Source organism: Lycium ferocissimum, chromosome 4, assembly GCF_029784015.1.
Source record: "Lycium ferocissimum isolate CSIRO_LF1 chromosome 4, AGI_CSIRO_Lferr_CH_V1, whole genome shotgun sequence".
NCBI lineage: Eukaryota > Viridiplantae > Streptophyta > Magnoliopsida > Solanales > Solanaceae > Lycium > Lycium ferocissimum.
This window is the reverse complement of record NC_081345.1, coordinates 36,999,127-37,142,822: the sequence shown is the minus strand read 5'-3', so window position 1 is coordinate 37,142,822 and position 143,696 is coordinate 36,999,127. Positions and strand designations below refer to the sequence as shown.

The following is a 143,696-nucleotide window of genomic DNA, read 5'->3' as shown; positions in this document are numbered from 1 at the left end:
TATCAAAAAAAAATATTTACTATTTTTATTTTCTTGGAGATGAACTTGTAATATTTTGATTTTAGTTAACTACTACAAATAAGTGGATTACAATTAATATAAATACTTTATATTTTTAGAAAGCATATATACAACTAATTGTAAAAATGTTTTCATTTTTACGAAGTAGTTATCCAGCACGATTTTTTCTTTGAGAAAATTTATCCCAATATTATACATGCATCATGCATCTATATAACGTCTTATGTGTTTTAATAATGTCCAAGCATTTCATCCAGTAAAATGTTTAACTTCCTGCTTTGAGCAATAGAAAAATATTAAAATAGTTCAAAAGAAGTTGATATAACAAAGAAAATCTTATAGCATACTTAAAGTTTGAATTGTGATATTGTTTTATTCTTATAACTTGAAATAATACTTTGATTTTTTTATTAATAAAACATGAAAATATTATTTGAACAAGAATTTCGGAGTGCCAAAAAATTGTGCCTAGATAATGAATTTTGTAATTTAAAAATGGGTTAAGGGGATTATGTCCAAAAATGGATTGTTTTATTTAATTGGAAACAAGGGCATAGTTTGATGACCTTATTGTCCAAAAAATATCAAAAGTTACTTTAGTAGGACTTTTTTACAAGTTCAATGACCATTTGAGAAATTGACTCCAAGTTTAAGAGAACTTATATATTACTACTACATACTTCGAGGCATGCAAAATTTTTGCCTAATTTGATGCTAGTACATTGAAGAGTATTAACATGAGATTAATATAATTAAAATGATTTCTCACGTATAATGGAATAACTGTTTTGTATTCAGATGGAGCAATATAAGTTCCTTTCAAGAACACATTATTGAACCTAGATTTTTCATTTATTTCATATTGGTAACATGCCGTAATTATACAAAGAGAAAAAATGATAACAAAAAATTTTATGCTCCTAGTTTCTAAATGGTTTTCACTTATTACTTCATCTGGTTCATTATATCATGCTTACTAAAAATAACTGGTATAAAATAATTATCATTTCAGAAAATCAAGATGTACTTGATTACTCCCTCCAAAGTTATCGAAGAGAGATTAATATGATGAATGATTAAAGTAAATAAGTTTATAATAGTCAAAAAATCTTTTTATTAGTTTCTGAAGGGACATGTAAAAGAAAAACACAATAACTAAAATGGACCGGAAGTAGTAAGCTTATTTTCTAAAATGACTATTTTTCTTATCAGTTATTTGTAATAAACATGACAACTAAAATTGGCCAGAATTGTTGAAGAGAGACTAATTTGCTGAATGATTAAAATAAATAGGATTATAATAGTCAAAAAAGATCTTTTCTTATTTTGTAAAAGACGTGTAAAAAAAGCACAATAACTAAAATGGATCGGAGGGAGTGTTAAGAAAAGCTCTAAAAACTAAGAACAGAGCAATAGAAAACAGTAAAAATATAAGACTTGTAATTATTAACGAAACAATTTAATCCATTCAAATAAAATTAATTACTTTTCATCCCGCTGCTGAAATTTTATATCCTATCTTATTTCACTTATGATATGCATAAAATATTGATAGTTTAATAATTTAACAATTACTTCATATTTTGCTTTATCCTGCAAATCTAAGTGATCGTAGAAAATAAAATGCGAATGCATTCTTTGTACGTAGGATAGCCACAACACAGAACTTGGAAAATAAAAAGATGTATGTTATTGATCAAAATATATATATTAATGTTAACTTCAACAACAATCAGATAAGTAATAAGGATAAATTCACAAATTCACATCATCATTTGTATAAAAAAAAGACGAGGAATAGAAAGGGATTACCGATGACAAATGGAAGGAATAAGAGGAACGGAAAGAGGAAGCAAGTAGAGGAGGAGAAACTGGGCAATGGGTTTAAGAGGTGGCTTTTGAACGGTTTCAGAGGTGGCTGGTGAACTTCTTAAATGGAAGAAGTACACCGATTCATGAATGTCTCCCTCTTCACAATAATAAATGCATTGTTATTTTAATTGTTACAAACCGTTGTGGCTTTTCAATTTGAAAGAAGGAAATTAACAGAATTTTAGCAGGGAAAAAATGAAAAGAAAAAGCAAAAAAATGAGAAAAAAAGATAAATAGTTTTCTTGTCTCTAAGAAGTACCACCTCAGCGGGCCTATATCCCAGCTTTATATAGATATATAGAATATAGATAGTTCAAATTAATAGTGCCAAGAAAACATGAAGCTCCCTCTCTAGAGGGAAGGCCAAGAAATGGAAAGAAACTGCTCTGTATATTGATTATACTCCATTAAGTAATACAGTTAAGAGTCGACGAAATGCTTTTTTCACCACAAAAAAAAAAAAAAAAAAAAAAAAAAGAGAGACGAAGGAGAAGAAAAAAAATAGAGGATGGAATGCTTTTAATCTTTGTACTGCTATCTTCATATTCATCTGAAAAGCTTAGTTCGCATGAATATCATCGAGTTCCATACGAAGGTATAACGAAGGTATATATTTATGATGTCTAATTAAGTACTCCCTCCGTTCACTTTTACTTGTCCACTGGAGTATGTATTTTGCACACTCCTTAAGAAACAATAAATGAAGTGTATAATTTACAATAATACCCAAATTAATTGGTGCATAATTCTAATAGACTTGAAAAATAATTTGAAATGAGTAATTAATACTATGAATAAAATAAAAAAAAATTATCTTATCTTAATATGTTAAAAAAATAAAAATAAAAATTTATTTTTAGAATACTGAATAAGCAAAAGATCAACAGGGAGTATCACAAATATAACTCAACTAGTGAATAAGTCCGCGCTTCGCACGGTTGATTTTTTTTTAATTAAATAATCTATGTATTAGAGTAGCTTCTATAACTAAAATCTTAGTTTCAATAATACTTCTTATTACATAATGTGGTGAGTAACACCTTCTGTTTTCTTGACGACATAAACTAATCAGTAATCAAATAAGCAGTCTAATTAAAAAAAAAAAATCTATAAACTCTTGGTCTAGAGATAGAACATGTAAAAGTACAATTTGCTAACAATTGAAAATTACATACAGTAAAGTTACCTGAATTCTTAAAAGGAAGATCGAAGTTATATCTAATCTTTTAACTCTCCCACTTTCATAGTCAAACAAATGACTAAGCAAATCTGCCTAACTATTGCCCAAAATTAGAATCAACATTACCAGTTTCAAAAAAAAAAAAAAAAGGTATTGACAAAAAGAGAAGATTATGCAGATAAAAATTCAAAACGTTCATACATAGTAGATAAGCTCGTGCATTAATCCCTAGCAAATCGAAGATAATTATATCTGTAATCCAATTGAATTAAGTCTAAAATTGTCTAGAAATTTAAATATAAAATTTTAAGTAAACAAAAATGAGTAAGTGAATAATGAAAAATATAACCCTATGAAATGCTAAAAGATTTTTGTAGGTGGATAATGGCAAATATAACCCTATAAAAATAGGGAGACTATATCACAAAGAAAAAGCTATTATTATATAAACTATATTAATTTAAACTTCTAAAAAATGGTTAGTTTAGCCAGCTATATTAACATGATGTGGAAATTTAAGTAATTAAAATGTGAAAGTTGTTAAGTCAGAGATAATATAAAATGGACTTCAACTTTCATGTTTTTTTGTCACCTTATCTTTTTATTTTATTTTTCTAAATTCCAAATATAATTATCACATAATAACTAACGATAAAATTCTTGAAATTGATCAACGTGATTTTTTTTAGATAATACTTATAATAAAATAATACATCGGTCATATTCCTTTTTAATCTTACTGAATAATTTTTTGAATTGACCAGAAATTAAAATAGTCTTCATAAACTTCATACTTTCACTGCCTAAAAAATATTTGCTCATGAGAAAATCCACCAAAAGAAAACAACGAAGATATAAAGATAAAAAGCACCTCAAGCTGTCAAGCTCTTCGTTTTCCAGCTCAAAATTAGAAACGAAACCCAATTTCATTTCTTGTCCCTTCGTTGCCACTGAAAGATGATTCGCGGTAGAATTTCTGACCTTCATCTTCTTCCGCTCTCTCTCTCTCTCTACTATATATCGAACGTCGTTAGCACGAAATCATCAAGCTTTACTTACATTTTGAGAGCTTGTAAGGAGGCCATATTATGACCTTCGCAACACCGAGAAATGAAGCTCCGCCTTCATAGGAATGGGTAGTCGAAACTTGAAGAGCGACTCCGTCTCCCACAAATAATCTTCCACGTAAATGGTTGGCTCTTAAAAACAACTTTAACAATATCTTCAAAACCAAAATAGTCCAAATCCACTAAATTCACACGTTGATCCCTGCAGAAAATAAGAAACCTAAAATCAACAAAATATGTAAAATTTTAAACCATAACGGGAAGAAAGAAATACAGGAAACTAAGACTTTCATCACCTTTGATTTTCAATTTTCAGTAATTCAAACATAAAAAGCCGCAAACAAAAATTAAAGCACAACATTTCAAGCTAATATCAATTAATATAGGTGACAAAAACAGGAAAGAGTGATGATTATTATTCTAACGTTAAGCATTTGGAAAAAGTCCCCAGATACAAATCTAAATATATATAAATCTACCTAACATATAGAATTATAGATAGAATGACAACATTGAATCACAATTTCAAAAAGCTGGAAACTTTTAAGAAAATGGAGGGGTAATATGAAGAGCGAAAGGTCCGGTCAAAACTCATAAGAGTTATTAATAGAGGATTGTATTTGGGTGTGGAGGTTACAAATGATATTTAACGTGTAATTACTTATAAATAAATGAGGCAATTGATGGGATTTCTGTTAAAAAGAAATGAGGTGACTGATGGAATTTTAAAAGTTTCTTACAATTTTCCACTGTCTTTCTTTAATGCAATAATAAACCAAAGAATGAATTTAAAAAAAGATAAATTATTTTTACTAATAAATTTAATACAAAGTAATTACAATAACTATAGGGGAAGTAATGACAAATATAAGGCTATTAAATGGTGAGTGAGTCTTCATTATGGGTGGATGGATGATCTTTTTAATATTTTATTTTATTTGGTAAAATAGAGAAATGAAGAGAAAAATGTCAAAAAATTGAAAAAAAAGATAAATGTCAATGGAGGCCATAGAGAGGTGTCACATAGGATTGCCTTTCTTTAATACAATAATAAACCAAAGAATGCATAAAAAAAAAAGATAAATTATTTTTACTAATAAATTTAATACAAAGTAATCACAATAATTATAGGGGAAGTAATGACATATATAATCCTATTAAATGGTGAGTGAGTCTTTATTATGGGTGGATGGATGAAATTTTTAATATTTTATTTTATTTGGTAAAATAGAGAAATGAATAGAAAAATGTCAAAAAATTGAGAAAAAAGATAAATGTCAATGGGCCATGTAGGAGGTCTTGGCATAGGATTGTCATTCCTGAAACTTTTTATATTATACATAGATTACACAAAGTCCTCGCTTTTTCCGTACTATCCATTTAATGGTCTTAAGACTTTTGGTTTGGTGCCCATCTCGTGGTTCTTAGACCTTAATTGTCATCTAATTTTGTTTGCACGAGGAATGGAAAGAAGAGAGAAAAAGCAGCCAACCTTTTCAATTTCATATTTACATCAAATTATCTATACTAGTATATTTTTTCTATATACAGTACGTAAACAGCATGATTGGCGGCTGGTTAGACGCACTCTTCCCAGAATATTATTATCTATCAATGATTAAGTTTGCATGACGAAAGCACTTTCGAAAAATATTGTTCAAGAAATGATTTATTTTACAAAATAAACTTGAATGTTCAGCAATATCAACTTCCATAAGGTGAGCAATAATCTCACTATAAAATAATTGTAATTAGTTATAAATGTCATCGCTAATCTGTCGCCAAAGCTTACTGCTAACACAATTTAGTGATAATCTATTGCTAAATAGGATTATTGATAAATTTTGATATTTCGCTATATAATTTGTCGGTCACTAATTCTTGTATTTTTAAGAGTTTCTTGTTCATGATACACAAGTTAATGTAATATATGAATACTATTATTCTATCTAGTTAAGAACTCAGATTTGTATTAATATTTTTTTTAACTCAATTTTTCATTTTATTGATATTAGGAGAGCAAAAAGGGGACGATTATAGTATAAAAATCCTGCTAAGAATGACTGACCATTCTTGCAAAAACAGAGAGGTTTCCGCCCTATCTTCTAAGTCCTCAAATTTTTTTTGAACAAATGTTGAATCTGCAACTTTAAGAGATTCACAATTTTTTCTATACGCTTTAGCCAATATCTACTTTCTTTTCCTAATTCTGAAATTGGCCATGCCATATTATCCAATCTATAAGCACTAATAGCAGTTGTATACGGGTAAAATCGAGGATACGGATATGCTCGGTTTCCCGTTGTCATGGTTATGCTCGGGCACGATATGACCGGCTCATCGAGAACGAGGCTTCGAGCTCGATCTGGGATGAGGCGTTAAAGGAGGGGCGGTTAACTGTCATAAGGAGAAGACCGAAATATCCGCCCTCAACCGGATATTTTAGCGTCGATCTCGGCAACAGCTGTCACCGGATTTCTTTCCTTTATTTAGAATTGTACTAGGGTTGGAACTCCTCTACTATATAAAGAGGATTCCATCCATTGTGGAGGGTTGGCAACAGAAAGAGAGAAAGAGTTCATATCAAAAAACAATAAGAATCATTTGAATCCATTCCCATTTGTTCCTAAGTTCATCTTTATTATTCATCGTGTAAGTACTCGACAGAAGGTATCGACCTCGGTTTCTATATCCGAGACCAGACATAATTAATATTTGGTCAGATCTGCTTCTTTATTTACTTATTGGCTTATCTCGCAATTTAATCTCGAATTGAATTTAGCTACATATCTTTGGCATCATGCATAAATTTAATTGTTCTCCATTTTAAGGTTAAACAGCAGTCTTAGGTAAGTGTTGAAGGTCTTGGAAGACACTATTCAATCTCTTCACTGAACCTTGCTTCCATGTAGCAATGTTGACCAGGACCTTCTAGGTTGTTTAATCTTTTTTGAATATCTTCTATCATTTGTTGAAACCTCCATGATGGTTTGTTAATGCCCTTGATCATGTCCACCACCAGCTTTAACTCCATCTCTAGTATGTGTACAAGGCAATAAAAAATGTGTAATGAACCAATTGAAGGAGACTTATCCCACATGAATTTGGAAGGGGGTCTACGAGAGGTTGTACACTAAATGAGCTCCCTCACAATAATTTATGTAGAATTATAAAAATAGTGTCGGCGTATTGACCTAACTCTATCCTGTAAACTAGTGGATTTGAGGGTGTGGTGGTTTAAGGTTTTATTGCTATAGATTCCAAATTAATAATATTATTTTTAGGATATATGGATACATAATACATATGCTGATTTCGGAAAATAATATTACTTACACATATATAAATATTAAATTAAATTTACTAAGCAATGACAGGTGTCTCAGCACGCCGATCTCATATTCTAATTTGGAACAGATTGAGTAATGTTTGAGGTCACGACTCGACGTTGTCACTTGAGCAGAGTATCAAAATCAATAGTGGCCTAGACCTATTAGGAGTGCTAGTCCCGGGGGATATATGATTAAAAAAAATAGCAAATATATGATAAATTCGTAAATATATGACAATAAAAAAGGACATGTGCATAGCAAGTTCGAATCGGTCCCCAAGCGGCGAAAATTTTAATGATCCAATTGAAGCAATTTATTTTCCACATGCACTCCAAATTTATAGGCTGAGTAGACTATCCAAATAACCAGTAGACTAATTTTTTGGGTTTGACTTTCGGTGAGTACTTTCTCCGTTTACTTTTATTTGTTCACTATAAATTTTACTCACTCGTTAAGAAATAATAAATGAAGTGAATATTTTATTATAATACTCATATTAATTGATGTATAATTATATTAGATTTGAAATGAGTGTACGTACCAAAAGTTTGATTGGGTCTATTTGAGCCTTCATAAGCTGTAAAGACTAAATCCCTCAAGTTATTAGAGGATATGTATAATAAAATTATGACTGTTTTTTCAGAAAGCTGCTCCAATAAAAACCTAGCTGCATAACCAACTTGCGAACGATTTCCTAGTCTTTAATGCAAAAAGGGCAGAAATTGATTTAATACCCAACTTCGAGGCTTGACATTTGAAACGTGCAATATCCAATCAAATTCAAGAATGCCTTTACTTGCCGCACTCTGACATAGATAGGCTGTACAACATCCAGAAAGCAAACTAGTATTAACCCGCCTCCCTATGTTGTAAATAACGCCAAAGAAGAACAGTTAGTCGACAACTAAGTCGTAAGAATTGATAATACTTAAGAAAATAGTTAGAGTTTTGGATGTGGGAAATCGGTCCACGATACGTTATGGAAGGCGCTTAATTTCTGTCGCTATCCAGATCGATGCAAATAGCAAAATGAAGTCCTCATCCAAAGTACAACAAACCCTTAATTAGAAATCTTCTATTTATATTAGTGTCACTTGATTCGTGCTAAATTCAGGCCCAATACTAACATTAAAATTAAATTTATAATTACTTTTTTTTTCGCTTTTTGTGACATTAAGTTATTAAAGGAGTAGTTCGACATTTTCTACGAACTCCTAAAAACTAAATCATAATATAGAAGTATTTGAAAGTTAAAGAAAAATTTCTTTTTATTTTCAAATAAATTCATGATATAAGAGTTATTCTCTTTTTAATTTCATCGAATGCTTTTGAAAATATAACGTCCAACAATGCAAATTGAACTTTGTCATATGTTGGATTAATTTCACTTATTTTTTCTGAACTAAATCAATGTTGACTAACCAATTATTGCAAAAAGATATTTGAGTGTTCAAGAAATGTTGGCACGATTTTTCAACCTCAAATAAACAAAGAAACTATGATTTATTAATAGTGAATAAGTGATGTTTTAATTAATGGGAAATGAAATTATGCATTACAAAGCAATAGTCATTGACGAAGCTAATCATTAATTAGTTTGCAAATGTTTTTCTTCTTTATTTTTCTTTATCACACTGGGCATTTCAATATTTATTGTTGAAATTCAACATCAAATAGACCGTGTTATACTTTTTTATAAAACATTCCAAGAAAAAAGAACAAATACGACGATTGATTTTAAGCTTAAATTAATAAACAACACAAAAATATATTCATTGATTTCATAAGCTATGCTAAAGGTACTACTTTCAATAGCAAGCTCATCATATAAAAACTCAACAAATTATCCGTAGTAATGTTAAATTCTAAAATCTCTAGAGGAGTGCACAAGCAATATAGTTAGTGGTATCTATATTTTTTGGGCTTAAGATAGGAGAATAAGATCTATAAATAGACTTGCAAATATCTATATATGTTAGTGATACCCATCTCAGAAGACAGAAATATTGAGTAATGAATATGCACAATGTCTAATGTCTTAGTAGATTTATTATAGTTTTATTATGTAATGAATATGTTTCTTGATTTCAGTTTTTTGTTAAGGAAAAAAAGTGTTCCTTTTGTATCATTTTATGTGAAGGTATTATTATCTGGGCAGTTAAATTGTTTTTCTTTTACTATATTTTTCTTACCTTTTAAATATTTTGATTTACTAACTATGTGGACTTATAATACTTTTGAATCATTAAAATAAAATTTATATATTTGAAAACTACGTAAAAAATATATGAATTGTTAGTTATTTTATTTCTTGAATAGTTGCACTCCTACATAGATCATTATATTTTTTACGATTATTTTTTGTTGACGAAAGCTTATAAATAAAATAATACAAGCAACACGTGTTTGTTTACCATGTATAAAATTAGTGACAAAATATCAGTACATGGTCGCAAAATAGTAGGAGGGGGGAATTTAATTAGAGTCTTGCAAAATATTTCAAAAGTGTTTTTCTTATTTATCAAATTATGTGATGGCAATTAAAGTAATACTAAACTCAATTAAGGGCAACATAAAAGAGGAATAAGATAAAATCTTAAAGCTGAACAACAAATCAACAACACATGTCACTTCTAAAAGTAACTCTAGGAAATGATAAAATGACATTATGAGGACTACAAAAACTCCACATTCTTGCTTATATATAATAGTAATAAACTCAAATAGAATTTTGAAAGAATCCTTAAAACCTCTCAATTGTATTTGTAAGAAATCAAAATATTGAAGAGAAGAAACTATCGAAGAAGACCGTGAAACAATGTAGATCCCAAGATGAATTTATGGAAATTCAAGTAATTTTTTAGCTGATACTGGTAGGACAGATATATATAGAGATTTAACATGCTAACTAACATACATTTTCAAGAATGAATGTGTATATATGGCAAAATACAACTTGACACGTGTCGAAATATTATTGGGACACATGGCGGAGGAAGATTGAACGTTTCCAGTTGCAGCATTTAATACGAGTAAGAAGCCCCGGTTGTATCCGGAGTCAAATTACAAGGGAAAGCCACACCGGGTAATTAATAGCAGAATAACGTTACAAGAGCGAACCGGATCTGAAGCATACGTTACGATTTAGAATTAAAGGCAATATTCATTGCTCATTATTAGGATTTAATTACTGATTAAAAGGTCCATGTATTCATACTATAAAAGAAACTGAACAACCCAAAAGAAGGATCATCGAATAACACCGATTGCACACTATTCTTACAAGCTTTACTGTTCACATTTATTCTTTTAAATTGCTCTTTTGCTCCGAATTTGTAAACTTGTTCTTAGAAAGTTTAAGGGCTTTACAGTTCCACCGGTGCAAACCTATCAAAGGATATGCTTTCAAGATCATTCAAGCCCAAGCACAATTGCTCTATACTTAATTTCTTTTAGTCAATTAATTCATCTATTATCATTTTCATTAGCTTATTTTCTCTACTTATACCAAAATCAAATCACATATCCTTTAAACCACTAAATAAATTTAACTGTTCTCCTTTTAGGGTAAACAAAATGTATTAAAGTTTGGATGACACACCCTTTCACAATGAATATTAAGTGCACCTTTTAGAAAATTAGTGTAATACCTTCTCACAATATTTAATTACGTCTTGTCCAAAAAGGTACTCCATATTTAATCACTTATTATTAAATCCCAACACCTTAAGCCGCCAAAAATTCAGAAAAACAAAAAACAAAAGGAAAAATTATATTAGCAAAAGCTTTTGTTATCCTTTCCCTAAATTGCTTAGCTACTTTGTTTGCTAGAATCTGGGATATATCATTCTCACATGTCATGCTTGATGGAGATCTTCTATCCAGTCTACTTCTCTCAGGGTCATTTACTTCTTCAAGATTCAATCAGACCATGATTTCATTAGATAATCATTTTTAAATTATGAAGCAGCTTTTGAGATTTTGGGCCGCTGTGTTTGGTGTCAAAGAAAATGTTTTCCTGAAAAGTCACATAAATACAATTTTTTAAAATGTTAATTAAAAAAATTACAACTACTTTCTAAAAATTACATAAATACAACTTTTTTAAAATTTTAACTTTTTAATTATAAAAATACAACATTTTACAATCCTTAAATATTAATATGAATTACTATCATTAATGCATATTCACTTTTTACTTTCTCTTTCTTTCAAAATCATCTCATCCCTTCCCCGCAAACATTAAATGAGATGCACACAAAAGTAGGAAGCTCACATAAATATATGATTCTAGAGAACATCCACTTATTGTGTTTAGAAAAAACTTAAGCAAATAAGATTATGCTCTTCTGACCTATGTACTAGCTACGGAGAACCGAGTCCGGAGCCTAAAGGGTATAAAAATACACGGTATAAACCAAAAGGGGGTAGCCTTTCAGAAATATACCAAAACGGGTATAACGTGGACTCCTTCACATTATACCCCAAAATTTTTCTTCATTGTCAGACATCACAACCAGAAAAAAAAAAAATTAATGAAAGGTATAACGTGGACTGATCCACGTTATACAACATATATTTGTAAAACGTGGTACTGTCCACGACTCATTGTGCATTGTTGCCCTAATTTTTCTCCATTCTCCTCCGCCTCTTCCTCCATCCTTTTGAAGTTACAGAATTTCATCTTCGCCTCCGTCTCCTTCTCCTTTTCCTTCTCCTCCATTTATTTTCTTTTTAAACCTTGCGTTACAGTCTAATTTTTGGAGCAACTTCTTCATCTTTATCTTTTGTTGCTATCTAAATTAAGGTATTTTTTCTAACTCATATAATATTGTATATTTATAGTAGATGTAGGATATCTGTTTGTCTTATACATCTTAATTGTTATTTTTTATTTGTGTTATTTTAATACGTATAAGATATATGTTTGTCTTATTTGTGTTATTTTAATTTGAACTTAAGATATGATTGTTAGAAGCATTATTATATAAAAGGTCCGATTTGTTTAGTAGCACTTTTGAAGAAATTTGTTGTTATGTTACTGTTATTTTTGTGGATTGTTATATAAAAGATCTGAATAACTAATTGTTTTTCATTGGACCTTTAATGTAATATTTATATAGCCAGAAAAGTGAAACTTAATGGATGCCTCAGTAGCCCAAAAAAAAGATACTTAAAATGTCATGATAATCTTTATTATATGGGACCTAAGTCTAAGTGGGTGGACAATTATTTTGTCTATACCTTATAGGTATTAATGTGGTCCATGATGGTTTTAAATAAGGCGAATGGAAGTTGGCTTTATCTAGCCAAGTGCATATTTGTTACGCTAAAATTGGAATAATATTTTTTTAATAGTAAGTTACTCCAAATAGCTTGATCTCGACTTCAATTTTTTTTTTTTTATCTAAGGTATGGAGCTTCCACGGGTATGCTTACATCAGGGCCGAAGCGTACGATGTGTTAACACTCCGGAGAAGCATCGATCTGTTTGTGTGGGATGGTGCCTTGAGAGGACCGACCGGATGCATTTTCACGCCGCGCGGATACTGAATTCTAGAAGCACGTGAAGCGTCATCCTTTTCATCCTCGCATCCTTGACTACTTTGGCCTGTGTGGATTTAGGGGAGTAGTAGAGGTAGGATATGTATCATATGATTAGGCAGTCATCACTGCACTTATAGAGAGATGGCGTCCTGAGACGGGGACCGTTGTTGAGTGGGAGCACCAATCAACTACAATGCAAGGTGAACACATCTTCAAGTTTTTTTTTTCGGGCTTATAAACCAAGCATCGATGGATTCAAAAGTTGCAGTGCCCGTCATCTCAATACTCGTACTCATCCGTACGGTAAGTATGAGATGAAACTGCTAATTGTTGTTGGAATTGATGCGAATAATAACATTTTTCCACTTGCATATGCTATTGTTGCACCTGAGAGCTTTGAGTCTTGGACGTGGTTCCTTGTGTTGTTGTGGAGACATATTGTTCGCGAGAGACAAGGGTGGACTTATTTCGACCGTCATCGTGGCATCTTGCAATGTGTCCAAACACATGATTGGTTACAACCACCATCCACACACCATAGGTTTTTGCGTTCGGCATTTGAAAAGCAACTTCAATAAAATTTCCTCAAGTGACCTTGAGAAGCTAATGTGGTTGGCGGCCACAGAGCACCGAAGAAGAAGTATAAAATGAGGATGGAACAAATCAAAACAATGTCACCTCCCAGATCCCCGTGGTTAAAAGCTCTTGGGAGGAGAAATGGACATTGCGTAAGGACAACGGTCATAGATGGGGGGCTATGACAACGAATGTCTCCAAGTCTTACAACGGTTTATCAAGAAAGCTCGTGGATTGCCCGTTACTGCCATGGTCCGTTATACGTTTAAAAATCTTGTTGATGGGTTTGTTGAGAGAAGCACCCTTGCTGATTTGTTGATTGCGGATAAAAAGTTTTGGCCACGCACTGTTGAAAAGAAGTTTGATGAAACCGGGAGAGGTCCCTAAAAGCATCGACATGCAAAGAATACAATGCGTGAAGGGGTCTTTGAGATTCGACATTTGAACACGAAGGTAAGGCGGAAATATCCATAAAGTCTCTGCCGAAGGGAAAAAGTGTTCGTGTGGGAAGTGGAGAAACTACCATATGCCATGTTCACATGCAATTAAATTTTGTGATATCCGCGGAATTCAACCAAAGACCTATGTTAGCAAGTACTACATTTGCAGGTTTTACAAGCAAACGTACAGTGGAAATTTTTCACCGTTAGGTGATGAGGCATATTGGCCACCTTCTCCCTTCAGTTTAATTGCAAACATTGAATACGAGCGAACTTCAGGAGCACGGACTTCAACTAGAAGGAGGAATGAAATGGATATAGCTCCCGCTCGCATGGCTAGAAAGTGTAGTACGTGCAAGCAAACAGGTCATAAGAAGAATCGCCGCCCGAGCGTAAATCAGTAGTTGTTGTTGCTTGTTGGTTTTTATGTTTTTTTCTTAAGTTGTATGATTGTTGTTTCCTTATGTAATCTTTCAAGAATATATAACATGTCTTGTGCCGTTTAATAGTTAGAATGTAATTTAACATTTACTACTCAGTTAATGTGTGACGTTTATTTAACTTATATTTTATTTTTTATTTCCGTTCACATATATAACACATATTTAATTATTGCATGTGTTAAAATATTTATTTGAGTTAATCACTGAAATTAACTATATGCTTTAAAAATTAAAAAAATCAATAATTTTTTTTAATTAAAAACACAGCCGAATATGATTTAAATAGAGGCAACGTCTTACAAACTATTTGTAAAATGTTGGGGAGAAAAAAATAATGAAAGGTATAACGTGGACTGATCCACGTTATACAAATAATTTTGTATAATGTGGATCAGTCCACGTTATACATTTCATTAATTTTTTTTTTTTTTTTTTTGTCTGACAATGAAGAAGAATTTTGGGGTATAACGTGGACTCCTCCACATTATACCCGTTTTGGTATATTTCTGAAAGGCTACCCCCTTTTGGTTTATACCGTGTATTTTTATACCCTTTAGGTTCCGGACTCACGGAGAACCCGTGTGTGTGTATGTGTTTATATGTATTTTCTATCACTAAAATAATTGATATACCGGTGTTATATGTTGTATATAGTATACTTAATACCATATAATGTATACAATAGCACAATTTACTTAATATTATACCAATGTTATATGTTGTATATGTTATACTTAATACTATATAATGTATATAATAGCACAATATACTTAATATTATACCAATATTATATGTTGCATGGAGTATAATTAATATTATATAACGTATACAATATCACAATATACTTAATATTATATACCGTATATAATATTACAATATACTTGATATATTAGTCTTGATGATATAAAATAAAAGTTACAAGAATAGTTTTCATGCTAAAGTACGATTAAATAGTTACTAATTAACATGAGTATTCATGAAATTTTTTAATAGTTATATATTCAAATATCCAACAATTTCTTTTAGTCATAAAAAGATAATTGCATCAAAGTGAAAAGTAAAAGAATAAAAATAAAAAGGAGGGGAAACAATAAATTTAAAACGAGCTAACAACCCTATGCATCTGACCTTTTTTGTTTTTGTTTTTGCGAAAGCTATTTTTCTAAGTAGGGTTTATACTAGATGTTCATTTGCAAATATTCCCTATACTAGATATTCATTTGTAAATATTTCCTAATTATATTTAATATGTTACCATTAATAGAACATTCTTAAAAGACTATCAAATATGATTTTAGTGGAATATGTTATTGGTGGTCATTATAATATCTATTTTGTTTCCACACACACACAAAAAAAAAAAAAAGTAAAACAAAAAAGTTTCTTAATGAAAACGTTATTCATATATGAGAACAATAGCTTTATTCTATTTTTGGATAAATGAATCTTCATATATCATCTAATAAGTGCCTATGTTTTCAAAATCTGATGGTGGGATGCTTTTCTAACTTAGAAATGATTTTTATTATAGTAATTAATATAGATATAATTAATTGATTAGCTTAAATTTATGGATTATAACGTGAACTCCTTAATTAATGTGAACTTCTTGATTTTGGGAGAGAGAATAGGCTCTTCTTTTGTCTACCATTTGTACTTATTTTGCTGTACTAAATGTAATAATGAAATTGGTTGTAGATTACGCAATAATTTACTTATTTACTAGTATTTATGTAACTTAAGGAAAATAAGTGACTTCTTATTTTCTTGTGGTCGGCACATAAAGATAAAGATATTATTCTAAAAGCATTTGCATAAAATCTAGACAAACTATGGGAGGTGGGGTGGTGGGGATGCGCCCTTTGTGGAAGGAGATGAAGATGATGTGTATTGGAAGGTAGGAAGGACACAATCAATGTTGAATACTACTTGTTGAACTTGTTTTTTCTACTTCCACTATGAAAGTCATTTTCCGCATTTTTAAGAAATTTATTTTCCTGGAGAAAAAGGTTTTTCATATAATTTAACCAACCAAACATGAAAAATTTGGAACACATTTTCTGAAAAATATTTTTCTCCTTACCAAACACACCCTATATTTTAATTTTTTTTTTTTTAACTCAAAACAACCCTGATATTAGTCAGATTGATGGTCTATATATGAGTTTAATTCCCTATGTATGCATAGTACGTACTCTGTATAATTTCCTCACGTACACATGAGGACAAGGTCAACTTTTCATTCCAACACAAAAGCCTGTAAAGGAAAAAGATACTCAAGGAGGTCCATCCATGATCCATCTAATTGTACTCTGTAGTCTGTACTAAAAGTTTGTAGAAAATTAAAGATCCTGTTTTTATTTCGTTTCAAAAATTTAAAATTATAATTTTTTGCCAATTGACATTGTATAAGTTTTTTTTTTTATATCATCCGGTTAAGGTTGGCATGCTATAAGAGGTAATTATGCATAAGTTTAATTAGTAATTTGGAAAATAGAGTTATAACATATTATAGACTTTTAAATTGCATTAATAATGTAAAAAATATTGTACACTCAAATAGGATGGATTATCACTACTTTTTGAACTAAGTCAACGTCGTATATATCCAAAAGAACAAGAACTAATTAACTGGAAAAGAAAGGAGTTGATGTTGCAGATAACACATTTCTGAATCTCTGATGGAGAATTATTTTGAGATACATTCTATTCCTAATAATTTCTTTACAGCAAGTTAAATTTCCACTGACATATAAAAAAGATCGTTGTTGCTATAGTACGAGGACATATAAACGTGACAATTTGCATCATTGCATGGACCATTAATCAATTCATAGAAAAAGACAAGGTTATTCTATTCCAAAATATATCACACCAGCACTCAATTTTAACCTAGTTCTCCCTGAATAATTAAAAGACTCAAATGTAAAGAAAGAGTCCTTTTCTCATCTATTTTACTTGTTTATAAATTTATGAAGTCCAACTCCTAGAGTTTGAAAGAGATAGACAGTGAAAGAGAAATGTAATTTTTTTAGGCATTTTACTGTCCTATATCGGAAAAGGAAGAATGGATATAAAGAAAAATGACATGAAATAAGTCAGTACTGTTCTTTCTTTGGTGTAAATATCAAGTGTAAAATATGAGAAAAAATAAGATCTCTTGGCCTTTTACAATTTGAATAGAAGAAAATGTTTTTTTCAAATTTCTTATGTGTTTTTTTCAGATCTCTTATGTGAAAAAATAAAGATTTTCAGAAAAAAATAATTTTATAATTTATATCATGACCTATAGAATCCTACCACGCTTAAAAATTTGAAGGAAATAGTGAGGTGGCATATGGAAGTAAAGAAAAATCCAAGTGTTTCGATAATATTCAATGTTTTGTGATACCAAGTGTGCCACATCACTTTAAATCACTATCAACCTCTCGATTTTTTACTTCCATTTACCCATGATTTTGTTTTATTAAACAGCGATTTCGGAAATTTTTTAGAAAACTATTCTGTAAAATAGAGTTATTTCTCCAATTAAGTTCTTATTGCGTTTATATTACACAAGATTTTTTCTTCAACGGGCCTTATTTCTAGTCAATCGACTTGTTTGGTCAAATAGATTCTTGATTCGACTGGACCTTAATATTCATTGCTCATTAGTTGAAGCGGGCAAAGTGGAAACTCAATTTGAAAAGTCTCAATGTTTATCTCAATGCCACGAAATAAGAAAACATTTTTGTAAATTGTAGAATAAAATTAGTAAAAAAAAAAAAGGAAAAATAAACAATTGACTCTTCTTCTTAATAGATGGGGATGCGGCAGTCACTCGAACTGTTTAGTCCTTCCTTTGACAAAAGGCTTGATTCACTAATTTCAAGAGTTCATATTTTAAAATTTTAAGTTTCCGAAAATCTAAGAGAAAAAGTTTCTGAAGAGAAGGAAAAAAACAAAAAGATGCATAGTATGCACCAGTGGCCTAAATACAAGTTGATAAAAAAGGTGAAATGAATTGATGTTGCAAAGGTTTTTTTGGCCCACAAAAGTCCTAATGCGTGTCACAGTACCATGCGATGCTCTCAGAGCTAATCTTTTTTCCCTTGATATAGTAATGGTCAAAGAAATGATGGCGTAAGTGATAAGTGTCCACAAAAATTGCATACAGACAAGTGATTAAGAACAGAGAGCGGCCCACCAAGATGGTTAGCATTGTTAGTCACGTAAGTTGCTACTTGCACGTCTTGCGTCTTATCTTGATAGTGATACTTCGAATCGTTAATTAATTATATTTAAAAATTTATGTGGCGTTATTTGATTGAAAACGATATAAAAGAAACAAATACTAATAATCTTTTCTAAATAAAACTTATGGTCTAATAAGTTGTAGTATGTGGTTATTAATTATTTCATCAAGAGTTAATTATTGGTACATTTATAATAAAAGAAATTTGAAATTAGCTGCGAACTTCGTCGTTAAATGACTCGTACCTAATAAAATTCTTTGATTATGTGTAACTAATCCATCGCTAATAGAATTAGTGATAAATTTTGTTGTTTAACTATTGGATTAGTCTCTCGCTAAATCCTACTATGTTTTAAATAGTGTTGGAACGGTTATGTTTTTTTAAGACAAACCAAAATAAAAATATGACACGTAAAATGGAACAGGGTAAATGTAATATAAGAAAATTTAAAGATATTGACGCTATCGGCGAGGGATGCAGGAGGTTGAGATTGACAATCTGGGTTAGTGTAAGTACTGGAAATCCTAAGATAAAGAAATGAGAACTCAAACAACATAAATCTTTAGATGAAGGATTACAACATTCAATATGGCACCATAACAAATAAAGGTTCTCAATCCGAGTTTCTCAATCACCTAACAATAGTCAATATAATACTGTGACTTGTTTGTTCAAGAAAAGTATCAAGATTATGGATTATGAGAAAGCAAGTTGATGACCTAAAATAAATAAAAGTGCCTCTACTCTCGCAATTAAATTTTTATATAAGACAACACATAATTTAATGCATAGTATGTATAACAATCGATACAGTGGACGGTCTTGTGAGTGAGTATGATCTTAAGATTAGTGAAACACATAATATATATCACTAGTACTAGTTATATAGATTGTATTACTAGTAATTATATAGGTTGTATTTTTTTCTCTGATGTAATGATTGTCAAAGAATGGAAAAAGAAGCATTTCAGCATCAGCTCATGCAAACGGGAAAAACTATATTTAATCATTAATTAATTTCAGAAATATTTTCCCTCAAAAGACATTCTCCTAATTATTAATTCCAGAAATATCAAGATGATCCCGTCTTTCACAGTCCAATCGTCTTGCCTAGGCTACAACAAACTAAAATTATTGTCATGTTTGTCCATTTCTTTCTTTCTTTGTTTTATATCCTTGTCTTCTTGTTCTCCCAAAGAATTGTTTTCGAACAATTAGAAAGTGGGGACTTACCAAGTTGGACTATACGTAAAATTCTTGCTGCTACAGTTTGATGGAGTCTTTTAGAGGCCAATTCCCAAGAAAGAAAAGTAAATAAAGTTATGGATGGATATATTACCACCAAAATATAACTAGACTATGTGCTATATGGACGACCCAACACTCCCAAATAATTGAAATGATGTGAAAAAGTGGCCCCTATTGCAAATCAATTCAATGGAAGCACTTTTTAGCTGCGTAGTTCCCACATGTATCCATGAGAAGGGATATGAATTTACATGTAAGTTATGGTTATGTGGGTACTGTTGTTTTAGCTAGAGGGCTACTGGGCCTGTTTGCTACTCAACAATGTATTTAATTCATGTCTATAGACTATAGTTACCTCACATATTTTCTGGTCATGGATGGTGTACGTAGAGGTCTTCCTTTTTTTCCGTTTTCTTTAATTTTGGTTGAATTAAGTTCAAAGTTAATTATTTTTATTAATATTTCATTAAGGAGAGAGTAAGCACCCGTGTGAAACTATCACATCTTTCTGAATTAGCTTTTCTCACCTTAAGAATTGGCAGCAAAACACACTATGACTCATTACTTCATTCGATTATATAAACTTGAATTTCCAATTATTTTTTAGTCGATAGTTCGACTAATCAAAGCTCTCAAATACTATTCCCTCCATTTCAAAATATTTATCTGGTTTTGACTTGACAAGGAGTTTAAGAGAGTAAGAATAACTTGAATTTTGTGGTTGTTAACTAAAATATGTAGAATATATCAAAATGTCATTTATCTCGTAATGTTAAACATGACATATGAAAAGTTGGAATTAAAGAGTTGTAAGTTTTTTTTTTTTTAAACGGACTAAAAATAAAAGTAAGACAAATTCTTTGAAACAGTTGGAGTAATATTTATTCACGACCAAGTTAATACACAAAATTCTATAGTTTAACTTCTAGAGATGGATTAGCATAAGAAAGATTTTACATAGTAAATTACTTAAAACATAATTACCCATAAATTAATAAACTATAAGATAAAGCTAAGTAACTAGACTATGGTAAAACATAGTGCTGTATAAATTAAACTGGACTTTATGTCTAGATTCATTTTTCATATGTATCAAGAGGGGTCCCTAAAGAACGTGACACTGTGCACGCGTCAACTTGCAACAGCGTTATCTTAAACAGTGGTCCCACAAATAGATTGATGATAGTTGAGGTGGGACCCACAAGGCACCAATGCAGTTTTCTAGGCTTTTCTTTTATTTTTGGGTCCAGGTTTCTCATTATTCAATGGGTTGCCCAATTAGATGGTACTTCAACTGTCGGTCACGAAACTATAAGGCGTGGCTGATATTTGTACTTAAATTAAGTAATTAATATCAATAGTTTGTAATTAAGGAATCAATTATATGAGTGATGTATGTTATGAAGTCATTACGTTTACATAATAAGTAGTCACTCTGTTCACTTTTACTTTTCTATTATTCTAAAAATAGATTTTCACTTTTAGCCTATCAAGAAAAGATAATTTATTTATTTATTTTACTTATAGTATTAAATACTCACTTCAAATCATTTTTTAACTCTAATAAAAATATACACCAATAAATATGAATATATTGATAAATTATGTACTTTATTTATTATTTTTTAAATATTGTGAAAAATTTAAAGTGAATAAAGTAAAAGTGACGAGGGAGTATTTAAGTGTAAGTATTTTGCGATGGTATTTCGTGAAAAGACAAGTCTGCTAGCTGCTTTATTTATTTACATGTTAAAAGAGATGGTGACAAATTGACACCTAGGTTAAGCCTATCATTTTCTGATAATGACACTTAACACTCTTTTCTCAACAATTTTTTTTTGGGCATCTCTAAACTACTACTTCTCCTAAGGGAGAAATAAATACATAATACATATAATTTATAAGGAGCCCTTGAGCAGCACAAGAGAAGTGAATGTTGCATATATATACTTCTCAATACCCAGGTTAAGTCAATATCATTAATGACAAACTATAATATTCATATAGTTTACCCATATTAGTGAAGATGTTATTGGCTCTTTCATATGTATATACATAACCGATTCAGGAATATCCAAACATCATTATCATCGCATATATAGTAGAAAATAAAGCTACAAAAGCAATTACTCATGTTAGCTAGAGATTACTAGAAAACTAAGTACTACACGTAAACCATTGTGTCCTTGGTTTCTCGTACGTATTAGGCTTAGCATTGTCTTTTTGTATTGGCGTACTACACGGTTGTTTGGTTCACTAACCAGTCATGTGATTATTATTTTTTTGAAAAATAGTTATATGATGATTAATAATGAAGGGATTATGCAGTGACTAATAAGGAAAAGATTTTAGAAGGGTATTTTTTTCATTAAATAGTTTTTTTTTTTTTACACTAAACCATCCACCCATGCATTCACCTTTTGTGGTCGTGGGGTTTGACATAGACCTTACCTCTTTGTATAGCATAAGAAAATAATTACTTACAAAAGAATGGGGACATAAAGCACCTCCCAACTAAAAAAAATCAAACATATCGGGTACATGAAAGGAACCTATGGAGGCCCAAGGGTTCTTTCCCTGTGCCCAGCAACCAAAATATCGAGTACACATTTTTATTCCACATTGTATCCTCCATAACAAAATACATGGATTCACGCAAAAATTAATATGGATAACATTTAATACTGCAAAACAAACAATGCATTGGTTATCTGGCGAATAATTTTCTTATGCGGTCAACCAACACGGTATTTTCTATGTTGAATTCTATGCTTGGGTTAAATATTGCACCAATACCTCCACCAAACAATCCCTTATTTATTCTATTGTCGATAAACACCAGGAAATTGAGGTTGATATAGAGACGACGTTTTTCTAAAATGGTTTTCTTATTACATTGGGGAAGGGAAGAAGGGAGCAAGGGAGAAGGGGGAAGGGCATGGTACTTTCAAAAGGAAGATTAATTTGAAAAGGAAAGTAAGAATGATGCGATTAGTTATAACGATGTGGTTCAAGATGCACTTTCTCGAAACATTAATTAACAACTTCCATAGTCAATAACCCCTTTTAATATTTGGTACTGTTTTATCTTTTGATGTGTAGTTCAGTTAATAAAGTGTTAATCTCAGTTTTTTTAACGGTACACTTAAAATGTGAGCTGACTTTAGCTTCAACAATAAGAGATATACACGTGTGATATTCCATTAAGAAAAGAGAGTGGAAGGTTCGTCCCATCTCCTTAATCCAACAAAAGTGGTTGGAGATTAGTCTTGTTCTGGGACCACCTTTGATGATACTATCATATTAATTATTAATAGTAATTGCTTCATGAATCATTGTAGGCCTTAACTAAATCGCTGTTTGTGACTGATTAGGTGTTAAGTTGGCAAAATCAACAGCAAGATTATCAGGCCAAAACAAAAACAATAATACTATCATCTAAACTTTCCACCGCTATGTTGAGGTCAAGATCCGATAAAAACTTATCTACACCACGTGTTTACACCATATCAATAAATAATACTTAACCATAGTTAACTGCCATATATTGTGCACATATCTTAAATATATAAAATAATATTTAAATAACTTAACAGTCTTGCAAATGTCAATTCTTAAGTGATTGCTGGCTGAGCCGTTTTCACCCAAGAATTCCGTCTACCATCCGTAACTGTTTTTAGTCATATATTTTTATTTTGTCTTTAAAAAAATAATTATACTTAGTTTATCTAAATTAATTATATGTTAAAAAGCTTATAAAAAAATAAGTTCGACTACCCCAACTAAAGTTCGCAAATGCCTTATGAAATAAGCTCATCCAAACACCCTCATAGATTAACTTTTTGATTATACATACTGCTCAACTTTCAAAGCTTTTTCTTCTAGTGCACAATATCATGAAGATTCATTTTCTGGATGCCATCTTAATATGATTAATGTATTGACTTTTTCTTTCTTTGAGAATTTGATGGAAGTTTAGAAGAAAAAAAATTTCAAACGAAAAACTCACATAGAGATCTCATAATATGATCTAATTATCAGTTATCGAGATATCTATATATATATATATATATATAACCCTTTGCATTCGTCCTTGTTAGCTTGAATCACAATGAACACTACAAATTATTCGTGCTTTTATTATATATAGATAGATGTAGATTAGTACATATTTATTGTCTTTTTAAAAAAAATTCTTTAAAATAGACTAATAAACATTAGTTTGTCTTCTATGGTTAGCTTAACTACATTGGGTGTAAACACACGGTGCGGGCATGTTTTTACCGTCAAGACCCCCACACATCTAAGGATTCTATTTATTTTGATCCGTCCAAGTTCAATTCAATTCATTTATACTATATTGTAGAAATAGTATCATGGCAACTTTAGTCTTATCGTTATAAAGTAATGATTCTCTGGAAATTTTAAATTTTACATGTGAAACTCTATGATAATGTTCTGAAATTTTATCTTTAGAATTTGAAACTATATGAGGATGATTATATTTTAATTATAAGGAGAAAAAGCGATTATTTGTGAATTTTACTATTTGCGAAAAAATTTAGGACAAATTTACCGCAATTTTTAAATTAAGTGTCATATACCTCTCTCTCTCTCTCTAAGAAAACTCAACGGTCCTCTTTCCATCCCCCCCCCGCCCGCCCCCCCTTTGACTCGGGCCAGCGACCTGCGGAGGCCGGCTCGAGGTAAAGTTCTCTCTCTCACAGGGTTTGGCAACGACCCTATATCCCCCACCCCCCGTCTTCTCTCCTTTCTCCTTTCTTCTTTCTTCTTTCTTGTGTTCCCCGCTCCTTTTTCCGCCTCTTGGGGCCCGCGAATCCAGTTCCGACAGATTCGAGTTTACGCGTGAACAGTGATTCCTGCGTGAACAGTGATTTCGACGTGAACAGTGATTCCGGGGTGAAAAGTGGTGATTTCGGGGTGAACGATTGAAGCAACGTGAGCGATTTCCGGTGAGTTTACGGCGTGAACGGTGAAACGGCGTGAGCGAGGAGTTACTGTCTAGCGGAGTTGGTACCTCCGGTTGCATCTTAATTCTATATTTTTTTTTTTATCCTTGTAGCTAATTTACATTTTTGCATTACTTATATCGTTCTTGTCGTAGTATTTAGACTTTTAAATCTAGAGTATTGCTAACTTGTGTTTAGTATTGATTCTTGCCTATTTGAGTAGTTTTTTATTTGCTTTCTTGGCTTTGGTAGACGATGGTAGACTAGGATCGTATGTGCTCGGACGGGGGTGAGGGTTGGGGGGGTAGGTGGGTTAAGGAGTTTCTAGTGTGCGAGTAGGGTCTTGGAATATTGGGACTTTATCGGGGAAGTCCATCGAACTAGTTAAGATTCTTAAGAAGAGGAGGATTAACATAGCTTGTGTCCAGGAGACTAAATGGGTAGGATCCAGGGCTAAAGATGTGGACGAGTATAAGTTATGGTTCTCAAGTAGGTCGAGGATAGGAATGGGGTAGGCATTTTAGTAGATAGTGACTTAAGAGACCGAGGTGGTAGGGGTTAAGAGGGTCGATGATAGGACGATGACAATTAAGTGGTCGTTGGAGGGTTTATTTTGCACATTATTAGTGCTTACGCGCCTCATGCGAGGGGCTTGGGAGAGGAGGAGAAGAGACGTTTTGGGAGGATTTGGATGAGATGGTGGGAGGTATACCGCCCATTTGAGCTATTCATAGAAGGAGATTTCAATGAACACGTCGGGTCAATTTCGGAGGGATATGACGATGTGCATGGAGGTTGTGGTTTCGGGGACAGGAACGGAGGAGGAGTTGCACTGTTGGATTTCACAAAAGCCTTTGGGCTGGTGGTAGCCAATTCGAGTTTCCCGAAGAAGGAGGAGCACTTGGTAACCTTTCGTAGTTCGGTGGCTAAGACGCAAATAGACTTTTTACTCCTCAGGAAGGGCGATAGAGGTCTGCATAAAGGCTACGAGGTGATTAGAGTGAGAGCCTAACGACCCCGACGTAAACTCTTGGTGATGGACTTGGAGATCAAGATGAGGAAGAGAAAGAAGGTCGTGGATGGCAGGCCTAGGATCAAATGGGGGAGTTTGACCATGACATGTGCCCACAGAGATGGGGGAGAAGTTGAGGGCTATGGGAGCTTGGGAGAGTAGTGGGGAGGCGACCGAAATGTGGGATAGGACGGCCAATTGAATTAGGGAAGCAGCTAGAGAGGTGTTGGGGGTCTCGAAAGGTTGCGGCACCGAGGGATTTGGTGGTGGAATGGAGAAGTTCAAGAGAAGGTGAAAGCAAAGAAGGTAGCGTATGCGAAGCTGGTAGACAACAAGAATGATGAGGAGAAGCGGACAAATAGGGAATTGTATAAGAGGGCAGCAAGGAAGGAGGCAAAGTTAGCGGTTACAGCGGCAAAAACAACAGCTTTTGAACGCTTGTATGCAGAACTAGAGGACAAAGGCGGGGATAAGAAGTTGTATCGACTAGCCAAGGCGAGGGAGAGGAGGGAGCGTGACTTGGATCAGGTGAAGTGCATCAAGGACGAGGATTGCGAGGGTGCGGGAGGGACTCTCATTGTAGACGGAGATGACAGTCATACTTCCATAAACTCTTGAACGACGAAGGGGACAGAGACATTGTGTTGGGAGATTTGGAGTACTCCGAGGGCTGTCGTGATTTTGGATATTGTAGGAGTATAAAGATTGAGGAAGTTAAGGGTGCTGTTCGTAGGATAAGTAAGGGAAGAGCGACAGGGCCCGACGAGATTCCTAGGGAATTTTGGAAGACTGCAGGCAGGGCAGGTTTGGAGTGGTTGATTCGGTTATTTAATGTCATCTTTAAGATGGCTAAGATGCTCGAAGAATAGCAATGCAGTACAATGATTCCATTGTACAAGAACAAGAGTGACATTCAAAGTTACAACAACTATAGAGGGATCAAGCTGCTAAGCCACACTATGAAAGTGTGGAAAAGGGTGGTGGAGATGAGGGTGCGGAGAGACGTGTCTATTTCAGAGAACCAGTTCGGATTCATGCCGGGGCGCTCTACTACAGAAGCTATTCATCTTGTACGGAGACTGGTGGAGCAGTATAGGGAGAGGAAGAGGGACTTGCACATGGCGTTCATCGACCTAGAAAAGGCATACGACAAAGTGCCGAGAGAGGTTCTATGGAGATGCTTGGAGGCTAGAGGTGTCCCTGTGGCGTACATTAGGGCGATCAAGGACATGTATGATGGGGCCAAGACCAGGGTAAGGACTATGGGAGGAGACTCGGAGCACTTCCCAGTTATGATGGGGTTGCAACAGGGATCAGCTCTTAGCCCATTTTTATTTTCCTTGGTGTTGGATGGATTGACGCGACAAATTCAAGGTGAGGTGCCATGGTGTATGTTATTCGCGGATGACATAGTCCTGATTGACGAGACTCGCAGTGGAGTTAACGCTAATCTGGAGGTTTGGAGACAAACCCTAGAGTTTAAAGGGTTCAAGTTGAGTAGGACCAAGACGGAGTACTTGGAGTGCAAGTTTAGTGATGTAGTGCATGAGGCTGACGTGGAAACGAAGCTTGGCACCAGGTAAATACGAGAAGATAGATAGTTTCAAGTATCTTGGGTCTATTATACAAGGAAATTGAGAGATTGATGATGTCACACATTGTATTGATGCAGGGTGGATGAAATGGAGCTTGCCTCGGAGTGTTGTGCGACAAGAAGGTGCCACCAAAACTTAAAGGCAAGTTACACCAAAGTGGTGGTTAGACCAACTATGTTGTATGGGTTGGAGTGTTGGCCAGTCAAGAAGTATCACGTTCAGAAGATGAAAGTGGCGGAAATGAGAATGCTGCGATGGATGTGTGGGAACACTAGGAGCGATAGGATTAGGAATGAAGTTATCTGAGACAAAGTAGGAGTAGCCTCGATGGAGGACAAGATGCGGGAAGCGAAGCTGAGATAGTTTGGGCATGTGATGCGGAGAGACGCAAATGCCCAGTTGCGGAGGTGCGAGAGGGCGCTGTGGACGGTTTCGGAAGAGGTAGAGGTAGGCGAAGAAGTATTGGGGAGAGGTGATTAGACGGACATGGCGCGTCTCCGGCTTGCAGGGACATGACCTTAGATAGGAAGGTATGGAGGACTCGGATCGGGGTAGAAGGCTAGTAGGTAGTCGCGTTTATCCTTTATTGCGGTAGTAGGCATTGATCTTTAGTTTCTTGTCCCTTGATTTGCGAGTATCTTGTTTGCGCGGAATGGTTTATCATGGCTTATTCACTTTCGTTGTTTTTTATTTTCATAATTGCTTTGAATTGTTTGCCGTATCTAACCTTTCCTATGCCTTTTCTTGGTAGAGGGTCTTCGAAGAAAACGACCTCCCTACGTAAGGTAGGGGTAAGATTTACGCCTAAACCCCTCTCCCCGGACCGCATTGTGGGATTCATTGGGTATGTTGTTGTTGTTGCGAAAAAAATTTAGGACATTTTGATAAGCTCGTGGCCCTGTAACATTTTTCCCGGCATCACCTTCTTTTCTCAATGACCAAATGATATACAAAAATCAACCATAACTATGAGACATACTGGCTAAATTATACTACCTCCGGATCAAAAAAAGAGTCCGGCAACCATTTGCACACCCCTTAAGAAAATACTAACTCCTAGACAAAAATAGGTAATTTGACTAAACTACCCCTAATTAAATAGGCATTGTGATTTGATCATATAACACTTAATAGGGGCAAAACTGAAAAAATAAGGTTAATTCTTTCTTGATTTGCTAATTGGACTCTTTTTTTAATTCAAGAAAAAAGGCTAAGTGAACTCTTTTTTTTTTTATTGAACCCCCTCGGCGGGAAAAAACCTTTGTTTTAAAAGTTAAAAATTACATATATATAGAGACGTTTAGCAAGAATATTTACTTTTTTATATTTTGAACTCCCTCGACGGAAATTCTGGCTCTGCCACTGTCCGGAGGGAGTACTACATTCAGAGATTAGCAACGGTGGTTAAGTGGCTTTACCAAGATCCAAAAAGCATAATAGGACCCTTCGTAGGCTGGCTTTTGAAACTTTTAATGAATGATTTAAAGTTGCTAATAATTCAAAGATATTGCATGAACCCGTACAATCGCTTTTTATTCCCGACTATAATCATTAATATAAAGGTTCTTGTCTTCTTATGAGCAATTTTTGCGAGCAAATTAATGAAGAATTTCAAACTTGTCCGCTTAAGTTTGAATGCATTTGACGAATATTTCTTGTCTGAACAGTGCTCGAAAAGAAAGATAAATTTAAATGCATTTACCAAAAGCAAGAAATAACTATGATTTATCTTTAATATATTGTTAGATAGTTTGTGGTTACGATTTTTTTTTATATATCCGACATTAAATTGGATTAACAACAAATTGTTGCTATTTAACAAGAGAAGTTGCCTGTCATTAATTCAATTTAGTGATGTGTATGTCTATATGATGACTCTTTCTATTGAATTAATATTTAACGTCCATCCAAATCCAATACTCAAAGATAAATTTCTATTTTATGCTAATTATACATATATTTGTCCTCCTTTTCTCTCTGTTTGTTTTATTCCCCTTAAGGTTCTCTTTTAGTTTTGCTCTTTTCCGAGTGAGCGTGACAGCTAAATACGTACCTGAATACATACATGCTTTAATTGAGACATAAGTTGAGCTAGATAGATACCTTTTCTACTTCAATAGTCCTAATAAAAACATGTCTTTTTTGAAGAACTTTTTAGTGCCTTTTCATTGAAAAAATTAGCCCTTTGCTTCTCAACTAATTTATATAACGATTCTTTCTGTACTGATAGTTTTAAGTATTTTGCTTCTTTAAGATCCTAAAAAAACGTAAAGAATAAAGATTATAGTAAATTGACATCATGTTCTTTAATGTAGATATGCACGGCCGGCTCGACCATTACAAGGTCTCTCTGAACGTGTGTTACACGTTTATCTTATCTCATTATTATAAAATTGAAATTGTATACTGTTGAATTTATCATATGTATACTTCAAGAATTTTTGCTTGAGTTAAATAAGCATATTTAGACACACATTGTTATTTGCAAATTAATATTTGTAATATTTATAAATTTATTTATTATTTCAATTTCACTTCTAAATGAAAAACTTTCAAGCTAAAAATGTTGTTTGAGTATCTAAATGAAGTAATGTTTCAATTATAAGAGGTTAAATTTTTTTTTTCTTTCAAATAAATTCATGTCAAACATAATTTTAACTTTAAATCCAATTTTAATTTTTCAAAATTCAATTTTTTCCGATCAAACAAAATCATTTAAATCAAGATAAGTAATCGATATTTGTGATTAACGGTTGTAAAATAAAAAAAAATCTTTTGTTGGTTAAAATTAAATATTTTTCAAATGTTAAAAGATAAGTTCAAACTTTACTGTGTACATTTTTGAATTATTAGAAACTGACTCAATGATAGACAACATTATAACTCCAAATTCTCCTTCATTTCGCATTTGTTTTCTTTTTCTTTTTATCTCAATCTTCCTCTTTTTCTCTTTTTTTTTTTCTTTTTTCTTTTTGCTTTCTGATATTTGATAGTTGTGAGAAACATATTACTCCCTATAATCCGTCAATCTTGGAGAAGAAATAATAAAGTATTTTAATTTATAATATGATGCTTTCAGTACCATGCAATAACAAAAAAATAAAAATAAAAATAGAATTCATAAAATATGCATAAAAATCATCAAGAAATGAACTGTTCAAAATTTATGCGCCAAAGCAAGACTGAGAACACTCTTTTCAAATACAAAAATATTGCCAATTCAAAGTTAAAACTATCGCACTCTCCCCTTAAATTGAAATAAATATTTATATGGTTCTTCACGAGACCTTATTTATAAAATCAATAAAGATATCTTACCTACAAAAAATAAATATAGATCCAATGTTTCTTTCATGAATTGTACTACCTCCTTTGAACCAATAGTAGTGACAAATTGATAATATTATCAATATGTTACTATTAAGCGGCATTCACATTTTTCACCGCACTTGCATAAACACCGTTGTTTAATATGTTCTTCAAATTTTCAAAAAAATTTGAATTAGTAAAATTGTGCAATAGAATTTCAATGAAACTATGGGAGGAATGTAGTCAATTTGTTTCAAAGAAAATATCTCGAAGATAGTTTTTTTCTCCCCATACCGTGCAAATAATTTTATGAAAAATTGATACCCAATATAATGCCTACTCAAATAAATTAAAGTTGCACTATTTAATTTTTTCTACCATGAGAAATTAACCCAATAAAAAAAATTAGAATAGAGTAAAAGATATAAGAAAGAAGAATGAAAATATTCTTCAATGTTGGTAAAATGAAGATTTGACATAATTGTGTGTTTGGAATTTTTACGCCTTATAGCTACTTCTAATACATAATTAGTGGTCATAACTACCTTTTATTTTAATTACTAATAATAACTAAATACTTTTCTAATTTAACTATTATAGCTACACAGTAAGTTTCAATTACCATTTCACAAATACACCTAAAAATTAGCACCCTAATTCCATATCCCCTTTTAATGGTAACAATATTAATCACTTAATATACATTACCATTCTCTCTCCTTTTTCATAAATTCTTACCTTTAAAAAGGGAAGAATCTGTGAATGCCCAGTGAATTAGTCGTCTTCTTCCTCTCTTCACCCTTCTGCAAAATTCGATTTTCCATTTTGGGATATTGCAATCCAAAACGGTATTTTTAGTACGGTTATTTCGATTCAAAGCATATGTGGTCAAAGTGGGCCTCTTTCATGTTCCATCCCATCTCCTTTGTTTCGTGAAATTTTCGCTATTCGTGTTATTATTCTTCCACAAAATCAACTTGGTGGAAGTGATTGTTTTTGCTCCAGGCCGTGGTGGTGGTTATGGCGGCGCACACAGAGAAGGGGGAGAGAAAGTTTTTGGGTGTTTTAGAAGATGAAATATATATGTATTTGTGTATGTTTTATGATATAACTACCAATTGTTGTGGTTGGTGGTGTATTTTTGTAAGTTTTTCTATATATTTGTGTATTTTTTTCAAATTAATTCCGTCAGTTCGTCTAGTTTCAAATACACGGGTGACGCAAATACATGGTAAGTTTTCTATATATATATATATGTATTTTGTTCAAATTAATCCCATCAAATACATGGGTGATGCAAATTGTTACTCACACAAATACATGAGATTTAATATAAAATACGGGGTTTGATTGGAAACTTCAAATACATTAGTTATCTTTAGCAAATATATGGGTAAATAAAAAACGAAATCAATATTGAAAACTTCAAATACATTATCACTAAATACATTGTTACTCACACAAATACATGATATTTAATATAAAATACATGGAGTTTGATTGGAAACTTCAAATACATTAGTTATGCTATCAAATCCATGGGTAAATAAAAAACGAAATCAACATTGAAAACTTCAAATACATTGGCTGTTGAATGTTTTCAAATTTTGAATTTTTGATTTTTTACGTTTGAACATTGAAGATTGGATGAAGGAATAGAAAACGGTTATGGAAAAGAAATCTAAAATCGATTTTGTGGAAGAGTATGATAAAAAATACCAATTAATAACTAATTAAATGATCCCACCGTTATTGCCTAAAATCAAGGGATATGTTTTCTTTGTTTCTATGAATTTACACGCATCAAATACATGTTTCTATGAATTTACTACGTATCAAATACATCCCTGAAAAAATACCTTAATTTGGGAAAACCAAACGCGCACCGAAATTTAATACATTACCCAAAAAAAATTAAAATAGTCCGAGCTATTAAGTTTAAAGAAAAAAAATTATAATAAACTACAAATGTGTAATATATTAAAATGGATAACTATTAGTTTTATGTTTTATTGCTTTTGAGAATATGAATTAGTGTAGGAAACTACCATAAGGTAGTCGAAGTTTGATAAAACCGAACCGAAAAATGAGCCCACCCCTAATTTTACCATTGTGTTTTAAGTAGAAGTAATTTTCTCATCTATTTTGCTTATGTCAAATCAAATGAATATAGATAAGGTTTTAGATCCTAAAACAATGATTAACCAAAAGTTTAACATTTCAGTTGAATAATGGGAAAGAACACATGCCTTAAATCAAGGCATAATCTTTTTAAGAACTAAGTAATTCTTTCGTAACAGTCAAATAATTTATCTAAAATTAGCTACTAAAGAAAGAAGATAACTATTTAGAAAAGACACAAAAAATAATATTTTTGAGGTATTCCCTCAATTATTATTATTATTATCAAATATAAATCTATCTTAATTTTTTGATCAAGTAGATGAAACAGGAGTATATAAATATATCTTATTAACGGATATTTTAGTATAACTTTTTGATTTTGGGTTTCAGACTTTTAATACAAAAACCAATTTTAAAGTTTATTCCAATCAAATACCATACTTTGTAAATAGACAATTATTATTTTCCAAAGTTAGATGGTATACACTAAAGTACGCATAAAAGGTGATGGGTTTTAGTAGTACTTTAATAGGTGAAAATAAATAAATAAATAAATAAATACTCTATGCATGTCATTGCAATATGATGGATGTGAATACAATTTAAGGAAATAAAATAAATAAATGTTCTATATATGCCATTGGAAAATGAAGAATAAACTTACCCACTTCGTAAGTGACATGTACAACGTGACTACCCAAAAAAAAAGAAAAAAGAAAAAAAAAGACTAAAGTTTAATATACTTGTTAAAAGGAAATACATTAATTGTAGGTTCAGAAATTTATTCATTTTGAAAATATATATGGACAGTCATACGTGAGCAGTGAGTTTGGTGTTGTTCCTAAGACTTGCGTTCTTTCGGTTTGTAAATGTTGCTTAGTGTAGTTTTTTTTAGTTTATAACTTAAAAATAGGGCAATTAAGTTTAGAGGGGCATTTTTTGTAATTTAACTTTTAAGTTAAGAGAGTTTGTGCTTTTAATATAATATAGATAGATAGATAGATATGTATATCTGTGTGTATGTATTAAATTTTAATTCCCCGCTTTTTACAATTCTTATTATTAAATATTCTAATTCCGGCTTGTTTTAATATGCTTTTGCTCGCGCCGAGTGTTTATGGAAAACAACCTCTTTACCTCTCAAGGTAGGGGTAAGGTCTGCGTACACTCTATTCTCCTCAAACCCCTTTATGAGATTACACTGGGTATGCGATTGTAAATATTCTAATCCCAAAATGAATAATTAATTATATCCCAAAAAGAAGCCCTTGATAGCTATATTATCAATTGAAAGGCTTTGTTAGAACAAATGGATTATGAAACAAAATAGTTAATGACTTCACATCTAAAAAATCGAGACACGTAGACTTTAAATAAAAATATATATGACAATCTTTCCTTTCTTTAAAAAAAAAAAAAAAAAAAATTAGGGCCTCTCTGTGAAGTTTAACTAGCACCCCCCCCCCCCCACAAAAAATCTTATTGAGCCTGCCATGTAGATATGGAACAATTAATCAAACGGTTAACGCATTAAGCACCCCTATATTAATTATGACTCAATTACGAATAAGACCCCTTGTATTTTAAAATCAAGCACTTACATCCCCTATATTATATATGAATGTCCTGCGGTACTTACACCCGTCCCCCTATGATGTTATTCTTGTTCTTAAAAAAAATTAAACTTTTTATATTATTGAAATCCTACAAAAATGAATCTTCATCTAACTAATTAGTATATGCATAGAATAAATTAAAAAAATAATTCTACACAATAAATATTATATTAAATAAAATTACAAATAACTTACATATTTAAAGTTCAAGAACGCTATTACTAATAGTTGGTATGTATTCTTAAATAAATTGTGTTCATTTTCCTATTTATTACTTTTTTAAACCACTGACATGAATAAATAAATAAATAAATAAATAAATAAATTAGATTTTTTATTTAAAATTTCATAAAAGTAACTCCCAAAAAAATGTCTTTTTTATAGTTTTAGTTTGCCTTTTAATAATTATTATATTTTCATATATGTAGTTACGGATATACATCATAGGGGGTGTAAGAATAAGATTTTTTTAGTAAAGGTGTAAGTGTTCAATGTAATTAACCCTTAATAAAAGATACACACAAAGGAGAAATTCTATAATTAAAGCGTCTATTTGGGGATAGTATCTATCCCATGTAATTAACCCACGAACCTTTTAGCCAAGCTTTTATTTGGGGATAGTATCTATAATTAACTTTGTAATTTGTGATTTGCTTTTTGCTCTTTGGGAGAAAATATACAGAATTTATATTTAAAAAGTATTTTTTCAAAAGTACTTTTCAAAAAAGTATTTTTGTATGAAAAGCTATGAATTGTATTGTGTTTACCAATTAATTTGAAAAAAATTTTTGAGCAAGAATTAGTGTTTAATATGTATAACTTTTAAAAAAGTCATTTTTCGTATATGAAAATTGTATATTTTTCAATAAGTACTTTTCAAAAAGTTAGCCTTTTGAAAATTGAAAACAAGCTATGCGGTAACATTGTATTTTTTTACAATATTCTACAAATTTGAAAAACAACAATAACAACTCCCAAAACTTAATATATTTTCTACCTAAAATCATACAACTTTAAACACCTCACTTATTTTAAAATAAGTACTTATTGATAAAATAAGATTTTCCTTTTTAAAAAAAATAAGGCAGAAGCCCAAGCATTAGCTATTAGTATCATTTTGATCTATCCCACTCCATGTACTTACTTTCGGTCTTTCCTTTAAGTAATGAAATTTCCTCTTCTGCAAAAAAAAGCGTCAATTTGGGCCTTACAAGCGGTAATTTGTGATTTGCTTTTTCCTTTTTCTTTCCCCAATTGCTAATTGCTAGGGCCATATAAATGTTTCAGAAAGTGAAGACATGTCATAGTTCCAGCAAGTATGGATGATTTATTTATTATACAATTATTTATTCTTCACATCACAATAAAAAGATAGCCTATCTAATAGAAAAACATAGCCACGCGTCAAAACAATAATAACAATGAGCAAATTTGCCCTTTTGGCCATGCAAAATAAACAAATCCCCCATTGACAAGTTTCCATGCAAAACTCTTCTTTATTGTGTTAGTTATCATAACTGATGTCCTTAAAGTAAGTAAATGGAGTGAGATATGATTGTTATTGGTACTAAATTACAAAACCCCTAACTTTAATCAAGACTAGGGTTTCTAAAGCAGATTCGAGATCTTAGCAAACCCTTCTTTGTGTCTTGACGCCATTGAGCAACGGTTTTTAATTATTATCAGGTGCTTTTGAGTCATTATATATGAGTAACAGTTGTTTACTGCTAAACAAACAAAAAAAAAAACCAGTTATTTATTCTGTTTTAAAGAAAGAAAAGGTTTAAAACTTCAGAAAGAATATATAGGAAACGAGACCACCAAATGTTGTGGTGCAAAATAAGTACTTTAGTACCCTAAAGTGAAACTTCTTAGCTTATCGCGAATCCGAATTAGTGAGGCCTCAAAACGGCCAATGCACTGAACGCCGGAGGGAAACCCAAAAAACAATCAACATAGGAAATTAATAATGGAGGAAAGCTGAGAGCATTGTTAATTCAAGCAGAGATGATGCTTATGTTGGATCTTTCTTCACAAGATATAATTCAAATAAAAAAAAAAAGGAGCACATTCCTCTGTAGCAATATCATTGGATTAGGATCTAAATTAAGCTTTGAGTACATGGTGATTCAAACTGATAATCTAAAATAAAAACAGGGAGACTAGTGCTGTATTTGGCTTTTGCGATGTTATTTAATATCTAAGTTGTTGGACCACAGAACTTATGAATTCAACGTGGAAATATCATTGTTTTCATACATATGGATATTTAATAAAGAGGTGAAGTTTCAATGTTTTCAAAGATATTTAATTTTGTCAAACAAGACCTTTTTTTTTCTCTCGAAGTCTAATCACGAAACTAGATGCCCTATGGTAGTAGTTGGTGCAACCTCGGCATGAGCTATTTGTATAGTTGAACAAGTCTAGAAATTATTATAGTGTGTATATTATGCTTGATTCATACTAATTAAATAAGACTAAGCAGCAGTAAGGGTAGTAAAGTGGTAGAAATAGTAGTGTTTACAAGCCACTTTTAGGATATCCTTTTGAAAAATAGCCACTATGTGAAATTCAGGATATTATTCTGGAGTTCCCTTGTGAATCTTGAAACTCCAATAACTATTATTTTTCAATTATAAGATATGAAAAAGGTCTATTTTGATTTTTTTTTCTTAGTAAAGTGACCTGTACCAAAAGGTTTTCTGTTCCTATGCAATTCCAAACCTCTAATTAGAGATTAAAAAAAATCACCACTATCTCTTAACATTCATATCTTGACATGGCCGTAGTGCTGATTGACGAATGGAGCAACCAATTTTGTAGTTGATTGCCTACATGTCTCAGATTCGGCCCAACGTAGATAAGATTTCATTTTTTGTGGGGAATCCCTTCAAAGGCAGGTCTTTAATTTTTGTCCCTCAAATTGGTGGTCTTTAATTTTTGTCCTTCGCTAAAAACCCCGTGATTCCTGGTTCGAACCCCCGCTCAGTGAAAAATTTAAAAAAATGTCGTCAAGTAGAACTTGAATTCGCAAGCCTTCAAAACTCTGCCTTAAGCCAGAATTTTGCCTGAAGGAACTTTACCTTAAGGTAGAGTTTGCTGAGGCATAGTTTGCCTGCAAAACTCTACCTAAGGCATAGTTTGCAGGCAAACTCTGCCCCATCAAGCATAATTTGCCTGCAAACTCTGCCTTAAGGTAGAGTTTTGTAGGCAAACTATGCCCGATGGAGCAGAGTTTGTAGGCAATCTCTGCCTAGTGATTTTTTTTTTTTTTTAATTTTCGCCTGAGCAGGGGTTCGAACCCGGAATCCTGAGGTTTTACGCGAAGGGAAAAGGTTAAATACTTTCACGTTGATGGGCAAAATTAAAGACCACCCCAAAATAAAGGCATTACTGCGAATTGCCCAAAAGATTTTCCGGAAGAAATTGCACGGTTTGGCTGTCAAAAGGGCTGATTTTTTATTTTTGTCCTTCAAATTGATTGGTCTCTAATTTTTCCCATTAGCAAACTTATGCCTAGTTCATTAAGGGTAAAAGACATGTGAAATGTTTTTTTTTTTTTGGGGTAATTAAACTTTCCATTAACCACCAAATTGGAACATTACAAATCAGTAGCAAGTTATACACACCTTGCTATCAGACTTTGAATAAACATAAGAGCTAAACTAGAATCTAAGACTATGAAATACATGCTGAAATCTAGGTGAAGCTCTAACACATACTACATAAACTATCTCCTTTGCTACTTTATCCCAACTTCTGCTTTGTTTCTCAAATATTCTCAGGTTTCCCTCAATCCAGATGGCATGAATAACCTCTGTACATAGCATCTTGACAGCTTGGGCCTTCTGTGATCTCCCTTTTGCCATAGTAATCAGTCCTTGTTGATGTTGTTCCCAATTTGCTGGAGAGTAAGGCAGCATTTGCATCCACTGTAGCACCCTATTCCATAGAGCTCTAGTATACTCACACTACACTAAGAGGTGTGCTCTAGTCTCATCATAGTTTTGGCATAAGCAACATCTAGGCTCCACCTCAATTCCCCATTTCTCTAGCCTGTTAGTAGTTAGCAGCTTACCTAGCAAGTGCAACCAAGTAATAAAGAGTGCTTTTGGCCTAGCTGCATTCTGAAACATATTACATTTCCAAGGGACAGTAGAGCTGGTAGGAAGAGATTGATAATAAATCTATCTTGTCAAACTCTTACATGGATTAAGTTGCATCTGATCTATTAGTTCCCTGGCTTCAAACATTTCTTGATCATCCAACAGGCCTGTTTTGGCACTGGTACACTTCACAGACGCTGATTCTTTATATAATATGTAGGGGTGGGCATGGTACGGTATTTGAAACTTCGGTTCGGTTTTCGGTATTTAAAAATACTATACCATTACCATACCAAATTAATTCGGTATGGTTCAGTATTTTGCGGTACGATAATTCGGTAACCATAGTTTGTTCGACTACGACTTACATATATACATTTAATAAAGAATTATGACTTCGGCTATTCAAGAAACGTCTCAATTATATTATACTAACACCTCACACGTGTAAAAATATTCAAAAGAAAGTATAAGCAATGCCCTTCGTTAATCAATTACACAAAAAGGGCATTTCAATCAAGATATATATATATATATATATATATATATATATATATATATATATATATATGAATTGTATATGTAACTATATGGAATACTTCGGTGTGGTATTCGGTATTTCGATTTTTTTTTTATTAATACCGTATACCAAACTTTTCAAAAATGCATACCAAATACCATAATACCGAAACCGCGGTATCAAAAATTTTGATTTCGATATGGTAATCGGTATATACCGTACTGTGCTCACCCCTTATAATATGTGTGGATCCATCTAATCCAGAACTTGTCCTGTTTGTGCTCAATATCCCACCACTGCTTAGCTATAGCAGCCCTATTCCACAAATACAAATTGGTGATGTTCAATCCACCCACACTCTTTGGTGTGAAATATTATGATGTGAAAATATAAATTTATGTCCAACTAAAAAATTGTTTGTTATGAAGAACAAAAATTAAAAACCAGCACAAAATGAGGCCAAAAATACAAATGACTCTTTTTTTACTTAGAAATTTGACACAAACTGAAGAAAGTGATTGGACTTCTGACTGAAGGAAAGGCCCAAAGCCCAAATGCGGGAATAGACGCCATTTTTTTGTGGGGAAATGTCCTTCAAAGGCACTGGTCTTTAATTTTTGTCCCTCAAATTTGAAATCCTTAATTTTTTTCCTTCGCCTAAAATTCATGGGTTCTGAGTTCGAACCCCCATTAATCAAATATTAAAAAAAAAAATCATAAGGCAGAAGTTTGTAGCAAAGTTAGGCTTATTCAGGCAGAAGCTTGCAATAGGCCTAACTTTTTTCCAAAATTAGGCTTATTCGGGCAAAAATTAGGCTTTAAGACAGAGGTTTGTAGAATTTCAAAAAAAAAAAATTGCATGAAGGTATAATTCAAACTCTGCCTGCCTTGCGAATCCAAAATCTACCTTGTGATTTTTTTAATTTTTTTTTTTTTATCTGAGCGAGAGTTCGAACCTGAAACCATTTTTTTAGCGATGGACAAAGACCACCAATTTAAGGGACAAAAATTAAAGACCAGTGCCTTTGCAGGAAATCGCACAAAAAAAATAATAGACGCTAGCCCATAAGTGATTGGACTCCTGACTGAAGACAAGGCCCAAAGCCGAAAGTCTTACTTTCTCTTCCTTTTATAAGTTTCTAGTGCCTCTGTTCACTTTTACTTATCCAGTATATTAAAAGTTAATTTTTCACTTTTATTTGTCCGCTTTAGCATATCAAGAAAAAATAAACTTTTTTTTTCTTGTTTTACCCTAAACATTAATTACTCATTTCCAAATCAATCTCTAAGTCCAATGAGACTATACACCAATTAATATGGGTATTATGGTAAAATATATATTTCATTTATTAATTCTTAAGGAGCGTGCAAAATAAAAAATGAACAAGTAAAAGTGAACGGAGGGAGTATACTACGAGCAATTAATAAGATCGAAAGAATCGTATTTATTCTTAGAAGATTGCTTGAAATGAGTCCATTCCAGTCTTCGTATATGCACAATACTAGTTTCATGAGACCCGTGCTATCTTAAACATTTTAACTTTTAATGTTAACGAAATTATTTACTTCAATTCAGATATAGAGCCAACATATGAAATTTATGGGTTCTGAATTCTTATTTTTTAAGTTATTCAGTACTAAATTAATAACTTATCGTTTAAATACAAAGTTTGTGGACCAAAGCTACTGGGTTCGATCGAAACCGTTGTTGACACTCTAGCTCTGCCTTGCTTCAAACTCATTTTGCGCTTATCTTGAACTCATTTAAGATTTTAATAATGTATTTTATTTTCACATGTATTAACAAAACTCATGTTTTCATCTTCTAGAATCATCTAACACAACAACAAAAATCCCACAAGTCGGGTTATTTTGAGATAAAAAAGTAAAAATAAGTTAATAAGGATAAAAAAATAAATTCATAAAAAGTTATTATAACATTAACCAATGACAAAGGCGCAAGTGAAATGTCATAAAAAAAAAGTATAATTGTAAAAGTAAGAATATGCAATAAGAAAAAAAAAGACACAAAAATAAAGTCATAAAAAGTTACTACTATTACATTAACCAATTACAAAGGCCTAACCGAAATGTCATAATTTTTTTTTTTTTTTTTTTTGTAAAAGTAAGAATATGCAATAAGAAAAAAGACACAAAAGACACATGTAAAAGCTTCCTAAACCCCAGGAAATGCTTCCTCTCTCTCTCTCTCTCTCTTAGGCGACTTCATGGAGACTTGAGGCCTCCATGGCCGAATCTGCTTCTCCCCAGCTTCAAGCTGTGGGAGAGCCACCAACAAACCTTACTTATGCTTCGTTAATCCATAACAATTCATCTCACCAACCGTTAACCAGAACAATCTTGAAACCAATTGAATACATTCATGGAGAACCAACTATTAAATTCACAATGGAGGAATTGGATAGTTTTTCGATGGAAGAAGGCTTACACCAAGTAGTGATTATGAAGTTTGCACATAACAAACCAGATTTTCATGAGATTCGCAAGAATATTCCAAAACAATTTGATATCAAAGGGCGATGCAATATTGGATGTGCTCGAGTTTCGGCACTTGCTTCTCAGGTTTGATTTATATGAAGATTTTATGAAAGTTTTGTCCAAATCTGTTGGTTATATTAATGTTAATGGGGAAGCACATCAATTTAGAGTTTTCCCTTGGACTATTTTCTTTAATCCTAAAGAAGAAAACTCCATGGCGTTGGTATGGATTTCGTTTCCAGGGCTGCCGCCAAGTTTATTTGCCAAGAAATCCTTGATATCAATAGCTTCTGCTGCTGGGAAACCGTTGGCAGTAGATAAAGCTGCGCAAGAAAGGTCTAGGCCAAGCACTGCAAGGGTTAAAGTCATCCTTGACTTACTAGACAAGCATCCAAAGCGTATAAGGTTATTCTACGTGGATGAAAAGTCCGAAAAAGTTATAGAACACTATCAAGATTTTATCTATGATAATCTTCCAAAATATTGCACATGTTGCAAACATCAAGGACATGATGAATCCGTTTGTCGTTTACGATTGCAGAACCAACAGAATGATATGCTACAACATGAAAATGAGGAGCAAGCCAATGGGGAAAAATATCAAGGTGATTTGCGACGGATGTTAAATAAGAAAAGGATGGCCACAAGTGATTTGGTGAATAGAGATGCCTCAAAAATTGATTTGGCAGTACCTACTACTGTAGATACTAGAAAAGAATTAGTAGAGGCTGATGCTACAAAAACTAATTCAGCTGCTCAAGGCAATAAAGAAAATAATAATGAAAAGGCTGTAGAGACAAAAAATTATGATGGTTGGACTGTGGTGACGTATAAGAAACCTGCTGGAAATAGGATTGGATCGCCAAGTAAAGGAAATCGTCCAAGACCACAAGTTGCTACTGTTTCTAATCATCAAGAAGCCGAGAAAACTGATGCTACATGTCTTTGGACTTGCTCGAATTACTTCTAGTGGGAACGAAGAGTTTCAACTGGTGAATGAAATGCAAGCTTGTGATTTTGGGCAGCGAACAAGTGCGAATGTTGACAATGAGCAGGCTGTGAAAGTTGCGGCGCAAGTTGAAAAATCTGGGCAACAATTAGTGTGTAACGAAGTTTTGAAAGAAGATGGCATGGCTAGTGTAAGGGGATCTACTGCTAAGTATAATTCAGCTGCTAAGGCGAATAAGATTAACTCGAATTCTCTTCCAGTTGTGTCAATTCAAAATGCTTTTCAAGCTGTTGCAGGTGATTATTGTGGTGAAGAGGTACAGGGTATTGAGAAGCAACCGGAAGTCGTCGTTGATGATCCTCAACTAGTGGTTGCCGAAGATGTTCAGGATGTGGCTCAAGTAACATCCTTATCACCCGCAATTGCTAAAGTAATAGGGCAAGATTCAAATTCAAATCCATTAGAGTTTAAATATTGGAGAACATGAATCATGTCCATACACTGCCGAGGAACTTACTTACTAACCATGATATAAATCAATCCAAAGGGAATTTAAATGCAACGGGGACGCCTATTTCGGTGCTTAATTTAGGCACAATGAACACCTCGGTGCAAAAGGGAAAACAAGGGGAAACGAGTGCTCCTAGGTGGGCAGATTTAGTTGAGGAAGAGAAGCATATTACTTCACCTCCCAGGAGTACGTTAAGTCCTCAAGCACCTGTATTTGTGCCTTCAAGTAAGACAAATCCATCTATGGCAGTGACAGGTACCTCTTCTAATTTAAGTGCTACAAAAGTAAGATTGGCTAATAGAGATATCCTTCATTCTCTTGTTTCGCATGATATGGATACATTGAATGCAATTGATAACTCGAAAAATAGCTTGGCCATTACCACCAAGGATATGGGAGTATTGCCAGAGAGTCATAAGCCAGGAGCTGTAGTTTCAGGATTTAGTCCAAATACGACTAATGATATTGACTTGGAAGATGACATGTTCGATGGGGATGATGAGGATGATATCTTTGGACTTATGCTTTGATAAGGTGGCCAAGGATGGGGATCTCTCACCTAGGCAACAAAGAAGTGGAAGCAACAAAAGCAAAAAGAAGACACATGGAAGACAACATAGCTGGGATGGCAAGGTGACAAATGAATTTGTTCCGAGGCATCTACCTATGCGACTAGCAAAGCAAAATCATATGACAGTGTCAATAACTTTAACAAGATCCAACAAATCCAAGAAGAAGTGATGAACTGTCAAGTGTTGTTGGACAAATTTGAAGAAGAAGACAAGAGAGAAATACTTCAGGTTACTTTATACGGGCAAACTATCTTTTTTAGTTCATACATATATAAAATGAAGTTTGAGGTTGATAACTCAACTTTATTCTTGGCTTTTATATTTTTACATTACTTAAGTATCCTCATTTGTAATATCATCATAGAGTGTATTATAAACTCTGTGATGATCATAGAATACCTAGTTTTCTCTAGCTCTTATTTTCTTCATGCTTGTTAGTTAGTAGAGGTTTTGTTACCTCATTAAGATTAGTAAGGTAAGGGCTAGCCCCTCTTGCTTGTACTCTTATCTGTGAGGTTAACTTTTATTTATTAATAAAAAATAGCCCTAGGCACCTGCCTAGCGGATTCACTTAAAAAAAAAAAAAAAGCTTCATTGGATTAAAGTTCAATGTGAGGAGTACAAACCTTTGGATTCCCACTTATACATAGTATAGTAGTATAGTAAATCTGTGTTTTACTGTTCGTGTCTTCATCTGAATATGTCAATATCAATTATTCATTTAGAAATAACTAAATTCAAATTATTGGATGTTCTTATCTGCTTTTCCACAACCTCATTAACGTAGATCTTATCTCATGTCCATATTGGACGAGCTAGTACGTTAAAGAGATGATGAATTTAAATGTTTTATGCCTGACCATCAAGATTATCTTTCATATACAGAGGCTAGCTAGAGTAAGATTCGAAAAAAAAAAAAAAGACAAAAATACACGTTGGTAGAATCTAATAAAAGGATTATACCTCAAATAATGACATGATTAATGATAATTGCATGATAAATTGTCATAAAATACTCAATCGACCTAATCTTTTAGTTTCGAGCGAAGGTTTGAGCCGTTGAAAAGGATACTCCCCCTGAAAATAAATTTGACTAAATTATCCTTATTTATTCTTTGATATCAACTAATACTAAATTTTTTGCACCAAATAATTCTCTGTCCACATTTATTAAGTGTAAAGATGGAAACTAACATTAAATATATCTTAATTTTTTAAAATGACGACTATTTTGGACAATCTATTTCTAGTAAGGACGGCATGTAAAATGGACGAGATCGGATTATCTTTTTACCTATATTCTTAAATTAATGAAGCGACTCTTGTCTAAAGTAGTTGAAGTGATGGCTTTTTTAAATAAAAGTTTTATTATTTTAATTAAATATGAAGTAACTATTTTACCTCTATGACAACTTTTAAAAGCCTCATCTCATCCACATTTCAAAAAGAAAGAGTTGACAAAAAACGGCCATTTGCTACGTTATATAATTTGTTCCAAGTTGATATAGAGCCCTACTATGGTCTTGGCTCGCCCAATGAGACAAATTAGCAAGAAGAAAGCACGATATTCACATGATCAAGGTTTGTGGACAACTTCCAAACAAATCGAAGTAGCATTGTTCATCAAATTGGATAAAGTTGAAGTTCTATGAATGAAAATTTTATGCATTATCAATTAACTTAAAAGAAAACTATAAGTACTCGATCATCATAATCCGTAGAATTAGTAACATAAAGAATAAAACAAGTTAGTTGGTACAACATATCAATTAAAAAATATTAATAGAGGAACTTTTCTTCATTATATAATATCAGTTAAATTCCATATTGATATGCACAACTTTGCTCCAATCATGTGAAGAAACTTAAAGAGGAGCCTCTGGTGTTCATATAATATAAACTCAGGTGTACCACGTATATAAAAGATATGAGCAACAATCATTTTGTCTTGTCAAATAGTAAAACTAATTAATGCCGCAGTTACCTGTAGCCCTGTAACCATTCAAATATGTTCCTTATCCTTTTCATTAACCTCATCCTAATATTCCCTTATTGGGCTACAACATGTAATTGAGTACAACCAAAATATAAATTCAAGCTTTTCCATTTATCTTTTCACCTAATTTTTCTCATGTAATTATTTCTTTCTTTTCAATCGTTTTCAAAAAAGAAGATTTATAGCTAGTGAAACTTATTAAGTAAAATTAACAACATTACATTAAGTTGAAGACCTCATATACACTTCTAGCAGAAGATTAGTTATTTATGCTATAACGAAGTCAAAAGCCGAATTTGGTATGATTGTGCTCTATATATCTTCCTACCTCAAGGAATTGATGTGAAGAAAGAATGTGCTGAAAAAGAAATATGATTTGGTCTGAGAGGCATGCCATGGTCTTGGCCTACCAATTTCTATAGTGACAAACGTTCATCATTAATTCTTAATATCCTTTTTTTTTTAAAATATATATATAAATAGTGAAGTCTGGACAAGCTACTTACGCGTACCACGAACTTTTCACCAAGATAACTATGAGCTACCTCCCACTAGCACAGATAACTTTGTCCCCCAAATTGGCTTAGGTACATAGATGGAAAAAATAACCTAATACTTTTTATCTGAAATTTGAATCTCTTCTAAAATTTTCACCCACTTTATTTACTGTTACACCACATCATTCTTCATATTTTTCACAATGAAAGTTCTTTTGGAGTTTAATGTGGATCAACCGTAGAGCTATGGCTAGCTCATATTGTTATCAGACAACAACTAATGAAAGCAATGATACCAAAAAAGAAAGAACACACAACTTTACGTGGGAAATCTTCAAGAGGAAGAAAATCCACGACCAGTCACCAACTCTTTTTATTTCTCAATGAAAACCCTCGAGGGAAAGAAAACCTCCTTGCTTCATCCATCGCAGGGGGCTGCCCCCTGCCACCCCCACAGTCAGGCCCACAAACTTAACAAATACGTACCCTGTGTATGTGCTAAGAAATTCACTTATGTATAAATGATCTATCAGACACTACTTATTCTAAAAAAGTTATGGTTTAGGATCCATAAGCTTAAATCTTGGATCTGCCTATTGCAAGCTATACCCTTATGCATGGTTAATTCACTTAAAAAAAAATCAAACTTACTTTGTATTTTCAATTAAAAGTTTGTAAAAGGGGGTCTAGGCCTGAGTATATATTCTACTTATATATGTTAACGGGTACGGTAGAATATCATGTGGTTTGTGGAGTTTTCATGTGACACAATTATAAGTCAATCGTGTTCGCTTACATATATTCCTCTTTTTCTCGTCAAATGTTGTTTTATGGGTATGTTTCTTGAGGAAAAGAAAAACTTTAGTTTGATTCGTATCTCAGCAAAAATCTCCTTTTTGGTCCAGATGTCAATAATCTTTTAGGTTTAAGGAAATGAACTTGTGTAACCACAACAGCCAACATCCTGTGGAAAAAAAGTGATATGATCAAAGAATTTCTATTTTTAAGATTAAAAGGTAATGGACAATGTCAACATTCTAGATCTCAGTGTCTCATTATCATGGAATTACAGGCCTTTGTCACACAAATATGTCTATATTGGACTGGACCTCAAAGCAAATTACATGTCTACCATCCTTGAAAAGCTTTTTCACACAAATATGTTCATATCGATTATCGAAAAGAGACTTGCAATCATCAGTAATATGTAATGTACAACCTTTTTACACCTTCAGTAGGTAAAACATAAAATCTTGTTGTATTGTATCGGTTTGACGTGACTCTTTTCCGTGGCTGAATCAGAATTTATAATTTAAACAAGAACGAAGAGAGCCAAAATAAGTAGTAAATCTGAAAAAAGAGAATATAGTATTTGAATGCTTTTAACTGTTTTTTTTTTTTTTTTTTTTTTTGTTGATAATATCACCGCTGAACTCCTTATTTGGAACATGATACCAGTAATTTATTTATTCACAAGCTACTGATTTGCCTTCTATAAGATGTGAAATATAATGTCTATGATAATATTATAGAGTAATGCAGGTGTGAACAGGTATCAGTTGATATTGTCCTAAAATTTGAGCCACAAGATTCAAGTATAAAAGTCTTGAGACAGGATGAAGATTGAAGATCTGAAGGGGATTTAGGAGATAAATGAAATATTGGTATCTCAGCAGTCAAGATTCTCATACTTATGCTTGTCTTTGCTATATATTGCTAGTATCTATGTAACTTTCCCTATATCCAACGTAGAAGTCCAACTCTTTTAATTTTTAGAGTTTTTTCGTCAGGATACTCGGGATCCTTCTAAACTTGATACATTTTGTTCTGTGCATATTTAAATTTGGCTATAGTCCTAGTTACCCCTCTAAACTTGGCGTTTCGACAGTCTGCTAGTAAGAATGCACATAGAATACTACTATATGAGCGCCAAGACCTTTATATATATCTTATAACAAGTTCACATTCATTGTCTCAAAAGAGTAAAATAAATGCAATGCTATTCTCTGATTGACTAAACCTAGCTCCTTGGTAAAGTTCATAAAGAAAGTCTTAGATAGTCCAAAGGATACAGGTGAAGTGAAGTCTCTAGAATTTTTGAAATATTTGATACCACCATAACACTATCAAACAATTATGTAATGAATGATTAAATTCCTTAACAAAGAAAACCAAATGATAGCTTATATATGACACCAAAGATCTTCCTTTTCTGTTTCTGGACATAATTAATAATCAGTAGCTTTAATTATTTATTTTTTGAAATCGTGTCTTGTTTCCCTTTGCCCATTAGATCTTCAAATGAAATAGAGCTACTATTGACTTTCATTTCTTAGAATTATTACAAAAAAAAAAAAAAAAACTTTATTTTTGTGGGACTTTTGTGTTCAATGATACATTTTATTTGATACCTTTCTATGTTTCTCTGAGTCCATTTTTTATGTTCTCTCTTCCCTACCCCCACCCCCCACCCCCCACACACCACCCTTATTTTGGAGGCATTCTCTTTCCCCTCCTTGGTTTTAATATTGGCAATGTTATAAGAAATTTCTTATATAGCTAGTTATAAATTCAAACAAATTAAGGGCATGGAGCTAGCTTTGGTAATATGTTCTACAATTTAATTCACATTAAGTAATTAGTACCAATTTTCCATCAAAAACCTTCTTCTCCAGTTATCATATCTTGACACTTACTCCAACTGATTAAATTGTTCGTTAGTTTTTTGTTTTTCTTTTGGAGAGTCAAATATGCCACCTTTTCCCTTTGAGTGAATTTCTGATTTTTTTAAATGATAAAATTTCCATTAATTTCAACATCTTTTTTTACATTCTATCAAGATGAATTTATCCATACCCAGTTTGATTCCCAGCAATTAAGCAAACTACTAGTGGACAGGCAAATTAAAGTGATAGACAATTTCAGATGAAGGTTTAAGAAAAACCAAGATTTGCTTCACTCCTCCAACCATGTGCAAGGAGGAGAGCTTCTTAGTCAGATGTGATTATTCTATATTATTTAAGTAAAGTATGATAGAATTACAGAATAGAAGCATAAACCTTTCACAGGACCCAAAAAGGGTGTCATTTTAATTGATTTATTAATACACAATAAAATATTTTTTACTTTCCAATAAATAAACTGCAAAAAGGTAAAGACAATAACTGGAATGTCAGCAAACCCAACATAAAATAACTCAAGAAAAGGATACTAGCAGAATATAATACTTAGAACAACCTTAATCAATGTTATCTTGGGAAATTAATTACTGTAGAAAGAAAAGAATTGGATATTCAACAAATTATTCTCATTGTCTTTTTTATCAAAAGAAGCAAAGAGACCAATAGAAAAAGACAAAAATTAAACAAAAGAAAGCACACACATGCATGGACAAAAGAAAATTAGCACAAATTTTCCTAGTAGTTATATGCTTGGCCATGTCCACCCCCTAATACTCTTTAGCTTTATAGGGTACAACATAGAACATGTCAATACAAGAATGTTGCCTAAAAGGCAAATTAAATAAAGGAGTCTTGAGAAAGGGAAATTGGGACACAAAGAAAATGAAAGGAATTGGACCACAAAAGACCAATGGAATAAAGTTCAAATACATGATTCAATTTTTGCTACCCCCAAGTAACTTGGGCTTATAGGGCATCAGACGTTACCCTTCGAAGAGGTAGGATATAAGGTGACATATTTAGGGGCTCAAAGCATTTCTTGACTCTCCCAATAAGGTATTGTCCGTTAAAACATAGTAAAAACAATTCGATTTGTGTGCAAATTAGTTGGAATTGAATTTAAAATTTTCTTTGACACAATAAGGTTTGATTTGTGGCTAGCAAATAAAAGGTTGTCTCCAATTGTTTTGGAACTGTAAACTTCTTGCGACGGGTTAAATGCGGAAGATATCATTTGGGTTTGAAGGATGAACGGATTAAAATGCCACAGTACAAGTTAATCATTTGATTCATAACTCATAAGATTGCTCATATAACCTAAGCAACCCCAGTGAAAAAGAGAGGGAATTTAAGGAGTGTCAAGGAGACTCTAGATCAAGGTTATACATTTTCCATGAAGAGTTTACAACTTGTGAAACAAAAATGAATTATCAGACCACAGTACAACATCTATCTTTTTCCACTTTAATCACTAATCGTAATGAATTGTCTTATCTAGCTAGTAATTGTTTAAACTAATTTGTAAATTAATGACAATCTTAAAGTTAAACATACTTAATTAGCTGTGATTAAAGAACTTGTCGATTCATAACATCAGCAAGCTAAGAGGCAAATTTTGAAATTTAGATGTGCCTAGACTAGAGGAATAAACCTATTGTGTAATTAATGAACTCGTGCCAATATCTAGCCCCTTGGTAAAAAAAAAAAAAAAGAAGAAATATTCCCCTAGCAATAGGTAAAGAAAGAGAATAGTGAAAATTATACTAACTCCTATGTTTGATGTAATAAAACTCGTGAAATTTATAATTATTCAAAGTGTGCGTAAATTAAGACGGACACCACCATTATAGAGTAAAAACAAAAACTATGACATATAGCTACAACATAATTATTAGTAGTGAGTAGCTAGGCCATATTATTTTTTTCTGCTTCGTTGTTAGGTAACCATGATTTGGTTTGGAAAATAAAGAAATAAAAACCTTAGAGATTAGAGTGCCGATTTCTAAAGAAATAAGTTTTGGGGTTTATTTCTTTTTTATTTTATTTTAATTTATTTTCTTTTTTTATTTTTATTTATTTATATTATTTAATTTCTTTTTTATTTTATCTAATTTCTTTGCTTTTCTAATTTATTTTTTATTTCTATTAATTAATTTATTTTTTATTTTTACTTTTAATTATTTTATTTTTTAAAATATATTTTTCTTTTTATATTATTTATAATAAATACCTCGTGAAATTTATAATTATTCAAAGTGTGCGTAAATTAAGACGTTGTGAATGCGTTGTAGAACCACCGTTACGTTGGAACTTACTTATGTGATGGTGGAATTTGATATAAGAGTATTATGTGTCAAATTTTTCTCTTTTGGATTTTATAGAGTAAAAACAAAAACTATGACATATAGCTACAACAAAATTATAGTAGTTTTATAATCAATTAAAATTAAAATATTATTAATTTGAGATACAAATATAGCTAGTAATTAAATAGCTAATTTAATATCATATTATTTTTTTTCTGCTTCGTTGTTAGGTAACCATGATTTGCTAAGTAATTATTCAAATAAGCACTATTTCATGGTAAACAACAGAAAACGCCAGACGTATAAAAGTATAACGTTTCCTAGGTAGACAATTATTTTCCAAGACGTAGAGATATATAACGTCTTACCTAAAATTTAGAATAATGCTATTATTGTTTAGGCATGCTTATCCAAAGTCAATACCAAGTTTTAATTAAATTGATGACATGCAAATCTACCAAATCAATATTTTTAACAGTTATCAACGCTTAAATATATCAAAATTTATACTAGTGCTGGTGCATCCTCAAGGAAATAAAAACAAATTTAACTCCGTTGACTTAACTATTTTCAAAAATAAAAATACATGAATAAACAAATCATATAAAGATTATACTTATGTTTTCTTTATCTCCAGTTTCATGTCTACAACCAACAAGGGTTGTGGTGGAGTGGTAAATACTCTTTCATCTTTAATCAGAGGTCCTCCTGGGTATCGAGTCGTCTTTGTTAGGCGCGTTTTACGCACCAACGTGAAACTTACGAGCGCGAATTTTGATTTAGCCGTGCCCTAGTGCAGCTACCAGACACCGGGCGAGAAGCAAAAAAAAAAATTCATATCTATAAATAAATCACTTATCAGTAAAAAAAAAAAAAAACTGAGAATGGAATTCATGATCAGTGGCTTGGATGTAAAATGAAGTGTTAAGACATGGGTGATTGTGGTAGACAAAATTCTGAAAGCGACTCCCACTATGGGCAACTCCCCTTGATGACTACAATCTCTGAATAAGCTTCTGACCTTCCCATTATAAAGAGGAAAAATAAAAAGAAAAAGAAAAAGAAAAAGTGAGAAAGTACAAACTTTGAGGTTCCCCAGTTTACATGACTCCACCAAAAGGAAAAGGAGGTTGCTTTACAAATAAACTACCTCCTACCCATTAAATATATTACTCAGTACTTGAATTGAAATTAAATAATATTTTACAGTGTCAAAACTTTTGATGTTATCAGGATTATTGCAACTTGTAATAATTCATCCATTTCAATTTATGTGGTATCATTTGATTATACATGAAATTTAAGAAATATAGATTCTTTTAAAAATTTATTGTCCAAAACAAGTTTTAGATATTTGTTTGACTATAAATTATCTCATTAAGTTAAATTATTTCTAAATATAAAAAGACAACATTTTTTTTTAAAACAGACTAAAAATAAAAGTACGCCACATAAATTGAGACAGAGAAAATAGCAAGTATTATTTTTATTGATTTATCAATTAATATTTATTGTGTATTTTTCTTAAATACAGTCAATTTGTATAAAGCTTAAATTCATATTACTATATTAAAAAAATACCTAAAATTAGGATATTACAAGAAAATAGTTCCTCCTAGGACACCAAGTAGTCAATCAAGCATAATTAAATCATACATCACAAGATATAATCGTTTGTTCAACTACATTTTGTTACTCTCTTTAATTATTTTGAAAAAATGCTTTTTTTTCAAACTTCTCTTATAGGAATTAATAGTAACAAGTAAGAAGTATTTTTTTAATTCTTAATTAGAGATCTCGAATTTAAATCCTGAGTATGGAGTTGCCTTCGTCGCAACCATACCATGGAAGTCACAATTTTGATATGTATGGTTGATGTATATTGTTTTGCTGCTAAAATGTTTGAACTTTTGCCTAAAATTGAAACATCCCTCCTCCAATAATTATACGCATGCACCCACCCCTCCCTCTAAAAAATAGCTAGTTAAATCCTTTTCTAACTTTGCCATTATATTTCTAAGTAATCAATGGTTGGTTAAAATATAAATACAGATACATATACCAGTTTGTATTAGCCTTTTTGTTTGGGAAAAACTAAGTTCTTATCGGGCGGTTAAGTTGGATATTTACACTTAACTGTTCAACTTATCGATTATCGATTCAAAACTAAAATAATTCGTTAACCTAACCAACAAGATATCACGAGTTTAGCGGTTATCGATTGGTTACTAATTGGTCAAGTCTAAAGTAAAACGTTAAAACTGCAACCAACTTCACACATGTTGAGATATTTGATTAATAAAATTTGATGCAAGCAATTAGTTCCTGCAGCATATGAAACATCCAGCTACAGAGTCCAATTTGACAAATATTATGCATCAAGCAAATAGTTCTTCCGCACGGTCATTTTTGGGACAACCATATTTCAAATCTCAACTAGAAACTAAAACACTATTAGAAGTTTAGAATATACGGGGTATAAATACAAATTTAATAAGTACTACTCCTAATTCTTAATGAGTTGACGGTTAAATCAATAAGGAAAATGAGTGATCATTAAGTCCTTAAATATAAAATTTTAAATCATTTTTCAACCAGTTAATTCATTAATCAGTTACAATAAATCTATATTGTGATTGAGTTATCCGTTATTGTTCGATTTTGAACAGCCTCAGGAGAAACCGAATGTTAATCTGTTTTCTTAGCAGTTCAAATCCAAGATTCCATGCATAGTCCCAAGGCACAAACACAAAAGCCCCTGAATTTGGAAAAGACCAGAAAGCTGACAACAAACCCCCACAGTGGTAAAACTGTAATTCTCTACTACTTCCAAGCCTGTTTCTGTCAATTGAATTCTCTCCCCATTCTTTGTTTAATCATGTCCAATCTTTGCTGCACACTTCCCACCATTTTTCTTCTTCATCTAAGCAGTGAGCAAATACCATTGTCAGCACTGAAACAAAACAGCACCACTTCAACTACTCAAACCATATAACCTTCACAAAAAGTCTTTTTATCCCCATAAAAACGCACAAACACAGTGTGTGTGTGACGTAACAAGAACTCTCTGAAAAGTTTTGATCTTTGCTTCACTATACACTCAATATTCATTTTTTCCTTAGATTCTTTCTTGGGGTTTTTCTGAAAATGGAGAAAATTGTGGTTGTTGTTAACTGTGAGCTTAAAGCTTGTGGTATTGTGTAGTTTCCTGTAAAGGGTGTACTCAGTTTTACTATCTACAGAGAAAAGTCTTAGCTTTTCTCATTTTCTTCTCTTTCACTTTCTCTCCTCTTTCTTTTTACCACTAGAATGGATTGCAGGTGTATGATAATAGTGAATTTGGATCCACAAAGGAAAAGAAGTGGTGGATTGAGAACTAAACAGGCAGGTCGTGGGTCTTGCAGGGGAAGTTAGACATTTACTGCAAAAACAGTGAAAAAGAACTGTCTTTTCTCTATTGAGACATCCATATATGTAATATTTTGCTTTGGTGTCTTTTGTGGATACATACACACACATCAAATTTGCTATGGGGTACTTGCTGAAAGAGGTTTTGAAAACTCTGTGTGGAGTAAACCAGTGGTCTTATGCTGTTTTCTGGAAGATTGGTTGCCAAAATACCAAGTGAGATTTTAATTAATGTTTCTTGCATTTATTTCTTCTATATTTTTCAAGAAAGATAAAAATGAACGTAAAAAAATGTAATCTTTTTCTTCTGGATTGAGTACAAAGTTAAGTGAGTTCTTGTTTTTAACACAATGGAGAAAAATGTCTGTACAAATTTCATATGCATTCTTTTTAAGTTTTACTTACTCTGTTATGCTTTCTTTTTTGGCTTTTTGCTGGTGATTGTTTTTCTTTGCTGAGAAATTGGAGGGAAAATAAAAGTAAGAATGGATAAAGTTAAAATTCTGACTGTCCTTTTGTTCAGAAACTGTAAATTGAGTTTCACTGATTCTATTGTGTTCAGTTCCTTTCTTCACAGTCTCCCTTGTTTGACCAAAGACAAAGCTTTCTTGATATGTATCATACTGCTGTGGTAATAGAGCTAAAGTTATTTATTCCGTTGTCGATTTCGATATGATTTGACGGCTAATAGATTTATGTGATATTGTTGCAATGTTTGTGTTCTGTAATCTGATTACTTCAGTTTTCTGTTTTTGGAATGTTGTTGCTGGTCCAGTCTGTTTTGTCTTCAAGAATCTTAGAAGAAGTTAAATAAAGTAGATTTGTTGTAATCTTATACACCCTTTCTACTGTTGTGATCTGCTGTGCACAAACATACTCATTACTGATTTTGTCAATTTTGTTTGATTATGTATGTTCCTATTATCAAACTTCTTGTCTCTTGTTCTTTAGTTTCTTACACTTTTCCAGTAACCTTGCGGAATAGGAATTCAAAGAGTTGTCACTTTCTGTGAATGCCTTTGCTGATATTTTTCAATCCTCGATTAAAGTTTTTCAAAGTACTGCAAATGAAGTGATATTTCTCTTGTGATTTTCCAGGCTTTTAATTTGGGAAGAATCTTATTATGAAACTTCAACATTCTCTAATATTCATGGAACCTCTGGAGTTGAGAATCCAGAACTAGCTTTCCAAGATTGGAGTGCTTGTTGGGTTTCTGGCGGGGTTCAAAATTCTCAGCTTCTGAATCAAGCAGGGGAGAGCTTGCATTTGCTTGTAAACAAAATGACGACGGACAATCAGTTCAATCTAGTAGGAGAAGGGTATGGCCTTTTGACCTTTTCTAAATGTAGCTTATTAATGTTTTTTATCCTAAAATGAGAGCTTGATAGAGTTACTTCATATGTTATATCCTTAATATTGCATCTCAGACTAATTGGCCGGGCTGCAGTCACGGGAAACCATCAGTGGATTCTTTCGAAGGGTTTAAGTCGAGACGCTTATCCACCAGAGGTACGTATTTTGATAATTCTCGTGCGCCAATAGTCAATTCTTTTCCTTTAGGATGCGATCTCACCGTGAAGTATATTCTGCATCCACAAGTGTATATATTTCTGCTTTCTTTATTGCATTCCAAATATGAACACTTTCCCTTGTAAAATCTGCTTGTGTGGTTAAAGAAGTATGTTTTACTAATCAACTGAATTTAGAAGCTCAGAGATCTGAAAGGTGAAGACAAGCTTAGATACTGATGCTTAACCTCTTCAATTTGGTGAAGCTAAGATGTAATGCTATTGGATTGTTTTAGTATGCTATTGGATTGATCAACTGATGCTTACTATTGCTTCCATTTCCTGTGGTCTTATTAGGTTTTGAAAGAGCTTTGTCAACAATTTTCAGCTGGCATACAGGTATAATAATCTTGATGTCATTGATATGCTATGCTGGCTCTAATTTTTTGTAACTTTATTAAATTCTTTATATATCATTGCTTTGCAGACAATTTCAGTTATTCCTGTTCTTCCTCATGGCATTGTTCAATTTGGTTCATACTTGCACGTAAGTCTTTCGCTTCTTGCCCTTTTAGAATCGTCAAAGTGAGAATGAATCTCATATGTTATCCCACTGTTACAACTTTGACCAATGTTATGTTTCTTGGTCAGCCTTCAAGCTGATTGCGCTTCGGGGATCTGTTTTTAATAAATAAATCAATAGTCAATTGAAAGTGGGCGTAATCAATTCCCTGTTCAAACTTCAAATGAAAAGGTCTTGTATGCTTTAAGGTTTGGGGAGGGGGCTAAATATGGTAAGTTGGTAAATATTTTGTTTGTTAGTGTGAATTTAATGCAGTTAGCACAATGTGATTCTATCTTTCTGTTAGTGCTAGGCCAGATGTGCCCAGGGGTTGATCATTTTGTTTGCCAGTATTTCTAACTGTGGTTAACTGGTTCAAATATTACTCAGAAGTGAAATGGTCATTTTTGTTGCCTCAGATAATGGAGAATATGGGATTTGTGGAGGATGTGAGAACGCTAATAAGTCAACTAGGATGTGTCCCCGGTGTTTTATTATCTGATGAGAATGCAACAACAGAACCTGCCCTAACTTCGAGACCAGTTTACCTTGGCAGTTCAGTCTCAACGGAATATTGTGGGAGAGCCAAAGTAGTGAACTCCACTTCAATAACCGACAAGGTTAACTCCATTCAGACTGAGGGTTTCATTGGTCAAACTTCTTCTTCTTTGGCTGATGCAACATTTCAAGGCTCCAATATCACTCAAAGTTTTGCTGACTGCCATGATGACCACTTTCACAAGAAAATTTTGCCAGAAGTGAAACCATACATGTACCTAAACAGCCAGCTGACAAATAATATGATCAAAACTGAGGTAATTCCTCCAAACCCCAACATATGGACGAAGCAACAGGCTTCGCAATACATTCGAAAGCCACCATTCTGTCAGGAATCTTCCGTTGGCTCATTAACTCTAGATAGTGGCAGCATAATGTTAACTGAACAACAGATCTCTGCTGAAAATAGTTTTGCAAAAAGCAATTTAACTCTGCCAAATGGCTTTGGAGCATCTCAGGCAAGAGCTGATCATGTTGTGATGTCCAAGTTTTATGAAAATTCTATTCTTCCATCCACTGGAGTAACTGAATTGTGCGAAGAGAGTATTGGAAATGGGCCTCCAATTGGTTCTTCTGAACTGAAGGCATCTTCTTCATATGATGTGGACCGTGTGATTAATAATCATTCTTTGGATGGGCAAGGTGCAGAATATCTGTTGGATGGGAGCAAGAGAATGGTAGAAAATGATTTGTTTCAAGCACTCGGTGTTATGTTAACACAGAATGAACAGCCAAGTTCAAGTGAGTGCATTCAAGATGTCTATAGTGAAAAACATGAATGCGGAGTGCGGAATCCCTTATTTGACAATGCATATGGAGATGTGTATGTCCAATGTCAGTCAGGGGATGACTTGTTTGATGTTTTGGGTGCTGATTTTAAGAACAGACTACTAAATGGCAGCTGGAACAATGAGCAAAACAATGAACCAGACTCAAACACAAAGGATTGGATTAAGAATAGCTCGACTTCTACAATAAGTCGGGATGCTTCTTCTACCGTCAACCAAGGAAACTCAGATAGTTGTATGTTCTCCATGACTGGTTTTGATCGTATTTTAGATACTATGGTATCAAATCGATCTGCTAAGCAGAGCCTGGATGACAATGTTTCTAGCCGTATGTCGATAACAAATTTGAGCAGCTCCTCTGCCCCTAATGCTTCATGTTCCTATGGCCGAGGTGGGGTCTCCAGTAAAATTCAGGGAGAGCAATTTGGGTCTCCCAAGACACTTTCAAAATCAGGAGCAATGAGTTCTGGTTCATTCAGATCTGACGGCTCCAAAGAAAACACAGGAATGTGTTCTCAAAGTAGTTCGATTTATGGATCAACGATCAGTTCATGGGTGGAAAGTAGTTATGACACAAAGCCGTCAAGCAGTGTTTCAACAGGTTATTCTAAAAAGCCGGACGAAATGGGCAAAACAAGTCGCAAAAGGCTTAAACCAGGAGAGAATCCTAGACCGAGGCCAAAAGATCGGCAAATGATCCAAGATCGTGTGAAGGAACTTCGAGAAATTGTGCCTAATGGGGCAAAGGTGATATACATCCTTTCAACACTTGGACTTTCTGTTTATCTTTGTTATTTTTATTTTATTATTTTCCAATTTCGTTTAATGAAAATCTTGCTCTTACTAATGCTTTTCCTTGACGGTTCATCTGATTTCAGTGTAGCATTGATGCACTGTTCGAACGCACGATCAAACACATGCTTTTCTTGCAAAGTGTCACAAAACATGCAGACAAACTAAAACAGACTGGAGAGTCAAAGGTTGGATCATAACCATTTAGCCTTATTCTCGTTATACTGAAAAAAACTGGACTTTCTTATTGATATACTGTGTTGTGATTCAGTAGTTAAATTTACGGCTGGATATCACGAAGAAAGAAAGTTTAGTTCAATAAAGTCATGAAAGAATATGATAACATAATTACACTTGGCATATTTTCTCAAGCTCTCAACTATAAAGGTCTACTAGTTTACTCAATAAGATTAAAAGGAGTTAATAAATCATACGGGAGGCCTGAATTTGATGTGAGAATTGGTCATCACCTCTGTCCTTATGTTGTGAACCCGCAGATTATCAGTAAGGAAGGAGGATTGCTTTTAAAGGATAGTCTTGAAGGCGGAGCAACATGGGCATATGAAGTAGGCTCACAGTCTATGGTCTGCCCTATTATAGTTGAGGATCTGAATCAACCTCGTCAAATGCTTGTGGAGGTTGGTGTCTATGCATCTCAAAATAATGATCCTTTTGTCCACTCTAGCATATCTGACAGGACCTCATTATTACTGGAAAATATATCTGTTGGTTCATCGTATTTTTTTGTTCTCTGCAGATGCTTTGCGAGGAACGAGGCTTATTTTTGGAAATAGCAGACATTATAAGAGGATTGGGTTTGACTATCTTGAAGGGGGTGATGGAAACAAGGAGCGACAAAATATGGGCACAATTTGCTGTAGAGGTAACTAATCAAGAATTGGGTGTAACCTGCTTCTCGTACTCACACAATTTTTGCTTGGTTGGTTGTCATTTAGCATGACTTAGAATTTTCTATCTAAAAACAGGCAAACAGAGATGTTACGAGGATGGAGATATTCATTTCACTTGTTCGCCTCTTGGAGCAAACAGCGAAAGGTGGAGCAGAACCAGCCAATGCTGGTGATTCATTCCACCAAACAGCATCGATACCTGCAACTGGTAGACCTTGTAGTTTGCTATGATCAACAGGTTACTACTGCTTCGCCCGGTAATGTTAAGAGCAAGCAAAAGATCCATGCTTGCCATGACTAACATTTACACCAAAATGATACTTCCGGTGGTTCTAACGCTAATCATCGATAATTTTTTTCTCCCATGAGCCCAGCTGTATCAGAAATTTGGAATTACCTGAAGATTTTAGCTCTATCTAGGCACTCTTTCAAGGTGGGTAGAGTATACCAATCCATCACTGGTTGTAAACTTGTAATATGCAACAATCAGACGCTATAGAATACCTCTTGTAGGATGGCTGTTGCTGCTTTGATTCTTTCCTTAAATGTGCTAATTTTTTCGGCTAGAGAAAGAAGAAAATGCTAGAATGAAGGATCATGTCATAAAATTGTGGTTTCTTGGTTTATTGTATAGGAAAGTGGAGGTGATAGAAGGGGTGTTGGTGGAATTTTATTAGCTGATCTTTGTAACTTTAATGCAATTTCTGTGTTTTGGGGCTTTCTTTTCTGATTCTGCTTCCAAACTAACTGTTGTGACCTGTCCTTTCTTTTGTACCATTTCACTCTGCTAGAAAAAAACAAGTCAACGAGATGGTTGTATTATCAAAGTTCTTTTACGTACCCCTTTTTTTTGTGTCAACTGAAAGGCAAGTTGTACACTAACAATAGATGATAAAAGCCAAAAATGATGATGATGATGACATGAAATAGAGCTCAGCTGCTTCCTACTAACTTCTTACACAGCCAAAATAAATTATTTCTTCTTTTATTTGTTTTCTTTTTCCATTTTTATGGTAAATTGCTGGCTGAGTAGATATTTCGTGCGTATCACTACAATGCAGAAGTCTGCCTATCACCCTAGCTCTTCACAGAGGCATTCAGGATTTTGATTTAATGGGCCCAATCTTTAGTCACTGAATCTATTACATTTTTGAAATTATTGATTTCAATCTATTATTATAATTTTAGTGATTTTTCACATGTATTTTTGGGGCAATTTAAATAAATAACTACCTTTTAATATTTGCTTTCAATCCGTAGCTACTTTTTGGCTATTTACAATTCGTAGCTACATTTAGGTATTTTCACTTTATTTGACTGTATTTTAGTGTATTTGAATACACTGTTCTGTTGTATCCAACCTTATCTGATGTCACATGTATTTGGATGCAACCTTAATTTTTCTGAATACATGTGTATTCAAAATGATGTATTTAAGTGCATTTAAATACATAACGAGGGCTGTGTATTTTAGTGTGTTTATATATTGATGTATCCTTTTGTTTTGGGTGTAGTTGAATGTATTCGACTATATTTGGATGTATTTCAACAAAATTTTATATGCAAAATTTCAAATACACTGTATTTATCCAAAAAATTGTATACAAACATATATATATATATATATATATATATATATATATATATAGAGAGAGAGAGAGAGAGAGAGAGAGAGAGAGAGAGAGAGAGAGAGATCATTCAAACAAACACATATAGTCAAATACATCTAGTTTGCCCCAAAATACGAAATACCAACGACTGTATTTGAATGTATTTCAACAAAAATTCAGATGCAAAATTTCAAATACATTGTATTTACTCGAAAAATTGTATACAAACATATGTACATAGATCATTCAACCAACAAAACCAGTCAAATACGTCTAGTTTGCCCCCCAAAATACAATCAGCCAACGACTGTATTTGACTATATTTCAACAAAATTTCAGATGCAAAATTTCAAATACACTCAGATCTAAGATACAACAAGGAGAAGAAGACATGAATTCCGGTATCCGTCAGATCTGATAAGCGTAACGGCAGTGGAAGAGGCAGTGGCGTTTCTCAGATCTAGTATTGTCGCCGTGGAGGAAGAAGAGGCAGAGGGGAGATGTGGCCACCATTGAAGCAACAATACGTGAGAAAGCTAACTTGGCCGGAGATCTGGTATTTGGACGGAGGAGACGGCAGCAGCCGAGTGAGAAGAGAGAGGGAAAAAGGAGAGGCACCAGAGAGAGGGAAAGGTATTTGGTCGGAGAGAGGGGGGGGGGGGGGGGGGAGGGAGAAGAGAGGAATGAGGGAGAAATAAGAGCCATAAACCTAATGTATTTTGGTATAGCTATGAATGATAATTTGCATATCACTGTAGCTACTAAATATAAATAAATTAAAAGGTAATTATTAATTACCTCTTAGAGATAGCTATGCCAAGTAATTATTCCATATTTTTATCGTATAAAAAACACTGGATTCATATGAATCTAGTAGCCTTGCTTGCTCCTAAGATCTGAGGTGAGTTCAGCCACCAGCTTTGAGTCTAAAATAAGAGCTAGTTTCCCGGAGAAACTATATGTATAAACCAAGCTCATCTCAAGGGGTAAGAAAGGACATTGTACAACATAAATGTTGTAAACTATATATTGCATCATCATCAAGTGTACTGCCTCTCATCACAAGGGGCCGAGGTACATGTTTTTGGGCGGTTCAATTGAACTCCTTCCCTCGAAAATTTCATTGTGTATACAGATAAATAAATTCCTTATGTATATTTATAAATTATTGAATCTCTTTTAACCCAAGGAAACTTTTAATCCATAGTGACAAGAAAATGGCTCCAAAATTGCTTTTGGGTGGTTGTACAATAGGTTCAAATCCCATTAGGGACACTAACATTTTCTTTCTAATCCTTTGTTAGAATTTCTGGTATCGCAACTGCTCATTATCATCACTCTACTGCAATAACATGATGATGTGCACTTTCTGTATTCTGCTCTGGCACAACTCTTTTCCTTTTCCAACTACCAGTTCTTATTCTTGCCAGGGCAAAACGATTAGTCTTCTTGAATCTTGCTAAGGTAGCAAGTTGATCAAATGATTCCGCCATATTTATCGTATAAGAAACTGTCTCTATGAGTAATGAAGCTACTGTAGCAATAGGAATGATCTCGGAAAAAATTATTTCCTCCCATGAACTATTTGCCTGGAGCAAGGACTTGAGGTTTTCAGCAGCAAGTTTTGTATTCTCAATGTGAACTTTAATGGTTAGTGGATATGTCATTGTCTTCATAGCCAACGCTAATTCTTTCAAAACGTGACCACATTCTGTACTCACCTTCATGCATGGTTCTTGAATTCTAGTTCTAATTTCCTGTTCAATCTGCAATCATTGTAGTAGATTAATTAATTAATTAGTCCTTCATGTGTTTAAGTAGGACGATACACGTGGTACAATAATAATTGGCTCTTTTATTTGTTTGATAAATTACCTGAGTTTCATAGTTGAGATAGCCATTTAGGGCATGAATTCGGTAAGCACAATCTCGAGCAATACCACCAACTTCCAAATATTGAGCCCAAGGATGGCGATACCTAAATTTCCCATGGCGAGGCTCCCATTTTGCAAAATTAGCCTGCAAAAACAAGAAGAAAAGAAATGTTAAAAGGAGAAAAGGATAACTTGTTATATTTGATAGTTATAAGTGGTTTTCTAGATTTCTGCTTCCGACAAATAAGATCAAATTTAAAGGATTGACAACTAGTAGAATCTAATTTGCAGAAACATCCAATCTATGTTGTCCCTCCTTTTAATTTGTCTTGACACAGTAGTATCAAATTGTTATGAGATGAACATGTTACATGTGCAGTCCGCGTAAATCTTTTTACACAAAAACTTATGCTAAGAAGCAGGATTAATTAATAGTGACCTTGGTGGGCATATCTTATGAATTTAACTTATATTCATCGTAAAAGAGATTTTACGCTGGAGAGATTTCAGATGTTGTAGCAGTTTACACTTAATTTTCAAATCACTAATTGTTGTGAAAAATGTTTGTATTTACTTTTAGGGATCTTACGGTTAAATAACTTGATAATTTAGAAACGAATATACTATCAATACATAAAAGTTAAAGTCGGTTTAATTTTTCTAATTATATATATAAGTGCGGTGGGGTACGAACACAGCTAACCCCGCTTGTACCAAAAGCTTTAAAAAATGTACCCGCAATGAATGCTTATACCATAAGTTATATAAATTGTACAGTTTAACCAACCACTTTTTTATCCCACGTGGACATATGTCATTTTACTGAATATTTATTCTATCCTCATGTATACACGTATGCACCTCAAATTTAATTCTCCGACACACTTATTTCCTCCGTGTACTTTTATTTGTACGTGAATGAAGTGCTCAACATTACTTTTTGAATATTTATTCTCTCCTCATGTATATACATATGCACTTCAATTTTAATTCTCTGACACATATTTATTTCCTCCGTGCACTTTTACTTGTTCATAAATGAAGTACTTAACATTAAAATTGTACACGCAATGAATGCTTGCACCAAAAGCTATATAAATTGTACACTTTAACCAACTAATTCTTTATCCACGTGGACATATGTCATAATACTGAATATTTATTCTATTCTCATACATACACGTATGCACTTCAAATTTAATTCTCCGACACATTTATTTCATAAATGAAGTACTCAACATTACTTTTTGAATATTTATTCTCTCCTCATGTATACACATATGCACTTCAATTTTAATTTTCCCTCATATTCTTACTAATTTTCTTTTTCATATCGATGAACAACTTTCATTGTCATGACAATGAGAAAAAAGTCCTACTCTTTCCATCTCAAAGACTTAATTCCATCATATGTTTTTAAACTCCATTTTTTAATTATAACTACAGTGATGGTACATAAAATACATTTTGTATATCTTACTATATATAATAACAATTAGAATGTTTTTAAAAGTTATTTTCAAAATACAAACCTTAAAGACTGACTAATTAAAATGAATAGACATGTTCGGCCCGTGCATCGCACGCGCATGTTTTGCTAGGACGGGCATGTTTTGCTAGTCCTATTATTATGGAGTATGGTATGTGTTTGTAAGAGAGCTCTTAAACTCACCAGTACTTCTTCGGAGCCTTTTGAATTAAGCACACTTTTATATCCATGAAGATCAGATGCTTTTTGTCCACTGGCTGCCCCACGTGCTGTGTTTAAGTATTCAGCGCCAAAGACTGTCAAGTTCACAAAATCCAAGATTTAATAAGTCACTTCTCTTTTTGGTTAATGATACAAATCTAATGTAAGTACAAAAGAAAGAAAAATATAGACTATACCTTCAAGGAAAGAGCCAAGCTTTTCAAGATTGGAGGAAATTTTAATGTGAAGTTCTTCACCAGCCCAAACAGGATATATGAAAATGCAAACAACTAAGGCAGTGGCAGATCCTATAAGAATTGTTGATAGCCTCGTATGTGCAATTTCTAACACTTCCTTATCGTGATAACCCGACACAGAGACCAAGGAGAATGTCAAGATAAAAATAAGGACGCCATAGTCATATCTTGCCTTCAATTTTGGAAGAAATCTCAAATATGTCACAATTGCAGCTGCATGCATCAAGTCACAAAAATAACATTAGAACATAATATGAATGAGTAATTTAAGTAAGAGCTTGTGTTATAATGAGCTTCTTTTAATTTGTTGTTGGATTACCTATCGAGAAGAGAAAAATCCCAAGTACAATAGGCTCCAATGTCTTTGACCCAGAGAAACATGCTAACCTATGAGCTCCAACAGCTAGTGAACCACCTAAAAATGTTGCAATCCCTCTATTTATAGCTCTTCCAAGGGTTGCTCCTGCAAGACAACAAAGGTCAAGAGATATAAACTTATAATCTAAAAAGAAATAGGGAAAAAAATATGGCCTGCTAGTTATAGAAGAGCCAAAAAATTAAAGTGAAATGTGTAGTAACCTAAAGTACTTTCTAATCTATATTGGGTAGTTAATATGGTCTTAAATAGAAGCCGTTCATAAAAAGTGAAATTAGAAACTTGAAACATGCATATGACTATATGATGTGTTACGTTAAAAATATATTGAAAAAAATTGATTGTAATACTGTCGGTGTATATAAGTTGAATCCGTTTCTCTTAAGGAGATTGGTGATAAGTTAGGATAAGCTTACCAACAGAAAATTCGAAGACGACGACAACAGTGAGAACAGCCCACATTGCAGAAACACCGAAGCCTTCATAGTCAAATTTAGGCTCGAAATAGTAGAACAGTGACACCAGAGTTATGGCAAATCCTACTTTCAGAGAGTGAACAATTCTTCGAGGATCTTCTTGCCCTAATTTTTTTGCATTGCTTGCCGTATCAACAACCTTAAACATGAGCTTCTTTACCAATTTGTTGAACCAAAGCCATGCACTAAGGAAACATCCACAGTCAGCTTCTTGATTTTCAACAGTCATTTTGAGTTGACTTGTTTCTACCTTTGAAGAATAAAGATTGGTTGAGACCTAATCTGAAAGTTTCCTAATGGCTTCTATTTATAGAAAAAGATGAGACATGACTAAGACTTGAGTGGGACGACAAAAGAATATATTATTAATTTAAGATCTACAGATACTTCCAGTTTTCTTTTTGGCTACAAGCTTCTAAGAACACGTTTTTGTGGGTTGTAGCACCCCGACATGATGCTACTTGGTAGTTTCAATGAGAAATAGTGAAAGTATAGATTTTACATGTGTGAAATTACTGAAAAAGAAAACTAATTATCCAAGAAGAAATATCACATTTTGAGTCTTAAGTGTTTTGTAAATATTGCTCCCTCTGCTTTAATTTATGTGTTTTATTTTCCTCTTAAATCTTCTTTATAAATAATGTCATACTTCTGTATTTACTAAACTTTTGATTCCAATGTTCTCATTCTACCACTAATGGCACTCCCTTATAGACGGTGCGAATTTATAGCTAAACTAATAAATTTATCCGCGCTTCGTGCGATCTAAAGACCTAATAATATTATTAATACAGGAATATCATAAATATATATTACATTTCAAGTTCAATCGATTGATTATTATGATATATTTTTATAATTTCTATTATGTTTTATCATTGGAAGTTTTTTTTTATTTTGTACTTCCCTACCCATTATTTTTAGAAAAAAATTGTCAATATAAAAAATAAATTTCAAATATTGTTATTTTACGCTCGAAAGTACACGACATTAAACTGTTTAAAAAATTAAAGATATAAAAAGGAATATGGTTAACAATTATTATATTCACATCGAGAAAAAGAAGGAAAAACAGATGAAGCAAATATAATTCAGCCACAAAAGTAGAAACCACAATGGGCGTGAAGCCATCATTGGTTTTTTCTTTCTTGCTTGCTCTTCCCAATCAACTAAATTTTAGAAAAAGTTTTCAAATGTTAAAAAGCGAAATTAAACACAATATCTCATGAAGTAAGTCTCAAAATATTTAATTTTGCATGAGAACATCAAAACTCTTTACCTTGTTCGCTCGCTCATAATATCTAATAATACATTGCATAAGTATTATGATCTTTTTATAATATGACTCCAAAATACACAGTGTTAAGCTATTAAATAATACAAAAAAAGAAGGTTAACAATTATTAATTCATAAGAATAAGAAGGAAGCCTCACCTGTATTGGTTTTGACGAATTGGTTTTGCCTAAAAAGCTTAGTGTATGACTGTATGTGCGTACTTATAATGAAAGTACTGGATCGAGAAAAAAGTGACAAAATTTTGAGAAGCTGGGGAAGAATATGATTTGATGAATGTAACAAAGTTTGACAAGAAGTTTTGAAAGAACTGCTAGTGTTGGGGAAAAAATTTGAGTAGGAAATTAGAAGACTGTCGTGTGTTTTGAGGAGGAAGATATAATGTTGATTTTTAGCACATTAACAATACCAATTAAAAATAATGAAGTATTAAAAAATATCGAAAGTTCAAATGAAAGACTCTTGCATCTCTCAAAAAAAAATAAAAGGAAAGAATATTGACAGAAAAAAAAAATTCAAAAATGAGCAAAAAGGTAAATATGTTTCTTGTCCTAAGAAACTAAGTTGAGTCATCTCATCTATGATTAATTTTTAGATATATTACATAGTTATTATATGGAATATATAGATAAATGTAGATTTACACTAACTATTTCTAGCTACTATTAAGTAGTATAACATAAGAATCACAAAGATATTTTTCTATCAAGCCTTTTCATATTCTTTATAGAGAAAAATAATCAAAAGAAGACAGAAGAGGAAATAATTGACTCTGAGATCTGCAAAAACCATCTTAAGGATCAATTGGCATGTTCCTTATTTCTTACTTTTCTTTCTGCTCTTTCTTTTTTTTCATAGCGTTACCTTTTATTTTTTTTCTTATCAAGAAAAAGATAAAAAAAAAAACATTTTAAAATGTCCAATTTTTTTTTTTTGGCTTATGAAGGCAAGTATAGGTTTATAAATTATTTATCTTAAAACTACAAATTTTTATATATGTTAAATGGGTCAAAATTTATATAAATTATTTTTTTGAAAATTATTTTAAGTAAAATGATTTTAAAATGCTACTCTGTATTTGGAGAAATAACTAAATGAAACACCAAAAAGGAACAAAACATAAGTTATAAAACAACTTATAATCCAATTGAATGCTCTTAAACTTCCTTTCTTTTCTCTTTGGCTTTCTTAATTTCTTTGTACAAATTGGCGTTACCTTTTTATTTCATGGTAAATATGCTTCATTCACTTTATTTCTTCTTTTTCTTTCTCTGTCTTCTTTCTTCCATCAATATCATTTAATTAATCAAGAAAATCCCTAGATAAAATTTCGTAATCATATTCTCTCTTGTTATATGCAGAGTGTGTTCTTACCATTTTAAAATGTCCAATCCTTTTTTTTTTCTATAAATTCAGTTAAAGATTGGTTGTGAAGGGCAAGAGTAGTGTCATATAAATTATACTTCATCTTAAAACTACAAATTTCACAAATAAGGAAACTGAAATTATTATTTGTTGTTAAAGGTCAAAATTTATATAAATGAGGTACAAGTTTTATGTTAGCAACAAAATAATCGTTCGAAGACCTTTTCCTCTTGTCCTTGAAAAACATTGTAAAACTTTGTGGTAGAGCCTTGTTCTTGGAGGGTACATACATACTTGTATTTGGAGAAATAACTAAATGAAAATACTAAAAATAAGGAACAAAAGATATATTTATAAATTATTCAAACTAAAACTAACTGAATGCTATACTTCCACTTACCAAAAGTTCAAAACTAAGTGAATGCTATACTTGCACATACCAAACTCATCTGAACATATTTAACGATGAGTCTACCACCGCCATTAAACTTCCTTCTTCGTCTTGATGAACTTATGTTTGCCTATTATGACATGTGGGTAAATTTACGAACGAACAATGGTCACTTATCATCACAGTATTTTTTTTTAAATAAAGTCACTTAACTATGTTTTCCAACACAAAAGTCACACCTACTGAAAAATTCAACTTCCGATGGGTAATATTTTTTTATTTTTTTATTTTTAGTCTAATAAATACAAACTCAATTAAAAAGAATCAATATGCAGATATTAAAATACCAAAGGGTGAATAAATTTGAAAAAAAAATATCACAAGGTTATTTTTTCTGATGCAAATAATAATTAACTATTACTCCGTATAATTCAATTTCCTACCATCCAACATGTTATCTTTTCAATATATATTGGAAAAAAGGGCCAATAAAATTCTCACATTATTGACTTGAGAGCCCCTAGAGAGAAGGACCGAATATTGGCTGAAGAATTGGTTTTGTTTCTTTAATATTTAAATAATTGCATTAGTTTTGGATCAGGTCAATTCTTTTTAATTGATTTTGTATCTATTAGATTAAAAATAATTAAAAAATTATATAAAATATTACCCATCGGAAGTTGGATTTTTCTGTAGGTGCGTTTTTTGTGTTAATAAGCTAAATATTTTGTGACTTTTGTGTTAGAAAATATAGTTAAATGACTTTGGTGAAAAAAAGTGATAATTATGTGACTTTTGTGTTAGAAAACATAGTGAAATGACTTTGGTGGAAAAAAGTGATAGTTATGTGACTTTTGTGTTAGAAAATATAGTTAAGCGACTTTAGTAAAAAAAAAAAAAAAGTGATAGTTAAGTGATCATTTATGAAATTTACCCTATTATGACATAAGAAGATTCTGAAGAATAGATCTCTAATCTTCACAAAGGTAGTGGGCATATTTGACAGTTGACACAAGTATATTGATCAAAAGAGGTTTATGGGTCTTCTGGTAGTACCGTATTTGTTTGAAATTTGATATTAGCTAGCAGATGAAGATGCAAAGACTTCAAGGACTGGTGAGATGGCACATGTTGCAGAGACTGTTTGGATGCATGTGATAATGTTTATTGGGTCTGATGGTTGGTTTGGTAACTTTAAATCATCAATTGGCAAGCTTTGGGTTTCGTAGCACCCTTTGAATGCTGCCGTTATGTTATTAAGTCCCACTGGTTCCATTTTTTGAGGAAGGTATTCAATGAGACGGGCTGTTAATTTTGTTGCAGAACAAAGCAATAGCCACCCCTATGGCTTATGGAGATAAATAAATAGGGAAAAAGGCAAAAAAAACAGGGAAAAAGATAAATATCATTTCGGGTCTGTGTGATGCCGTCACAGGGCCTATGTCCCGCTGATGTGGCATCACACAAACACGCGATTGATTTGCATTTTTCTATTTTTATAGAATTTTGAGTGGAGAAAATTATTTACCAGGTTTAAAATTAAAACCCCCAGAAGCACCTTTTCGCCCTAAGCACCCCCACAAACTATGGCAAGGATTTTAAACACGCTAACAGACCTCCCTGCCTCCGCCATCACTCTCCCTGCTCCTCTTCCTATTCTGCCTCTTCTTTTCTAACGTCATTCTCACCACAACTTACAAATTGTTCTCCCACCGTCCCCAACGCCCCACACAAAACACCCCCCCCCCTCCCAGGTATGGTTCTCCCCCCTTCCTAAACCACTTTTTGCTTATTTTATACTACACATATTCCATGTGTTTGTGTTTAAAATACTGGACAATCATATTCGCTCGAACGAACGAACAATTTTTGTCGTAAAACCTTTTACTCTTGGTCCCTGCAGTATTTTACATTCTATTAAATATCACACCGATTGAATAGAATTCAACAGCAAATATGGTCAAGAAAAAAAACTACTAAAAACCTGCAAATGCTAAGATAAAAATCTGCACCAAGGCGTCTTCGTTTTCGGTAAAACAAGATGGTTTTGATCGGGTTTAAAATACCACGATGGTTCCGCCAGAACACCCCGTATGTGGCCTTTAGACCAAAAGAAACCAAAAAAGCTTTTATATATATATATATATATATATTACGGGACACGCAAACCCATGGTTTCTCCATAAATATAGCTAAATGATGCACTTGTTGAATGATGAGTTTCTTCCTTCTTCTTTTTAGTGGTACACCCATATTCTAGAAGTCCTAGATCCCCCTCTGCTAGGAAATGACATCACATTCTTAAGACGACAAGATTCAAAGCCTATTCTTTGTATGCTATAAACCTTTTCGTTTAAGAACATAAGATTAAAATAAATTCTTCATATTTTTACACTTCATGTCAGTCAAAGCTTATTGAAACAGGAGATCTGATGGAGGGTGTTGGTTTTATAATTGTAATAAAGCAAGAGAAATGATGAAATCAAGTATATGTTCACATATGTGAAATTATAGACTTACTACATTTTATGGAAAGCTTTTGTTCTATTGAAGTTATTGGCCAATTATATTAATTATATATGTAGAGTGTGTTTGATATCTAATTTTTTCATGTTTGATTGATCAAAATTTTTAAAACGTATCTTCGGTGAAAAATATTTTTTTTTAATACCAAACTCCCGTAATCTTAGTTTTCAAGGAAAATATTTTCCTTCGTACCAAACACACCCATAGTCTCTATTGTTAGTAGTTTAGAGAATACTAAACTACTCAAAACAGATCGATTATAGAACTACTAACAACCCATAATCTCTTTAATGCACTTCGATTATAGGTCGATCGCAGAAAGTTACTTATGGTTTTCATATAGTTACTAAAACTTAACGTTTAAAAAGTTACCTAATTTATAGTATGAATTTTCTTTTACTACCAATACATTAAACTTAATGTATATAAATATTCTTTTACTATCAATACATTAAACTTAATCTATCCGGAAATTCAAAAAATACTTTGGGACTTCAAACTTTGAGTGCTAAAAATCATGTCATGTGTCTGCCTCAGTGGTCTTAGTTGTACAATGTAACCCTTTGGCAGTACCACGCGGTTTATAAATAAATGCATGTGTGATACAAGTTAGCTATTTGTTTCTTTCTGCACAAGAATTTATACAGTTACGGATAATTTGTCGGGAATCTCTTCTGGACTACCATGTACGATCTCCTAGAATGATTGAGCACTTAATTTTAGATATGATTTTCAATGTTGCCATGCTAAAGAAGGGAACTCAGCAAATTATTAAAAGTATCTGCAGAAGCTCCGATTAGCGTTGAATCTAAGACGAGTTATGCGAGTTCAACTAATTCCGATCAGTGTTCAATCTAAGACGCTTTATGTGAGTTCAATTGAATTTATTGCTCTTACTTAGCTCGAATTATACGCAAGATGCAAACCAAAAAAAAAAAAAAATAACAAAATCACATATATTTTGGGCCCACTGACTCTAGATATGGGCAATTCGCGAAATTCGTCTTCTTTGGGGTATGCTTTTAAATTTTTTTTTTCATGTTGAAATCTTTAAAATTTCATAAGGGAGGAGGCTTCCTTAACCCTATAGGTTTCGTGTTCGAACCCACGCGTTGTGCAAAATTTTAAAAAAAATTCGCAAGGCGTAGTTTAAATTTATTTATCTTAGGACCCGCATACTTTTGTTAAGGAATTACCAAAGTTATGCCGGACCGCATACTTATGCCTTGCTAGAAAATTTGGTACGATTTAGAGCTAAAAGTATCACCGGATCCTAAGATAACTTTGATAATTCCTTCACAAAGTTATGCAGATTTCGATGTAATCCGCATAAAAGTTTATGGATAAAGTGGATCCATGCCTACTATGTCAAAGAGTAGGATTTGACCAATTTAACGGTGCTTGGCCGGACATATTGGATGGTTAGACAAATTATTGGTTCTTGGAGAATCCTGGAGCAAGTGCATACTTCTTCTCAACCGGAAAAAGCTTGATTCGAACTAAATTCTTGCAATTATTAGGTAATCCCGAAAGAGTCGAAAATTTATGGTGTTTCAACATGCCACTCGACCAAAATATATTTCACAATGTGATTGTGCTTATGGAAAGGCTATTTGATCGTTAATAGGATCATACAATGGGGCTTGAGTGTAGAACCAATTTGTGTTATGTGCAAGTGTTGTGATGAAGAAAGTTTGCCCATTAAAAAGTATGCCCCACCGCATTTAACTTTGTGAAGGAATTATCAAAGTTATTCTCATGACCCTAAGATACTTATGCCTTGCGGCGTACTTGGCATAAGTATCAAGAATTGGGATCCGCATAACTTTGATAATTCCTTCACAAAGTTATGCCGGTCCGCATAAAAGTTTATGGATAAAGTGGATCCATGCCTACTATGTCAAAGAGTAGGATTTGACCAATTTAATGCAAATGTTGCAGCTTATGCTCGCCGTATATATTGGATGGTTAGACAAATTATTGGTTCTTGGAGAATCCAAGCGAGCAAGTGCATACTTCTTCTCAACCCGGAAAAGCTTGATTCGAACTAAATTTTGCAATTATTAGGTAATCCGAAAGAGTCAAGCGAAAATTTATGGTGTTTCAACATGCCACTCGACTAAAATATATTTCACAATGTGATTGTGCTTACATGGAAGATCACGATCGGTAATAGGATCAGATCATACAATGGGGCTTGAGTGTAGAACCAATTTGTGTTATGTGCAAGTGTTGTGATGAAGAAAGTTTGCCCATTAAAAGTATGCCCCCACCATAAGCATAACTTTGTGAAGAAATTATCAAAGTTATGTCGGGACCCGCATACTTATGCCAAGTCCTCATTGACACCAAAGGTATCATTTCGGAGGTATGAGTATGAAATCCTTCGTGAAGAGGTTCGGCATAAAATTTGTAATTCCTTAACAAAAGTATACGGTCCCGCATACACGCGATTCAACCCTTGTCTTGCGATTTTTTTTTTAATTTTTGCTTGAGCGAGGGTTCGAACTCGAACTCGCGCGAAGGGCAAAAATTAAAGACCAGCAATATGAGGGGCATAATTTAAAGACCACAAATATGAGGGGCAAAATTTAAAGACCACCCCAAAAGAAGGGCACTCCGCGCAAAAAATTCTCTAGATATTGGATTTAGTTCTAGTTCTAATAATTGTTGAGTAGGTCCCTCGGAGTGTTGTGGGGCCCACTCGTAGTTGAATAGTAAATACGCGTGCATCACCGTTCACGCGTATAAAACGCGATTTCTCGTTTAAAATCGTTCACGCGGCGCATCGTTCACGCTTGATGTATCTTGTTCACGCGGTTCAGTTGTTATCGTTCACGCGTTTTCATTCGAAGCTTATAAATAGAGTTCTAAGCTTCATTTGGAGGACACCAAGAAAATCTCGGACAATACATCCGAGTGAGAGCAAAGTGAGGTATTCCCCCCCGTGTAAGTAAGAAAATAGTCCGTGAAGAAAAATAGAGTGTGAGTGATATTGTAGTAAGGTGGGAAAAATCAAAAGAGTGTTTTTCTTTTGTGGGTGAAGGGTCTTAGGAGTATTTATACTCGTTACTACACGTTGTAAAATTCCTTACTATAGTGATATCACCGCTCCTCTGCGCCGTGGTTTTTCCCTTATTCGAAAGGGTTTCCACGTAAAACCTTGGTGTCATTATCGTCGCATTTTATTCTTGCTAATTTAACCATAAATTAGTGTTCCGCGTTTATCACTAATACCGTGAATATTATTTTTGGGGCTATTTTATTCCCAACAAGTGGTATCGTAGCCAAGGTTCTGTTCGAGTATGCTCTCGTGGTATGAATTTTGTATCTATACCGAACTTCCACATCGTAAAAGAATTACTTTGGTCTTCGAATAAAATAGTATTTGTATTTGTGATAAACGATGGAAGCCAACACTAGTAGAATGGTTACTTTAAATGGCGTAAATTATGCCATTTGGAAGGGCAAAATGGAAGATTTGCTCTATGTCAAGAATTTTCATGAACCTGTCTTTGCAAATAAAAAGCCTGATAATAAATCGATGAAGAGTGGAATTTGTTGCATCGGCGTGTTTGCGGCTTTATTAGACGTTGGGTTGACGATAACGTGTTGAACCATATTTTGGGAGACACATACTCGGACCCTTATGGGAGCATCTTGAAAGTTTGTATGCTCGGAAAACTCGGTAACAACAAGATGGTTTTTGATAAAGCAAATGTTGGGTTTAAAATACCACGATGGTTCCGCAATGACGCATCCGAATATTTTTCGTGGGATCATGAACCGAATACTCGGGATCCGCTATGGGCATTAACTTTGACGAAGAAATTCAAGGCTTGTTTCTACTTGGTTCCCTACCGTATTCTTGGGAAATTATTAGAACTTCATTATCAAATTCGCTCCGGATGGTGTGATCTCTATGGATCTTGCCAAGAGTAGCCTTTTTAAATGAAGAGATGAGAAGAAAATCTCAAGGTTCCTCCTCATCGATGTCTTGGTGACCGACACTAGGGGGAGAGGCAAGAATCGTGGTTCTCAAAATAGAGAACATCATAGAAGCAAATCCGGTAAGGTACTTAAAGATATTGAGTGCTATCATTGCGGGGAAAAAAGGGCACACAAAGAAGTTACGCCGGATTTTGAAAAAGGAGAATAGAGATAAGTGAGGAAAAAGAAAGAAGATGGCAATCGTGTTGCCGCTGTCACTACAGAAGATCTTATTACTATCCTTGATGCGGATCTGATAAATATTGCTTGTGATGAGTCAAGCTAGGTTGTGGATAGTGGTGCCGCATCTCATGTGACATCACGGAAGGAATTTTTCTCATCCTATACTCCGGGTGACTTTGGAACTTTGAGCATGGGTAATGAGACTATATCTAGGGTGGCTGGTGTTGGAACGATTTGTTTGAAAACTAGTATTAGAACTAAACTAGTTTTAAACAATGTAAAGCACGCACCCGATGTTCGTTTGCACTTGATCTCTCGTTGGTGTTTTGGATGATGAGGGATATGTCGCACCAATGGTGCTGGAAAGTGGAAGCTCACTAAGGGTTCCATGATTGTGGCTCGGGCGAAAAGCGTCGTGGTCTATACCGGACTACGGCCTCACCGTGTTGATATGGTGAATGCGGTTAGGAGAGCAATAGCTCTTCAACGTTATGGCATAAGAGGCTTAGCCACATTAGTGAGAAAGGACTAAATGTTCTAGCCAAAAAGAAATTATTGTCAAATTTCGAAAGTGCTAAATTAGAAAAGTGTGAGTACTCGCTTGGCTGGAAAACAAAATAGAGTTTCTTTCAAGTCTCATCCTCCTTCAAGAAAGACGAGTTGCTTGAGTTGGTGCATTCGTATTTACGTGGTCCAACGAAGACAAGGACTTTGGGCGGTGCACTTTACTTCGCTACCTTTATTGATGATTGCTCAAGGAAACTTTCGGGTCTACATCTTAAAGACTAAAGACCAAGTGTTGGGTGTCTTTGCCAGATTTCGTGCCCTCGCTGAAAGAGAAAAGAAAGAAGTCAAGTGTATTCGTACCGATAACGGTGGTGAATATTGTGGACCGTTTGACGAATACCGCGAGCAATAGGTATCGACACCGAAGACTCCTCCTAAGACTCCTCGGCCTTAATGGTTTAGCAGAGAGGATGAACGGGACCTTGATGGAAAGAGTTAGATGTTTGCTTTCCAAGCAAAGTTCTTGTCGAATTCCTTTGGGGTGAGGCATTGTTGACCGCCGCACATGTTATTAATCTATCCCTCGCGGTTGCTTTGCAAAGTGATGTTCCAAACAAAGTTTGGTATGGCAAGGATGTTTCCTATGACCACTTGAAAGTGTTTGGTTGCAAAGCTTTTGTACATGTGCCTAAAGATGAGAGGTCAAAATTAACTGCCAAGACAAGGCAAAGGCATCTTCATCGGTTATGGCCTTGATGAGTTTGGTTACAGGCTATATGATCCAATTGATAATAAGCTCATAAGAAGTCGTGATGTTATTTTCATGGAGGATCAAACCATTGAAGATATTAACAAAGCGGAGAAGATAAAATCTTCAAGTTCTGAAGGCTTAGTTAATCTTGATCAAGTTCCTCATACAAATGTTGATGACGTTGGTGGGCTCGATGACGATGGTGATGCCTGAATGATGTTCCGCATCAGCATGTTGATGATGATAACGATGTCGCTATTGATGAGGTAGATGCTTCTACTTATGAAGTCGTGGATGAGCCGTATATTCCACTTAGAAGGTCTACTAGACAAGATGTTCCTTCTTCCCGTTATTCACCTAATGAGTATGTATTACTCATCGACGGGGAGAACCCGAATGTTATGAGGAGGCCGTATGGAAGATGAGCACAAGGATCAATGGATTGAAGCCATGCAAGATGAGATGAAATCTCTCGTATGAGAACCATACTTATGAGTGGTGAAATTGCCTAAGGGCATGAGAGCTTTGAAAAACAAATGGGTGTTCAAAGTTAAAGCCGAAGAACACGGCAAGCCCGTATACAAAGCTAGATTGGTTGTTAAGGGATTTGGTCAAAGGAAAGGTATTGACTTTGACGAAATATTTTCTCCCGTCGTGAAAATGTCCTCCATTCGAGGGCTTCTTGGTTTGATCGCTAGTCTTGATTTGGAGATTGAGCAAATGGATGTGAAGACTGCTTTTCTTCACGGTGACTTAGAAGAGGAGATTTATATGGAACAACCTGAGGGCTTCGGGGAAAAGGTAAAGAAAATTTTGTATGCAAACTTAAGAAGAGTCTATATGGATTGAAGCAAGCTCCCAGACACTGGTACAAGAAGTTTGAGTCACATGGGGGAGCAAGGCTACGTTAAGACTTCTTCGCATCACCGTGTGTTTGTACAAAGATTTTCTCATGATGACTTTATCATCCTTCTCGCTATATGTGGATGATATGTTGATTGTAGGCAAGAATGCTTCCAGGATTGACGAGTCAAGAAACGCTTGAGTAAGTCTTTTGCAATGAAAGACTTGGGTCATGCTAAGCGTATTTTGGGCACGAGAATTACTCGTTCAAGAGATGAAAGAAAGCTTTATTTGTCACAAGAAAGGTACATAGAACGTGTACTAGAGCGCTTCAATATGAAGAATGCTAAGTGGGTTAGCACACCTCTCCCCGGTCATCCGAAACCGAGCAAAGAGACGTGTCCTACAACAACGGAGGAAAAGAGAGAATGGCCAAGATTCCTTATTCCTCTCGCCGTCGGAAGTTTGATGTATGCAATGGTATGCACTCGACCGATATTGCTCACGCAATCGGTGTTGTTAGCGAGCATTTCTCGAAAATCCAGGGAAAAGCATTGGGAAGCGTTGAAGTGGATACTCGGGTATCTAAGAGGAAGCTCGATGAATGCTTGTGTTTTGGAGGATCAAATATAATTTTGAAGGGCTATACGTATTCGATATGGCGTGTGACCTTGATAAAGTAAAATCCACTACCGGATATTTGTTTACTTTTTCAGGGGGAGCTATATCATGGCAGTCGAAGTTGCAGAAGTGTGTCGTCGTCTACAACGGAAGCAGAGTATATTGCGGCTACTGAAGCTGGCAAAGAAATGATATGGCTCAAGAGATTCCTTCAAGAACTTGGATTGCAAAGAATGGAGTATATTGTCTATCGCGCATCGCAGTGCAATAGACTTGAGCAAGAACTCGATGTACCATGCGAGAACAAAATACATTGATGTCGATATCACCGGATTCGTGATGCTACGGAGACAAAAAGATTCCGGTTGAAGAAAATCCACACGACGATGGAAATGGTGATATGATGACAAAGGCGGTCTCAAGGCAAAAGCTTGAAGTTTGTTCCAAGCTAGCCGGTATGAGCTCTCGGTGATTCACAAGAACATTCTTCCCCATGTCGTCGGGGGGAGAATTGTTGAGTAGGTCCCTCGGACATGCGGGGCCCACGCAGTTGAATAGTAAATACGCGTGGTACGTTCACGCGTATAAAACGCGCCATCGTTTGCAATCGTTCACGCGGTTCATCGTTCACGCGGTGATACTGTTCACGCGGTGTACTGTTCACGCGGTTCAGTGTTACTGTTCACGCGTTTTCTGAAGCTTATAAATAGAGTTCTAAGCTTCATTTGGAGGACACCAAGAAAATCTCAGACAATACATCTGAGTGAGAGCAAAGTGAGGTATTCCATAGACTGTAAGAAAACAGTCTGTGAAGAAAAATAGAGTGTGAGTGATATTGTAGTAAGGTGGGAAAAATCAAAAGAGTGTTTTTCTTTTGTGGGTGTAGTGGTCTTAGGAGTATTTATACTCGTTACTACACAGTGTAAAATTCCTTACTATAGTGATATCAGCTGCTCCTCTTGGCCGTGGTTTTTCCCTTATTCAGAAGGGTTTCCACGTAAAACCTTGGTGTCATTATTGCTGCATTTTATTCTTGCTAATTTAACCATAAATTAGTGTTCCGCGTTTATCACTAATACCGTGAATATTATTTTTGCGGGGCTATTTTATTCCCAACAATAATTTCCTCTGGTTTGCTTCGTAAAACCAGTATGCTTTGTAACATGTTATATATCTTTTCTAGATCTCTTTTGTGCCCTTTTTGGACTTAGTAAAATTCGTAAGATTCTTGAATCACTTCAATAAAATTCCTTCATGAGTTCATGGCACTTGTGTTTAAAGTAATTGCAATTATCTTCAAATATACAAGGAACAACAGGGTCTCAGTAGTTTCCCGTACATATTTCAACACTAGTGAATGTGCCTTCAAACAAGTAAATCTAGTACGTATAAAATAATCCACTATTTGCTTCTGATTTCCATGAGTCACTCCCAAATATAGAGCGCGTGATAATTTGTTTGAATCGATCGAGAACGGAATAAAATCACAATCACGTGGCAGATCTTATAGCACAACAATGAATACCTCATCCCAAGCATACATGTTTGGAAATTATTGGAGGTCGGTCGAGTGTATTAGTTATTGAAAATAATTTGAGTATTACATTTTTGCATTAGTAATTTGAGTGTTTGGCTGGTTGCAGCTTCTTGTTTCTGATTCTTCCTGGATAGACGCCGGAGCAGTTAATGGCGGATAAATCCTACTCCCTCCGCCCCATATTACTTGTTAAGTTTCCCGTTGTACGCCTCTTGAAAATCATAATCAATTTTTTTATTTATTAATTTATTCTAATCTCTCTTTAATAAATATGCTTCAGTATTGGTTACTTTCAAGAATATTTAATATTAAGGGCAAGATGAGATAAAGTTAACTAATTTCATTTTGATTTTGTAAAATGACAAGTATTTGGAACAAGTATTCTTAGTAATGTTGATAACTAATATGGGACGGAAGGAGTATTTTTTTGGTGGTATATGGTGGAGAATAATATCCGCATTAGTTACACGAATTTTCATATTATTTCATTTCGAATACTATCTGTAGTAACAATACATGCATGTTCGTAATAATAATGTCTTAAAGGCTAAAGCACATAAAATGACAGAAAATAGGATTACGTAGATGTTTAGTTAGTTATCTACCACTTGCTTTCTCTTATTTTTTTCTACAAATTTTAAGCATTTGACTTTAAGAAAGAGTTTAAAACACATTTTCCATGTCTAGAACATGGATGCAAGATCTATTTTCTTCATTTATCTCATACATCAAATTAACCGCCCGATCAAAGGTGCTGCTTGTTTGAAATTCTAACAATTGATAATTCTAAATTTTATTTTGATTTTTCATTATATCAAACTTTTTTTTTAATCCCATATGATAAAAAGCTCATGATCAATACTAGATTAGATAAAGTGTTGGAACATAGGCTAACGATATTACTGGGACAAATTTTTACCAACTCAAGTAATTACACAGCAGAATTTTGCGTTGCAAAACAATGAGGGCATATAACTCTCTCTATTGTTGGAATACTTCCTGAGCAGAGGGGAGGGCAAGTGAGATTTATGGAAATGTGCTTTAATGCAAATTTTAATTGGAATGATATTTCAAGCTGGCTTTTTCATGGTGTTAAAAGAACCACAGAAATGGGATGTTGGTTCAATTACACTTACTTCATAGAAAACAATTCTAATAGTCTAAATACTACATCTGAAATACTAGCAGCATTTATTGAAGACCTAGAATGAATATCTGGAAAAAGGGAGGGAAACATCTATGCTCTGGGACAACCACCCTTTCAAGATTCATCAGTGGAAGATCACATTCTTGGCAGACCAAAAACCACTAGTAAATTCCGGGTATGACTCGGTAAGGCACCTTTTCACAATACTTTTTCCAGTATTTCCCATACCTGCAGAGAAGCAAGGCTTTGTCAAACTTTCACCCTCACTAGATTTCATGGACACAGCATGCCACGAAAGGGCACATTAATAATAACTGACCACACATCTTTATAGGGTAGACCATAAGAAGCATCCAGTTGTTTATTGACATTAGAATGCTTGCACTAATCTTTTCACCGCTTTTAGTATGATCTAACTTCATACTTCTTGCTGCTTATACCCCTCACTTAACCAAAACAAGCCCATCTTATAGTAACATCTTTTATGAGGGGCCGGACAAGGAAACCTCCAATAAAGATGTCTCTTGATGCTAGTTTTCCGCTCCTATGTTGCTTGGATCCTCCAAATACATTTTTGGAAGATCCGATGTGGGTGGGCAGCATATTTTGGAGGATCCAAGCAACATTGGAGCGGAAAACTAAAAAAGCCCTTTGTCATCTCTGCCTATTGGAGAAGAGATGTATCTTTTCTTGCTTATCCTAATTTGAAGCATTGTCCACAATTCCTATACTTAAAGAGGTCAAGAAAAACAGTGGCAAGTATGACAAGGGAGAGCGCTTAAGTTCTAAAGTTTAAGAACAATAAAAATGTCCTTTTGTTTGCACACAAGGTTCTGTCTTTTGAATTGCATAAAGACCAAGCTTTTGTAAAAGAGTGAGAATAAAGGTTGAGTTATTTACTTTGACTTGCACCGTTCATCATCCCTTTTGGCTCGATCAAACAGGAGGACCGTCAGATAGATTACATAGAAGTAGGGAATGAACTGCAAGGAGGAGAAGGAATTGGTTAGATTCCAGCACCTTAGTGGACAGTTCAAAAATGAAAGAGAGGAGGCAGAATATTTTTAAATTTCTTCTTGATATGTATAATAATGTAAGATTCTGTCTATTTGGTGTACGAGAACGCTTACATGGTTGAAAAGAGCCGGCACACTCCAAAAAAATGAAGCTAGTATTTCTGGAACATAATGGAAGTGTCGCGCTAAGCCCCACCTGCAAAATGTTTGAGGTTTATATTTAATGTTGCATCTCACATATACAGTACTCTCAGGGTCGAGTGCTTTACAAATAGTTAAAGAAAAAATGAGAACAAAACGGTAAAGATGTTGTTTGAACTACACATGCTTTTTATAGCTCATTTAGCACTCCTTGAAAGCGCAATTTGGTACAGCATTTAAAGAACAAAACTGGTGGTTCAATTGACTACAGCTTGTAAACAAGAAAATTGGTGGCAGAAAGAGAATAACTATTTGGTCCTATAAAGTTAACAAGGTCGAACAAAAGGAACTGACCATCCAGATGTCAGGAGAAGGCTGGTTTTAGTCTCACCAGTGGTAGTAGTGTATGAGGCAACAATCTACAGGAAAATAGAAACCAAATCAGATATTATTGCAAACGGAAAAGAGAATTCTAAAATATTTTGACTAGAAATGGAGTTTAAATGACTTGTATATTATATTAGTGGAAGTGGAAGTAAATACAATCATGATTGAAAAACTGATTTGATAAAGAAAATATCACATTAAAGGTTAAAAGTTGAATAGCTAAATAACTTAATTTTTTGAAAATCGTGAAAGTTTGTTAGTGTGATAACATTAAAGGATGCTATCAAACACTTTGGGATGTCACAAAAATAAAAAGAGCATTATATAAGTTGGGACAGAGGGAGTAAATCATAGATGCTATCCTCCAACCTTCGATGGAGCCTTTCCCCAGACAAGGCATTTGCCATTTGTTCTGCGGAACTCTTGCCTCTGTCTGTCACAATCATAGTTTATGTATACGCAGAGAATACCAGCTACTAGAATATAAATTGCAAGCTGCGGAAAAAGAAAGAGTCAGGGCCATCACAAGCACAGAACTAACAGACTAGGGATGGTGAAAGAAGCAAGTGCACTTGTTTTTTTGTTAACCATACTGCTTGAAGAATAAAATATACTTATATTTTTAGCTTATTCAGATGCTCTATAATGCTTGTAAATTCAATGCATTCTCTACTGGATACGAATAGTTTAACCGAAAACTGTTCTTACAAATGATAATCTTGGTATAGAAAGATACTAAGTCAAAACCTTAGGTACAAATGAATCAGAAGTAACATTCAGTGGACAATGAATTAGCACCTAAATAACATATGACAGATTCTTCGGGAAGTCAAAGGTACCTGAAGTCCAAGATTTACAGGATGCTTGACAAGGTACATGCCAGGAGAAGTATATATACATGGAAGAAATACCAAGCATCCCCAGCATATGTAAAAGCCGGCTGCCAAAACAAAATTAAGATACAGAATACATTATATCTTGCATTCATGGTAGGGAAATAAGAAACCAACATAGCACAGGAGAGCAAAGGTAAGGCACTAAAAACGACAAACAAACAAACAGGACAAACAATACAAACCTCTGTCATGTGCAATATCCATGGTGTTCCAGTAGCCTGCTTCCCACCAAAAGAATTTTGTGACATATACCAACGTCACTATGGTATATACAAGCATGGAATCAGAGAGACTCCCATATTCTTCATACTGCCAAAAATTGAAATGCATACATTAAAAAATGCTGTGAACTTTCAAACTCCAAAAAATGGAATTGAATGTTAATCGAACAGGTACATATATTGACAGTAACCGAATACAGTTTGGGGCTCCTCAGATGAAAGAACAAGAAAGTACTTCAAATAATGCCTCTCCCTTTCTCTCCTGGATAGTGCTAGTACAGAAGAACCAAAAAAAAACAATTTATCTCAGAGGGCCTATTGCATTTATAAGTCTAACAACGGAACAACAACAACAATACAGTGTAATCCCACAAGTGGGGTCTGGGGCAAAGTCTAATAACGGAAAGCAAGTAAATTTATTCTTTCTCGATTGCCTCACTAAGGAAACCAAATTACTAGCCATCACCAGAGACAATAGGGCTAGCAACAACTGCAAAATATAGAATACCCTTCATTCTCACTTTCAAGGACTTCCCTTAGAGCATTTACCTGCTTTATACAGTAGGTAATAGGGAGGACTCCCCAAGATATCATGCCAAATCTGCAGTTTGTGAAGACCTTGATATCAAAGTGTTTGCCAATGCGAGGATATAGCTCCATCCCCTAAAGAGTAAATTAAGACTTGTGAGATCACTTAAAAAGGGTATTGCAGCACAAGATTCAAATCAGGCCTTTCTAGTATCACCAATTTCATTTTTCATTGAGAAAACAAAAGACAGAATAAAGTAGTCAAGACAGTAAAGTGATCTTCATGCATACTTTCAACACCAGGTTGTTTGACTTATCAAAGAAAAACAAGAAATAGTCTTCATGAATCTTATATTGCAAAAGATGCTTACCCAATAGAAATCGACTATTATGTTCCCTGATGAACCATGATCAGTGGAAGATGGTGCAACATGACCCTTGTATATGTCAACAACATGTATCAGAGAGGTATATGTATAAAGAAAAACATATTATTACTAAGGATTCTTTTGTAAGCTTACTTTTATGTATAATAAGAGACAGAAGATTAAGCTTCCAAAATTTAGTGTGGAGAGAATCTCTCCCAGATGATCATACACAATTGTAGGATTGAATATTCCAAACCTGACAAACAGGAGGCAAAAATAAGGACCAGAAGGTGATTAATTTTCTAGACTTAATTATTTGAGACGCACAGCTGTCACAACTAATATTCAAGATGGCAGTGAATCATGAACAATCAAACAAGTAGTTACATCATACATGAATACCACAAAAGAATATAAACATTTTCCTTACCATTATAGTGAAGTTGCACGTTCACAAACTATAGGGAAAGAATTGATATTTTAACTAAACAAACTAATAAATCGGACCTATACCCAAATTTATTATGTGCTACTGTGCTAGCTTCAGTTATTAGCAAAACGAAGTCATAATACTTTCCCGTGCAAAACTGCTATTCCCAAAGAAAACCAGTATCATTTTCCAAAACAGCACTCCATAGAGTCAATTTTTCAGAGTTCTAGAGCAAGTAAAAATGCCTCAGTATGTGAATGGAACTTCTTACCACCAAAGACTGAGATAGGTAATTAGTGTCACTGTATATGCTGCCATGCCATTTGCCTGTAATAAGCAAAGCATCACATTTCAAAATTTGAAGTGTATTAACTGAAAAATAATTGCAGAAAAGTCTTTTACCGTGTCAGGAAGGCAAGTTAAACTAGCCACAGTAACATTTGCAATTCAAGAATTCACATAATAAACAGACCACGGGGAAAATCTTCAGAAGAATTATCGTCAAGTACCTTATAGACAGGCTTGTGTCCAGTTGGAGATATCGGTCCTTCGACCCTTTTACCAGGCAACAAAAGCTGAAGTGCAGCCTCAAATAGAGCATAGCAAATTATTATTTTTCCCGCAACTGCAGTGGGTCTTGGCCAAATGTTAATTAGTCCTTGCAGGCCATTCTCCTTTAGGTAATTAAATGTTTGCAATACAGAACCATCGGCATGAACATTTGTATACCACCTGCATGTAACGCATCGAGTTTCCAAAATTAAATCAATCACATAGATTTCATGTCCTCATTAAGAGACTAATCAACGAAATGAGCAGGTAATAAGCTAAATCAGCAAACAAACTTCACGTCGTTCAGATCCATTTCTCAACCTTGCTTTGCACACCAACTGTAATCCTTTCACATGTCTAAATGCATAGCTTTTGTCTAAAACTAGAATCATTATCACTTCCTGGTCTCATTATTATTCTCTTATGTCTATGTAGTCAAACTAATAATGGTCTCTGGAAAGAAAGCATTGAACCATAGACAAGAAACTATTGTTTCCCCAGCACCCGAGGGTGTGACCTAACGGTCAAAGAAGTTGGAATGATCACCATTGGAACAAGGGTTCAAATTACGATAGGGGCAAAAACATTAGGTTATTTTTTCTCATTTGCGTAAGCCTTAGTGGACAGAGTTACTTAGCAGGTACCAAGGAAATGGGAACAGTGGAGGTGTGCAACTCCATTATTAAAACAAGCTGTAATTTTTCATTTAAGAAAAATCTCTTGCCTTTTGATGAGCTTTTCCTTTTTCTTTTGTCCTTGACCCAAATCACAGAAAAGTAAAACACTAAGGGTGTGTTTGGTATGGAGGTGACACTTTCCATAAAATGTTTTCCAATTTTCCCATGTTTGGTTGTTCAAAATGCTAAAACATTTTCTCTAGGAAAACAAGTTCCTTAAAAATGAGGAAGTTAGGGAAAACAAGTTCCACGAGTGACATTCAGAGTTCATTGTCTCCTCCCCACCCATCCATCCCCCAACCCTTGACCATCCCAGCCCCGCCACCCCCGAACCCCCACTCCCCACCCTATCCCAATTCCCACCCCATATTATTTTGCTAGATTACATATAAATGCTCTTGGGATAATACTTTTTTGCTTACTTACCAAACACTAGAAATAAGTAAGAAATTCACTTATTTTCCAAGAAAACATTTTCCTTCCCAGCAAACTCACCCTAAGTGAAGTTATTCAATTCAACTAAAAGGGTCACTGACAAATGAAATTAAACTCTTGCTGTATGCATTAAAATAATTCAAAAGAAGCAATCTTGATTAAACCCACAAAAGAAGAAAAAGGTACAATCTTGAGATTCTTGATACAGAGTCCCATAGTACACAAACAATTCTAATAAGATGTGTGGAAATTGATAGATTGTAGTAATAAAGAGGGAACACTTACATGAGAATAACAAAAGGGGGTACTAAAGTGAGAAGAGCAAGCATTGAAACATAGGTGATTAAAGGAGGGTGCACCAACTGACTCTCCGCCATTACTTCTTCTTCTAACTAATTCCTTTGGGTTTGTAAAACTTGAAGAACTCAAAGATATCTGCGCCACTATTAATTCTTGATTATATATCTACACAAACACACACTCACAGTCTGCTAATGGAGTCTCTGACAATTCATCGGGGTATGGTGGTGACTGTGACGTGGTTGTCCAGCTCTTCGCTGATTTCTTTGATATAAAAAATCTATTGATTCGATAATACCCCACTTGAGACGGTAGGTGCTGGTGTGCTGCAATTAAAGTATTAGGGGTCGTTTCGTCATGTATTAATTTTTGCATTAACTTATACCATGTTTAATAGTTAATAAAAAAATATTTTATTCATATATTAATTTGTGCATATTTATATTGTGTTTAGTAGCTAGTTAGGATGTAAGTTATTCATGTATAAAATTAGTACAATGTTTGGTTTGCAATTTAGAAACCCGCATAACTACTACATCTATAAGTTATGAGGGAATCTATGTATTATTTTATATAGGGTAGAAGATGGAATAACTAATGCATGAATAAAAAGTTAAAATGACACAAGATTACCCTTATCATTCCCACTTAAATACTTTACTTTTCTAAACCATATTTTTATATAATTTTTTAATATAATTTTTATTATAATATTTTAATATTTTTTAAATAAATAATATTTTAATTTTAATTGTAGACAAATATTTTAATTTTAAGAAATATATAATATTTATTAAATTTTAATATAACAAACCAACATCCAAAGAAATAATTTATGCATAACTAAACCCTACATAACTCATACCAGCATAACTAATACCTGCATTAGTAATACCTACATTACTAATACCTGCATAACTAATACCTGCATTACTAATACCTGCATAATTAATACCTGCATTTAGGGTGTTCACGGTTTAGTTAAAAATCGATCCAAACCGAAAAACAAAACCAAACCGATATTTACTTGGGTTAGTTTTGGTTTGGTTCTGAACTTTTAAAAACCGATAATATTTAGTTTGGTTTTGGTTTTACTAAAAGTAAACCGAAGGAAAAACCCAAACCGATAATTTTTATACATAATTTTTATAATTATATATACAATTTATTATTTTTATAAATACTTTTAAATAATTTATATACTTTTTAATCAAAATTTTATTTATCTCTAATAGGATAATGAACTTTATATCTTAAGTCGATTTTAAAAAAGAAATCCATGAATTCAAACTCATTTATTCAAAGAAACAACTATATGAGATTTACCTAGATTTATTTTTTGTATTTCTTATAAACTTATTCACTTAATTAAAATCATAAATCCTAAGACATTTTCTCCATAATGCGAGAAACTGTAGCTACCACAATAAAAGGGTAATAACGGATTATAAGTTGGAAAAGGGTAGAAAATTCTCTCCTAATTGTAGGGAAAAAAAATGAAAGAGAGAAATACCGTTAATTTTCTTAAAAACATAAAAATTGACCCAACCCGACTACAGCCAAACCGATGGATGCGTATTATATTTGGTTTAGTTTTAATAATTTTAAAAACCGACTAGATTGGTTTGATTTTGGTTTTAACCCAAAACTGATCCAAATTGACCCATGAACACCCCTACCTGCATTACTAATACCCGCATAATCCTAACCAGCTACCAAACGAGGACTAAAAACTCAGCCCTATATGAGCCATGTGCGGCGCGAATCCAAATGTATTCGGGCTCCAATGTGAATATAGGGAAACCAAAAACCAAAAAACAAAAAAGTACTAAAGACTCGAACGACACATTATGGTGAGTTGGCGGCGTTAATATTTGGTCTTTGAAGTGGGGTTAATCTGCGTTGTTTGATCAGAACTTTAAGACAAGTTTATTTTTGTACGAAACCTTGGGGCTTGGACAACATGTATATTGGTTAGGATTTCACTTTTCTTTATTCACGTAAGTTAACGAGGAAATATTAACTAAACCTGGAATTAACAATACCGTCATCACTTTAGTCTTAAAATCGTTTCTCTACTATATAGAAATGGGAGTTGGGTGGGACAAACAAGGACCAACACAGCAATACATATTTGTACTCAAAGCTTTACAAATTATACACGCAATGAATGTTTGTACCAAAAGCTATATAAATTGTACACTTTAATCAATTGTTTTTTTTTAATCCCACATAAACATATGTTATAGTGCTTAATATTAATATTTATTCACTTCTCATGTATAGACATTTGCACTTCAATTTTAATTTTTCGACACATTATTTCCTCCGTGCACTTTTACTTGTTCACTTGTTCACTTTTCATGTTCTTGCTGAATATTTATTCTTTTCTCATGTATAGACGTATGCAGTTCAATTTTAATTCTCCTACATAGATTTATTTCCTCCGTGCACTTTTACTTGTTCACTTTTGACTTTTCATGTTCTTTAAGAATTAATAAATCTCACATGGACATATGCCATAATACTGAATATTTATTCTCTTTTCATGTATACATGTATGCACTTCAATTTTAATTCTTCGACACATATTTATTTCCTCCGTGCACTTTTACTTGTTAAGTTTTAACTTTTCACGTTCTTGCTGAATATTTACATATGTCATAGTACTTAATATTTATTCCCTTCTCATGTATATACGTATGCACTTCAATTTTAATTCTCCGACATATTTATTTTCTCCGTGCACTTTTATGTGTTCACTTTTGACTTTTCACGTTCTTACTGAATATTTATTCTCTTATCATGTATAGACGTATGCAGTTCAAATTTAATTCTCCTACACAAATTTATTCACTTTGACTTTTCACGTTCTTTAAGAATTAATAAATCTCATGTGGACATGTGTCATAGTACTAAATATTTATTCTCTTGAGTAAAGGGTCAAAAACACACCTAAACTATCACGTTTTTTTGTGTTTCATACCTGAACTATCCGAAGTGAGCAAAACACACCTAAACTATCACTATACAGTTAGCAAAACACACCTGGACGCTGACTAGACTAAATGTTTGACCTCACTCACCTAAAAGAGCGTGAAGCAAAATTTTATCAAAAATTTTTGGTCCATTTGGCATAGGTAACAGCTATATTTTGCTGACTCATTATTATTTTTTATTTTTAAAACTTTTCCAATTAATTCTTTAAAACCCTAAGCTCTCCCCTTTCTTCTTCATCATTTCTCAACCATTTTTCTTCATTTCTTCTTCTCCTGTGCAGAATTTTTTCATTTATTTCTTCTTCATTATATTTAAAACCCTAAATTTTTATAGAAAATCCCCAATATTTTGTGACATGAAGAACCCTAACTTTTGTTTTTAAGAAAATCAGCAACTAATATGGAATCCATGATGAAATTGAAGCTTAATGGGGGAAAGCAAGACACCATCCACAGCAGAGATGAGATCAATGTCGGAGAAGAAAAGAATATCCGGTGTGAATTTTACAAATTTTTTACAGTGACCGGTGATTTCTAATTTTACCCAAACATATTACCCCTTTAACTTTAAACCTTTTATTTATTCATGTGGAATAAACACGCACGGGGAATTATTTATCCACGTGGAGTGCCACGTGGCACTACTTTTAAACAAAAAAAAGAGAGTGTAGTACACACACCATAGTATATAAGTCCGGGTGTGTGTTTTCTTAATCGTATAGTGATAGTTTAGGTGTATTTTGCTCACTTAGGATAGTTCAGGTATGAAACACAAAAAAAATGTGATAGTTTAGGTATGTTTTTGACCCTTTACTCTATTCTCTTCTCATGTATACATGTATGCACTTCAATTTTAATTCTCTGACACATTTATTTCCTCCGTGCACTTTTACTTGTTCACTTTTGACTTTTCACGTTCTTGCTGAATATTGTTCTCTTCTCATATATACATGTATGCATTTCAATTTTAATTCTCCGACACATATTTATTTTTTTCCATGTATTTTTACTTATTTACTTTTGACTTTTCATGTTCTTTAAGAATTAATAAATGAAGTATTCCCTCCGTCCCATATTACTTGGCCATATTACTAAAAATATATGTCTATTCTATATTTTTCTTATATTTTTATATTTCTATTATATATAAACGCCCAAGGTGGACGAACACAGGAACAATAAGTTGTACAAAAACCAACTGAAATTGTACTCTAAGCAAGGACTAACATGTGTACATTTCAGATGTTGAACATTAATTCTACCTCTTGTGTGTTTACTTTTTAAGTCCTACGGGTCCGCAGTGTCTCAATTGTCCTTTCATTTCCTTCATTTGGCATATACTCCCTCTGTCTCAATTTAAAGTGTTTGCGTTTGACTAGGCACGGAGTTTAAGAAATAAAGATAGACTTTCAAATTTTGTGATTCCAAATTAAAAATATGTATAATATAATAAAATATCCTTTGAATCTTGTGATTATAAACATGACATGTAGGATATTTAAATTGTCAACTTACTAAATATAAAAAGAGGTGGACATAACCGAAATAAGACAAATTTTAACAACAATTGAAAAATTAAGGGGAAAAATAAGAGAGAAAAAAATATGAAGACTCACTAAGAAAAATAGCAGTATCCTTTGCAAAATATACAAACCACAAAGACTAACTAAATTGAGTAACCAAATTAATCATGTTGGATCCCGTGCATTCTTTTCCTAAATTACACAAGGTAGAGACAACAAACCAAACATTTTTCTAAAATAAACTAGACAAAATAATATGTATGAATCCTATAAATTATATATTAAAATGTGCGTTTCAAGAAAGATATAGGGACGACCTTTTTAAATTAGGTTAACAGAGTTGCGATTAGTATATAAGAAGATAGCATAAACAATATACAAATTAATGCAGATCTGCAGTAGATCAGCTCTACCAAAGCCCAAGCCCGACGCCAACTTAAACACGTAGTAAGTAAAGTTTTTATTTTTATTTTATGTAGTAAGTTAAGTTAATTAAAGTAATCTATGTCACGTGGTAAATCAATTACATGCCAAAATAAGATTCTCTATTTAAGATTGTCTTCGACATCCTGTTGTATATTCCCACCTTGAAGTTGTGAGGAACTTTTTTTATTTTTTAGGAAATATTTATCCTTACCCCTTGTATATTACAGTAGTGTCTTCTTTTTTATGTTAGTAAGAAATAGCAAAAAAGCTAATGTTTTAGGTATAATACTATTGTCACTTTAATTTTTTTTTTCCTAGTGGTTTTGGTTGTTTTTCATCTAATATATCCCAATTTCATTTTAAAAATCAAACTCTTTCTCCAATTTTGAACCATTAATATTCTCACTCTTCTATCTACACAATATATATTTTGCCCTTGATATTTTCTATTATCCATCTATATAATATCTTTTTATGTGATATTTTTTTTTTTTAACTTAGGTATTTTATTTACAATTTAAGTAGTTTTATATTTCATTTTAGATTTTAATAGTTCATTAAAATTATAAATATCATAATATTTTTATAAATTTATTACAATATCTATCATTAAATTTTATGGTTATTAATCTAATATTACATGTACTTAAGTATGTATATATGTATCTCTCTTTAATGCGTGCATATCTTTTCAAGAAATGAAGGAACTTTCACTGAATGTATGTGACGCTTGATAAACATTCTTCTCTCAAGTTATATGTAAGATATTAAAGGTGGCTCCTTATGTTCCTCATACCCAGCATAAGAAAAATATAGGAACTAGTCTAGCACAATTGAAAGCTCATCGAACCATCAATTTTTACTTCAGAATTAAGAACAAATTGACAACAATATATAAGGGAAGTACGTAGTAACAGATTGTAATTCCTCTACCCAACTTGTAGCAACTCAAAAGTTTACCATATTTGTTTTTTTCAGTGATCTTGTAACTGCACAAGGTGCAACACCCTGTATGTTTCCTACTTAAATAATAAGTACTATAGTATATCTGTTTATTATTCAGTTCAAATCTCCAGCTTGATCTCTTACTTCCCTGTTTCTTCATGGCTTCTGCTGAGGTTATACCAGCAGACAACCTTATTCATGGATTTTGGCACGAGGGCATGCTGAAACATGACACAGGAAGAGGCGTTCACAGCCAAGGAATTGACCCTGGTTTTCTTGATGTTCTTGAAAAATACCCTGAAAATGCAGATAGAGTTAAGAACATGTATTCTATTCTCAAAAGGGGTCCCATTTCACCCTTCATTTCTTGGCAACAAGGTCGCGCGGCTCTCATCTCTGAATTGTTATCTTTCCACATCCAAGGTCAGGATTCTTTCTTTTTCTGTATACATTTTGTTTCTTGAATTGATTTTGATTTCTACCTGTTTTAGTTGAGTATACTGCTCTAGCAATCTATGGCGTACCTCTATTGGATCCTCCAAAAATGCACTACTTTAAAGGATCCGACACGCAGCAGAATCTAGATTGTTACTTCACTGTCCCAAATTTGATGTAGTATCTTTTCTCTTTTCCTTTTTCTTTCCGGAGTTGACTAATTTTTGGAGTGAAATATCATAAAATTTCTATTTTGGAAGAGATAAAGATTTACTGGGAACTCAATGAACTATTAGAAGTTAGTATATTTTCATTTGTGAAAGGTAAAATGATAAGAGGAAGACGGATGGATTTGTTCTGAGTTGCCAGAGCATAAATAACGGAACCAATATGGTTAAACAAAATGAAATGATGGAAAATGAAAAAGGATAGCAAATCATAACCAGCTTAAAGGGTTGATTAGTTTGAAGGAACAGCAATAAAGAAAGTGGTTGATTGGTTTAGTCATAACTTATTATCTCATTTCCATCCTAATCAGTCAATCCCTAATACTGATGGACAGTAAGACACTGTAGGTGTTGGAGTCTACAGTAGGGATTTGAATCTATCATGTTTCAAAGTTCAGGCTGCTAATTTTTTTCAACGTTTGATTTGTCAGAATATGTAAATGAACTAATTGAAGCTGATAGAAATGGTGGGAAAATATTCGGTGAAAGGACATTTTTAAATCTTGGGTCATGGGATGCTGCACTTCTTGCTGCTGGCAGTACATTATCAGCTATGAAGCATATAATTGATGAACATGGGAAAATAGCTTATGCATTGGTCAGGCCACCTGGTCATCATGCACAACCTACTCAAGCTGATGGTAATTGCTTCCTTAACAATGCCGGTCTAGCTGTACAACTCGCTCTAAATGGTGGTTATAGAAAAGTTACACTACAAAAAAATGATAATTTGCGGAGGTTGAAAGTTGCAATTTGCAGAGGTTTTAGCCTCTTCTAGCAACTAGTGGAGGCTAAAACCTCCGCAAATTACAACTTTCAATTTCCTCAAATTACCCATTTTTTTGTAGTGTTGTTTTCCTCGACATTGATATTCATTACGGGAATGGAACAGCAGAAGGATTTTAACGTTCTGATAAAGTTGGTACTGTCTCACTGCATATGAATCATGGTTCTTGGGGCCCCTCTTATCCACAGGATGGAACTGTAGAAGGGCTTGGCAAAGGTGAAGGTTTCGGATATAACCTGAATATACCTTTGCCAAATGGCACTAGGGACAAAGGATATGATTATGCAATGCAACATTTAGCTGTTCCTGCAATCGAGAAATTTGAGCCTGATATGATGGTTTTGGTTGCTGGGCAGGACTCAAGTGCTGTAAGTGCATTATCTTATTGCAGTTCAGAGTTCTATTTTTTGTGATGAAGTTGAAAGGTATTTTTCAAGTGAAGTTCATTAACCAGTGCAATATCGTCTTAAAAATGTGAAGAACGCATGTTCAAACATTAAAGATAGTTGGAGATTGGTGTTAACACACGCATAAATTTCAGATATCAAAGGTTGTTCATTTTCCAAAAGTCAATCAAATGGTCATCTATTACTAGCATTAAATACTTATCTTGGCAGAATCTCAATACCAGTCAATCAAAGGTTCATCGGTTACTGGCATAAATACTTATCTTGGCAGAATGTCAATACCCTTTGAATATCATCAGCAGAAACCTCACAATCTCTAGAGGGGGAAAAAGGTCAAATCTACTCTACTTTCGACTGTTTCAAAATTATCCTTGTTATACCTTCAGTCTACCGATACTCTTACTGTTAGCAAATCATCTGCTATTTGCCCTTGACCTTAATGGACCTCTAACGTGGACTTGGAAGCTTTCAACCCTGTTAAAATCTCGACACGGAGGATTCCATTTGTCATGGAGAATGCGTCCAAATTTATCCCTTGACATGGTGGATTCCACATGTCAAAAGCTCTGAACCCCGTTATGTTAGTAACTGCAGATAACCCATCCCTTGATCAACATTACTTTTGCATTCACCTTGCTGGTCATACTTCAACTGCATTCCTTTGGCTAGAAGTATCCTTCCATCTCCCTGATGATAATTAAAGAAGTAGTTTCTAATATAGTTGATGGTGGTTAGAAGTTTCCCGTATGGCTTTTCAAGAGGGTCTATCGGAAATAGCCTCTCGACTCCACAAAGGTAGGGGCAAGGTCTGCGTACATCTTACCCTCCCCAAACCCTACTTGTGGGATTACACCGGGCATATTGTTGTTGTTGTTGGCTCTTCAATAAGGTAAGTTACTACAACATTTCAAACTCAACATAGGAATGTCAATTCCAAAAGTTTTGTACATTTAATGTTTAGTCTTTAGAGATGCACAAAATCAATTCTACTTATGTCATGGTAATAAATCTGAGTGAGCTATCATATTATGCTAACTCAAGAAACTTCTTTAACTCGACTTGCATTTCAGTTTGATCCAAATGGAAGACAATGCTCGACGATGGAGGGTTACAGAGAGATTGGGCGGACAATTCGTGGCATGGCAGACAAGTTTAGTGATGGACGGATCTTGATCATCCAAGAAGGTGGACATCATGTTACATATGCAGCCTATTGTCTGCACGCGACTCTTGAAGGCATGCTCAATGTTCCGAACCCTCTACTATCTGATCCTATTGCTTATTATCCTGAAGGCAAATCGTATCCAACCAAGGTAATTGAAGCTATCAAAATGTATCAAAAGGAGGTTGTACCATTCCTTAAAGATGCTTAGTTGGGTTCTCGTTCAGTTTGCTTATGGGCTCAAGCACATTATATGTCCCAACAACCTGTCTGAATCCGTAAATCCTCCACTGGATCTAGAACTCAGTAACAAAGATGACAACACACGGAATGACAAATCTATTTTGTATTTCATTTTGCTGGTCACTCTTTGATTAATCATTGTGTTTCTGTATTAATTACCTGATTCTTAACACATTCTTGTGCTCAATAATGTTAATTTGGAAAGTGGAAATGAAGCTACCGGATCAAAGGGAAATAAATACAAAATACCATCTATTTCTGGTGTGACAACAATAGTACATTTTCCTGAAGTGTTGCATCAAAGACAACTCAAAAATTCATCCACCAGCAAAATAGCGTATTTAGATTAACTACCTGAGGATCCTAACTTAATTTCTCCTTTAAAAGGGCACCCATAGTCAGTTTATAACGTATACACCATTAACTTGTTGGCTCTATTTCAATATCACTCTCATTGGGTAAGCTGATATGTTGGACTCTGAGAAAATAGCATTGATCGGTTAGTCTTACTGTTGTGACTTGTAGAATGTTTCAAGCTTAGCTTAGCATTACTTCACTATTCTTGTAAAAAAAAAAAAAAAAAAAAGGCTTTATTATATAATCGTTTTTAATTAGGGATTATTTTATAGACTTTCTTCTAAGTTTGGCATACTAAGACGTGTGTGTTTGGGTAATGTTTTATTGAAGTTGAAGAAAATAGTATTTAAAGTTGAAGTAACAAATGAGTAGTATTTGGTTTGGTCACGTTTGGCTTGAATTTCAAACGAAATAAAGGCTTGTGAATGAAAACCATCATTTCTCTTGAAAAAGTCCTCAAGTTTTTTTCTTTTTTAAAAAGTCGAAGTTACTATTTTCAAATAGTGGAACATAATGTAGACGTTTGGATAGTATTTGGTTAAGTTTGAAAAAAAAAAAAGTTAATTAAAATTTACAAAGAGTATTTGAAAGTTGAAATTGTATTTGAAACATAAATTTTACTTGAAAAATAGTTATAAGTTCTATAAATGATTCGTTCCTGTTTGACCATAGATTAGAAGTTGAAAATTTGAGTTTTGAAGTTGTGATTTTTGAAACTAGAAGTTGTATTTGGACATGCATTAATTTACTTGGAAAAAGTTTGAAGTTTTGTGAGTGGAATTAAAATGTCTCTCAAAAACTTATATGAGCAAGTTTTTTGAACTTTGAGTTAAAAAATTTATTATAAGATTTTATGCCCAAACAAATGTTTGAAGATAAATTTTCAAAATGTAATCCAAAATATATGGCCAAACGCAAGCTATCAATCCATTAAGCAAGTTTTATAATATTGTATTATTTTTTTACAAATATCAGTATCAGCAAATACTACTATTTTTTTTTTTTTTTGGGTTAATACTAAAATTTTGCCTAAACAAGGATAGTTCCCTCATGAATATTATATACCAGTAAAATAAACTAGAGGGAAGTAGACCGGCCAACTAACCTTGGAGTAAAAAGAAGTGAGAGTGTCAAACGAAGTGTAAAGCTCAGTTCAGCTTCTTAGACTTGTGATTTGGAACTTTCAAATTTCTCCATGGCTTCATCAAACAACCTTATTCATGTATTCTGGCATGAGGGCATGTTGAAACATGACACAGGAAAAGGTGTTTTTGATACAGGAATGGACCCTGGTTTTCTTGATGTTCTTGAAAAACACCCTGAAAATGGAGACAGAGTAAAGAACATGTTGTCTATTCTCAAAAGGGGTCCTATTTCTCCTTTCATTTCTTGGCATCAAGGACAACCTGCTCTTATCTCTCAATTGTTATCTTTCCATACCCAAGGTACCCAACTTGCACTTCCTTTCAAGATTCATTTTTGTTATGTAATTTTTTTTTGGGTTGATTTTGGTTTCTACTGTTTTAATTGAGCATATTGTTTGATTGTTACTCCACTGTCCCAAATTTGATTGTCTTTTTTTCCTTTTTCTTTCAAGAGTTGACTAATTTAAGAGTGAAATATCATAAGTTTTTGTTTTGAAGGTAGCATTAAAGATTTATTCAAAACTAAACCATAACTGTTACTCCCTCATGTTCATAATAAGTGTCCACTTAGCTTTTTTATTTTGGTTCAAAATAAGTGTCCACTTACCTAATCAAGAAGGAATTAATTATTTTCTACCAATTTACCCCTACTTAGATAAGTGAGTTTTTATTTAATCAAGAAAATTTATTAATTAGGTACTTAGTATTTTTTAAGGGTAGTTTAGTTTCTAGGAGTTAGTATTTTCTTAAGGGTTGTGCTAAAAACTAAGTGGACACTTATTTAGGAGGGAGGACTAAACGTTAGGAGATTTTTATTTCTAAAGGTTAAAATCAACATCTATGAAGGCCCAAGGTAATTTGTTTTCAACTATTGGGAAGTGAAAGCAACAATCTTTTTGGTAAAGCTTAAACTTTTAGGCATTTCTACTTAAAGGATTCCGGGTTGTGAAGAAAAATGCCCTTCAGGAAGTTGAGTTTATATGGAAATTGCTATTAGTTGATGGCAAGTGTAACCCTGTTGATGTGTGAAACTTAAGCATGTAAATGCAAATTATACTGGGACCGAGGATGTGAATTCCGTTCTAATTGGGGAAGCTGACTTTGCTCCTCATTCTAAGTGGGAAATTGAGAAAGTGTGATAATTCTTGAAGTCAAAAGATTGAACAAAGATCATTAAGGTAAGTCATCAAGGGAATTACCAGGATAAAAAAGAAGCTTGTATTGTATAGTTCCATGCCCAAATTGTCTTCTTGTGCTTAATACGACAAGTTTGAAAATATAATTAAATATCACACGGAAGACAATGGGTTTTTTCTGAGCTGCCAAAGCATGGACAGCACAATCGATATGGTTAAATTGAATGAAATTATGGAGAAGGAAGAAAGGATAGAACTCGCACATCATAACCAGCATATTAGTTGATTGTTTTGAAGGAAAAATAGGAAAAAAGCTGTTGATTGTTTTGAAGGAATTGGTAGAAGGAAAGGGTTGATTGGTTTGAAACAACAAGACTAAAATGAGAGTTGATTGTTTTGAAGGAATTGGACGAAAAAAAGGGGTTGATGGGTTTGGAGGAATAGAAAGGAAGTAAAATAGTGCAAAAAGGTAATGCATGTTGAGGTTAAATAATTTAATATTTACTTATTGTTTCTTTCCATCCTACCCAATCAATCACAAGTAATGATGGAACACACAGTAGCAGTATTCAATTTACGCTCGAATAAATAGAGACCTTGAGAAGATTTACAATTCATTATTCTGTCATGACCTGAAATCTATTCTCTTTTCAAAATTTAAGCCTCTTAGCTTTTTCATTTTTAATTTGTCAGAATATGTAAATGAACTAATTGAAGCTGATAGAAATGGCGGGAAAGAATTATGTGGAGGGACATTCTTAAATCCTGGGTCATGGGATGCTGCACTTCTTGCTGCTGGTAGTACATTATCAGCTATGAAACATATAATTGATGGACATGGGAAAATTGCTTATTCATTGGTCAGGCCACCTGGTCATCACGCACAACCTACTCAAGCTGATGGTTATTGCTTCCTTAACAATGCTGGTCTAGCTGTACAACTGGCTTTAGATGGTGGCTGTAGGAAGGTTGCTGTCCTTGACATCGATGTTCATTACGGTAATGGAACTGCAGAAGGGTTTTATCATTCTGATAAGGTTCTCACTATCTCCCTGCATATGAATCATGGTTCTTGGGGGCCTTCTCATCCACAGGGTGGAACTATAGATGAGCTTGGTGAAGGTGAAGGTTTTGGGTATAACCTGAATATACCTTTGCCAAATGGAACTGGGGACAAAGGGTATGGTTATGCCATGCGACACTTAGTTGTTCCTGCAATCGAGAAATTTGAGCCTGATATGATGGTTTTAGTTGTTGGGCAGGACTCAAGTGCTGTAAGTGCATTATCTTATTGCAGTTCAGAGTTTTGTGTATTGTGATGGATGTTGAAAGGTATTTCTGAAATGAAGTTCATTAATCAATACAATATAATCTTAAAAATGTGAATAAGGCATATTCATACATGAAAGATAGTTGTAGATTGGTGATTGGTGTTAACACACACATATACTTCTGATAATCATAATGCAATATCGAAATGAAAGATAGTTGTAGATTTGTCATTTGTGTTAAAACTCATGCTTCTGATAATATTTAAGCTATAACATTTGCAGATTAAATTCCATAGATCAAATTTTGTTTATTTGCCGATTAGTCAATCAAATTTCATTTGTTACTGGCATAGAAGCTTGTTTTGGCAGAATTTCAAGATTTGAGGCTGCATGCAACAAAGAATGATTTTAAAACCTAAAATGTAAGCATATATTCTGCTGGCCCAGAAAATAAACTTAGCAGAGTGATACACTTCTTTTTGGTCCTTGTTACAAATGATATTCACCTACTGAAAGCACTTTCGCCATGGGTTATCCTTATGTTTCTGTCATGTTCTATATTACATGGTTTAGATCTGAAGTCGTTTGATTGATATTTCTCCTAAAAGTGCTCATCCATACTTCCTCAGGAATAGGGGACTGGGGTAGTAGGTAGTTAAAGGTTCCTTAACCTCAATTACACAATCACTCTACTTAGATGCCTAGATCTGCAAATTTGCTGTGTCACCACTCATTTTGACAAAGTCAAATTTTGTTTGAATCCGACTATTCTTCTTCTTATAAATCTTTAGGCTTAAGTAACTAAAACGCCCCCGAACTTGGCACGAATTGCAACTTTCGTCCCCAAACTATTACTGCACTTTAAGACACCCCTAGACTTGGCAAAATGGGTTTTAATTAATCCCCGAGCTGCCACATGGCATAGTGAGTGTAGTCACACGCCAAGAGGCGCGTGACAAGTGCCACATCAGCATTAAAACGGTAAAATTTCAATTTTGACATTTCCCTTTACATTTCCTTCAATTCCAACGGCTAAACATCAGCCCTTCTTCTTATTTAACCCCTCCCCCATTAAAATACACCATAACTTGAATTTCAAGCTTTTTGTTCTCCTTCTTTTCTAATTGTGTCCATGACAGTGAGTTTGTGGTAATTAAGTTATATCCCAAAGAAATTAACAAATCAATATTCTGCAGTCGTGTGGATCCTCGTATATATACTTCAAAACCTAACAATAAATTGTTCGAATTAAGCGAATAGTAGTTAGTATCTCACGTTAATGACAATGGGTTCGTGCCTCTCGTGGTGTTTAACAATTAACATATCGCTATACAATGCAACCCATAATTAGTTTGGAATGACAAATACATATATATGCTTAAGGCAAAGTCCGCCCATAAGGCATAAGTATGCCCCCATCGGCATAAGTTTGATAATTCGTTAACAAATTTATGCCGATGGGGGCATACTTTTAATGGGCAAACTTGTATCTTTGGACCAATAACTTTGTGAAGGAATTATCAAAGTTATGCGGACCCGCATAACTAAACATAACTAAAAGTCTAAGCCTCTCGGCGACTTTTAGTTAAACACAACTAAAAGTCCGGATCCGGCATAACTAAATATAACTAAAAGTCCGCCCTCTCCAAAGATATTCAAACTTGCATTTCTAAGAAAGTATGCCTCGGATCGAGCTTGCATTTTAATCTTCTTATGCAGATATTGTTCCAACTCACATGCTTAATCTCGGTTTACAAATTAACAACAATTAACATAAGTATGAATTCGGCTTGAGACAAGCAACCCAAGCGATATGTCCAACTTAACGGAATATAGAGTACTAGATTTTTTCGAATCGAGCTATTAAATTTAAAGTAACCATAAAACTTTGCGTCCATGACGATGAGTTTGTGGTAATTAAGTTATATCCCAAAGAAATTAACAAATCAATATTCTCAAGATTCGTGTGGATCCTCGTATATATACTTCAAAACCTAACAATAAATTGTTCGAATTAAGCGAATAGTAGTTAGTATCTCACGTTAATGACAACGGGTTCGTATATATCTGTGGTGTTTAACAATTAACATATCGCTATACAATGCAACCCATAATTAGTTTGGAATGACAAATACATATATATGCTTCAAGGAAGTTCGCATAAGGCATAAGATGCCCTACCGGCATAAGTTTGATAATTCGTTAACAAATTTATGCGATGGGGGGGCATACTATAGGTAAACTTGTCTTTGGACTTGCAAAGATAACTTTTGTGAAGGAATTATCAAAGGATAAGATAACTAAACATAACTAAAAAATTAAGTCCGGCAGACTTTTAGTTAAACACAACTAAAAGTCCGATCCGGCATAACTAAATATAACTAAAAGTCGCCCTCCAAAGATATTCAGCTTGCATTTCTAAGAAAGTATGCCTCGATCGAGCTTGCATTTTAAAGATATCCAACTCACATGCTTAATCTCGTTTACAAATTAACAACAATTAACATAAGTATGAATTCAAATTTCGAGACAAGCAACCCAAGCGATATGTCCAACTTAACGGAATATGAGTACTAGATTTTTCGAATCCGAGCTATTAAATTTAAAGTAACCATAAAACTTTGCGTCCATGACGTTGAGTTTGTGGTAATTAAGTTATATCCCAAAGAAATTAACAAATCAATATTCTGCGTATTCGTGTGGATCCTCGTATATATACTTCAAAACCTAACAATAAATTGTTCGAATTAAGCGAATAGTAGTTAGTATCTCACGTTAATGACAATGGGTTCGTGCCTCGTGGTGTTTAACAATTAACATCGCTATACAACGCAACCCATAATTAGTTTGGAATGACAAATACATATATATGCTTCAAGGCAAAGTCCGCCCATAAGGCGTAAGTATGCCCCCATCGGCATAAGTTTGATAATTCGTTAACAAATTTATGCCGACGGGGGCATACTTTTAACGGGCAAACTTGTATCGGACCCGCATAACTTTGTGAAGGAATTATCAAAGTTATGCGGACCCGCATAACTAAACATAACTAAAAGTCGCCCCTCCGGCAGATTTTTAGTTAAACACAACTAAAAGTCTCCGGATCCGGAGATAAAACTTTGCGTTTGTGAGTTTGTGGTAATTAAGTTATATCCCAAAGAGTTGGAGTGGTCAAAAACATTGAAGATTTGTCTATGTATTAGTGTCCTATGTAATTTTATGTTTTTTCTTGGTTCGGTAGTAGTACTAATTAGGTTGAAGTGAAGTTGTACTTAGATGATTAACAATGGTTGTAGTACTAATTAGGTTGAAGTGAAGTTCTATTTAGATGATTCACAATGTAATCTAATTTTGGTTAGCATATTGAATATGATTATGATGACTTTGTGAAGCAATACGTTATACCATCTGGTTAGTAATGGTTAGCCTATTCAACATGTTAACACTAACAAAGGGAGACGGAGAGTTTTTGAGGGTGAGGTTCAAATGGACGCTTCTAGAGACTGAGAGGGGGTTTAATTAAACGTGGGTCGGGTCGGGTTATTTACCCGGTTCTAATTTATTATGTGGCATGAATATATTACACGTGGATGGCCACATAAGCGTTTTAATCCAGCTGGACCCGCGAGTGATATACACTCGCTCCGGGTCATGAGCTCGGGGATTAATTAAAACCCATTTTGCCAAGTCTAGGGGTGTCTTAAAGTGCAGTAATAGTTTGGGGACGAAAGTTGCAATTCGTGCCAAGTTCGGGGGCGTTTTAGTTACTTAAGCCAAATCTTTAAGACTGTCATGTCAAATTCTGGTTTATCAGTGGCAAAACTCCTTAATCAAGATCAAATGTCTTTTTGCGTTGCTATTAGAATGTCACTCTTTCTTTTTGGGAACTATAGTTTACTAAATAATTAATGCTAACTTTTATGATTTTTTCTCTTCTTTTTTTTTTTTTTTTTTTTCCTTCCCTCTTTTAAGTTTTTGACTTGGGCTTTCTTTTGTCTAATTTTACTGTAAACTTGGGCAAGAACTTGTGTTATGGTACTTCCAAATTAATCTGTTGCCTCTTCTTGCCTTCGAATGCATATTCAAAAATATTTAGAATCCAATGTTTACTCAGAAATAACCATGAAATAGGTATGCAGATTATGATTTATGTTCATAGTGTGGAAATAGTCTGGCTTTTTTAGCCACCCTGAGGTGGAGCATACAGGCTACAGCTATGGAGAAACCCATCAATTGTGCATAAACATTTTAGCTATGTTTTTTAGCAAGGTGAATAGTCAACTAGTTCATTTTAATGGTTTAAGATAACTAGTCTTTCGTAGGTTTTGTTGTGGTTTGAATCTGTTAGGTGGCTGGAGGACATTCTATAAGGATGTGTCATTAAATTTTCTTTCGTTCCAGTCTCATAACTACAAGGACCTTGCCTCTAAAGCTTCAGTATTCTTCTGACCTCTCTCAGCCATGTGTACTATTAGTGACATTGATAAGCAACTTCATCTTACAAGTACCATCGAAAGATGAAGGAAAATATGGAAAAAGAACATATATTTTGAAATAGAAAAGGATAGTTCTGCATTTTTTCCAGAGGGTTACGTAGATTTCCATTTGCTTTCAGTTTTTGTTTTCACATTATCGAAGTACTTCGACATCAACTTAGAAGCACTGTCACTAAGTATATAAGTTAAGAATAGGAAGATAACTATCTTTCAACACTGGGGGATAGGAGGGACGGTCTCTGCATTTTATGACAAACTAGAGGGAAGCTGAGCATATTTGTGCTTCTTTTTTTTTTTTTTTTTTTTTTATGCTTTTCTTGATATGAAGAAATCTTGATGTGTTACAGTTTTCCCATATAGATCTTCAAGAAGGTAAATTACTACAGACAACATGTCAAACTGAAGATTGGAAAGTCAGCTCCTAAAGTTTTATCCATTTATGTTTATCCTCTTTAGAGATGCAAATAGTCAATTCTAGTTATGTCATGGTAATTAATCTGAGTGAGTGGTGGATAATTTAGTTCATTGAGTTATCATATTATGCTAACTGAAGAAACTTCTTCAACTCGGGTTGCATTTCAGTTTGATCCAAATGGAAGACAATGCTTGACGATGGAGGGTTACAGAGAGATTGGGCGGACAATTCGTGCCCTGGCAGACAAGTATAGCAGTGGGCGGGTCTTGATCGTCCAAGAAGGTGGATACCATGTTACATATTCAGCCTATTGTCTGCATGCGACTCTTGAAGGCGTGCTCAATGTTTCAGAGCCTCTATTATCTGATCCTATTGCTTATTATCCTGAAGATGAATCATTTCCAACCAAGGTAATTGAAGCTATCAAAAAGTATCAGAAGGAGGTTGTACCATTTCTTAAAGATGCTTAGTTGGGATCGCCTTCGTTTCGCTTATGAGCTCAAGCACTTTATGTGTCCCAACAACTTCCTGCTTACTCTTTGATCAGTGATTGTATTTCTGTATTTATACCTGATTCTCAACACAATCTTGTTCTCAAGGATGTTAAGGTGTAAACGAAGCCCTTAGATCAACGGGGAGTTGATGCAAGAATTCATCTACCAGCAAAATAGCTTATTTAAATCAACTATGTGGGAGTCCTTAGTTATTTTCTCCTTTAAAAGGTTATCCATATTTTATTGGTTCTATTTCAACATCACTCTCATTTTGTAATTTGATAATCTTTTCAATCTTCAAGCCTCTGGTTTTTGTAAGCTGATCTGTTTATGGTTTAGACATATGCAGGTGGCGTGCTGTCACACCCCAGTCCCGATGGGGCATGATGGGCACCCGACCCTTACTTAGAGTCGAGCGAACCCACTGGCTCTCGTTATACTCATAGTCTCATTGGGCCCTTAAGTCATGGAATGAAATGCATGATGAAAGTTTTTCAGAAAAACATTCTTTCCGTCTTTATCAAATCAAGTAAGATCTGTGATCATATGAAATCTGTAAAGTAATGCATGATAATCCTTCGGCTTACAGGGCCGCTTGCAAGACTGGCATACTATATGCATGACTCTGTCTGCAAAGTCTCTAACATAAATCATTATACCATGACATGGATACTCTGACTCGGCAACGCTCCGGAAAGAAATGGAGCTCGCCAATCCAGCTGGAACATCTTCTAGCCATATCCTCTACTCGTCTGTATACACACACGTGGCATGAAACGCAAGCCGTCCACAAGAAGGGACGTCACATACGAATAATGTACCGAGTATATAAGGCATGAATAATATCATAATATAGATATGAAATGTAACAATGAGTAAGAGACTTTGAACATCTGGATGCCTCATAAGGCGGATGTCATGCATGCTTAGCCTTTTTTTAAAAACATTTCATACATATACATAGTAACATGCCCGGCCATGAAGGCTCGGTGTGAAAGTAACATGCCCGGCCATTTAAGGCTCGGTGTGATATATAAGTAGTATCATGCCCGGCCATTTAAGGCTCGGTGTTATCATCATTAGCTTTGCGTCCGTGCCTCCCGCGTCCGGGCAATATCATAACATGCCCACCGCGGTGGTGTGCACATCTACGTGCTCGCCCGGCCGACTATAGCGCGCGCGCGGTGTGAGAAAATACATACATATATATAAAGCATGCATAAGAGCCCAATCAAAACCCACAATCAGTATCGGAGTGACGTAAGGTCGGTAGCCTCCGATCATATTATGGATTAATCGTGGTCGCTTTGTCTCACTTTGGAGGAACAATTAATTTAAGGTGAGACTATCAACGGAGAATAGAACTAAGAGAAAACGTAGAATAAGACCATAAATCTCATAGGGCATCAAGTCATGTACTTTTGGAATCTTAAAAGAAATAGTCATCTTCCATGAACAAAATTGAGACATCAAGAAATGGTTCAACGTTCTCATATTGTCATCATAATAATATATAGCTCGTGTACATGGAAATCTCTTCGTGAATAAAATTATCTCATAATAACATGAAATCCGTATGCCTTGGAGCTTGGATAAATAAATCCCTCATGATCATCATCATGGTTATCATATAAGAAATTATTCAATTCTACCATCATAGAAACTTTAAAAGTCATGAATCTCTAACATTCTTGGAAATGAGAGTTTTCATGGAATTCAAGCATAGTTTGGTAAGAAAAGAATCATGCATTTGGGAGCTCAATAACATCATAAGGATCGCGAGATTCGTGGATTTCTAGCATTTGCGGAAACAATGATATTATGGTACGACATAAAGGTTTATAACGAAAGGATCATGCCTTTAGAAAGAAGGGGACTAGCCTTAACATACCTGGAAGACAAATTCTCGACTTCCAACTTATTTCCTGTCTTGCAACTCGCTTAAGAATTATTCGTAGCCTCGTAATCTACATATAGAACCATTCATAATATCGTTAGGATCATCGTCATACGCTCGTCTTAAACACTTAATGAAAGTCCTTTTAGATTCTGTCGAAATTCGGGCAGCATTTCCCCTGTTTATGTGCCTAGCCCGAAATTCCAATTCAACAACCAACAACATCAACAACAATACCAATAGTAATAACATCATTTCCAACACCAACATATGCCATAAAACAGCCCACACACTGTTTCTAAATTTTCCAATCAACCATCTTGGGATACGACTAATTAATAACTTTATTTCCGTAAGGAAGTCGAAATTAATACTAACAACATCAATAACAACATCTCCAACATCCTACAAGATAATTATATGTATTTTCATCCAAATTTCTCTTCAACCCTCAATCCATAATCCAACAACATCAACACAACAACTATAATCTTTATTCTTTCAAATATTCCTTAATCAAACTTGATAAAGAGAGGGATTTGATGATTCATACCTTGTTTTTATGAAGGTAGTAAAATCTTCATCATTTTCTTGTCCCCAAGATAACTCCAACACCAAATGAAATTATAATCGCGTGCCCGGACCTCTTGGTACTTCGTTACTTGAAATTTTTTCTGGAAATTTTTGGATGAAAAAGTGAGGTTTTAACCCTTTATATAGGGGCTGAGTCGGCGTCACTGTAGCTACAGTACCGTAGCAGTACTGTAGCGGTACTGTAGCAGCTCTGTTGCAGTTTTGTTTCTGCTTCATCAGCTCAGCTTGTAACGTCTATAATTCTCTACTCGGATGTCCTATCAACGAGCGGTTTATTGCATTACAAACTAGACTCGACGAGCTTCATTTTAGAATTTTGAAACACCTTAAAACTCCATATATACTAGGAGATATGCACCTCCAAAGTTGACTAAAAATCCGTCCAGCATTTCTCAAATTTTCGTCGAACTTATTTCTCTTCAATTTATTCGACCTCGAAATATTCCGAAACTCTCCATACATGGTATTTGTCACTCATTATACTAAAAATGGTCATGTTCTCGTGTTCCAAAATACTCTTTCCCGATTACGACTTACGAGATCGTAATTCATCCTTTTACTTCGTTGTTACGTACTTTCCATGGCTTGTGCCTTTCAAAACATCATGGGACGTCTCCGACACTCCATTACTCCGGTGAGGTACATGTCATACTCATGCTCTGAAAATGCGGGGTATAACACGTGCGGGGCGGGGCGGGTCGGGTTGAAATAAAATAAGCAAGTAATTCCCCATGGAAATATCACAGGTAAATCCGTAGGGAATATTATGCAAAAAAATTAATTATATTTTAAATTGTTTCATTTTTTAAGGTTCTTAATTTGATCTATCCAACTTTAATAGTTCTGTGGAATATAATACTTTTTTCATTTTTATATTATACAATTAGTTTAGTCTTCCCTAATTTGCCCTCATAAAATAGTTAGAAGAAAGGTTTTTTATGGTTTTGCAAAAAAATGAAGAGATTAGGGTGTAAATCGTTAAAAAAATAAAATATAGAATATGGTGTAAATCATAAAAGAGTCCATATGTTAGGAATGCAAATCACAAAGAACTCAATTATGGATGATAATAATCTTAGTATGTATACACATAGTATCAAAATTAAAGGCCTTTTGTCATTTCTTACAAAGGGATTTTTTTTTTTTGGGAGCGTGTCTTATAAATAATCAATGTTTTCATCAAGACTTGACATTAATCTATAATATTGTTTCTACATAAGCATGGCTAACAAGGGAGTTTCAGCTCTTCTTTTCGCGTTATTCCTACTTATAGGTAATTTGATATGAGTTTTCTTATAAATAATTTCTTTTCTCAATGTTTTAAGCTGATTATGTCCGAGAAATGTAAAATTTATGCACAACATACAAACACTCGAAAATCATTTAATAGTAATTTGCAATAGATTTATTGATAATTTTATTTATGTGTAAGTTCTTCACATTGTTTCAATAAAAAATGTGTTATTATGAATCTTGCAATAGTAAGTGGCAGAAGCGGAGTCACGATTTGAGCTTTATCGTTCTTTTAAAGTTTAGAAGAACGACATCATGCGTCAGTAATTGGATCCTAAGTTTAATTTTTGTGTATATTTTCTGTAAAGATTACGCTTAGCTTGGTAAATGTAAACCTGGTGAAGATGATAATAGAGACAAAAATAGCAAATTTTATGTATTTTGCTCCTTTTACTCATGTGTTAAATGGGGCACTTGCAGACGAAAACACATGTCTATCATTGCAATTGTTAGCATCTTCCTTTTAACATATAAAAATTAAATGATAGAAATCAATGATCTAATTTAGTAAAATTTCTATTTGGTTAAATTATAATTTATGTTTTAATTTGATGTATGCGTAATAAAAAAAACGGTTGATCGATGTTATTTACTTTTATTCATTGGCAACCGAAGCTAGACATCTAGTTTCACAAAAATCGAATGAAAAATTGGACCTTTTCCCATTAAATCTATTAGATGCCGAATTGAAGAAGCTAATAGTTGGTATATATTCATACAAATTAATATGTGACAATAAGGTCACCAAGAAAAATCACAAAACAAACCTTTAAATGCAAACTCGAAGGAGCTTATTTAATGTAGATTATATCAAGTTACTCAGAATGCGTGAAGTAGCCGTGATCGGTGGAGTTACTTACAAATGGTCTAACTTACAAGCTATAATAATGGTCTAACTTACAAGCTATACAAATGGTCTAACTTACAAGATATAATAATGAATTCCCTACTCTATTTCCCAGGGCTAGAGTTTTATAGCCTGTTTGACCAAGCTTATTTTTCTTCAAAAGTGCTTATTTTTCTCAAAAAATGCTTATTTTAAAAATGATTTGTTTAGCCAAGCTTTTGAGAGAAAATAAGTGCTTTTGGAGAGTAGCAGAAGTAGTTTTTCAAAAGCTAAAAAAAAAATAGTTTTTACCAGAAGCATTTTTTTTTAAATCGCTTTTGAAAAAAATACACTTAGAAGCACTTTTAAAAGTTGGTCAAGCACTAATTGTTGCTCAAAAGTGTCTTTTAAATTAATTGATCAAGCACAAACTGTTTCTCATCAAAAGTATTTTTTTAAAAGTACTTTTCAAAATAAGCTGATTTTAGAAGTTTGGCCAAACATGCTATTATTCAAAATATATACTTGGTGTGTTCACTTTTAAATTTTTTAATAATTTAATATGTAATATATTTAAAATTATGAATTCAGATTTTAATATGTTTTTATAGTTTTAGTAATTTTCCTCACACTTTCACAAGCACACACGACATGCATATAGGCTCTCAGTCGCAAAAAATATTGTCTAAATTGAACTAGTTTAACAATTAACACATATTCTAATTTGCCTCTGCTGATTGCGTTTCAAAAAGAAGAAAACATGAAAGCATTTGAATAAAGAATACATTACTTTGATAAAAGTATTTTGGTCTAAGAAAAGAAATACACACACACACTCAAAATGGGGTTCACTTTTTAAATTTTTTTATTTTGCACTCAAGTGATATCTTCATAATTTCTTGTATTCAATAACAATTTCTCTAGACAACCTAAAAAGATTTCCTTGTATGTCAACTTTATAAATGTTTTAAAGTAAATTAACTTAATCTCCTTGGCGTTTAGCTTTTTTGAGAAACATTATACATTTATTTTCTCTTCTTAAGGTTTTCTTTCAGCTAACTTCAAGCAATTATGATTTAAGCAATATTTTCCTTAGAGTTCAAATTTTGATATACTCTAATCCTTCTTTTTAGTGTAGTACTCTATAATTGCTATCATAAAGGTTTTACCTTAACTTGTGGTTTTTGTATATTGATATTTTATTTCTAATCCATATAATTAAGGGTCAATTTTGACCTTTCGAAAATCCTGCAACAATTGGCTTATTGACTTTGAAGTCAAGTGAGTTCATGTATTCCACTCAAAAACTGAAATTATTGTTTCTCAAATTCAAAAGGTGAAAGAGATTAAGTTGAATTTACTGTTTAATCCTTTGTAAATTTTTTAATTCTTTACTATTAGTATTGCTAGGAAAAATAGTGATTTTAGTCCTCAAGTTAGAACTTAATTCCATTTTTGGTCCCTGTATTAATCGCCTTACCATATAACCTTCAATTAAACTGATTGTGTAGGTTTAGTCCCTAAGCTAACGGTAGCTATGTAAGGGGTGCAAATCGTGGAATAGTTAGAAGAATTTTTATTATGGTTTCGCAAGAAAATAAAGAGATTAGGGTGTAAATTGTAAAAAGCAAAAAGAATAGGGTGTAAATCATAAAAGAGTACCTTTGTAAGGGGTGCAAATCGCAAAAAACTCAGTTATGGATGATAATAATCTTAGTACAGATACGTACAATATCAAAATTAAAGACCTTTTGCCATTTTTACATTATAAATAATCAATATTTTTATCAAGATTGGCATTAATCCATAATATTGTTTCTACAAAAGCATGGCTAACAAGGGAGTTCCGGTTCTTCGTTTTGCGTTTTTTCTACTTCTTATAGGTAAATTGATATGAATTTTATTTTAAATAATTTCTTTCCTCAATGTTTTAAGTTGGTTATGTATGAGAAATGTAAAATTTTATGCACTAACATACAGAGACTCGAAAATCAGTTAATAGTAATTTGAAATAAATTTGTTGATAATTTTATTTTATGCGTAAGTTCTTCACGTTGTTATAATAAAAAGTTTGTTATTATGAAGGTTGCAATGGTAAGCTTCTAGGCAGAAGTGGAGTCAAGCTTTGAGCTTTATTAGTTCTTAAATTTAGAATAACGATATCATGTGTTAATAATTGGGTTCTAATTGATTTTTATACTCCATATTTACTGAAATTCTTAACAAAAATACAGGATACGGACAAATACAATTGGGTTCAGCCGAACCCGCAATTAATTAGGCTGCACCTCGTGGTGCAAGTACTTGTGACTGCAAAGATCACCCTGAGGTTGGTGAATGTAAACCTGGAGACGATGATGATACCAGTAAAAATGGCAAATGTTTTGAATACTCATGTGTTAAAAGGGGCACTTGCAGACCAATTGGGAACACACATGTCTGTCATTGCAATTGTTAGCAACTTACTTTTTACATATGAAGGACTAAATCATATGAAATCAATGATTTAATTCAGTAAAATTTCCATTTATTTTATGGATTATAATGTATGTTTTAATTTTATCTACGCGTAACGAAAAAATGATTGATCGATGTTATTTCCTTTTATTCATTGGCAACAGAGAGTCCGAAACCTAAATGACCAAAAAAAAAAAAAAAGAGACAAAAGTGACGAAAGCATCTCATAAAAAATATTGACCAAAGTACCTTTAACGCCATAATTATTGTGTTAAAGGAGTTAACCATAGTGTCCAGTTAACTCCTTTAACGCAAGAATTTCTTGCGCTAAAGGGGTGCCAAAATTTAGGCACAACTTCTCCCACACTAAGTAAATTTTTGGTTCGGCATCGCCCTTTTTGGGATTGTAAAGTGCCCAAAGTTAAAAAAAAAAAAAAAATCAACTTTTTATAATTAGGTTTAAGTATGTTAGATTTTAGTATGTTATTTTATGTAGTTGGGTCGGGTTTAAATGGAGCGGGTTTAAAAATAAAATCAGGTTATTTTGGGGAATTTCCGTTAAGATAGGGGTATATTTGAAAACTTTAATGACGAGCGGGGTATTTTTGACCCAAATTTGTAACGGAAGATATTTTTAGCACTTTCCCCAAAATAGAAGTGCATTTTTTACCCTTTTCCCATCTTTTTATCCAACTACAGTACTTCAGGCCAAGGTATACATGACTTTATATTCTCTTTTGGTCCACAATTAATCAATCCTGATTTCAATTTTTGTGATATATGACTCATCATAATTAATTTTTAAATTAATTAAAATATATATATTTACTCCTTTCTAAATATGTTATATTAAGCTATTTTAAAAGTATATCACCATCAAATTATGGATTAAAAGTTCAATTTCAACATAACACATGAAAATTAAACGGAAAAACAATTAATCTGAGAAATTGTGAATCTTCATAAATAAGGGGGATCAAAAGTACATATTTCAAGTAATTGATGATAGATGTGCTTAAGCAGATATCGTACTGATTAAAACTAGAATCTGCCAATAACTAAAGGAACAAAAGTACTATTAACCTCGTTTTTTTTTTTTCTATCATACACTTCATATTCAGTTAGAGGCAGAACAAACATCGAACCGAAGATGCTTATGTACACAGCAATACAATAATAGTATTCATTGTATTTCAGTTTAAGTATCATCTTTTTGTATAACTTGTTCATTAGCAAGTATTAATAACTAAGAATTTAATATTTTGCAAGGATTAAAGAGTAAATTCAACTTAATATCTTTCACCTTTTAAATTTGAGAAACAATAATTTCAATTTTTGAGGGGAACACATAAGCCGACTTGACCTCAAAGTCAATAAGCCAATTGTTGCAGGATTTCAAAAGGTCACAATTGACCCTCAATTATATGGGTTAGAAATATCAAAATGCAAAAACCACAAGTTAAGGTAAAACCTTTTTTATGATAGCAATTATAGAGAAAATAATTGCTTAACTCATAATTGCTTGAAGTTAACTGAAAGAAAATCGTAAGAAGAGTAAATAAATGTATAATGTTTCTCAAAAAAAGCTTAACGCCAAGGAGATTAAGTTAATTTATTTTAAAACATTTATGAAGTTGACATAGGGGGAGATTTTTTCAGGTTGTCTAGAGAAATGGTGACTGAATACTAGAAAATTTTGAAGAAATCACTTGAGTGAAAAATAAGAAAAATTTGAAAAGAGAATCAAATTGTGTGTGTGTGTGTGTGTATCTTTTTTTTTTTTTTTTTTTTTTTTTTTTTTTGTATTAGACCAAAATACTTTTCTCAAAGTAATGTATTCTTTATTTAAATATTTTCATGTTTTCTTCCTTTTGAAACTCAATCGATAGAGGCATATTAGAATATGTGTTATAATTGTTAAACGGGATCAATTTAGACAATATTATTTACGACCGAGAGCATATATGTGTGAGTTTGTGGAAGTGTGAGAAAAATTACTAAAATTAGCAAAAGCATATCAAATCTGAATTATAATATTAATTATAACTTATTAAATGACTAACCTTTAAAAATGAACACGCCAAGTATAAAGTTTGAATAAGACTCTATCCCTAAAAATAGATTGGGGCAATTCATTGTTATAGCTTATAGGTTACGTTGGACCATTTGTATTAGAACTAGAAAGGAATGAGTAAGATTGTTGTGAACAAAGTATTGCTGGGAATTATTCAGCTCTATATGCACAACTGCAACATATTGCAGGGAATCAACTTAAAGTTTATGTGCATGTATTAGTGGAAGAGATAAGGTATCATTTAGAAGCGAAGTCTATTCATTCAAGCATCTGTATTAGTGGAAGAGATAAGGTATCACTTAGAAGGTTAAGTCTATTCATTCAAGCGTCTTCAAACTATATGCAATATCAAATTATTGATAAAAGAAAATACATCAAGTGTACACAACTTGCAGCTGAAAAGATAAAAAAAAAAAAAAAACCAAGAAGAAAAGAAAGATGCTCAAGAAGTGTTTAGGAAGATTATGCTTTTATAGCCTTATCATTCAAAGTCCAGTGGTGTCACAATTTCTGGACTATCCAATGTGCCAATGGGGAACGCATCAAACTCTTCAACTCTTTGCACATATCTGATTCCCAACGCCCGAACGTTACTATATTTTGTTCCTGAAAATTATTGAAAAGGGGACACACCAACCAAAAATAGTCAGGGCAAGTTCTTGCTGAGTGTATCAACTTCATTTCTTGCAAGATCGCATATTCATATCAAGATAGTAAAGTCAAAAGATTTTGACAGAAGAAAGTTTAAGTAGTTCTTTTCAAAGTCAACTTCCATCTTTATCTACTTGACTTCTTACACATATTCTTAACTAAGCTAAAAACATTTTATAAAAGTATACATTTGCTCAAACATAAAGAACTGCAATAAAAACATATTAGATATTCTAGATATCCAACATACAATTGTTATATTGTATAAAAAGGAGACAAATAAAATTGACAACAGTACATGTTGCTGATGCTGAGTAAGTTTACGCCTTTGTGTCTTCAAAGATAGAGTTACTCTATGCACTACTTTTACAACAAAGATCACATGCCTCTTAGTAGGTAGTATGTTTTTCAATAAGCTGATGGAAGTCCATCTCGGACTGTCTCAAATCATCTTTCATTTGAACTCTCAAAATATAATCTGCCTTTTGAAGTGATGCAAGTCCATTTCAAGAGTCTCAAACCATCTTCATTTGAACTCTTAATATATTTATCTGCCACTGGAAACCATTTTGAGGAAAATAGTCAGAATATGTTGACAACAAATAATAAGTATGGAACGCTGAAGAAGTAAAGAAAATAGTAAGTCACAAGCAGCATCTAAACTTCTCTATACCAAAATAGTGAGAAAGTGTGGACAATAAATAATAAGTATGGTGCACTGAAGAAGTAAATAAAATAGTAAGTCACAAGCAACATCTAAACTTCTCTATAGCAAAATAATCAGAATGTGTGGACAACAAATAAAAAATATGAAGCACTGAGGAGATAAAGGAAATCGCACTTACCTCAGCGTACCAATGGATAGGTTACAGTAGCACATTAAAAGTGGAAAATAAGGTCTGAATACATCTACTGCTTTTTTTAATTTGCTTTTTCATTTTTGTTTTTCATAATTAATTATTCTGGTGTTAAGTTTTATTAGTACTATTAGTTTAGTTATCTTCAAGGACTAAAAATGCAAGATTGGTTTAGCTAAAGGTTAAATATGGTCAGACGAATAATATAGGGACCAAAACAGAATTAAGTAATAACTGAAGGACTAAAATCACTATTTCAAAAATAACCTCTCTACCTCCTATGATAATGGTAAAGTTTGCATATACACTAGACCATATTTGGAATTACACTGGGTATTTTATTATTGTTGGATTTTAAAATTCCTAGGTAAATTACCCGATAATTTTAAATCCACATATAAATTACATGTGGATATATCACAATAAATACTAAAAAGTTCATAAGAAACTTTTGGTGAATATTCATGAAATAAATGAATTTTTCTTGCGAAATATTTAGCAAGAAATTCCCCATGAAAATATCTACAGTAAATCCGTAAGGAATATTTTGCAAAAAATATGGAAAAGAGAAATTAATTATATTTTAAATTATTTCATTTTTAATTTTATTTTCCAGGTTCTTAATTTGATTTATCCGGATATAATAGTTCTGTGGACTACAATACTTCTTTAGTTTGATATCATACAATTATTTAAGTTTCCTAGTTTGCCCTCGTGAAATAGTTTGAAGAATGTTTTTTAATGTTTTGCAAGAAAATAAAGAGAATAGGGTGTAAGTCGTAAAAGAAAAAGAATAAGGTGTAAATCATAAAAGAGTATATATATCAATGGTGCATATCACAAAAGAATCAGTTATGAATAATAATAATAATAGTAATAATAATAATAATAATAATAATAATAATAATAATAATAATAATAATAATCTTAGTAGAGATACATACAATCTCAAAATTAAAGACGATTTGCCATTTTTATATTATAAATAATCAATATTTTTATCAAGACTTGACATTAATCCATAGTATTGTTTCTACAAAAGCATGGCTAACAAGGGAGTTTCGGTTCTTCGATTTGCCTTTTTTCTACTTCTTATAGGTAATTTGATATGATTTTTCTTTTAAATAATTTCTTTTCTCAATGTTTTAAGCTTGTTATGTTTGAGAAATGTAAAATTACACAACATACAAAGATTCGTAAATCATTTAATAGTAACTTGAAATAATTTTTATCGATAATTTTTTTAAGCGTAAGTTCTTCGCATTGTTATAACAAAAAAAAAAAAAAAAATTATTATGAAGATTGCAATAGTAAGTTTCCGGGTAGAAGCGGAGTCAAGATTTGAGCTTTATGGATTCTAAAGTTTAGAATAACGATATCATGTGTTAATAATTGTGTTCTGAATTTAATTTTTATACTCCATATTTATTGAATTTTTAAATATAAATACAGAATTTGGACATATACAATTGGGTTCGGTCGAGCCTGCAATTAACCGGGTCGCACCTCGTGGTTCAAGTTGTGAGTGCAAAGATCACCCTGAGCTTGGTGAATGTAAACCGGGAGAAGATGATGATAGACGTAGAAATGGAAAATGTTTTGAATTATGCACCTTTTATGGATGTGTTAAATGGGGCACCTGCAGACCAGTTGGGAACACACATGTCTGTCATTGCAATTGTTAGCAACTTACTTTTTACATACGAAAAACTAAATGATGGAAATCAATGATTTAATTTAGTAAAATTTCCATATATTTTATGAATTATAATGTATGCTTTAATTCTATCTACGTGTAACGAAAAAATGATTGATCGATGTTATTTCTTTTTATTCATTGACAACAGAAGTTAGAAATCTAGTTTCACAAAAATTGTATGGAAAATTGGACCTATGCTGTTATGAACCAGCTCTGACCCAATGTCACACAACCAGTTATTGGACCGAGAAGTAGTAATAGAATTAGAAGGCCTTCACAAAGGTTGATTTGGGGCTGAGGTCCAATTAACAATTGGTTAAAAGAACTAGCGCTTAGAAGAACGGTTATGCGAATTATGATTATGCTTAGGCAAACTCTGTATCTCTCATCCCCTTTCTCTGGTTTCTGCTTCTCATCCCTTCTTCTAGTTACTGCTCTTCTATGATTCTTGTAATTTCCCTTTAATTTTTTGGTTATTAATTCAACAATCAGTGTTTGGTTATTAATTCAACAATCAGTGTTCTTCTATCATTGTGAGTGTTTGTATTTGGAGGTTGTTACATTATCCCTAAAATTTATTTGATGCCGAAGAACCCGAAATCAGTGGGCTTATTTACAAATGGTCCAACCTACAAGCTACAACAATGAATTCTTTTTTTTTTTTTTTGCTTGGTTTGCCATTCAAAGGTGCTGGTCTTTAATTGTTGCCTCTCAAATTGCTGGTCTTTAATTTTTGTCCTTCACTTAAAAATGTGTCTGAAAATACCCCAAAGTTTTGGGTTCGAACCCCCGCTCAATCAAAAAAAAAAAATGCAACGCAAGACTTTCCCAAAATCTCTGTCTTAAGGCCTAACATTTGCCCGAAATTAGGCCTATTCGGGCAAAAGTTAGGCCTTAAGCAGAGGCTTGCTTAATTAGGCCTTAAGGCCTAAATTTTCCCCGAATAGGCCTCATTTTAGGCAAAAGTTAGGCTTTGAGACAGAGGTTTGCATGAAGGCCTAATTTTGGGCAAAAGTTTGCCTTAAGGCCTAAATTTTGCTCGAATAGGCCTAATTTTGCTATGAAGCTCTGCCTTGCGATTTTTTTTTTTTTTTTTTTTTTTTTTTGCTGAGCCTTAGTTCTAACCCAGAATCTCGGAGTATTAAGCGAAGGACAAAAGTTAAAGACTAGCAATTCGAGGAGCAAAAATTAACGACCACCCCCGAATAAGGGCAATCTAGCAAATTGCCCCAGTGAATTCCCCCACTCTATTTTCCAAAGGTAGAGTCTTATTCAAAATATATACTTGTGTTTGGTATGGAGGGAACATTTTTCAGAAAAATGTTTCTAATTGTTCCATGTTTGGTTGGTCAAATTGCTTTAGAATACATTTTATCTAGGAAAACGAGTTCCTAAAAAATGAGAAAAATGACTTTCCTAATGAAAGTTAGGAAAACAAGTTACATAAGTAATATTTCAAGTTTACTGTCTCCTCCCCAATCTCACCCCTTGACCATCCAACCCCCGGACACCCACTCCCACCTCATCCGACCCCCAAAGTTTTTTTGCTAAATTACATATAAATGCTCTTAGGACAGTATATTTTTGCTTACTTACTAAACACTAGAAAATAAGTAAGAAACCCACTTATTTTCCATGAAAACATTTTCTAGGGAAATATTTTCTATGGAAAACATTTTCGATGAAAAATATTTTCCTTTCTTACTAAACACACCCTTATGTACTAGTATTCATTGTATTTCAGTATAAGTATCATCTTTCCGTATAACTTGTTCATTGGCAAGTACGAATAACTAAGAATTTAATATTTTGCAAGGATTAAAGAGTAAATTCAACTTAATATCTTTCACCTTTTAAATTTGAGAAACAATAATTTCAATTTTTGAGTGGAACACATAAACCGACCTGACTTCAAAGTCAATAAGCCAACTGTTGCAGGATTTCAAAAGGTCAAAAATGACCCTTAATTATATGGGTTAGAAATATGAAAATGCAAAAACCACAAGTTAAGGTAAAAACTTTTTTATGATAGCAATTATAGAGAAAATAATTGCTTAAGTCATAATTGCTTTAAGTTAACGGAAAGAAAATCGTAAGAAGAGAAAATAAATGTATAATGTTTCTCAAAAAAAGCTTAACGCCAAGGGGATTAAGTTAATTTATTTTAAAACATTTATGAAGTTGATATACAAGGAGATTTTTTCAGGTTGTCTAGAGAAATTGTGACTGAATAATAGAAAATTTTGAAGAAATCACTTGAGTGAAAAATAAGAAAAATTTGAAAAGAGAATCAAATTGTGTGTGTGTGTGTGTATCTTTTTTTTTCGTATTAGACCAGAATACTTTTCTCAAAGTAATGTATTCTTTATTTAAATATTTTCATGTTTTCTTCCTTTTGAAACTCAATCGGCAGAGGCATATTAGAATATGTGTTAATTGTTAAACGGGATCAATTTAGACAATATTATTTATGACCGAAAGCATATATGTGTGAGTTTGTGGAAGTGTGAGAAAAATTACTAAAATTATCAAAAGCACATCAAATCTAAATTATAATTTTATATATAACGTATTAAATGACTAACCTTAAAAGTGAACACGCCAAGTATAAAGTTTGAATAAGACTCTATCCCTAAAAATAGAGTGGGGCAATTCATTGTTATAGCTTATAAGTTGCATCATTTGTATTAAAATTAGAAAGGAATGAGTAAGATTGTTGTGAACAAAGTATTGCTGGAAATTATTCAGCTCTATAACTATAAGCATAAACTACAATATATTGCAGGGGAATCAACTTAAAGTTTATGTGCATGTATTAGTGGAAGAGATAAGGTGTCATTCAGAAGCGAAGTCTATTCATTTAAGCGTCTTCAAACTATATACTACAATACCAAACTATCGATAAAAGGAAATACATCAAATGTACACAATTCGAAACAACTTGCACCTGAAAAGATTAAAAAAAAAAGAACGAAAAAGAAAAGAAATATGCTCAAGAAGTGTCTAGGGAGATTATGCTTTTATATCCTAACATTTAAAGTCCAGTGGCCGGTATCACAAGTTTTGGACTATCCAATGTGCCAATGGAGAACACATCAGCTCTTCAACTCCTTGCACATATCTGATTCTCAACTAGAAAGGAATGAGTAACATTGTTGTGAACAAAGAATTGCTGGAAATTATTCAGCTCTATAAGCATAAACTGCAACACATTGCAGTGAATCAACTTAAAGTTTATGTGCATGTATTAGTGGAAGAGATAAGGTGTCATTAGAAGCGAAGTCTATTCATTCAAGCGTCTTCAAACTATACACAATACCAAACTATTGATAAAAGAAAATACATCAAATGTACACAATTCGAAACAACTTGCACCCGAAAAGATTAAAAAAAAAAAAAAAAAGAAAAAAAAAAAAAAGATGCTTAAGAAGTGTCTAGGAAGATTATACTTTTACATCCTACCATTCAAAGTCCAGTGGTATATTGGGAACACATGAACTCTTCAGCTCTTTGCACATATCTGATTTCCAACGCCTGAACATTACTATTTGTTGTTCACCAACCAGAAATAGTCAGGGCAAGTTCCAGCTGAGTGTATCAACTTCATTACTTGCAAGATTGCATATTCATATGAAGATAGTAAAGTCAAACGATTTTGACAGAGGAAAGTTTTAAGTAAGTTCCTTTCAAAGTCAACTTCTATATATCTTTATCTACTTGACTTGTTACACATGGTCTTAACTAAGCTAAAAACATCTTGTAAAAGTACACATTTTCTCAAACATAAAGAACTGCGATAAAAACATATTAGATATTCTGGATATTCAACATAAAATTGTTATATTATATAGATAGGGGACAAATAATATTGACAACAGTACATGTTGCTGATGTTGAGCAAGTTTACGCCTTTATGTCTTCAAAGATAAGAGTTGTTGTATGCACCGCTTTTACAACAAAGATCACATGCCTCTTAGTAGGTAGTATGTTCTTCAATAAGTTGATGGAAGTCGATCTCGGACAGTCTCAAATCATCTTTCATTTGAACTCTCAAAATATAGTCTATTTTTTGAAGTGATGCAAGTCTATTTCAAGAGTCTCAAACCATCTTCATTTGAACTCTAAATATATTTTATCTGCTAGTGGAAACCATTATGAGGAAAATAGTCAAAAACATTGACAACAAATAATAAGTATGGAACGCTGAAGAAGTAAAGGAAAGTAGTAAGTCACAAGCAGCATCTAAACTTCTCTGTACCAAAATAGTTAGAAAGTGTGGACAACAAATAATAAGTATGGAGCACTGATGAAGTAAAGGAAATAGTAAGTCACAAGCAACATCAAAACTTCTCTATAGCAAAATAATCAGAATGTGTGGACAACAAATAAAAAATATGAAGCACTGAAGAGGTAAAGGAAATCGCACCGTCGTTAGCGTCCCAGTGGATAATTTACAATAGCACATTAAAAGTGGAAAACAAGGTCTGAATACATATTCTCTTTTTTATTTGCATTTTATGTTTTTGTTTTTCATAATAATGAGTCTTTTATTAAGTTTTATAGTACCGTTAGTTTAGTTATCTTCAAGGCCTAAAATTGAATGTTGGTTTAATTAAATATTAAATATGGTCAGACGAATAATGTAGGTACCAAAATGGAATTAAGTAATAACTGAAGGACTAAAATTGTTATTTGAGAAAGTACGTCTCTACCTCACTTGTGAGATTACACTGGATATGTTGTTGTTGGATTTTTTAAAAGTAGCAGGTAAACTTTAAATCCGTGTGTAAATTACCTGAGAACTTTTCTGCAAGAAATAATAAAAAGTTCGTAAGTAACTTTTGGTGAAAATTCGTGAAATAAAGGAATCTTTCAATTCCCAATGAAAATATCTCAGGTAAATCCGTAAGGAATATTTTGTTTCATTTTTAATTTTATTTATCCAGGTTCTTAATTTGATTTATCCAAATACAATAGTATCTGTAGACTCCAATACTTTTTGATTTTTATATCATACAATTATTTTTGTTACCTAGTTCACCCTCGTGATATAGTTAGAAGAATGTTTTTTATGATATTGCAAGAATATAAAGAGATTAGGGCGTAAACCGTAAAAAAAAAAAGAGGATAGGGTGTGAATTATAAAGGTGGACATATCTCAGGGGTGCAAATTGCAAAAAATTCAGTTATGAATTATAGTAATCTTAGTACATATACATAGAATATCGAAATTAAAGACCTTTTCCCATTCCTACATTATAAATAATCAATGTTTTTATCAAGACTTGACAATAATCCATAATATTGTTTCTACAAAAGCATGGCTGACAAGGGAGTTTCCATTCTTCGTTTAGCGTTTTTTCTAATTCTTATAGGTAATTTTGATATGAGTTTTCTTTTAAATAATTTCTTTTCTCAATATTTTAAGCTGGTTATGTTTGAGAAATGTGAAAGTTTATGCACAACGTACAAAAACTCAAAAATCATTTAATAGTTATCTGACATAAATTTGTTGATAATTTTATTTTACGCGTAACTTCTTCACATTGTTATTATAAAAAAATTGTTATTATGAAGGTTGCAATAGTAAGTTTCTAGGCAAAAGAAGCATCAAGATTTGAGACTTATGGGTTCTGAATTTTAGAATAACGATATCACGTGTTAATAATTAGTTTTTGAATTTAATTTTTATACTCCATATTTACTGAAATCCTTGATATAAATACAGAATTTGGACCAATACAATTGGGTTCAGCCAATCCAGCAATTAACCGGGGTACAGCTCGTGGTTTAATTGATTGTGACTGCAAAGATCACCCTGAGCTTGGTGAATGTATACCTGGACAAGATGATGATAGACGTAGAGATGGCAAATGTTTTGAATACTGCTCATTTTACTCATGTGTTAAATGGGGCACTTGCAGACCAGTTGGGAACACACATGTTTGTCATTGCAATTGTTAGCAACTTACTTTTTACCTATGAAAAACTAAACGATGGAAATCAATGATTTAATTCGGTAAAATTTCCATTTATGTTATGAATTCTATTATGTTTTAATTTTATCTATGCGTAACGAAAAAACACAATCGATATTATTTCTTTTCATTTACCGACAACAGAAGCCAGAAATCTAGTTTCACAAAAGTCGAATGAAAAAATGGATCTTTTTCCATAAAATTGATGCCGAATTGAACAAGCTATAAGGTCACCGAGAAAAATCACAAAACATAGCTTTAAATGCAACCAAGAAGAATCTTTATTTAATGTAGATTATATCAAGTTGCTAAGGATGCGTGAAGTAGCCGTGATCGGTGGACTTATTTACAAATCGTCCAACTTGCAAGCTATAACCATGAATTCCCCCATTTTATTTTCGAGCGGTAGAGTCTAATTCAAAATTTATACTTGGTGTGTTTACTTTTAAAAGTTTTAATCATTTAATAAGTCATATATTTAAAATTTATAAATTCAGATTTTAATAGGGTTTTCTATAATTATTTAGTAATTTTCCTCATTCACTTTCACAAACACACACATGAAACACATATATGCTCTCCGTCAAAAAAAATATTATCTAAATTTTGCGGGTCGTAAAAGATTAGCATTAATTGAGTAGTGTTACTGTTGTTAAAAGGCTGACATGACACTTAATTTAATTTCACTAGGTAAAAAGTAGGAGTATGTTAATGAAAAGGGTAAATATGCACCCTTTTTGTATCAGCAAGGGTATATATGCACCATTTTTTAACGAGGAGTATATCTGCTTTATATCGCCAAGTTGAGGGGTATATTTGCCCCTTTTCCCTATTTTAATTTTACTTTGTTATAGAATACTTTTTTGAAATACAATATATACAATTTTTATATTTGCACCAAAGTACAAAAACAAATCGAGGAGAGATCAAAATGAAGTTCTACTTTCTTCAAAGCATCTTCTGATTCTCTCCCATCACAAATGGAAGGTACAGCTTGATATTGACATTCGAACACAATAAAATTAAAAACATTACAGTAAATTATAATTAATCTAGTGTGTACAAAGATAAACCAACATCGTGAAGTAAAGGAGAACCACAATCATGCTATTGAGGACAATATACCATTAAAATATGTGTTTTGAGGTAGATACGCAACACACTCCCTTTACCTTTTCTGTTATTGTTTTTTGAATTCTACAAATTGTGTGATCGACATGGATTAAAAAAATAAAATAAAGCAGGTATCTAACGTATAACTGTTGTACATTTTTAAGAGAAGCAAAATCAAGCTGTGACCTCTAACAATAAGAGTCAAACTAACAGAAAGGTTTGAAAAATAATTTAGAGGCACCATGAGATAAGTAACTACCATAAATTTTATCTTCGGCTTGAAATCAGCTAAATTTTATCTTTTAAGCTATACAAATTCAAGAAAGTGATCAGCAAAGAGCGGCAAAAGCATAATTCAAGTCAATAACCAACCTTATTAGACCACACGATATGGCGGTCAGCCATATAAGGGATTAAGGGTGCTCTTCAATCACAAGTTTCATCCTAGACGGAAGGGACCGATGGATCCTCGACATTGTGTTTATTTTTTGAGAGGTTGCAATAATCAGATGGAACAAGAAGGTAAATCTGTGTGTTAGCATACAGGGCAAATAGTAATAATTTTATTGTGCGTTTTCAAATGCTACGGAAAAAAATTAAGCAAACGAGATAGTATTTGAATCTAGATGATATTGTCATCTTCCCAGCTAACGAATATATAAAGCTTTGGACTGAAGTGTTAAAGATTCGAACAATGCTATTTATCTCACCCAGGCAAAAAAAATACAAATAGACGCGTCAAAAGTTCCGTTTAGATTACTTCTCAATGCAATTTCTTTCAAATTCATTAAAATTTCATGTACCGATTCTTGAATGCCCGATATGGTAGAATATTCATGTGGGACTTTCTCCGATTTTACACGTGTGATACATGTTCCTTCTATTTCTCCAAGTAAAGCTCTTCGATTTGACCCCCAATATCAAGAACAAAGGATTTGTAAGCTGAGGAAAAAACTATAGTAGTACCAAGTCACCAACATAGAATAAAATCCAAGTATGAAATTAGAAAAGTTCACCACTAAATTGAAATCGAGGCAGTGAAACACTTGCAGGCTACAAGAAACTGATAACACCAGCATATCACAATCAACATTCCTCTTCTTTCAGAACCCTCCTTGTTCCCACACACTTCTTCGTTGTCCCTCCTATTCCGGCATTGGAACCTCTTCTCTCCCTTAAGAACCATCCTTGTTCCCACAAATTCCCTATTTGCCTTCAAATTCTTACATTGAAGCTTGTGACAGTATCGAAGGCATAAGCAGAATCCACCTAAAATCTTTTCCAGATAAATAAGCACCACTTCAAAAATCCAGAAACTCTTAAAAAAAAAAAAGGCTAACGGAATGAAAGAGAATACGGATGTTTCAAAAGAAATAATACTTGTTACTTTGCCCGAAATTGATGCTTCAACATAGGAGGAATATTTCCCCCAACATAATCGACCTAACTGCGTGCTACAGGAAGGATTGATAGCCCTCTGCAAATCAAACTAAAATGCAAGACAAGAATTAATTTTCCTTCTCCTGAGACGAAGAGCTATGGAGGAGTGAAAGAAAAACCACACAAAAAACTATAAATAACTCAAACGCAACGACTTGCATCTATAAAAGAACCAAGAGCAGCAAATACTATAAATAACAGGAAAAGAAAACAGAACCAAAGCAATTACCTAGTTTTGTACAATATTAAGCTTAATTTGTTTCATGGATAGACAGGAGGTAAACATCTGATCCTCATATAATATGTGTCTTTTAGGAAAAACCCATAAGCTTCATAGAAAAATCATTGAAGTAGAGATAACATTGAGAGAGACATCAACAAATTCAAATTTTCTTACTTCTTTCCAGCAACTTTTCCCAGTAAGAGAGAGTTAAAGAAGTAAAATCTAACACCGAAACAAACCCGATTCCTCTTTCAGCTTAAATCTCTCTTCTTTCTGGGACACACAGTCTTTAACCTGATTACATAAATAGAATGAGTTAAAGATAAATCTTGCACATTTATGCGGAAAGTAAAATCCGCCACATATTAATAGTTTCATGTATTTGAGAAATTTTAACATAAAATAAGTTGCGGAATATCTTGTTTTCTGATGTTACTAATTTCGAATTACATAATAGAAATTATATCTTAATGTTAACAAAACTTGAAAGGGAAGGCAGAACAGAAAGATTTGTAGATACTATAAAACAATAGGTAAAGAAGGGTATGAAAGCCCATTTAATAGAAATTCATCGGAGTAGAAATTAAGCAAGAAGTACCCGAAAGTAAATAATAAGAACTATACACATTGAAAACTAAAATCAGACACCACTAAGCACCCCCACTGTTGTTATTTTAAGTGTAGAGAAGCCATAACGTTAACAGCAGCAAGAAAAGTTTCTTTTGGGATTGATTGAAGTACATGTCCCATTTTCTTCCTTTGTTTCTCTTGGTCTTCTACTATTGATACTTTCTGTTGTCTTCTGCCTGCCTAGTGCCGGCAGGTTAAGTAAATTATGTTTTGACTCTCCATCATTGCTTCTTATCCTCATATATCAAAGAAGCATTTTGGGTGGTTGAGTGTATAGGTAAACCCGTGGACTTCTCTTGAACTTTTGGCTTTCTTGGTTTACCTATTATCTATAATAGAATATTTTCATCCACATCTTTCTGTCATATCATCTTCTTGTCGAAAGACCTGGTTGCAGAGCTAACTGTATCATTAGACACCTAGTTACATCATGTGCTACCATAATTTTAAGGCGTCAAAGAATTTTCACAATGATGTCAATATGAAGATCTCAAAATTCAACAATCATGTCCCCTATAGCCTTTTTCTTACTCCTGTTGAGACTTTCTACAGAGCATGAGCATCATCTTACAGGAAAAAGGTTTTAAATTAGTCATCTACTATTCTCAGTGCTGCAATGAGAACAATGTTAATCTATGTGGTTATTAAAAAATTGATTTAAAAACTTTTACAACCTTTAATAGACAATCAATCATGAGACAACAATTGTCTGTTGTGTAAGCTGTTCAAACACAGAAACAAAACGGCACATAACTCAAGTTCCACATATCAGAATAAAGAATGTCAACAGGAGCATGAGATCTGGTAGTAAATGTTTTTCATGATTTGTTAAAATTAAATTCATTCATCTGCTTTCTCAACTGATGCTTCAATTTTTTTGCAGGAGGTTATTGTTGGAGTATTATTTTTCAAATTAATGTCCATCACATACCTTGCAAACAGCCATTGTTTTCTCTACATGTTTTACTTGGGCATTCACCTGATCTTCCTCTTCCTGAAATATTAATCATAAAGTTGTTCAGCGGGACACTCAGGCTAAGTGAATTTCTCAGACTGTCACAAAATAGATTTCACATTTCACATTCAAACACTATAAATCCTCCTAAATGGGTGGGGAAAAAAAAAAAAAAAAAAAAAAAAAAAAAAAAAGATTTCACATTCATGCAAAAGCTTGTGCCTTTGAATTCAAAATTTTTAAAAGAACACTTTAATAGACTCACGTTATTCACTTTAAAGAAAACAAAAAATACATAAGGGTAAGAATGCCACAGATATTGAGTGGAATGGAAGGAAAAAAATACTACTAGGTACTTTACCAAACTCCTTCATGAATAAGGGGATGAGAGGAGCCGCTACCATTTTCCTGTATTGAAAACAGAGACTAATTTCCCTAGTTGAATATCTAATAACCAACAATACCATCTTTTTCCCCAACTGGAAGGTTCTCTCAATTCACCTTTCTGCTTGATTCCCCCTTTTTTCCATAGTTATAGTGTGATCATAGTTATACCGCCTGGGATGACTATATTTCTTTCTGTATTGAACTTCTAAAGATAAGTCCAACTAAAAAGTAAAATAAAGTCGCAAAAGGGCGCGCACTAATATTTAAAGTAATCACTGATTTAAAACTGAAGATTAATACCATGATTTTTCAATAAAACTGAAGATTAATACTGGTGATTTTTCAATTGTGTTACCTCAATTGAATCCCAAGCAAAGATTACGTCCGACTCCTTTGCAATATGATTTGGTAGAGTGAATTTGTCTCAATCAAAGATTACAACAATCTGTTAGTGCTCATGGTTAAGCTTAAATTACTGTCAATGTAATTATTTTACATAATTTAAATTATGTTATTTTATAGAATATCGAGTCGCATGTGTCCGTTGATATTTATAAACTTTCGTCTTCATATAAATTTCTATTAATAAATTATCTAATTAAGTGGCTAATTTTTTTTAATGATTATGAAGACTTAGCAATTAACAATATATTTTATACCGTAAGAAAATATAATACAGATTATGCTTCCTTAATGAAAATATTATTTTTATATTTTGACTTTGGATCCAGGTTTTAGCACGAAAACTAGTGTAGCAATTAGTAATATACCTTAGCCCTGAGGAAGTATAGTTGGATAAAAATCGATCTCAATAAAGGGCGTAATTATGCAAAATTTCTTTCTTGCTAATTGAACGAAATTTGTGTTTTCAAATTCTTCAAAAAACTAAAACTATTGATGGTCCCATTTTTTTTTTTAAAAAAAGAATACGACTAAGCATTGCCTAGTGGATAAATTATCTGCAAAGCAAATAAAGGGCAACGAAATAAAAGGTGGTAGAAAGAAAGCCAAAAATAGCAAAAGGAAAAAAACAAACCATGGAGAATCCATGGAGGCGACAGTTGCTCTGGTGTGCAATCACTAGATGCAGTGATTCCATAGCCAAAAGAGTATCAGCAATTTGGGGTTCTGTCTCAACCTTGATGGAGTGTTCTAGTCAAATTGGTTCTCAATCTGGTGCTGAATGTCCAACGGGAGCTCCTAAATATAGCTGCATGTCTGATTCCAAGCTCCAATTTAGTCATGTAAGTCCCTGCTGCCCTTTATTTTTGTTGGTGTTCTTCTTTGCATTGTTGGTGTTATTGTTGTTTCTGTGGTTTTACATGTTTGTCAACATCTTTAGCTCTTGCTATCTATTTTCTCTTCACTGTCCTGATTCTCAAATTTGGGGTTATGATTTTGTCTGCATGGACTGTCTTTTGCCTTTGCTGGGTAATTCCCAAAATGTATTAAAGCTGAATGTAACTACAAAATCAAAAGCTATTACTGAATTAGTAGCATTTTCCCTTCTGACAACTAATTAGCTTTTCATTACCAAAATTGGAGTTATGTACAAGAAAAGAACTGTGATTGTGAGCAACATGCTCCACATCCCAGTCATCCTAATTCTAACATCTCACCTGCAGCACTAACAACATACCAATAAACAAAATAAAGAAACCAACAAACTAACTCTACTAAACTGGGTACAAGTTCAGTTGCTCAAGCCACTTAGCAGTTCTTGCATTGAGCCCTCCTCGGTAATGAACCTCCTGAATTATCTTCCTAATCACTGCTACAGGATTTTGCACCTTGTCGTGAAATAGCTCTTCCTCTCTTTCCATATGTAGTAAACAGCAGCCACCAACACCATCCTATAGAATTCATCCCTTGGGCACTTCCCATTTGCATTTTGAGGTTGCCCAGTTTAATTCAGTATCCCCATCTCCTGGTCTTCTAGTTATGCCTAGCTATAGTAGAAGCTTCTCACATATCTGTTTTGACACCAAGCAAGCAAAGAAGATATTTGAAATACTCTCGGGTTCTTGATTGCATAGAGGACATACTTGGTCATCAAAACATCTGGAATCTTTCTTTCCAAATTGCCTACCAAATGCTTGCCTGGACAGTTCTCCATCTATCCCTGTCTATTGGCTGAGAACCTGCTTCCTCCCAACTGTGTAGAACATCAATCATTCAACCCTCTCCTGAAGATTTTATATATGGATTTTGATATCAGAGGAGTTGTATACTTAGGTGCATTAGCTGTATTTCTCGTAAGTGTGGTTTCTGGTTTTACAAATCCGAATGATTTCAAGATTCTGAATGATTTCAGAAACGGATTAGAGAATCCAGAGCTCCTGCGATGGCCTTCTAAGGGGAGTGATCCACGTGGTCCTCCTGCATGGCCCCATGTGTTCTGTTTTGGTGACAGAATAACCCAAATTCAGGTTGAGGGTTTGGGTTTGAAGGGTCCTTTACCTCAGAACTTGAGTGACCTAGATAATCTTCAAATTCTTGTCCTTCGAAAGAATGGTTTTAGTGGAAAATTTCCTACTCTAAGTGGATTATCCGATTTGAAATATGCCTACTTGGATGAAAATCAATTCGATACGATCCCTGGGGATTTCTTTAATGGTCTTAGCACTGTTCAAGTTTTGTCTTTGGATGCGAATCCCCTTAATAAGAGCGGATGGTCTATTCCAACTGAGCTGCAAGATTTAGTTGAGCTGGCAACTTTTTCTTGCATGTCTTGCAATATAGTTGGACCTGTGCCTGGTTTTTTCGGGAAATTTCAATTTCTCACTGCTTTGAAGCTGTCATTTAACCGTTTAACCGGTAAGATACCCGACAGTTTTCGTGATTCAAAGCTTAAGATTTTGTGGTTGAATGATCAAGATAGTCCTGGAATGACTGGTTCAATCGACTTAGTTGGTACTATGGATCACCTTACGTCATTATTGCTTCGAGGCAACAATTTTGGTGGACCAATTCCTAATACAATTGGTCATTTGACTTCTTTGAAGATACTTAGTCTTAATGGAAATCAACTTGTTGGTCTGATTCCACAAGCTCTGGCTAATCTAAACTTGACTGTGTTAGACTTGAACGATAATATGCTAATGGGTCCTATCCCAAAGTTTAGAGCTGCTGTTGCTACATACTCCTCAAATTCTTTCTGTCAGCCAACTCCTGGTGTGCCTTGTGCTCCTCAAGTTAATTCCCTTTTAGATCTTCTTGGTGGTTGGAATTATCCAGCCAATCTTGCTTCCGAATGGTCCGGTAATGATCCATGTATGGGTCCTTGGTGGGGAATCAGTTGCAGTCCTAAAGGTCAGGTTACAATTCTTAATCTACGGAATAAGAACCTTACGGGTACACTTAGCCCTTCACTCGCAAACTTGGATTCACTGCTCGAAGTTCACTTAAAAGGAAATAGTTGCACGGTCCAGTTCCAGCGAGTTTAACAGACCTCAGATTCTTGAGATTATTGGACTTAAGTGGGAACAATTTTGATCCACCACTGCCAAAATTCCGGGATAGTGTGAAAGTCATTACAGACGGGAATGCTCATCTTGCTGCTAATGTAAATGTGGCGGCTCCTCTTCCGAGTATTGTTCCATTTCCCCCATTGAGCCATACTCTTGAACCATAAAAAAGCCCGTCAGCCGGTGATAATCAGCCAACGTTCTCAAATACCGTGATCATTATAGTTGTGAGTGCAGTTTCTGTGGTCTTAGGTCTTCTTGCCATTTTTTTGATTTTCAAGAGCAGGAGAAAACGAGAGGAGGACTCGATTACTACTGTTATCCCCCCCCCCCCCCCCCCCCAAAAGACCCCTTCGATCAAGATAATACTATTAACCTTGTCATTTCAGCCCAGGACCTTCAAAGGGCAACCAATAATTTTGCACCGGAGAATGAGCTAGGGTGTGGTGGCTTTGGAGTTGTTTACAGAGGTGTAACTGAAAGTGGAATTCAAATTGCAGTGAAGAGAATGGAATCTGCGATTATTAGTACCAAGGCATTGGATGCATTTCAAGCAGAAATAGCTGTGCTTTCTAAGGTTCGGCATCGCCATTTAGTTTCACTTTTGGGTTACTCCATCGAAGGGAATGAGAGGCTTTGAATATATGCCAAAGGGCGCTCTGAGTAGACATCTTTTCAGCTGGAAGGACCTGAACTTAAAGCCTTTAACATGGACGAAGAGACTCAATATTGCTCTAGATGTTGCTCGAGGGATGGAGTACCTTCATGGTTTGGCACACCAGAGCTTCATACACCGTGACCTCAAATCATCAAACATTCTTCTAGATGATTATTTTAGAGCAAAAGTTTCTGATTTTGGATTAGTGAAACTCGCTCCTGACAAAGAAAGGTCTGCTTCAACAAGGCTTGTAGGAACATTTGGATACCTTGCTCCTGAGTATGCTGGTAAGTTGCCTTTTTTTTTTTTTTTTGCCATTGGTATCTCTTTCATAGACACTCATTTCGACTGTTCTCGTAAATATTTCCATTTTAGCATCGGTTGTAACTCTCTGGTAACCTGTTAAATGAACACATCTCTACCTGAGCGGAACCGATACACATTTGCTCTCTAGTCACTTTTCATTTATCCTAACTCATTTTACTTCGTCTCTCCAGTGTCCGGAAAAGTCACCACTAAAATAGATGTCTACAGCTTCGGGGTGGTGTTGATGGAACTTGTGACTGGACAAACTGTCCTTGATGAGCATCGATCCGAGGAAACTCGATATCTAGTTGAGTGGTTCTGGAAGATAAAATCGAATAAAGAAAATCTCCTCGCTTCTGTTGACCCATCTCTTGACACGAAGGAAGATATCCGCAAGAGCGTTTGCATTATGGCTGAATTAGTTGGACATTGCACTAACAGAGATCCTAATCATAGGCCTGACATGTCGCACGCTGTGAATGTGCTTGGCCAACTAGTTGAGTCCTGGGAACCTGTAGAAGAATTCGGTGAAAGTTCAGGAAATGACTACACTCTACCTCTGCCACAAATGTTGAAGAACTGGCAAGATGAAGACACTGGAGACTTCATTGTTACTAGTCAAGATAGCAGAGGAAGTATGTGTTAAGGTAATGCAGAACATAGTTACTGTGGTAGTATTTGAGTAGGACTCTTTGACACTAGTTTGAGTTTGAGTAGACAAGCTATGTATCTTTCAATATGGTTATCTGTAGGACTTTGAATTGTATCTGCAACTACTTCATTGTAATCCTACAGTATATAAATTGATATATACCAGCTCTTGAAGGGTATGGGCATCAGTTACCTTTCATGCATCAGAAGAGCCAGCAGACTTTTGTCTCCTTCAATCCTCCTAGGAATTTTATTCTGCTTCTATTACAGTAGTTTATTGCAGATGCCCATTCAATTAATTTCAACCTTCTGCTGCTACATTATTTTCTTAAATCTCCTCTTCTCAATGTGTAATTGTGGAATTCTTATATACAGCTGATTTACTGGAAAATCCAAGTGAATAATCTTGTTTCGCTTTTCTTTTTTCTCTTTGCTATTGCCAGTGATTCTAGTAATCTGAATGCTATATTGCCAGCACATATTGTCTTTCTTTTAATGTGTTAATTTTCTTGATATTGAACAGATCCCTCTTTCGTAAATATCTGAGGATGCTTGACTGGCTTAACCAGCGATTGTTTGATGCACTTGGTTCCTTTGGTGTAACCAACGACTATCCTTAATGTGACCGTTTGATGCAGTTGGGCAAGTATAATAGCTGTATTAATAATGGTAAGAGCTCAATTTGATTAACAACCTTCCGTAACAAGTTTGTCAATATGTTGAGGTGTGTTTCTATAGAATTTATATTAAATATAGTTGCTTGTAGAAACTTTTTTTGAGCTCCTGAGTTATCTTTACTGTGGGAGTAGAACATATGTACTTCTGCTCACGTACAGAACGGCAGTTGCTTTGGGCTCGTAATAAAAATTTTTACTTATAAAATGGCTCCATGTGCTGTTAGCCAAGACAAAACAAAACACTTTTATATCAAAACAAAACACTTTTATATCTTATGTTTTTCTTTCTAATGTCAACGTGTTAGATCTGGTTTTGGCTTGCTTGTTCTTAAGTTACTGTGTTTTATAGGTCTGGCGTATAAGGACTGGTCAGTGCTTGCGGCCCCTTGAACCTGCACATTCTCGAGGTGTCACCATTCTTTTCTTCTCTCGAGGTAGAAGTCAGATCTTAAGCACATCCTTTGACAGCACAGCAAGGTTTTAATCCTTTGACCATTTGCTGTGTCGGAATGTCATCACTAAATGTTAGATGTAGTGGTTTTAGCTAAATGATGACCTCAGGGCGCGTTATAGCTATAAATTGATTACTGTTGGTCTTTATTGGGAGAAGCATGCCTGATATCTCTGTTTCGTTTGTTGTAGAATTCATGGCCTGAAGTAAGGTAAATATTTTAAAGAATTCCGTGGATATTCATCTTATGTGAATGATGCCATGTTTACTTTGATGGATCTCGAGTCAGCACCGCATCTAGCGGTGAAGGTAAGCTTGCTGTCTTTCAAGTGATGGCTGAGAAAAGCATGTCAGTTTCTTTTCCATTTCTATTTTATTGGAGCTATCTACTTTATTCTGTGTGCATAATTTGTCTGAGTTGCCTCAAAACAGGTCTGGGATGCCAAACTACAGAGTGTCTGCAGACATTCAGACCACCTCCTCCTTTAAGGGTATTCGACTTGCCTGGCCATATTACCACTATATTACTTATTAGGTGTTAGGTTTTCTGAGGATACTTTCTCTTACGTGATTGTGGTTTTTTGAACTTGTTTGAATCTTTTTCTTTACAGGGTGGTGATGCATCTGTGAATTCTGTCCATCCTTTCCCTAAGAATATAGAGCACATTACAGTGTGCAATAAGACGTCATCTATTTATCTGATGACTCAAGGACAGGTAAGCATTGTTGTTTGTGGATCATTCTTCTTTCCTATTCTTTATGTTATCTTGATGGAGCGCAGCATGTATGGTACCTTCAGAGTTCTTAAGTTATTATTATGTAGGCACTCAAGTACACTCTCTGTCATCTGATTTTCGAATACTCAGCAAAATCTGTTTTGGCCTGTAAGGTGGGATTATCTTCTTTAGTACTATGAGCATAAAGTTTTGAGAATGTTGTTTATTAGGCTCCAGATTAACCATTTACTCATTTAAGTGCTACGTCAGATGTGATTGCACTAATGTTAGAACCAAATTCCTTGCAGCTCTAATATCAGAACTGTAGTTGAAAGGAAACTGAAGGTAGTTCTGTTGGTGAAGCACCATTGTGCACTGCCTGTGAGAGGGTAGTTTTTTGGATGCAGAACCAGCTTAAACAGAAGGGGACAAAAGAGAGAGTACTAGAGTATGTGGATCAAGTAAAGTCACTACTTACTCTGCTTCAGAGATACTCACTAATCAATCGGAAAATAAGCTACCTATTTGCTTAAAAGTAATTATACCCTGAAACTATGAAGTCTGAGTGGCTCATGAAAGATAGGTTAAGGACAAGTGACCTGCACTTGCCGAGTTTCTAAAACATAAAATGTAGTGGGCTAAAGGCTGCTCTATTGTTGTATCGATATCAATTTTCTTTTCTTTTTGTCAGTATTATGGAGAGAAGGGGGTTCAGTGTCGTATTTGCGATGAAATAGAAAGTCATCCTGGAATTATCTAGTAGTTAACTACTACTAATATTATGATATTTCAAAAAAAAAAAAAAAAAAAAAATCTACTACTCATATTTTGATGGATATGCTAGCAAGAACACATCACTGAACCATGCTATAATAAAGTAGTTCTGGGACAATGTCGAGTTGGAAATAAAAAGGAATGTGTAGGAGAACAGGAGAAACAAGAACCTTGATTTCTAATAAATGAGTAGCTTTACAGACAAGAGGTCATGGAGGACTCAGATTAGGGTAGAAGGCTCGTAGGTAGTCTCGCTTATCCTTTCGTACTAGTAGTCGCAGTTTGCTATATAGTTTATTGTCCTTTGGTTCCTGTTACTATTTGTTGTTTCTTGTACTTTGATTATCTTATTTATCTATTGTAGCTACTGCTCCTTTTTTTTCAGGCTTTTTCGCTTTCGTTAGTTTCTTTTTCATACTGCTTTAAACTGCTTGTCCTTATCTGACATTTTTCGTCATGTTTTCTCTTGAGCCGAGGGTCTTTCTGGAACAGCCTCCCTACCTTTGAGGTCGGGGTAAGGTCTGCGTACACTTTACCCTCCCCAGACCCCACATTGTGGGATTTCACTGGGTATGTTGTTGTTGAGCAACTTTACAGACAAAATGTGATCGAAACCAACTGCTGTAAACGAACTTGTTGTGTAGCATTTCTTATTGAAACGGCTTTGATACACCTGTTACCTAAAAACTTTGGTTGATAGTATATTCTTGAAACCAGAGAAGAGATTGCTACAATTTGTATACCTATAATGTCTTTGTTGGAACTGTCATCTACTAGTTTGGAAATGAGGTCTGGTTGATTGATAATTTGAAATGAAACTTGAAACTTTTCAATTGGTAGTCGTCCTCTGTCAACGTCTTGGCAATATGAGTTACTTAACTGGTTTGAGCTTTACTAACTAGCTCAATTACTGAGCTTTACTAACTAGTTTAATTAGATCCTAGTTTGTTGCAACCACACAGTTCATTTTATACATGATGTTTGAATGCATGAATAGGTAAATGAAATCTGAATGGCGGATTTTTGAAATGCAGACCATGTTTCGAGAGATGTCGCTACAACTCAAACACCAGAGCATTTGAGTGAGCTTCATAAAATCCTTCCGGTGAGAGGTGAGGCAGTCTAATTCCATGTTATATTTTTTTGTCCGATTCTTATTGTTCCTTCCTTTAATATTCGTGCTGAGATAAATGTTTGGTTTATCTGACATATGCTACAATTGGGAAAGAAAGAATCAAAATGAAATAGAGAATTTCGCTTTAATTAGCTATCCGGATAAAAGGACTTTACTAGTATACTGGAGTGGTTCTTCAATAACCATACAGTGTTCGGTATAAGTAAAAATATAAATGGTTGATTCAAAATTAACTCAGTACTTATGCTTACTTGTCAAAGTTGGAAGCTTTACCTTCAATTTTGTTTGTTAGTTCTTGTAATTGCTAAAATCAATACAGATCCGGTTCCTCTCAAATTTAGTCTTGAGAGGCTTGCATGAATCTCCTTTGCAAGAATGTAGGGAGCCTAATTTTCACGTAACAGCTGTTATTAATGCCTGTAGTAGTTGTTGTTATAGTAGAAGCAGGTGCTGCACTATTATTCCCAACAGATTCTTTTTGAATTGGCCTTTTGCAGAATTTTTGCTCAATCTGAAATACCTCCATAGAGATTTTCTGACATACTGCACTGTCATTTCAGTTGCAGTGCTTGTGGTCTTGGGTCAAATGGGCAGATAGGCTGGTTAGCTTGGTATAAGAAATGAAGCACTCTTCTATTGAAAGAGTCTCATCCTAGGCTCTCCTTAATAGCTACTGATCCGGATGCAATAGTCGCAAGCAATAGAGGAGGCAACATTTGGGACATACACTTCAGAAGGAATTTGCAAGATTGGGAGTTGGGTGAGCTCTCTAATTTGTATAGTCTGCTAGAAGGTTGCTCAGTAAATCCTCACATCCCAGACAGTCTGAAATGGTATGGTTCAAGCAAAGGATCCTATACAGTCAAGGAAGGCTACAACAGACTTAAAATGACAAATGCTTTAACTGACCATTGGCCTTGGAAGCTGGTCTGGAAGACTAATCTCCCTCCAAAAGTCAAATGTTTCATTTGGACAGCTCTTCTAAATGGTACTCTCACTCAAGACAAATCTCAAGAAGAAGGGTATTCAGACAGCCAGCAGATACTTCATGTGCCACCTTACAGATGAGACAGGGAACCACTTGTTCTTACATTGCCCTGTGGCAACAGACACTTGGTCCATGTATTCTGCAGTTTTTGGCATCAGCTGGTCAACACCACTCACCCTAAAAGAAGCAGTTGCAAGTTAAAGTCTATGGAAAGTGGATAGATCCATCAAGAAAATCTGGCAAATGGTACCAGCCTGTATATTTTGGTGTATTTGGATGGAAAGAAACAGCAGGTGTCATGATGGGATTTCAACTCCTGACTGCTCCCTGAGATCTAAAAGCTTACTGTATCTTTTTAGTTGGAGCAATCTTTCCCCTGTAAATGATGCAATTTCCCTTTTAGATTTCATTAGTTCCCTCTCAATGGCTTAACAGCCTTTATTTTTGCTATAGGTTTTAACTCCCAGATCTTACTTATTTTTTTGTTTTCTGGAGTTATCACCTACTTTTTCTCTGTAACTTTCTTGCATCTACTTGATGCTTTTCAATACAACCACTTCATCAAAAAAAAAACAAAAAAAAACAAAAAAGAAATGAAGCACTCTAAATCATCAGAATCTGAGCGTGGGACTTTGTTTTGGGCAAAGATAACCGGTGGACGTTCTGGTGGAACTGTTTGTGTTATTGGGAGCAACTATTTAAGAAGCAATGAACAACTTATTGAGGTAGTTTTCTGTAGCTTTTTTCTTATACAATTGTTGAGATAAACTTCTTTGCAACAAAAGGAGCAGCATTTTGTTTGTACACAGTTCTTGCGATTGTTTCTACATTTGTGGCATTCATGTCTGTTCTGTTTTAGTAGTTGCAAGATATTCTAACTGTTGTGTAATTGTGTTTCTAACTGCAGATTCAGCAAAGATACAAAGCTGCCACAGGATTCTCCATATGTGTTTAAAGGTTCTTTGCCTGGTGATTCTTATAAATGGTGGGCTTGTTCAAGAAATGTCACGTATTGCGAATGGTCATGATTGCAGAAGCTGCTAGTTTCTCTAGGGGAAAAAATAGTGGCGAAGTTGCCTTGTTTTTTTCGTTGTTGAACGCATTCTTTTTGTTTTAATAATTCATACTTTTTTTTACCGTTGGAAGATAAGAAAGTGAATGTATCGAGTTTGATTGTTTTTGTTTTAAGGAATGACTTTGATTTTGGGAATTTGGTAATTCTTTTTTCGGAAAAGGCTCAAATATGCCATCCAACTATCGGAAATCTATTTAATTTCAATAGTTTCTTTGATTTTTATTTTTAATGCTATAAAACTTATTTATGCCATCGCTCGTTACCAAAAGACTCATCCATGCCATTTTTGATTGGTTAAATACGTCGATTAAGGTGTCGTTTAATTCATAGTCAATTTTAAATACCAAAAATAAAATATCGATCCATACACCTTACCCACCCACAACCATAATCTAGTTGGAGGCCACGTGTCATATATGGTATTGTAAAACCGCTTAATGAAATAGTGGATGAGGATAAATGAGTCAAACTATCTGCATAAATGAGCCATTTCTATAGTTTTGATGGCCTGCCATTTCACTACATGGCATAAATGAGCCAAACTATTGACGAGTGGCATAAATGAGCCATTTCGATAGGATGGCGGATTTTACCGGGTTTTTCCGTTCTTTTTTTTTTGAATTGTTCTTTTGATTTTTATTTTTAATGCTATAAAAGAGTGATTGGTTAAATACGTCGATTAAGGTGAATTCATAGTCAATTAAGCAAAAAAGGTAAGAGAGTAAGGTCCGGCGTACACTCTACCCCTCCCGGACCCACGACGGAAATTTGTCTTAATGTCTTAAAAAGAGACAAGCCTTTTCCAAATACCAAACCCTGTGTGTGTGTGTGTGTGTGTGTGTGTGTGTGTGTGTGTGTGTGTGTGTGTGTGTGTGTGTGTGTGTGTAACATAAAGCACTGTGTGTGTAAGTCTCACTTTTACAATTTTAAACCATTCCCTCATTCCCCCCATCATCCAAAACAAAAGAACTCCTAGTTGTCCGGATCCCCGTAATGTTTTTCTCTCCTCCTCTCTCCCTAACTTTCTCTCTGTTTGCATTTTTTTTTCTTCTCTTCTTTTCATGTGGTTCTTATTGTGTGTTGTTGAGAGCGTAAAATTGTACAGTTCTGCTACTGTTGGTTGATTGAGATTAATGTAGCGTATAGCTACTGTGGAATTGTTTGAACTTGAAAATAAGAAGAAAATTAAGAAAAACTGGAAAATAACTTGATTACTATTCAGATATTGTTCAATTACATCATACTAGGCCCTTATAGACGAGCCAGCTATCAACTCTAACAACTTGTACTACATACGCTACGTGTCAACATCTCAGTGGGCCATCTCAGTGGGCCATCACTGAGGGACTTAATTGAAATACCAAAGAACATAAGGGTAATTACTCAAACTAAGATACTCAGCTAAAAATAGAAAATAGGCTAACACACACACACAATAGACGTGTTGGCCGCAACACCGAATGTCTTCAAATTTCCATGCTGGAACGTTCATTAATTGACCCGAACAGCCCAATGCCACGACTTAATCGTGACAATTTCACTCCCCTTCGAAGAACTCTGGTCCTCAATCTTTGAAATCTGGAAATTGGGAATGAAGAAAGGCGTAATCTTCCCACGTTGCTTCATCCTTGGTAAGATTAGCCCATTGTACTGACACCTGAGTAATCGCCTTATTGCCCCTTTTTACCATTTTTCGTTCCAAGATCGCAACTGGTTCGACTAACATTTGACCATTGTCACTGCAGTAAGGAGGATCCATGGACGCCACCTTTTTATCTCTAATTTTTTTCTTCAATTGTGACACGTGAAAGACTGGATGGATCCTAGACCCTTGTGGCAGTTTCAATTCGTATGCAACCTGCCCAATCTTCTTCAAGACTTCATAAGGCCCAAAGAATCTGGCTGACAATTTTAAGTTCTTACGAATTGCGACCGACGTCTGACGATACGGCTGTAGCTTGAGGTATACCATATCTCCAATTTCAACTTCTCTTAGAATTTGCAAACTGTCGCATGCAATTCTGTGCTCTAGTTAGATTATCCTTCAGCACTTTATTGATCAACTGCCTCTCTTTTAATTCTTGATCTACAGCTTCCAACCTTGATTGTGAAACAAGCTCAAAGGAGGTTGAGGTGGATCATAACTGTAAAGAGCCTTGAAGGGAGTCATTCCTATGGCGGATTCGAAATTCGAATTGTACCAAAATTCCGCCATTGGAATCCACCTACTCCAGTTCTTAGGTTGGTGACCAGTCATACAACGCAAGTAGACCTCTACACATTGATTAAGTCTTTCTAATTGCCCGTCCGTTTGAGGATGGTATGTTGTGCTTAATTTCTGCTCAATTTGTAACCCCTTAATCATTTCTCTCCAGAATAAGCTTGTGAAAATGGGGTCCCAGTCCGAAAGTACAGAGCTTGGTACCCCATGGAGCTTACATATGTTGTCAACAAACAATCGAGCTATTTGTGTTGCATTATAGGGGTGTGTCAAGGTGAAGAGATGAGCATACTTTGTGTGCCTGTCAATGACTACTAGGATAGTGTTTTTTCTATGAGACTTTGGCAATCCCTCAATGAAGTCCATTGTCAAATAGGCCCAAGCTCTAGAAGGTATCGGTAGTGGCTGAAGTAATCCTGGATATGGAACATGCTCTCTCTTATTTCTTTGACATGTATCACAAGTTTTAACCCATTCCTTGACCTCCTTGAGGAGAGTAGGCTAATTAAAGACTGTCCTCAACCTTTGTTGTGTTCCCAGAATGCCTGAATGACCACCCCATGAAGTAGAATGCATTTGTTCAATTAGTTTTTCTCTTAGTTGATTATTACAGCCCATCCAAACTTTTCCCTTGACTCTCACAATTCCTTCAAACAAGGTAATATCTGGAATGGAATTAGGATCAATACGCCAACTGAGTGATAACTCTTTGGACTTCTTCATCATCATCATAGCTGGTCATTATGTCTTGCATCCATTTGGGAATTGCAACAGCGATACTTAAACATTCATCTTCAAGATTCCCATTTGTCTCTTCTGTTTCAAACCTTCTCGAGAGTGCATCCGCCACTACATTCTCACTCCCCTTCCTAAATTGAATCTCGTAGCTCAATCCCATCAGTTTAGTGATGCCTTTATATTGTAAAGCTGTTGTGATCCTCTGATCTCTTAGGAATTTTAAACTGAAATGGTCCGTCTTGATGATAAAATGGTTAGGTTGAAGGTAGTGTCTCCATTTTTCTACTGCCAATAGCAACACAATTAGTTCCTTCTCATAGGTGGACAGACCTAAGTGCTTATTACACAAAGCTTGGCTTAAAAAAGCTATGGCTTTGTGATTTTGCATCAGTACCGCCCCTACCCCTGCCCCACTTGCATCCACCTCTACTATAAAGGGAATAGTAAAGTCAGGCAGGCCCAAAACAGGGGCAGTAAATCAAATTGTCGAAGGCTGTCGTAGCTTGCTTACTCCACTGAAATCCTCCCTTCTTAAGCAGGTTCGTAAGGGGTTTGCTAATGAGTGCGAAGTGTTTAATGAATTTTCTATAGTAGCCTGTCAGCCCTAGAAAACCCCTTAATCCTTTGATAGTTGATGGATAGGGCCAGTTAAGCATTGCTTCTACTTTGGTACGGTCAGTGCTAACCCCTTCCTGTGAGATAATATGCCCGAGGTACTCCACTTGTTTTTTAGCAAAACTGCATTTAGAAATTTTTGCAAACAGCTTGTTGATTTTCAAGACTTCAAACACAATTTTCAGGTGCTCTTTGTGTTCGTCCAAGCTACCACTATAAACTAAAATGTCATAAAAAAAGACAAGCACGAACTTCCTCATATATGGGCTGAAAATTTGGTGCATTAGGGCCTGGAAGGTAGCTGGGGCATTAGTTAACCCGAAACATGACTTGAAACTCCCAAAGTCCATGGTGAGTTTTGAAAGCAGTCATAAATTCATCACCTTTGTTTCTGATTTGATGATACCCCGACCTCAAGTCCAATTTAGAATAGTAGTTTGCACCATGTAACTCGTCTAACAGGTCCTCTACTACCGGAATTGGGTACTTGTTCTTTATTGTAATTTCATTGAGCCTTCGATAATCCACACAAAATCGCCAT

General features: G+C 33.8%; 4 protein-coding genes, 3 long non-coding RNA genes and 2 pseudogenes across 9 annotated transcripts; 6 read left to right on the top strand and 3 right to left on the bottom strand.

Moving 5' to 3' along the window:
* The first annotated feature begins 54,003 nt into the window (after positions 1-54,003).
* Positions 54,004-60,485, top strand: LOC132052689 (transcription factor LHW-like). Of its 2 annotated transcripts, XM_059444340.1 has the most exons (10): positions 54,004-54,848; positions 55,731-55,952; positions 56,061-56,142; positions 56,499-56,540; positions 56,629-56,688; positions 57,123-58,796; positions 58,928-59,029; positions 59,339-59,479; positions 59,599-59,724; positions 59,828-60,485. In XM_059444340.1, the coding sequence occupies exons 1-10, from the start codon at positions 54,754-54,756 to the stop codon at positions 59,981-59,983; spliced, it is 2,700 nt and encodes an 899-aa protein (XP_059300323.1). In that variant the 5' UTR covers positions 54,004-54,753; the 3' UTR covers positions 59,984-60,485. The 2 variants fall into 2 exon arrangements, with proteins under 2 accessions (XP_059300323.1, XP_059300324.1); XM_059444341.1 differs by lacking the exons at positions 54,004-54,848; positions 55,731-55,952; positions 56,061-56,142; positions 56,499-56,540; positions 56,629-56,688 and adding an exon at positions 56,804-56,935.
* A 2,164-nt stretch (positions 60,486-62,649) lies between these two features.
* Positions 62,650-66,286, bottom strand: LOC132054674 (aluminum-activated malate transporter 2-like). The gene is made up of 6 exons (XM_059446647.1): positions 65,976-66,286; positions 65,503-65,646; positions 65,124-65,396; positions 64,909-65,021; positions 63,238-63,381; positions 62,650-63,128 (listed from the first exon to the last, which is right to left on the bottom strand). Exons 1-6 carry the CDS (start codon positions 66,262-66,264, stop codon positions 62,697-62,699), a joined length of 1,395 nt encoding a protein of 464 aa, XP_059302630.1. The 5' UTR covers positions 66,265-66,286; the 3' UTR covers positions 62,650-62,696.
* Positions 66,287-81,078: 14,792 nt separating this feature from the next.
* Positions 81,079-87,455, bottom strand: LOC132052688 (7-dehydrocholesterol reductase). Its single transcript, XM_059444339.1, has 13 exons — positions 87,127-87,455; positions 85,687-85,909; positions 85,449-85,504; positions 84,901-85,003; positions 84,751-84,816; positions 84,401-84,514; positions 83,813-83,939; positions 83,574-83,674; positions 83,104-83,229; positions 82,702-82,766; positions 82,321-82,402; positions 82,091-82,173; positions 81,079-81,418 (listed from the first exon to the last, which is right to left on the bottom strand). The coding sequence occupies exons 1-13, from the start codon at positions 87,216-87,218 to the stop codon at positions 81,352-81,354; spliced, it is 1,305 nt and encodes a 434-aa protein (XP_059300322.1). The 5' UTR covers positions 87,219-87,455; the 3' UTR covers positions 81,079-81,351.
* Positions 87,456-93,243: 5,788 nt separating this feature from the next.
* Positions 93,244-96,302, top strand: LOC132054673 (histone deacetylase 8-like; annotated as a pseudogene).
* Positions 96,303-97,840: 1,538 nt separating this feature from the next.
* LOC132052687 (histone deacetylase 8-like) lies at positions 97,841-105,927 on the top strand. 2 transcript variants are annotated; one of them, XM_059444337.1, is made up of 3 exons: positions 97,841-98,097; positions 99,627-100,207; positions 105,283-105,927. In XM_059444337.1, the coding sequence occupies exons 1-3, from the start codon at positions 97,848-97,850 to the stop codon at positions 105,583-105,585; spliced, it is 1,134 nt and encodes a 377-aa protein (XP_059300320.1). In that variant the 5' UTR covers positions 97,841-97,847; the 3' UTR covers positions 105,586-105,927. The 2 variants fall into 2 exon arrangements, with proteins under 2 accessions (XP_059300320.1, XP_059300321.1); XM_059444338.1 differs by having other exon boundaries at positions 99,627-100,265; positions 105,283-105,420.
* Positions 105,928-117,263: 11,336 nt separating this feature from the next.
* Positions 117,264-118,095, top strand: LOC132054672 (uncharacterized). The gene is made up of 2 exons (XR_009414344.1): positions 117,264-117,356; positions 117,711-118,095. It is a non-coding gene; the product is annotated as an uncharacterized LOC132054672 (long non-coding RNA).
* Positions 118,096-126,662: 8,567 nt separating this feature from the next.
* Positions 126,663-128,986, bottom strand: LOC132054671 (uncharacterized). Its single transcript, XR_009414343.1, has 3 exons — positions 128,646-128,986; positions 128,273-128,331; positions 126,663-127,005 (listed from the first exon to the last, which is right to left on the bottom strand). It is a non-coding gene; the product is annotated as an uncharacterized LOC132054671 (long non-coding RNA).
* A 1,644-nt stretch (positions 128,987-130,630) lies between these two features.
* On the top strand, positions 130,631-133,931 carry LOC132052683 (receptor-like kinase TMK3; annotated as a pseudogene).
* A 304-nt stretch (positions 133,932-134,235) lies between these two features.
* Positions 134,236-139,721, top strand: LOC132052685 (uncharacterized). Its single transcript, XR_009414018.1, has 9 exons — positions 134,236-134,434; positions 134,792-135,202; positions 135,326-135,384; positions 135,505-135,609; positions 135,717-135,782; positions 135,918-136,070; positions 137,418-137,495; positions 138,079-139,231; positions 139,414-139,721. It is a non-coding gene; the product is annotated as an uncharacterized LOC132052685 (long non-coding RNA).
* The last annotated feature ends 3,975 nt before the right edge of the window (positions 139,722-143,696 follow it).

What these genes read in the sequence shown, in the direction of transcription:
- LOC132052688 (XM_059444339.1), bottom strand. Translation starts at nt 87,218, where the DNA reads ATGGCGGAGAGTCAGTTGGTGCACCCTCCTTTAATCACCTATGTTTCA. An exon ending in CTTCTCCTGACATCTGGATG is followed by an intron (nt 82,403 to 82,701) that starts GTCAGTTCCTTT and finishes AACATTTTGCAG; the next exon opens with GTGGGGCTTAGCGCGACACT. An exon ending in TGCCGGCTCTTTTCAACCAT is followed by an intron (nt 82,174 to 82,320) that starts GTAAGCGTTCTC and finishes TCCTCCTTGCAG; the next exon opens with TTCATTCCCTACTTCTATGT.
- LOC132052689 (XM_059444340.1), top strand. Translation starts at nt 54,754, where the DNA reads ATGGGGTACTTGCTGAAAGAGGTTTTGAAAACTCTGTGTGGAGTAAAC. An exon ending in GAGACGCTTATCCACCAGAG is followed by an intron (nt 56,143 to 56,498) that starts GTACGTATTTTG and finishes TGGTCTTATTAG; the next exon opens with GTTTTGAAAGAGCTTTGTCA. An exon ending in TTGTGCCTAATGGGGCAAAG is followed by an intron (nt 58,797 to 58,927) that starts GTGATATACATC and finishes ATCTGATTTCAG; the next exon opens with TGTAGCATTGATGCACTGTT.
- LOC132054674 (XM_059446647.1), bottom strand. Translation starts at nt 66,264, where the DNA reads ATGACTGTTGAAAATCAAGAAGCTGACTGTGGATGTTTCCTTAGTGCA. An exon ending in CGTCTTCGAATTTTCTGTTG is followed by an intron (nt 65,647 to 65,975) that starts GTAAGCTTATCC and finishes GTTGTCTTGCAG; the next exon opens with GAGCAACCCTTGGAAGAGCT. An exon ending in GCTTGGCTCTTTCCTTGAAG is followed by an intron (nt 65,022 to 65,123) that starts GTATAGTCTATA and finishes TGAACTTGACAG; the next exon opens with TCTTTGGCGCTGAATACTTA.
- LOC132052687 (XM_059444337.1), top strand. Translation starts at nt 97,848, where the DNA reads ATGGCTTCATCAAACAACCTTATTCATGTATTCTGGCATGAGGGCATG. An exon ending in GTTATCTTTCCATACCCAAG is followed by an intron (nt 98,098 to 99,626) that starts GTACCCAACTTG and finishes TTAATTTGTCAG; the next exon opens with AATATGTAAATGAACTAATT. An exon ending in TTGGGCAGGACTCAAGTGCT is followed by an intron (nt 100,208 to 105,282) that starts GTAAGTGCATTA and finishes GTTGCATTTCAG; the next exon opens with TTTGATCCAAATGGAAGACA.